The sequence below is a fragment of the Microcaecilia unicolor genome, chromosome 4 (genome assembly GCF_901765095.1).
Source record: "Microcaecilia unicolor chromosome 4, aMicUni1.1, whole genome shotgun sequence".
Classification (NCBI taxonomy): domain Eukaryota; kingdom Metazoa; phylum Chordata; class Amphibia; order Gymnophiona; family Siphonopidae; genus Microcaecilia; species Microcaecilia unicolor.
The window spans coordinates 138,229,651-138,351,546 of record NC_044034.1 but is presented as its reverse complement, the minus strand read 5'-3'; the positions used below and the strand labels follow the sequence as shown (position 1 = coordinate 138,351,546).

Below are 121,896 nucleotides of genomic sequence, written 5' to 3'. Positions count from 1 at the left end.
GAGGTAGAGAGAGTAAGGATAAGGCTTGGGGCAGAGGGCTCAGATACACTAGTTATGGCTCTGGTGCCACTGAATATCACTGAATAAAGATGTCTGATTATCTTTAGAACAGCACACCAGCATTACCAGACTTCTTGAACCAGGCCTCTGAAATGTCTGTAGATTCGTCTTTTTGATAGTGGATAAACTTTCTCTGGTCAAAAAGAGTTGGCCAAACAAAATTTAAACAGTGTGAGTGGGGGGTGGGGATTCTTTGAAAAGCTAAGATATGTCTGGTTAACTCTCAAAGTTACCAAGAAAAATCTTTTGAATATCAATCTCATAGTTCTCAGAATAATTAGCCACTGACCGGAAAGACCAATTAAGAAAGATATGCGCTGCTTTTCTGCACTTCACAATGTAGATTCTTCCAGCTGATGCATCTTCAGGGGGATGGAGGTCCTTTAATGGAATTATATGACCCATGACCTCCAACTGTAGACTGTCCAACCCACTGTATTGGAATGGAAATAATTGTAATTTTTTTTTAGAGATGACATTTAAGACATAATGGATAATTACATACTATCCCCCAGATTCTAAAAATGGTGCCCAAATTTTGACACCCAAAACTGAGCGTGATCCTGAGATCCACGTGCAAACACATTAGTTAACAAGCTGGTAACAATCAGTTATTGACTTTAATTGGCTCTCATTTGGTTTTGCATGAGGATCTGGCTGCACGTCCAAATTCTCTTGTGTGAAAACCCAAAAGGGGGTGTGGCCATGGGAGGGGCATGACCAGGTCAGGACCGTTCCTAAGACTTACATGCAGTGTTATAGAATTTGGGGGCTTTGCATGCCAGGATTTACACCAGGTTTCACTTGCTTTAAGTCCTCACACCCAAAGTTGAGCACAAGAATACACGGTAAGTGCTATTTTATAAAAAGCGCTCTTTATAGAATACATTAAGCACACGCTTTTCCCGGAGCCTATTTTTTAGTTCTATTTACTGAATCCAGCTCTTTTAGAAAAATGTCTCTTTGGTTTCATGTATTTATATATATACATCAGTGCCAAAATTGATCTAGCAATGAAAAGTAGCACTATTTTAATGGTGTAAAACAGGGGCTCAAGAAATCTTTGATAACTCCACATAATTTGAGTTCTTTTTCTGGATTTTGACATTCAAAATGATTTATCTGGCTAACTTTAAGAGTTAACCAGATAAATCAGCACTGTTGAATTTCCAGTGTCAGCAGCAATGCTGACCACATAAGTATTTTCTAAAATTTCTTCTGCACTTAAATGGATAAATTTAGACATGTGGAGAATAATTTTATAAGGAGGCACTAGTTTAAGGTTGAAATGAGATTCCTACTTAAAAACAGTTTTATAAAGTGTGTCTACTACGCTTCATAAAATATGAGCACATGTAGCTGGTACAGAGTGGTATAAATGCACCGAGACTTCTAAAGAAGACATGTAAATTATAAGATTTTATAATCTATGTATACAAATGTGTGCTCTGCCCTAGTACACACCTACCAGCAAAGTACACACTGCCACTATGCATATGCACACATCACGTCCAGTAGAAAAAAGCCCACTTACATGCGTGTGTGACTACATATGCACTTAGGGGTCCTTTTACAAAGGCGTGCTGAAAAATGGCTTATGGTAGTATAGGCGCAGGTTTTGGGTGCGTGCCGATCCATTTTTCAGCGCACCTGTAAAAAAGGCCTTTTTTATTTTTGCCAAAAATGGGCATGCAGCAAAATGAAAATTGCCACGCGCCCATTTTGGGTCTGAGACCTTACCGCCAGCCACTGACCTAACTTTAAAGTCTCATGCAGTAACTGGGAAGTAGTGACTTACGCGCGTCAATGCCACTTGGCAAGCAGCCGATACGCGCGGCTGAAAATAAAACTTATTTTTCAGATGCACGCCAAAAATGAAATTACCGCAAGAGCCATGCAGTAGCCAGGCGGTAACTCCATTTTGGCGCACGTTGGGCATGTGTAGACGCTTACGTGGCTTAGTAAAAGGGCCCCTTAAATGGGTAAAATATCATCCGTTACCTGTATATTTCACACCTGAAACTAGGCACCTCCTTATACAATTATCCTCTTCGGGTATAATTTTATTACAGGGGGGACTAGAGTAATAGGACAGGAAGGTGTCTATTTTTAGCCTGTTTTAGCATGCAGAAATCATGCCTAGATTGAAGGCCAGACCTACTCAAGGGCAGATCTAAATTTACATATGTGCAGTGGCTCATCCTTCACATCAGTTACAGTGCATTTTGCTCTCACTGCCGTGCTTTTTTCTCTGCATTGCCGCCAGCACAACCACAGGTTTAAATGAGAGAACAGATTGCCACAGGTTTAAATGAGAGAACAGATACTTCCTGTTCTGGCATTTAAACCTACAGAACTGCCAGCCTCATACAGGGAGGAATAGTACAGCTGTGAGAGCAAAACAACATGCTTTCACTGCTGTTTAAAAGGCTGATGCAGATGGGCTGACTTGATCTCAGCTGGGCTTCCTTCAGTTGCTCTGGGATAGGGGGAAAAGAAGATGCAGTGGGTAGGCTATTGCTCCCACTGCTTTACATTTTTAAGTGATAGGGAAACCATGAGAGCTATTGGAACCCCCCCCCCCCCCCCCCACCACCACCACCAATTTTACATTTTAACGCAGTCGTAGGGAAGGAAGTCATCTCCACTGGCTAAAGAGGATGGTTAAGTTACACAGCCATTTTCAGCAAAGGGTAAATTTGGATGCCTAGATTTAGGAACATTTTTAGGTGACCATCTAGAAGTGCAACCTTAGCTGAAAATTGGTCTATAAGTTCCTGATGTACTATTTCTTAGCAAGTAAATGAATGGCAAAGGTATTCAAATAAAGCTATCTCTATAAGTTTATATGTATTCTGCAGAACTTATCTGAATAACTTTTACATTGAATATACATACATAGAGTTATCGCTATAATTTATACATATTCTGCAGAAATCTGGATAAATCTTACACTGAATGCACATAGATAACATTCTATTAATAGCTTTATACATATGAGCCTAGATTCTATATATGACGCCTGAGAATTCTGCACGGAAAACAAATACACCTAGGTGCATTCTATAAAGTGCGCCTAAATGTTATAGAATAGACTTAAATTTCCACATGATATATAGAATAATTCCGAGTGCCTCTCCACGCAACCAAATGTAGTTGCAGCCATTTACGCCATGTTTTACTTGATGTAAATCCCGATGCCTAAATGAGGTGTAAAGCAGGTGTATTCTGTAACAATGCACATAGATTTTAGAAACGCTCATGCCCCTCCCATGGCCATGCCCCGACTTAGAATTTAGGCACCCCACATTTAACAATGAATGCCAATTAGTGCTGATAATTGCTTGTTAACATCCAATTAACAGCACTGATTAGCTAGTTAACCAATTAAGTTAGGCAGATTGTTATAGAATATATTTTGATTTCTGTGCAGAAATTAAGGCGCCATTTATAGAATCCTGGGGATTCTGCAGAACTTATCTGGATAAATTTTCCACTGAATAAACCTAAATGGTCACTGCATCTCAAAAAAGATATAGCAGAATTAGAAAAGGTACCGAGAAATGTGACAAAAATGATAAAGGGGATGGGACGACTTCCCTATGAGGAAAGACTAAAGCAACTAGAGCTCTTCAGCTTGGAGAAAAGACGGCTGAGGGGAGATATAAAATAATGAATGGATTGAAACAGGTAGACGTGCATTTCTTGTTTACTCTTTCAAAAAATACTAGGGGGCATGCAATGAAGCTACAAAGTAGTAAATTTAAAATGAATCAGAGAAAATATTTTCTTGCTTAACATGTAATTAAACTCTGGAATTCATTGCCAGAAAATGTAGTAAAAGCAGTTAGCTTAGTGGAGTTTAAAAAAGGTTTGGATAGCTTCCTAAAAGAAAAGTCCATAAGCCATTATTAAAATGGACTTGGGGAAAATCCACTACTTATTTCTAGGATAGGCAGCATAAAATGTATTGTATTGTTTTAAGATCTGATTGGCCACTGTTGGAAACATGATGCTGGGCTTGATAGACCTTCAGTCTGTCCCAGAATGAGAATGCTAATACACAATGCTTGGTAAAAGTAAACAATGCTTTGGGATGCCCAGAGTTCTATCTCTTTTAATACAGCTACATTTTATGCCAGCAGGGAAAATATCTGACCCTTAGGTTTTATCCCGCTAGGACACAGTCTTGATTTATTTATTTGGATTTAGCTTGGGTCTTTGTATCAGTAGTTCAGGGAGAGTTACATTCAGGAACAGGAGGTATTTATTTATTTACTTAGATTTAATTCATGCTTTTTCATCAGTAGTTCAAGGTGAGTTACATTAAAGTACAGCGGTATTTATTTATTTGGATTTACAATAGGTCACATCTGTTCATCAGTAGCCCCAGGTAAGTTACATTCAGATTATTGGTACCCTTCCCCAGAGGGCTTAAAATCTAAGGGGTCCTTTTACTAAGCTGCAGTAAAAGGGTACCTGCACTGGGATCAGCACATGTTTTTGACGCGTGCTGAGGCCCCCTTTTACCGCAGCTGGTAAAAGGCTTTCTTTTTTTAAAGAAATGGCCGTGCAGCCATTTCAGGGGGGGGGGGGCACATACCGCCACCCATTGAGGTGGCGGTAATGGCTCCTGCACTAACCCGGCGGTAACCGGACAGTGATTACCGCCGGATAATCAGATACCGTCGGAAGTGGCGCGTGCTGGGGAGGGGAACTACTGCCAAGCTACTGTGGTAACCCGGCGGTAGTTCCGGATTTGTGAGCAGTAAGCCCATGTTGGGCTTACCGCTGCTTTGGAAAAGACCCCCTAAGCTTTTAGTTGAGGCAATGAAGGGTGAAGTGCGTTTCTAAAGGTCATAAGGATCATGAATGGGAGAAGTGTGATTTGATTCCTAGCTTTCCTGGTTCTCTACCACTCCTCTAATTACTAAGATACTCCTCTTCTTTGAATATTGACTCCTTATTTTATAGGCCCCTATAGCTCAAGAAACTGTAAATCTTACCTCTTTCAAAGGATGCCAATGAGCTATTGGTTTCCGAGGATATGTCAGCATTTCATTCCAGTGGTCCTGGCCCAGTCTTTCTGCATTGTTGCCTACTTGACACATACCAATGACCTCATTATGGCCTACCCTGTGAAAATGTTTAACAATATTTTTTTCTTAACACGTTTACATTCTGAAAACATATTCTAAAATGTTTACATGGTAAGGGGAAGACTCTAATATTACAGGAACTGGTAAGCTTAGGAACTGAAAGACTGATATTCAAAAGCACTTGTAGGTAGTTTTCTAATGAAGGCACTGGGAACACACTTGAGTGTGTGTGGACATTCTCTTCTTCAAAATGGCGCCTGAATGTGCTGGTGCATAACGTGAAGGCAGTGTAGACATGTGCAAAGTTTGGGTGGAATATTTGCAGGGGGCATATTTACACATGTAGATTTTACAATACACACGGTCTTCTGCAAGTTTTGACTGAGCTTTAATGCATATGACATAGATTCCTTCTAATGTAACGTTAATCTTTTTGTAATCCGTCTTGCAGCTTTGGTTGACTATTTGAGAGACTATTATTAAGAACAAAATTACAGAGCATATTCAAAAGCATGGATTAATGAGACAAACCAGCTTATAATCGAACGAGAAAAACGCCCAAGTTCCGACCTAAATCGGGAGATGGGCGTTTATCTCACAAAAACGATTAAAGCGGTATAATCGAAAGCCGATTTTGGACGTTTTCAACTGCACTCCGTCGCGGATGCGGACAAAGTTGATGGGGGCGTGTCAGAGGTGTGGCGAAGGCGGAACTGGGGCGTGGTTATCTGCCGAACAGAGATGGGTGCATTTCACAGATAATGGGACAAAAGTATGCGTTTTTAGCTAGAATTTAGGGCACTTTTCCTGGACCCTGTTTTTTCACGAATAAGGCCCCAAAAAGTGCCCTAAATGACCAGATGACCACTGGAGGGAATCGGGGATGACTTCCCCTGACTCCCCCAGTGGTCATAAACCCCCTCCCACCACAAAAAATGATGTTTCACAACTTTTTATTTTGACCCTCAAATGTCATACCCACCTCCCTGGCAGCAGTATGCAGGTCCCTGGAGCAGTTGTTAGGGGGTGCAGTGGACTTCAGGCAGGTGGACCCAGGCCCATCCCCCCCCTACCTGTTACAATTGTGCTGCTTAATGCTTAGTCGTCCAACCCCCCCCGAACCCACTGTACCCACATGTAGGTGCCCCCCTTCACTCCTTAGGGCTATAGTAATGGTGTAGACTTGTGGGCAGTGGGTTTTGAGGGGGATTTGGGGGGCTCTACACACAAGGGAAGGGTGCTATGCACCTGGGAGCTCTTTTACCTTTTGTTCTGTTTTTGTAAAAGTGCCCCCTAGGGTGCCTGGTTGGTGTCCTGGCATGTTAGGGGGACCAGTGCACTACGACTCCTGGCCCCTCCCACGAACAAATGCCTTGGATTTATTCGTTTTTGAGCTGGGCGATTTCATTGTCCATTATCGCTGAAAAGCAAAAACGCCCAGCTCACAACTTGGCGAATAAAACATGGACGTCTAATTGTTTCGAAAATACGCTTGGGTCCGCCCCTTCACGGACCCGTTCTCGGAGATAAAGGCCCATGGAGATAGGCGTTTCTGTTCGATTATGCCCCTCAAAGTCAACATGGATTTATTGAAGGGAAATGTTGCCTAACCAATCTACTACATTTCTTTGAAGGGGTGAACAAACATGTGGATAAAGGTGAGCCGGTTGATAGTGTGTATCTGAAAGACTCCAGAGGAAATTGGAGAGTCATGGGATAGGAGGTAGTGTTCTATTGTGGATTAAAAATTGGTTAAAAGATAGAAAACAGAGAGTAGGGTTAAATGGTCAGTATTCTCAATGGAGAAGGGTAGTTAGTGGGGTTCCCCAGGGGTCTGTGCTGGGACTGCTGCTTTTTAACATATTTATAAATGACCTAGAGATGGGAGTAATTAGTGAGGTAATAAAATTTGCTGATGACACAAAGTTATTCAAAGTTGTTAAATCGTGGGAGGATTGTGAAAAATTACAAGAGGACCTTACGAGACTGGGAGATTGGGTGTCTAAATGGCAGATGACGTTTAATGTGAGCAAGTGCAAAGTGATGCATGTGGAAAAGAGGAACCAGAATTATAGCTTCGTTCCACGTTAGGAGTTAGGTTCCACGTTAGGAGTCACAGACCAAGAAAGGGATCTAGGTGTCATCGTTGATGATACTTTGAAACCTTCTGCTCAGTGTGCTGCTGCAGCTAAGAAAGCAAATAGAATGTTAGGTATTATTAGGAAAGGAACGGAAAACAAAAATGAGGATGTTATAATGCCTTTGTATCACTCCATGGTGCAACTGCACCTTCAAAATTGTGTTCAATTCTGGTCGCCGCATCTAAAAAAAGATATAGTGGAATTAGAAAAGGTGCAGAGAAGGGCGACGAAAATGATAAAGGGGATGGGACGACTTCCCTATGAGGAAAGGCTAAAGCGGCTAGGGCTCTTCAGCTTGGAGAAAAGGCGGCTGAGGGGAAATATGATAGAGGTCTATAAAATAATGAGTGGAGTTGAACGGGTAGATGTGAAGCGTCTGTTTACGCTTTCCAAAAATACTAGGACTAGGGGCCATGCGATGAAACTACAATGTAGTAAATTTAAAACGAATCGGAGAAAGTTTTTCTTCACTCAATGTGTAATTAAACTCTGGAATTCAATTCCAGAGAATGTGGTAAAGGCGGTTAGCTTAGCGAAGTTTAAAAAAGGTTTGGATGGCTTCCTAAAGGAAAAGTCCATAGACCATTATTAAATGGACTTGGGGAAAATCCACTATTTCTGGGATAAGCAGTATAGAATGTTTTGCACATTTTTTTGATCTTGCCAGGTATTTGTGACCTAGATTGGCCAATGTTGGAAACAGGATGCTGGGCTTGATGGACCTTTGGTCTTTCCCAGTATGGCAATAACTTATGTACTTATGGTTAAAGGTGGGATATAAATGCTGTAATACAATTCAATACAATTTAGGTCAGACCATTTACACTAATTCTATGGCTGGTGTAAATTGGTTGCAGCAAGATATATGCACGTGTTTAGGACATTGGCAATGCAAACTGCAAAAATACTTTTCTTTTAAATCAGGGTCACTTCTACTTATAACTTTCATTATTTTAGATGGAAAACAGCCAGATTTAGGATGGTGTAAATTCATGCCAAAAATATGCGTCTATCAGCAAAATTCAGGCATGAAAGACATAAATTAAGGGGGTATTTTTATTAATGTTGTTTCTATGGGTAAACTCTGTTTTACATGCAGAAATGGGCTTTATAAAAGCTGAGCAACTGTACTGGAGGATAAAAGCACAAGTGGTGACAAAAAAGATGCATAGTTTTATGCTACACATATATAGAAATGTTTAGAAGCATAGGTTGGGCAGAGCATTGGCACAGTCATGAATTACATGTATAGTGTATAAAATATGAGCCTACCCATATACAATTACATCTGTTCCTGAGCATATGTAAATGTATGCAGGTATTTTTCAGCCACAGAACCTGCTATCTTAATGAGATTATTTTATAAAGACACGTGGAGCGTGTTCTGTCCCTCTTCCCTAACCCTTTTTGTTCAATGTATATAGTTTTATATATTATTTTTTACTAACCTTATTTTTGACACATTTTTATACTTTTATTTTTCTGGTTTTAATCATAATTTAATTTTTATTATGTTCTATTAAGTATTATAGATTTTACATTTTTATTCTCTATTATTACAATGTTATTCTATATATTTTATATGAAAGAGTTGTTTCTTAATATGAGTGTCCAATGTTCTCCTTTCAATACCCTCGGTTGCTTTAACTGATATCAAGGTTCTGAGGCTACTACACAGGTTTCCTGTCTACCATGAAGAGCAGGAGGGAGGGAGGGATAAGGAGTGCTGTTACAATGCCCTGTCTGATTCATGTGTCACCTTAAGGGTTTACAAGTATTCTCAAAGTAGCATCACATGCTGGATCCAGGCATGGTGTGAACCCCTATCGTGTCTCATCCTTACTTAGAGTGGAGGAGTGGCCTACTAGTTAGTGCAGTGGACTTGGAGCCTGAAGAACTAGGTTCAATTCCCACTTCAGCTAACCCTACATTGCATCAGGTACAAAAAAAGATTGTGAGCCCAGTAGGGACAGAGAAAGTATTTGCTTTGGTTGTACTATAGAAAGGTGGTATATCAAGTTCATGACTCTATTTGTCTTTTGCATTGAGTGCCACATGTATGATTATCTCCCAGATGGTGAGAGGTTATATGTGTGTGCTGGATGCAAAGAGCTCTTAGCTCTCAGAGAATGAGTCTATCCTTTTAAAGCTAGAGTAGCAAAATTTGAGGAGCTGAGAGAGACAGAGAGGTAAATAGAGGAGGCCTACAGGGATGTCGTAGAGAAGTTCCACTTCCAGTCTGGCAGCCCCTGTGCTGCCTTGGAGGGAGGTCTCCAAGAAGGAATGTGTCACCCTGGTGAAGTAGGAAGTAATCCTGTAGCCAGGACCTGCCCACCAGGGGATGCAATATCCTCTCACACTGAGCATGTGTCTCCTGGGGCTTCTGCCCAGGAGGGAAGGGTTAGGACAGCTGTTGTAGTTGGTGATTGGATCATAAGACATGTAGCTAGCTGGGTGGCTGGTGGGCATCAGGATCATCTGGACACTTGCCTACCTGGTGCAAAGGTAGTGAACCTCATGCATCACCTAGATAAGATTTTAGATAGTGCAGTATTTAACTTTCCTCTGCACCTTCCTCCAATACCCGACAGGGAAAGTTAAATACTGCACAGATCGTGGAAGAAAACCACGTTGATTCACCAGCCAAGATAAGTACTGGACGTTATATTACATTACATTGCATAGCAGTGTTTTCCCCAGAAGTGTTTGAAAGGACAAGGACATATGATGAAAGTGATATAGGTGGAGTTTTTTTTCAAAGACTAATGATTAAAGAGGTCCCCTCTCTATTTAAAAGGTGTGTCCTTTACAAAGAGGAGTGATCGGTATTTACTGAGGTCTTTTTTTCTCCACAATCTTTCATCATAAGGAGTTCACCTTCACCCTTGAACACTTACGGTTGATTATTGTAGAATTGTTTTGAATATTCAGGAGATTATATTCTACATATTCCAAGTATATACAGTGATTTCAATTACCCCAATATTGACCAGATATATTCTATATCAGGGAGTGCTAGGGAGGTAAAATTCTTAGATGTAATAAATGACTGCTTCTTGGAGCAACTGGTCCAAGAATTGACAAGAGGGGAAGCTATTTTAGATCTAGTTCTTAGTGGAATGCAGGGCTTGGTACCAGAGGTAATGGTGTTGGATCCGCTGGGAAACAGTGATCATAACATGATCACATTTGAGATGATATCTGGAGTGAAGTCACTAAAGAAATCTACTGTAGCAGTGTTTAATTTCTGAAAGGGTGACTATGACAAAATGGGGAAAATGTTTAAAAAGAATCTAAAAGAGTCAGCTGCAAAGGTTAGTACTTTAAATCAGGCGTGGACATTGTTCTGTAGTTTCTGAGGCTGCTGTGCTAACCACGAGGCTACAGTAGCAGGCTGAACTCCTAGCTTTTCAGTGAAAGATCGCAAGGGCTCTACATAGTTATGTAGGATCCATCTCTGTGGAGCACCTGGAGCAGGATCTCTCTGTCTACCATGACAACACAGTCTCTAAGTCCTAAATGACATATGTAAGAAAACCTCAGCACTGTTTATAGCGGCTGTAAAATTGGCGGCAAAAGCTTCTCTGTAAATGGTGCTCTGAGTTCAGTGCCATTTACAGGTAGCGCATAAATCCAGAATCCACACTGAACTTTTAGGAGCGAGGATTTACACCAGCTCAAATGTGGTGCAAATCTTCACACCTAACTTAGGCGCAGATCCCCCCCCCCCCCCCTGAATTCTATAATACTGCATGTATCTTTTGTGAATGCCCCTGATCTACCCATATGTCTGATTAGCTAGAGCATCAATGTTTTCATTTATACATTTCTATTTTTAGTTTATGTTTATTTAGGTGAGGGTCTGTCTGTGTTCTGTGTGTGTGAGATAGATTCTGTTGGCATTAACCTCTTCATTCTATAACAGGTAGGTTGTGCACATAGGTTATAGAATATTCTAGCACTTACACGGTGATAGGTACATTAGTGCTACTTGTGCACTCAGCAGTATTCTATAACATAGGTGTGCAACGTGCTTAGTGTGTAAATGCATGGGGCACACACATGGGCAGGGCCTGGGCAGGTATGGACAGGTCCCACATTTCCAGACATAAGGGAGTTTATGGCTCTTACTAGAAACCTACCCTTGTGCTATAAATCATTGTCTTCTGTCATCTGTTCTTTGATCTTAAAATTTCTTTCACTAAACCTTTTTTGTGCCTTATGGCATCTGAGATTGTTTTCTCTCTTGGTGTGGTTTTAGCTGTCTCCCAGAACATAATTTGGGGATTGTTGCTTTTCTTTATTGCGTTCTTTATGAACTAATGAAAATAAGCTTGCTGGGAATTTCCATTATTCTTTCTTCATTTGTCATGTCTCTCTAGGTCAACCCAAAGTGGAGTGTGGCCACAAAAATACTTCTAAATGCTCAGAGAGAGCATTTCAAGTTATGGGTTCAGAAACCTAGAGCTCGCTTGCATTCGATATCCATTTAGAGTGAGATTACTTGACCTTTAAAAAGAAATTGAAAACATATCTGTTTAGACATGCCTGTTGTAATAACTAATGTCTTGCTTATGGTTTGAATGTGTTGTTTTATTTATGCTATTTTATACTTTTGTTATGTTATATATTAGATATGTTATTATGAATGTATTTTTGTAATGTTATATATTAGATGTGTTATTATGAATGTATTTTGTAAGACTCTTAGAAATATTTGGATAGGTGGATTATAAATTCATAAAATAAAAATGAAAAGAAATGAAAATAAAAATGTAAACAGTAACGTCACATGGTATAATTTCGATTAATACAAAGCTTTTCTGGCATCCTTTATAATCTAACATTTCTAAACATATGCATAGACAATTACTGGGCTGTAAAATTTGTCCTTCATTATGACTGAATGGTCTTTAGGACAGCTTGCAAAGGGAAAACGATACTAGTTTTAAATAGATTTGCTAAGGAAGACAAAAATTAATGCTTTACATTATGTTAGTACATTTTTTCGTATTTATTTTTAAACTATTTGTGTTTTCTGATAACTACGTAAAGCTCACCGGTCATAATCCATAACAGCAATTGACAGGCTAATTTGGTCAATATTTTCTGGAGGAACATCAAACACTATGGCCTCATTGTAAACTGGATTTAGAGTGTTTCTCTTTGTAGAGGTTTTTCTTTTCTTCAGTCGCCTTCCTTCACACATTAGAGAAACCTTCACATAAGGATCTGTTTAAATCAGAATATAGTTGGATTAAGAAAACTATTAATTCAAATAGGAGACACATAAAATTATAGGGCATGATATTCAAAGGATTTAATCTCATCATTTTGAGAGGTGTGTTCTTAAGTTAGCCTCCTTGAAAATTTACTAAGGCTGACTGCATAAACCTTAACTCAGTTTCACTAAATTACTAAATTTAGGACTATAAGAAATGGGTGGCAAAAGGGCAAATTTAGGGTTGGGAAAAAGTTACAAGCTTAGCATTGATGTTCAGCACTAAGCTCATAGATTAGGCTCATAAATATTTAAAAGTATAACTGTTAAATGCCTAAATTAAGATGAATATCCAGTTTTACCTTTCAGGCCTCTACTACTATTTATACCCTCATCTCTGGTTCATTCTTGCTTTCCTTTTCCTGTCACTTTTGTAGCTCCATTTCCTTTCCATTATACAGTATTTAGTGTTTTTTTGGCATTGTGAACCAACTTGATGGAATATTCTTCTGGCAGTATATCAAGTATTAATAAACTTGGAACTTAAGTGTCGATATTCAAAGTGATTTAAAAGGCCAGGAGAAGCTCATGGCCATTGAAATTACATTTACAAAATATATCAGGAAGAACAAATACAACAAACCAAGTTAAACCATAAGTTCACTATAACAAACTTGGGCTCAAAACAATTTCTCTTTTTTTATTTTTGCAATTTCAAAGTGTTATAAAGTGTTTTAAATGTGTTCAGACCATACCCTTTACAACCATTATATCCCCAAGAGGAATATGTGGTGGTGTCACAGATGGAACCCTTATTGCACATTCGATGTTCCGCCTCCTAATTTAAATTATATGTCTGGGGCTAATTGTGGATATTCAGTGATACTTAGTGCCACTGAATATCTGCGGTTAGGGCCTAAGCCAAAACCAGTTAACTTGTGGGCGGTCAAGGGCAGATTCAGCATTTATGCAGGTACATGCCAATATTCAGCGCTTAACTATATAAGGTATGCACATAACTAGGGTCACATACTGTAAAAAACAGTCCTATTGTTATGCAGTTAAGCGCTGAATATTGCACTTAACCAAATAAGTGTTAGCCATCCACGTATATTCAATGCCAGTGTCCAGACATGCAAACAAACAAATAAAGCAAACACTGGGCCTTCAGGATTGAGAAAAATGTAGTCCTTTATTTATGATGAAGACCCGACACGGGCCGTGTTTCGGCATACAAACGCCTGCATCAGGGGTCAAAAGACTCCTACAGGTCAGCTTATGGACTAGTGAGCAAGGATGTGAAATAAACAATCACTTTTGGCGGTTTACGAGGCTGAAGGCGTTTTACAGACGAGTTGTCCAAACAGCGGGAAATATATCCTGATTGTTTATTTCACATCCTTGCTCACTAGTCCATAAGCTGACCTATCTTTTGGCCCCTGATGCAGGCCTTTGTACGCCGAAACACGGCCCGTGTCGGGTCTTCATCATAAAGGACTACATTTTTCTCAATCCTGAAGGCCCAGTGTTTGCTTTGTTTGTTTGTTTGGTTGGTTGGTTGGTTGCTTCTGTATGCTGTATTCCCTCTCTTTTTGTGGCTGTAAGTGTTCAGACATGGCCAGTGGCAGCCAAAAGAACACTGACCACCGTCGCTGAATATTTACCTTTCAGGATCCTAACTTTGGCTGAAAATATGCCCTAGAACATAAATATACCTCTTACTGGGAAAATAGAGCAAGTGGAACTGCTATATATCGCTACATAGAAACGACATGCTAACAGAACACCGCACTGAGATAACATAAGTAAAACATAGACGGACCTTCACCAAATACAGAACAAAGGACCAGAGATTCGAAATTGGGAACCTCAAGAAGACTCTGTAAATACTACAACACTGGAGAAATAAAACAGCAATGCATTTCTTCAGTGGCGATCCTAGCCGGCATGACACCCGGGGCGGATCGCCGATGCGCACCCCCCCCCCCGGGTGTAGCGCGGCCCCTCCCGGTGAAATGACACCCCCCCCAGGTGCACGCCGCTGGGGGGGTGGGGTGCTGCGGCGCGCGCCTGTCAGCTGAGTTCGCTGACTTCGCTAACTTCGCTGCAGCTCCCTCTGTCCCGGCCGGAACAGGAAGTAACCTGTTCCGGGGCAGAGAGGGAGCTGCAGCGAAGTTAGCGAAGTCAGCGAACTCAGCTGACAGGCGCACGCCGCGGCACCCCCCCCCAGCGGCATGCACCCAGGGCGGACCGCCCCCACCGCCCCCCCCTTGGTACGCCACTGCATTTCTTCTTGTACTGAACAAAATATGAAAACATCAGTGATGCACAATCCAAATAGGCAGTGAAAAAACAAAATCCAACAATAAAATATCTGCTAATAACTGCTAATCTCGTTAGAATATAAAGAATAAATACAATCACTTTATTCATTTAACAAGACCTCAGCTGTGTAACTCGATAGATCAAACTCATACCATCAAAAATTAAGTACCATCATCTTCACTGGTCTTTTTCAATGTCATTTTTTCATTGTTATACTGGCAGACCAGAGTTTTGGGCTTCCAGAAAAATACTTTTAAGACAGCTGAGCAGCCGAGCCCACTTTCAGAACACACATGCAAAAAAAAAATCTTTACTTGAAACTGAACTCCCTCCTATTTAGCTAGACTTATCTTCCAAACATATGCTACTTCGCCTTGACATATGTTACTCCATCTTGACACATGCCAGCAAGATGAGTTTGGCTAAATAGGACGGGGTTTATCTTTGATAAAGCACATTATGAAACATGATTCATGCCAGACAATTGACCCGTCAGCCAACAAAGAAAAGTGTTATATTTATATTATTCATAAATATTTAGACATTTTTGGGAGACCATTTAAACAATTAATGAATATATATCTATATCTATATATATAAAAAAATGACATTGAAAAAGGACAATGGTGCTTAATTCTTGAAAGTATAAGTTTGATCCATCAAACTGCACAGCTGAGGTCTTGTTATATGAATAAAGTGATTGTATTTATTTTTTTTAATTCCAATAAGATTAGCATTTCCTAACGCTTGCATATTCTAGTTAATATTTCAAATAAAATACTTTTTTTTCTACATTTGGGAATTTTATTTTTCCAATCATATTGGCCTCAGTCTTTCTCTTCTGCTTTCCTCTGTCTGTCTTCAAGTTCTTTTTCCAATGTCTGCTGTCCTCTTCCCAATGCTTCTTCCATCCCCCCCCCCCCCCCACCACATGTGTCTCTGACATATTGATATTTCCCTTTCTGCTGTTTTCTCCATGTTTTTCTCTTATGTGCCTCTCTATCCACTCAAATTTCACCCTCCTTTCTACCTTCCCATCCTCCACCTCCTTCTCTTTACTTTTCACCAAGCTGGGCTGGGTTCTCCACAAATCTGGCCAGGGCACCACCACATCCTTCAGAGAAAAAAGGAAGGAAGAAATAACCTAAGATCTGAATGTAAGAAGCAAAAGGGATCTGGAAGAAGTCATAAAGATCCAGAGATAAAGAAGTTTTCAGAGGAGTTCCTATCTGGAGAAAAATGTACCAGGACACTTTAACTAAAAACTTTTCTTAGGAGTCATCAGAAGGCTGAGAACCCTAAGAAGCTGATAAGAACTGTAAGTGTTAGAAACTATTTTTGCTTTGACTGTGTCTGTAAATAGTACTCCCTGTTACTTAATATTCAGCTGGCACTGTTCAGTGATTTTTAAAACTCTGTTGTCAGTTAAATTAGTCCTGGATATTCAATGGAAAGCCATTCCTCAGGGGTCAGTGCTGGGGCTGATTCTGTTTAATATATATGTGGGACATGGGCGTAGACTTGGGGGGCGAGGGGGGGCAATGCCCCCCCAAACGACGATGACGTGACAACTGGCGCTAGTAGTAAAAAAAAAAACAAGCAGGCACATGCTCGTCTCCGTCCACTTCGCTTCCCTGCCCTCTCTGTCTGTGTCCCGCCCGAAAGGAAATGACATCAGAGGAAGGCGGGACGCAGACAGAGAGGGCAGGGAAGCGAAGCGGACGGAGACGAGCGTGTCTGTCTACCCCCTCTCTTCCTCCCTCCCTCTGGCGCAGGCAGCAGTCTTCTTCAGCTTTTCTGTGTTCCTGGCAGCGGTAGCGACGTACACGCTGCCTTCGGCTCTGCCCCGAAGCCTTCTCTTCAAGTTCCTGTTCCCACATAGGTGGGAACAAGAACTTGAAGAGAAGGCTTCCGGGGCAGACCGAAGGCTGCGTGTATACTTCACTACCGCTGTCAGGAGCACAGAAAGGTTGAAGAAGACTGCTGCCTGCGCCGGAGGGAGGGAGGAAGAGAGGGGGTAAACGGAGTCACGATCCTGGACCTCGCGGGGGGGGGGGGGGCAGCAGAGGGAAGATGGATGGAACTGGGAGGGGTGGGGAGCAGAGGGAAGGAGCAAGAGATGGATGGGACTGGGAGGGGTGGGGAGCAGAGGGAAGATGGATGGGACTGGGAGGGGTGGGGAGCAGAGGGAAGGAGCAAGAGATGGATGGGACTGGGAGGGGTGGGGAGCAGAGGGAAGATGGATGGGACTGGGAGGGGTGGGGAGCAGAGGGAAGGAGCAAGAGATGGATGGGACTGGGAGGGGTGGGGAGCAGAGGGAAGGAGCAAGAGATGGATGGGACTGGGAGGGGTGGGGAGCAGAGGGAAAAACCAGGAGATGGACTGGACTGGGAGGGGTGGGGAGCAGAGGGAAGGACCAGGAGATGGACTGGACTGGGAGAGGAGGTGAGCAGAGGGAAGGAGCAGGATATGGATGGGACTGGGAGAGGAGGCGAGCAGAGGGAAGGAGCAGGAAATGGAAGGGACTGGGAGGGGTGGGGAGCAGAGGGAAGGAGCAGGAGATGGATGGGACTGGGAGGGTGGGGAGCAGAGGGAAGCCTACTGGAAAGAAGACACTGCATAAAACAGAAGACACTGGGACCAAAACGAATAGAAAAACTAAATGATCAGACAACAAAGGTAGAAAAAAGTATTTTATTCAGAATTTATTAATTGAAATGTGTCAGCTTTTTGAAATGTGCATCTGTGATGTTTTGCCTGTAAATTTCAATTCCTTCCTCCATATTAGCATATCATTTGCATAAGTATATATGCAAATAAATATGCTAATATGCTCCGCCCCATCCTTTGCCCCCCCCCCCCCAAATGAAACAGTCAAACTACGCCTATGATGTGGGAGATATTGCTGAAGGGTTGGAAGGAACGGTTTGCCGTTTTGTAGATGACACGAAGATAGCCAATAGAGTGGATATCCTGGAGGGAATAGAAACATTGAGAAGGGATCTCTGAATGTTAGAAGAATGGTCGAGAGTCTGGTAGTTAAAATTTAATTGTGTATGTTATATATTACCTTAGCTTGCAATCATTTCAGAGATGTATGTTTTTTATTTTCAATATTCAATGTGCTAATTGACTTAGAAGTATTTAATTTAATTGATATTCTTCCAGATTTATATTCATTAGTTAAAATTTAATGCCAAGAAGTGCAGAGTGATGCACTTGGGGTGCAGAAACCCAAAAGAGAGATACCGATAGGAGGGGAGAGATTAGTAAGCTCGTCTCAGGAAAGAGACCTTGGGGTGTTGGTGTCCAAGGATTTGAAAGTGAAGAAACAATGTGACAAGGTGATGGCTATGGCCAGAAGGATGGTAGGCTGCATAGAGAGGGGTATAATCAGCAGAAGAAATGAGGTGTTGATGTCCCTCTACAAGTTGTTAGTGAGGCCCCACTTGGAATATTGTGTTCAGTTTTGGAGGCCGTATCTTGCTAAAGATGTAGATAGACTGGAAGTGGTGCAAAGAAAAGCTACAAAAGTGGTATGGGATTTGCAAATTATATGAGGAGAGACTTGCCAACCTAAACATGTATACCTTGGAGGAAAGGAGAAACAGGCATGACATGATACAGACATTCAAATATTTGAAAGGTATTAATCCACAAACAAACCTTTTCCAGAGACGGGAAGGCGGTAGAACTAGAGGACATGAATTGAGGTTGAAGGGGAGCAGACTCAGGAGTAATGTCAGGAAGTATTTTTTCATGGAAAGGGTGGTGGATACATGGAATGCCCTCCCGCAGGAGGTGGTGGAAATGAAAACGGTAATGTAATTCAAACATGTGCGGGATAAACACAAAGGAATCCTGTTTAGAAGGAATGGATCCAGGGAATCTTAGCAGAGATTGGGTGGTGATACCGTAATTGGGAAGCAAAACCAGTGCTGGGCAGACTGGGCAGACTTCTACGGTCTATGCCCTGATCATGACTGAATAGATATGGATGGGCTAGAGTGCACATTTTAAAAGGCTTCAACCTTAGCTTCAGAACTTTTAGTACTAGAACAGTGCTAGGCAAACTTCTATGGTCTGTGCCCTGAGAACGGCAAGGACAAATCAAACTCGGGTATACATATAAAGTATCGCATACCATGTAAAATGAGTTTATCTTGCTGGGCAGACTGTATGGACTGTACAGGTCTTTATCTGCCGTCATTTACTATGTTATTTGAGAGCACTGAGATTGACTACAGTGGGGGAAATAAGTATTTGATCCCTTGCTGATTTTGTAAGTTTGCCCACAGACAAAGACATGAGCAGTCCATAATTGAAGGGTAAGTTATTGGTAACAGTGAGAGATAGCACATCACAAATTAAATCCGGAAAATCACATTGTGGAAAGTATATGAATTTATTTGCATTCTGCAGAGGGAAATAAGTATTTAATCCCTCTGGCAAACAAGACCTAATACTTGGTGGCAAAACCCTTGTTGGCAAGCACAGCGGTCAGACGTCTTCTGTAGTTGATGATGAGGTTTGCACACATGTCAGGAGGAATTTTGGTCCACTCCTCTTTGCAGATCATCTCTAAATCATTAAGAGTTCTGGGCTGTCGCTTGGCAACTCGCAGCTTCAGCTCCCTCCATAAGTTTTCAATGGGATTAAGGTCTGGTGACTGGCTAGGCCACTCCATGACCCTAATGTGCTTCTTCCTGAGCCACTCCTTTGTTGCCTTGGCTGTATGTTTTGGGTCATTGTCGTGCTGGAAGACCCAGCCACGACCCATTTTTAAGGCCCTGGCGGAGGGAAGGAGGTTGTCACTCAGAATTGTACGGTACATGGCCCCATCCATTCTCCCATTGATGCGGTGAAGTAGTCCTGTGCCCTTAGCAGAGAAACACCCCCAAAACATAACATTTCCACCTCCATGCTTGACAGTGGGGACAGTGTTCTTTGGGTCATAGGCAGCATTTCTCTTCCTCCAAACACGGCGAGTTGAGTTCATGCCAAAGAGCTCAATTTTTGTCTCATCTGACCACAGCACCTTCTCCCAATCACTCTCGGCATCATCCAGGTGTTCACTGGCAAACTTCAGACGGGCCGTCACATGTGCCTTCCGGAGCAGGGGGACCTTGCGGGCACTGCAGGATTGCAATCCGTTATGTCGTAATGTGTTACCAATGGTTTTCGTGGTGACAGTGGTCCCAGCTGCCTTGAGATCATTGACAAGTTCCCCCCTTGTAGTTGTAGGCTGATTTCTAACCTTCCTCATGATCAAGGATACCCCACGAGGTGAGATTTTGCGTGGAGCCCCAGATCTTTGTCGACTGACAGTCATTTTGTACTTCTTCCATTTTCTTAATATGGCACCAACAGTTGTCTCCTTCTCGCCCAGCGTCTTACTGATGGTTTTGTAGCCCATTCCAGCCTTGTGCAGGTGTATGATCTTGTCCCTGACATCCTTAGACAGCTCCTTGCTCTTGGCCATTTTGTAGAGGTTAGAGTCTGACTGATTCACTGAGTCTGTGGACAGGTGTCTTTCATACAGGTGACCATTGCCGACAGCTGTCTGTCATGCAGGTAACGAGTTGATTTGGAGCATCTACCTGGTCTGTAGGGGCCAGATCTCTTACTGGTTGGTGGGGGATCAAATACTTATTTCCCTCTGCAGAATGCAAATAAATTCATATACTTTCCACAATGTGATTTTCCGGATTTAATTTGTGATGTGCTATCTCTCACTGTTACCAATAACCTACCCTTCAATTATGGGCTGCTCATGTCTTTGTCAGTGGGCAAACTTACAAAATCAGCAAGGGATCAAATACTTATTTCCCCCACTGTATATAGGCCTGGCTGGATTGCTAGTGGCTATCAAAATTTATGCAGGTTCCAGACAATATTCAGCCAGAACCTACCTAAGGGCCCCTTTTACCAAGCTGCGGCAAAAACTTCAGCTCATGTTTTACATGTGCGCCAAGGCCCCCTTTTACCGCAGCTGGTAAAAGGGAAATATCATCATCCTGCAGGAAATGGCTGTGCAGCAAGTAAAGCACTTGCCACGTGGCCATTTTGGGGGAGCCCATACCGCCACCCATTGAGGTGACAGTGAGGGCTCCCGCGTTAACCCAGCGGTAACTGGGCAGCACGAGGCACTGCCCAATTACCACCAGGTACACTCCAGAGCTACAAAAACAAATAAATACATTTTTGTAGCACTGGAAATGATGGTGCACTAGGTGTGGGAAGTATCTCCAGACTACTGCGGAAGCCCGGAGGTACTTCCTGTATAGCGAGTGGTAAGCCCATGTTGGACTTACCACTGCTTAGTAAAAGGAGCCCTAAGACACTTCTATGGGTCCTGGCTGAATATCGGCCTGGACCTGCATAAATTTTGTCCACATATCCCAAACCACATTGCTTCCCCTCCGAATATACTTTGAGGGCCACAACAACGCCAGTCCACCTTAACAGGAATATAGCTGGAGAATGAAGAATAGTTGGTGATCCCAGGGGAGAAAGGTAAAAACCTGAAGCCAGAGAGAGAATCAGGGAACTGCAAAGTATGAGGAAGAAGGTCTCAAGAATATGCCAAGACTGTTTGTCTAATACTGTGGTTGTACTATTTGAAGCTTGCAAAGTAAGCCGGTTGTTTTGTGTTTATCAGTTTCGAGTAAAGATCTTTTTGTACATGTGTTCTGAATGTGGGCTATGCTGCTCTGCTGCCTTAAAAGTATTTTTCTGAAAGCCTAGAATTCCAGTCTGCCAGCACAATCTACCATACCCAGTTAAAAAAAAACTTGTCAAATTTGATGTGACCTCCCTATGCTTGATATGCCCCAGAAAATAGGCTATACCAGGGGCGTATCTGGAATCCGGCGGTAGGGGGGGCCAGAGCCAGAGAGGGGGGGCACATTTTTGCCTCCCTCCCCCCCCGCCGCCGCCTCTCTCCACCCCCTCCCCGCCGTCAACCCTCCCCCGCTGCTTACTTTTGCCAGCCGAGGTCCGACCCGCAATCTCCATATTTCGTCTTCCTCCATGGCCATGTGCTTCAAGGAAGTAACGCTGCAGCCTGCAGTGCTGATTGGTTGAATCCAGTTCGGCGTCTGACGTCGCAGCGACGTCAGACGCCGAACTGGATTCAACCAATCAGCACTGCAGGCTGCAGCGTTACTTCCTTGAAGCACATGGCCACGGAGGAAGACGAAATATGGAGATTGCGGGTCGGACCTCGGCTGGCAAAAGTAAGCAGCGGGGGAGGGTTGACAGCGGGGAGGGGGGCCAGGGCGAAATCTGCGGGGGCCCAGGCCCCTGTGGCCCCACGCAGATACGCCCCTGGGCTATACTAACAAAAATTGTTTTACCTGATGCTCCAGTTATGTCCATTGCCTTCAAATTTCTTGCTTTTATTATAGTGATGGTCAGTCTCCCAGCTGTGGGAAGATAGCATAGTGAAAACATCAAGTCTCCAAGATCCACACTGTCCTATCAAACAAGAGAGATGTTTAATGACTATGAAACACAATTAACGTCTTCAATATTTAGAATGTAATGAATCACTTTTAATAACTGGTTTCCAATGCATATCCAGAGTTTAGTCATACTTTCTAAATCAGGTCAATATTGAAAACCAGAGATATCTAACTTCATTCCAAATTATTGGCTGTGCCATTAACATGCAAAATACACTTCATGAAATAACCGTCTGCAACTCTGCCTTGGGAACACCTGCACGCAGTCTGGGCAAACTTATACATATACAAGCTGTAAGCACTGGGACTGGTGCTATTTAACATATTTATAAATGATCTGGAAAACAGAACAACGAGTGAGGTGATTAAATTTGCAGATGACACAAAACTATTCAAAGTTGTCAAAACACATGTGGACTGTGAAAAATTAGGAGATTGGAAGACTGGGCATCCAAATGGCAAATGAACAAATGCAAAGTGATGCACATTGGGAAGAATATTCCGAATCATAGTTACCTGATGTCAAGGTCCACCTTGGGAGTCAGCACTCAAGAAAAAGATCTAGGTGTCATTTATTTATGACATCTATATCCCACATTATCTGGAAAACAAACTCAAGACAATATGCTGAAATCTTCTGCTCAATGTGTGGCGGCGGCCAAAAAAGAAACAGGATGCTAGGAATTATTAGGAAAGGGATGCAAAATAAGAGCAAGAATATTATAATGCCTCTGTATCGCTCAATGGTGTGACCTCACTTTGACGGTAGTTCTTGGTCAAGCATGCACCATTTCTGGGAGGGAAAAAACCCAGAAATGGTTAGCATGGCATTAATCCGGCATCACTGCATGCTGCCCAGTTACCGCCGGGTTACTATGGGAGCCCTTACTACCTCCCATTAGTGGCAGTAAGGGCTCCCTGCCACAGGGCCACACAGTAACAGTTTTCTTATTACATTGAGGAGTGGCCTAGTGGTTAGGGTGGACTTTGGTCCTGAGGAACTGAGTTCGATTCCCACTTCAGGCACAGGCAGTTCCTTGTGACTCTGGGCAAGTCACTTAACCCTCCATTGCCCCATGTAAGCCACATTGAGCCTGCCATGAGTGGGAAAGCACAGGGTACAAATGTAACAAAAAATAAATTTTATTTTTGGGGGCTTTGTACCTGCTGCGGCAAAAAGGGCCCTGGCACGCAGAAAGTGCAAACCCCTTCGAGAAAAGCTGCATTGGCTCCCAATCAAAAAACGGATCATCTTCAAAATCTGCACTTTAGTCCACAAAATTATATATGGCGTAGTCCCAGGATACATGATAGACCTTATAGATCTACCAATAAGAAACAGAGTCGGATCGTCAAGATCATACCTAAACCTACACTACCCAAATTGCAAAGGATTGAAATACAAAACAACTTACGCATCCGGCTTCTCCTACATAAGTGCACAACTATGGAATGGCCTCCCAAAAGCTGTGAAAATAATCCATGACCACCTGAACTTCAGGAAATCACTAAAAACCAACCAACGTAAACCTCCTCACCAGAAACACAGTAGGTGCATGCTTGATCCTACTGGACAACACACTATCTTCATCCCCTTTGACCCTCCACAAATTACCTCATTCGATCACTATACAACCTTGTATTTGCTATCGACCGACTGGGCAAATGCCTTGACGGTACTATGTAAGCCACATTGATCCTGCAAATAGGTGGGAAAATGTGGGATACAAATGAAACAAATAAAATAAATAAAAATGGCTCCCGCCGCTACCGCAGGGCCCTTTTTCCCGCAGCTTGGTAAAAGGGCCCCTTTGAGTATTGTGTTCAATTCTGGTCACCGTATCTAAAAAATATATATAACGGAATTAGAAAAAACTCAAAGAAGAGCGGCCAAAATGATAAACTAGATTAAACTTCTCCCATATGAGGAAAGGCTAAAGAGGTTAGGGCTCTTCAGCTTGGAAAAGAGATGGCTGAGGGGAGATATGATTTAGGACTATAAAATCCTGAGTGGTGTAAAATGGGTAGAAGTGAATTGATTTTTCACTCTTTCAAAAGACCAAGGGACACTCAATGAAATTATAGGAAATACTTTTAAAACAAATAGGAGGAAATATTTTTTCACTCAAAGAATAGTTGAGCTCTGGAACTCGATGCCGGAGGATGTGGTAATACTGGTTAGCGTATCTGGGTTTAAAAAAGGTTTGGACAAGTTCCTGGAGGAAAAGTCCTGTATATTCCTTCCTATACTTGGCTTGTAAGATGGCCCTGCTAGCCCTCAGATTTTCTAGTTTTGCTGTCATCAGCATAATTTTAGTTTCTTCCTGCAGCTGCATGTAAGCAGAATGCTTGATCAGTACAAGGAAAGTATTGGCCACATGTCAAGGAGAAACTCAGGAGGATATGAGGCTATGTGGCCCATATATGGCAGATACACATGGATATAACCTTGATGGTGAAGAGAGACTGAGGACCCTGCAAAGTCCATGATGTTCCAACAGAAATATGTATTCAAAGAAAAGGACACCAGGAGGGGCATAATCAAAAGGGGCGTCAAAGTTTTGTTGAGGACATCCTCGCAAAACATCCCGATGGAGGGGCGGGGAAACCCGGATTATCAAAACAAGATAGACATCCATCTTTCGTTTCGATAATACAGTCAGGGACGTCGAAATCTTGAAATCTAGGTCGTCCCTAAAGATGGTCGTCCCTAGACTTGGTCGTTTTTGATTTTCGGCGATAATGAAAACCAAGGCCATCCATCTCAGAAACGACCGAATGCAAGCCCTTGGGTTGTGGAAGGAGCCAGTATTTCTAATATACTGGTCCCCCTGACATGCCAGGACACCAACCGGGCACCCTAGAGGGCACTGCAGTGAACTTCATAAATTGCTCCCAGGTACATAGCTCCCTTACCTTGTGTGCTGAGGCCCCCAAAACCCACTACCCACAACTGTACACCACTAACATAGCCCTTACGGGTGAAGGGGACACCTAGATGTGGGTACAATGGGTTTGTGGTGGGTTTTGGAGGGCTCGCTGTTTCCTCCACAAACATAACAGGTAGGGGGGATGGGCCTGGGTCCACCTGTCTGAAGTGCACTGCACTCACTAAAACTGCTCCAGGGACCTGCATACTGCTGTCACGGACCTGAGTATGACATCTGAGGCTGGAATAGAGCCTGGCAAAAAATATTTTGAAAGATATTTTTTGAGCGTGGGAAAGGGTGACCACTGGGGGAGTAAGGGGAGGTCATCCCTGATTCTCTCCAGTGGTCATCTGGTCATTTCAGGCACCTTTTTGTGCCTTGGTTGTAAGAAAAACACAACCAGGTAAAGTCATCCAAGTGCTCATCATGGACGCCCTTTTTTTCCATTATGGGTCGAGGACATCCATGTGTTGGGCATGCCCAAGTCCCACCTTCGCTACGCCTCCGATATGCCCACTTGAACTTTGGCCGTCCATACAACGGAAAGTAGTTGGGGACGTCCAAAATCAGCTTTAGATTATGCCAATTTCGACGACCCTGTGAGAAGGACGTCCATCTTCCGATTTGTGTCGAAAGATGGGCGTCCTTCTCTTTTGAAAATGAGCCTGCAGGTGTTTCATACTACTTGTTTGCTATATGGTTTTTGCAAGCTGGGATCACGCTTTACTGATAAGGGATTAGCCAATGGCCACTAAGTGTGCATGTGAACACAAGCAGGAGAGGATGATAGCATAGAGGAAATTGCCATTTTTGTATACATATAAAAAATAACAGAATATAACCATATATCTGTAATGGAAGGAAACAGGAAAATCCATATATGAACACATGTTAGATTAGGAGAAATCACACGATTTAGGAGAAATGAAACTTATAACAGTATATAAATGAAAACTGAGAAAGTTTTGCTGAGCAGATTTTGTTATTCAGTCTTTGCGTCTGGCTTTTCTGTGTGACAACCTGCTCCAAAGACAACAATTATTTTGTACTGGTTTAGAGAAATACCAATAAAGGTTTTTACTGATTGCGCCAAATCTAAGTCTGATTGTCTCTCTTATTCCAGCCACTAGGGTTGAAATGTTTTCCCCTCCCCAGGAGCAAGGGATGAGACTGTATAGTCCATAGTCTGTTATTGAGATAGACATTTGGAAGCCACGGCTTGCCCTGGGATTGGTAGCATGGAGTGTTGCTACTATGTGGGTTTCTGCCAGGTAATTGTGACCTGGATGGCCACTATTGGAAGCAGGAATTATGCTAGATGGACCATCGGTCTGACCCAGTATGGCTATTCTTATGTTCTTATGTTTTTTAACCTGGATTGCCCACTATTGGAAACAGGATACAGGGCTAGATGAACCTTTGGTCTGTCCCAATAGGTAACTCTTATGTTCTGATGTTCTTAACTATTTAAAGAATACCAAAGAGTGGAGAGCAGTCCAAAATGTATCTGTGAAAACCAATACGATGTTCAATATTCTTATGCCAAAACAGAAAGAGAGACCTCTATAAAAATTCTCACAGCTAAATATCTTCACACACAGCCGTATCCACTGCTACCACTCTGCTATGTCCTCTGTTCTGGCATAAGAATATTAAACATCATATTGGCTTTCACAGATACATTTTGGATTCCTGATGCAGGCCATTAGGCCGAAACATTGCCCGTGATGGGTCCTTTATTATTTTAATAAAGAATCATTTTAATTGCTTTAATTGCACACTTTACTGTGTGGGTGTTGTGGCTGCTCTGCACTGTTTGGCTTTCTTGGACTGCTTTGTGGAGATTTGGTCTTCCTTTCTTTTTTGGGTTGTTCTTAACCATTTACCAGTTATATTCAGATTCTACTTAGAGCGAAATTTGGGCACGATCCTGAGATGCACATGCATCTCATTAGATTAACACGTCAATAAACACCAATAATTGAACGCTAACAATCAATTATTAGCATGAATTTGAATTTACTCATGCATCTGGGCCCAAAACCCAAAGTGCGCAACCCACAAGGGGCATGACCATGAGAGAGGCATAGGCGTGCCAGGGGCATTCTCACAAGAAAAGTGCTGTATATTTAGGGATACAATTTGATTCATATTTTACTTTTGAAAAGCAGATTTCCTGAGTAATCTAACTAGGCTTTTGACACTTTGTCGACTCCGTCCCTTCGGAGCCTTCTAAGACCTCCTGCGTTGCATTCTGTTGTTCAAGCTTTTCTCATCTCACATATGGACTATTGCAATTCAGTTTATGTGGGTATTACCAAGCACCACTTGAAACATCTATAATCCTTACAAAATACGGCTGCTCGCTTTCAACATCGTGCAACAAGATACAACCATGTTACTTCTTTACTACACTCTTTGCGCTGGTTACCTTTTGAATTCCATACCCAATTTAAGATCCTTTTCTTGACTTTAAAAGCCTATCATTTGGGAATTCCTACCTATCAGATTTGGTCACTCCATATACTCTGACACAGTCTTTGAATTCGTTGGCTAGTCATCGACTCACTCTTCCTATAATAAAGAAGGCCCATTATGAAAGTACTCGAGCCTCAGCATTTTTCTACCTGGCTCCAAGAATGTGGAATGAGTTACCAAGATATATTAGATCAGAACCCTCTTTTTTGAATTTTAAATCCTGTTTAAAAAAAGTACTTTTTTGAATTGGCTTATGGGCTGGTAAAGTCTTGAATTCTCTTTTGAGTTCTTGGGGCTGAATGAATAGAAGGTGCACTGCTTGTCAGTTTTTTTTTCTCTCTATACCTGTTTTAAATCTTTTACCTACCCCCTCCTGTGTGATTGTTATCTGTCCTCTCTGAGTAATGTCGTTCTTTTACTAACTGAATAATGCTTTTTATGTAATTGTAAACTACTTAGATCAGATTCTAGAAGGCAGTAACACATGAATAAACATAAACATGTTATAGAATGTGGGAGATCCACGTCCAACTTTCACACAAGGTTTCAGTTGGTGTAAGTCTTCAGAAGTATGAATCTATAAAGGGCAAGTGCCCTTTATAGAACTGCACTTCGTGTGGATTTTGTTTTTTACAGTGATCAAATTTTGGCATCATTTACTGAATCTAGAAGACATCAGTTTAAGGTAAAGTAAATGAAAAGTCGATAGCATGGTCACCACATTCATGTACAGTATATTCAGTGGCACTAATGAATTGGAACGTGCTATTGAATATACACAGAAAGCAAGGGGGCCAGCCGTTAACTTTAAACATTGGCTGCCCAAGTTAAATATCAGACCCATATAATATGATGGCAGATAGTCTTGTCTGTCCAGTTTTTTTTCCTTCTCATATGCCAGAAACCATGTAATAGATGTCAAATAATTAATCAACTTTTCTTTTCTCCAACATGATTAAAAATGCTTCATTTATTGTGAAATTTTACTGATTAAAACGTTTTTCATAAGTATAGTCCAAATATATATCAATTTTAAGACCAACAGATGATTAACCTGCTTATAATCGAACGAGAAAAACGCCCAAGTTCCGACCTAAATCGGGAGATGGGCGTTTATCTCACAAAAACGAATAACGCGGTATAATCAAAAGCCGAATTTGGACGCTTTCAACTGCACTCCGTCGCGGATGCGGACAAAGTTGACGGGGGCGTGTCGAAGGCGTGTCGAAGGCGGAACTGGGGCATGGTTATGGGGCGAACAGAGATGGGCGCCCTTTCGCCGATAATGGAAGAAAAATATGCGATTTCAGCGAGAATTTAGGGCACTTTTCCTGGACCCTGTTTTTCCACGAATAAGGCCCCAAAAAGTGCCCTAAATGACCAGATGACCACTGGAGGGAATCGGGGATGACCTCCCCTGACTTCCCCAGTGGTCACAAACCCCCTCCCAGCACAAAATATGACGTTTCACAACTTTTTATTTTCACCCTCAAATGTCATACCCACCTCCCTGGCAGCAGTATGCAGGTTACTGGAGCACTTATTAGGGGGTGCAGTGACTTCAGGCAGGTGGACCCAGGCCCATCCCCCCCCTACCTGTTACAATTGTGCTGCTTAATGCGTTAGTCGTCCAACCCCCCCAAACCCACTGTACCCACATGTAGGTGCCCCCCTTCACCCCTTAGGGCTATAGTAATGGTGTAGACTTGTGGGCAGTGGGTTTTGAGGGGGATTTGGGAGGCTCAACACACAAGGGAAGGGTGCTATGCACCTGGGAGCTCTTTTACCTTTTTTTTTTGTTTTGTAAAAGTGCCCCCTAGGGTGCCCGGTTGGTGTTCTGGCATGTGAGGGGGACTAGTGCACTACGAATCATGGCCCCTCCCACGAACAAATGCCTTGGATGTATTCGTTTTTGAGCTGGGCGCTTTCATTTTCCATTATCACTGAATAACAAAAACGCCCAGCTCACAAATTAGCGAATAACATATGGGCGTCTATTTTTTTCAAAAATACGGTTGGGTCCGCCCCTTCACGGATCCGTTCTCGGAGATAAACGCCCATGGAGATAGGCGTTTTCGTTCAATTATGCCCCTCCAAGTGTTGCAGTTTCTCTGGCGCATGTTGTAGGAGCAAAACCAGTACTATGAAGCACTATACATCACCGAATATGTATTCCTATATAGCTAAGAGATACAGAATTATAATACATGTCACTATCCAGCATTAATAACCTGACTTCAAAAATGCAGAGTCAAGTTTGTTCCATCTTTCAATGCAAAGTCTGTTGTTGAATGAGCCTTGGCTTTGCATGCAGAGAAAAGAATGCTGTCAAGATGGCAGGCACCGATGCAGTATGTGCAAGCATTGAATGTAAGTTTTGACGGACCACACCTTGAGGCAGCAAACTGCGAAACATGACACATGTTGGTGGAGGCGTCCGTACACTGCAAATGTGATCAAGTATTGTTAAAAAATGTGGATAAAAGGATTATGATTGAAAGAATTTAAAATGTTGGAGGGGAGGAGTAGCCTAGTGGTTAGTGCAGTGGACTTTGATCCTGGGGAACTGAGTTCAGTTCCCACTGCAGCTCCTTGTGACTCTGGGCAAGTCACTTAACCCTCCATTGCCCCGGTACAAAATAAGTACTTGAATATATGTAAACCATTTTGAATGTAGTTGCAAAAACCTCAGAAAGGCAGTATATCAAGTCCCATTTCCCCCTTTATGCAAAGTTGAAAAGTCACATTGGAATATAACAATAAATGATTGAATTTCCTACTGATATCATTATGCTGGTTGGAATTGAACTTAAAAGACTATTTAAAAGACTTTTGGAAGTTCAAGAATAGTAGAGTAAGCAATTATATATAACAGCTGGGTTGAAAGTATGATTGTAAATAAATAAGCACTTTTATTTTATAATACTTGGTTGTGGAGTTAGTTTTTTCTATTATTTAGGGCATGATGAGCTTGGATGTAAGGATAAGACGGAACACATTTGCTTCTGACACTTCACTCACGAAGACCGGTATTACCAGAGACCTATTCCTTTTAGAATGTATGCTAAGTGTCGGAAACCCCAATAACACCCCCAAAAAGGTTGTATCTTTATGCACCCACAATGTGATAGCACATTTTTGTCACAAAAGATAGTCATAACAAGAAGTAATTTCATAAACTACTCTGTGATTAAGAACAGAAATATAAAGTTGCCTGGAAGTATAGGTGTGCTTAGGCATTCCTGCAGGCAGAGGTTGGGTGGAGGTGGGGTGGATTTGCAATATACATATATATCTAATAAAATATGCATATATCCATGCAAACTTAGGTGGACCATTTGCAGGAGAATTTCACTGATGCAACTTGCTGAAACATGACCAGGATTGGCCACTGTTGGAAGCAGGATACTGGGCTAGATGGACCCTTGGTCTGACCTAATATGGCTATTTTATGTTCTTATGATATCATGTTGGAGGTATTTATCTCCTGAATTGGCTGGGCCTAAGAGGTATTCTTTTAAAGATAAGTATACTTCTATTCCCCCCAGGATACAAAATCACGCATTGGACCAGAAAGGGAAAAAGAGGCGGAGGCATAGCACTAATTTACCGCTCTCATTTCACAACCGAAACCACTGCTGAGTCCATAACAACCCAACTCGAAATTGCCTCAGTTAGAATCCATAACAAATCCCTGTTTGATCACTTGAACTGTGTCCTTTTCTACAGACTACCCGGCAACTGGAACGACAGTCAACCTAATTTCATGGACTTCAACTCTAACACTTGTGTAACCAACTCTAACACACTAATTCTGGACATTAACCTTCACCTAGAAGACCCAAATTCCACTAACACACGAGAATGCAAGGAATTCCTCCACTCATGTGATCTTAAATGGCCACACATGCAAGCTACCCACACTAAAGGGCATACAGTGGACCTCCTTTCACACAAAATGGCTACAGACAACACCATACTAGTAACAGATATCAAATGGTCAGAAACACCTTGGACTGATCACTACAAACTAAACATCCCTAAACTGGCAGAAGAAGGGATCTTACTGTATACAAGAACATACCACCTATAGCACAAGAGGACAAATAGACCCAAAAGTATTTTGGTAACAGATATACGACAATGATTGGAAAGCATGAACGGACTCCATACACTATCTCTCTGACTGGGACGAAAAATGTAGAAACGTACTAGATGAAATAGCACCCCTAAGAATAAGAACAACCAGAAGACAGAACTCGATCCCATGGTTTAATGACGAACTAAAAAAACTCAAAACACAAACCAGGAAACTCAAATAAGCCTGGAAAAATATAAAAGATGAAAACACACTCAACGCATGGAAACAAACACAAAGAAAATACAAATTGCAATAAGACAGACCAAAAGGTCTTATTAGATTACAAAGACATGAAGAAACTATTTCAAATCGTAAACAAGCTACTAGACACCACTCCAATCACCACAACCAACACAGACATCCCATCCGCAGACAAACTTGCTATTTCAAAGAAAAAATGATAAAATTACGCAACACACTCCCTCAACATCACACCGACATCGAAAACTTCATCAATGAATTGGACTCAACCTCTGGAGAATACCCAGCAGACCATACCTGGTCAAAATTTGCTCTCCTCACCGTTGAATCAGTTACCCAAGTGATTCATAGATTCTCTAAAACCCACTACAAACTGGACATCTGCCTCAGCCATCTACTCAAATCTGCCCACGATCGCTTCATAGATGATTTCACATCCTATCTAAACTACACGTTACAACAAGGTCTCTTCCCTGAGGAACATGGCAACATCCTACTCACCCCTTTACCAAAAGACACAAAGAAAAAAATGAATGATCTCACCAATTACTGCCCAGTCGCATCTATCCCACTAGTAATCAAACTAATGGAGAGCCTAGTGACCAAACAGCTTACTGACTACATAGATAAGTTCTCATTACTAAATGAATCACAATCAGGATTCCGCCCTTTCCATAGTACTGAAACTGTACTAGTCACCCTCCTGGCCCAATTCAAGCATGAAATAGCCACAGGTAAAAGCATACTTCTCCTCCAATTTGACATGTTGAGCACATTCGACATGGTAAACCACAATATACTACTACAACTCCTAGACCACTTTGGGATTGGTGGAAGCATACTTAGTTGGATCAAAGGTTTCTTAACCACCAGAACATAACAAGTAAAATCAAATAAAAACATATCACCACCATGGAAAGCAGACTGCGGAGTACCTCAAGGATCACCATTATCACCAATACTTTTCAACATAATGATGACCCCACTGGCCAAGTCATTATCCAATCAAGGCCTCAACCCGTTCATCTATGCAGATGATGTCACAATCTATATCCCCTTCAAACACGATCTGATAGAAATCACCAATGAAATCAAACGTGGTCTAAACACCATGGTCTCATGAGCAAATTCATTTCAAATAAAACTGAATACTGAAAAAACACATTGCCTCATCCTCTCATCCCAACACAATAATTACAAACCCACAACCATAAACACCCCAGACCACACCCTCCCTATTTCATACAGCCTCAAAATACTCGGCGCCACAATTGACCGCAATCTTACACTCGAGAGCCAAGTAAACTCTACTATAAAGAAAATGTTTCAATCAATGTGGAAACTCAAACATGTAAAACCTTTCTTCCCGAAGGAAATATTCCGTAACCTAATACAATCAATGGTACTAAGTCATACAGATTACTGCAATGGAATCTATGCGGAATGTAAAGAACAGCTCTCAAAGAAACTCCAAACAGCCCAAAACACAGCAGCCAGGTTGATATTCGGTAAAACACGATTCAAAAGTGCCACACTCCTCTGAGAAAAACTGCACTGGCTTCCAATCAAAGAACGCATCATCTTCAAAATCTGTACCCTAGTCCACAAGATTATCTACAGTGTAGTCCCAGGATACATGACAGACCTTATAGATCTACCAACCAGAAATAGAACCAGATCACATGAACCTCCACTACCAACCAGAAATAGAACCCGGATCATCACGATCACATGAACCTCCAGTACCCAAACTGCAAAGGTCTCAAATACAAAACAACCCATGCATCCAACTTCTCCTATATAAGCACACAACTATGGAACGCACTGCCAAAAGCCGTGAAAACAATCCATGACCATCTAAACCTATCTGTTCAAAAAGGTGTACCCTATTGACCCAACTTAAATGCCTCAACTCACCAACACAGCAAAAACAAAGATCGTTCTGGACATTATATAACCTCCTCTATCTCCGACCCCTAATGTGCCTGAAACATACAGTGGTGGAAATAAGTATTTGATCCCTTGCTGATTTTGTAAGTTTGCCCACTGACAAAGACATGAGCAGCCCATAATTGAAGGGTAGGTTATTGGTAACAGTGAGAGATAGCACATCACAAATTAAATCCGGAAAATCACATTGTGGAAAGTATATGAATTTATTTGCATTCTGCAGAGGGAAATAAGTATTTGATCCCCCACCAACCAGTAAGAGATCTGGCCCCTACAGACCAGGTAGATGCTCCAAATCAACTCGTTACCTGCATGACAGACAGCTGTCGGCAGTGGTCACCTGTATGAAAGACACCTGTCCACAGACTCAGTGAATCAGTCAGACTCTAACCTCTACAAAATGGCCAAGAGCAAGGAGCTGTCTAAGGATGTCAGGGACAAGATCATACACCTGCACAAGGCTGGAATGGGCTACAAAACCATCAGTAAGACGCTGGGCGAGAAGGAGACAACTGTTGGTGCCATAGTAAGAAAATGGAAGAAGTACAAAATGACTGTCAATCGACAAAGATCTGGGGCTCCACGCAAAATCTCACCTCGTGGGGTATCCTTGATCATGAGGAAGGTTAGAAATCAGCCTACAACTACAAGGGGGGAACTTGTCAATGATCTCAAGGCAGCTGGGACCACTGTCACCACGAAAACCATTGGTAACACATTACGACATAACGGATTGCAATCCTGCAGTGCCCGCAAGGTCCCCCTGCTCCGGAAGGCACATGTGACGGCCCGTCTGAAGTTTGCCAGTGAACACCTGGATGATGCCGAGAGTGATTGGGAGAAGGTGCTGTGGTCAGATGAGACAAAAATTGAGCTCTTTGGCATGAACTCAACTCACCGTGTTTGGAGGAAGAGAAATGCTGCCTATGACCCAAAGAACACCGTCCCCACTGTCAAGCATGGAGGTGGAAATGTTATGTTTTGGGGGTGTTTCTCTGCTAAGGGCACAGGACTACTTCACCGCATCAATGGGAGAATGGATGGGGCCATGTACCGTACAATTCTGAGTGACAACCTCCTTCCCTCCGCCAGGGCCTTAAAAATGGGTCGTGGCTGGGTCTTCCAGCACGACAATGACCCAAAACATACAGCCAAGGCAACAAAGGAGTGGCTCAGGAAGAAGCACATTAGGGTCATGGAGTGGCCTAGCCAGTCACCAGACCTTAATCCCATTGAAAACTTATGGAGGGAGCTGAAGCTGCGAGTTGCCAAGCGACAGCCCAGAACTCTTAATGATTTAGAGATGATCTGCAAAGAGGAGTGGACCAAAATTCCTCCTGACATGTGTGCAAACCTCATCATCAACTACAGAAGACGTCTGACCGCTGTGCTTGCCAACAAGGGTTTTGCCACCAAGTATTAGGTCTTGTTTGTCAGAGGGATTAAATACTTATTTCCCTCTGCAGAATGCAAATAAATTCATATACTTTCCACAATGTGATTTTCCGGATTTAATTTGTGATGTGCTATCTCTCACTGTTACCAATAACCTACCCTTCAATTATGGGCTGCTCATGTCTTTGTCAGTGGGCAAACTTACAAAATCAGCAAGGGATCAAATACTTATTTCCACCACTGTACCTACCTATCTGACCTTAACATCACACTGTATTTGTCTACCTTATTCGACCTCAACATTACATTGTATTTGTTCCTTTACCGAACTTGGCAAACGCCTTACAGTTCTATGTAAGCCACATTGAGCCTGCAAATAGGTGGGAAAATGTGGGATCCAAATGTTACAAATAAATAAATATTTTGGCAAGAATTTGAAACATTGTAAAACACATAAAAAGGCCTGATGATGGTCACATGGTTTTGTTATAGTTTTTGACCCATACCTGCTGATGATTCAATTGTGTTATAAAACAGATGTGTGAAAGAGCAATATATTTGATCTTTATGTAACAGGTGCAGATATGGATCTATGAGACTTCCCTGCCTAAGCATCCTGTCATGAAATTACCCTCCTAGTGATAGTAGAAGGAGCTGGTCTAGTGGTTAGAACCAGGGGGAATCAGAATGGACATAGCTTGTGACCTTGGGCAAGTCACTTTGGCTATATGTTATATTCTTACAGATGATGAAATTCTATCTTAGTATTACTTTTCAAATATTAACCCCCCCCCCCCCCACACACACACACCACACACACACACAAAATATATTTTGTTCATTTGTAACCATGATACAGAGAACCCTGTTTATTTAATTGCCTTGATTTATCTATTATGTTGCATGTATTGCATGAATATCTCTGAGCTCTGCTATTTCTTCTTTCTGCTCATTTCTCCTTTTGTATTGCATACAGACAGTGACTTTTTACCCTTTGGTCTCTATAGCAACACCTATTAGAACTGATATGATGACACCACTGCATAGCTCTTTATAGTAGATTCTTTCGGGTGTCAATAAATCTTCCAGTAATGTTTTCTAGCTCGTTTGCATTCTAAAAAATAAATTCCCAGTCTGAAAAGAGAATTCCCCAATGTCCAATTTGCAATCATGGTTCTCCTTTGTCTGAGAATATACATTCTCCCTAACAAAACATTTTTATCTGTTAGCATTAAATATACTTGTACTTATGCAGGATTATTTTGATCAAGAAGAAGAAAGTTAATGTATGTCTATTTTTCTGATTCCAGTATCTCCAAAACACAACTTTTCCATTTATAGCATATGTTAGTGGCAGGATTTAGAGTAAATAGTGTTCATAAGTACACAATCATTGCCATTCTGTGAAAGACCAAAGGTCCATCAATTCAAGATAGCATGGGATAAAAACAAAAGAATCCTGTTTAGAAGAAATTGATCCAAAGAACCTTAGCGGAGTCTAGGTAGCAATATGTGTAATTGGGAAGCAAAGCCAGTACTAGACAGACTTCTATGGTCTCTGTCCTCATCTTGGCAGGACAGGTTCAGCTAGTTGGAGAACAAAGCCAGTGCTGGGCAAACTTCTATGGTCTACTACTACTACTTATAATTTCTATAGCGCTACTAGGCATTCGCAGCACTGTTCACTGGACATGAAGAGACAGTCCCTGCTCGACAGAGCTTAAAATCTAATTAGGACTGACAAACAGGCCAAATAAGGGATAATGGAATTACTAAGGTGGGAATGATAAAACATAGGTATAACTGAGTAAGGGTTAGGAGTTAAAAACAGCATAAAAAAAGTGGACTTTTAGACTAGATTTGAAGAAAGCCAGAGGTGGAGCTTGACGTACCAGCACAGGAAATCTGTTCCAGGCAGTGGAGGAGAAGGGTGCAGATAAGAGAGATTTACCCAGTGAATGGAATTCCCAGAGAGGAGTGTAGGGAGAGAAAAGAATGAAGAGGTACTGAGGAGCTGCAGAGTGAATACACTTGTAAGTCAATAAAAGGAGTTTGAACTGTATGCGGAAATGGATAGGGAGCCAATAAAGTGACTTGAGGAGAGGGCTAATATGAACGACACCAGCAGAATATAAGTCGAGCAGCAGAATTTTGAACAGATTGAAGGGGAGAGAGCTGACTTAGTGGGAGACCTGTGAGAAGCAAGTTGCAGTAGTCTGAGGCGTAGCGAAGGCGGGACTTGGGAATGCCTAACACATGGCCGTCCTCGACCCATAATGGAAAAAAAAGGCGTCCCTGATGAGCACTTGGACAACTTTACCTCGTCGTGTTTTTCTTACAACCAAGGCACAAAAAGGTGCCCAAAATGACCAGATGACCTCCCCTTACTCCCACAGTGATCACTAACCCCCTCCCATCCTCAAAAAATCTTTCAAAATATTTTTTGCCAGCCTCTATGCCAACCTCAGATGTCATACTCAGATCCGTGACAGCAGTATGCAGGTCCCTGGAGCAGTTTTAGTGGGTGCAGTGCACTTCAGACAGGCAGACCCAGGCTCATCTCCCCCACCTGTAACGTTTGTGGAGGAAACAGCGAGCCCTCCAAAACCCACCACAAACCCACTGTACCCATGTCTAGGTGCCTCCCTTCACCCATAAGGGCTATGGTAGTGGTGTACAGTTATGGGTAGTGGGTTTTAGGGGGTTTGGGGGGGGGCTCAGCACACACAGTAAGGGAGCTATGTACCTGGGAGCAATTTATGAAGTCCACTGCAGTGCCCTCTAGGGTGCCCGGTTGGCGTCCTGGCATGTCAGGGGGACCAGTGCACTAGAAATGCTGGTTCCTCCCATGACCAAAGGGCTTGCATTTGGTCATTTCTAAGATGGACGTCCTTGGTTTCCATTATTGCCGAAAATCAGAAACGACCAAGTCTAGGAACGACCATCTCTAGGGATGACCTAAATTTCAAGATTTGGACGTCCCTGACCGTATTATCAAAACGAAAGATGGGTGTCCATCTTGTTTCAATAATACAGGTTTCCCCGCCCCTCCATCGGGATGTTTTGCGAGGATGTCCTCAACAAAACTTGGACGTCCCTTTCGATTATGCCCCTCTATGTTATATTAAGCTTAGTATCCTGTTTTCAGCAGTGGTCAATCCAGGTCAAAAGTACCTAGCAGGATCCCAAAAAGTAAATAGATTCCATACTACTTAGCCTAGAGATATGCAGGGGATTTTCCCCAAGACAGTCTTAATGTTGATTTATGGATTTTTCTTCAAGGAACTTGTCCAAACCTTTATAACCCTGCTTCACTAACTTTTTAATCCACATTTTCTGGCAATGAATTCCAAAGCTTAATTACACGCTGAGTGAAGAAATATTTCTCTAATTTGTTTTAATATATTTGTTTTTATAACATACTCTAAGAAGTGACACAATTTGCAGAACAGAGTATGAACAGGATACAATAAGCAAAACTAGGACATGCATTAAGCACTTTGTATCTGCAAGCCTTGAGGTCAATATTGAAAAGCAGCTATGTAGTCAAGGACACTGATGATCACATAAGTGTTTTTAGTTGTTGGCACTTATTTGAATAATTTTGTCTGTACAACATACCCATTGAAGTTCAGGGTGGAATTAGGGGCATTCCAGAAACAGGGCTATCCATATAAATTTATACCTTTAAGTCAAGAGAGTACAATAATTTTATAACAAGACACCTATTTGAAATCTCATAAAATGCACATATTTTATGTCAGTTTTATAAAGGCAAATGTTTGCCTTTATGAAATAAACTTGGAATCAGATTTTTAGGTTGGGGAGGATGTATGTCAGGGGTGGGGATTATGACACTGAGGAGGATCAGAGGGGAGGCATTGTGGCTGAGGGGCTTGGGAGGGGACTGATCTGCTACCACTGTGGCTTTACATATTGTTTAAAACTCAGGGCAGTGCTGGGGCCACATTACATGTACAGGCAGGTAGCATAGGTACATCTGCACTATCTCCCATGTAATGTAATGTGGCTCTATGGGGTAAGTGTCTGCTTTGTGTGGTAAACATAGGTTCACTCCCTGCACTTACTACACAGGCTTTGCACTTAACACACCTCCAAGGTTTGCAGTTAAAATCTGTACTGTACTTTAGTGAAAGCGCCTCCTAAGTGTTGGGTTTTTTTTTTACTAAAGCTTAGCTCGAGTTATCCGCAGCAGGCCCCATAAGAATAAAATGGGCCCTGCTACAGATAACTCAAGCTAAACTTTAGTAATACTAATAAGCTTTGGTTTATGGATTTATTATATATTTGGAATTGTGCATTAAAAAGTGCTTTGATGAACCAGAATCAGAGTTTCAGAATGCAATATGGTTCCCAAACCTGGTCTGGAGGCACCCTAGCCAGTCAGGTTTTCAAGATATCCACAATGAATATTCATGAGAGAGATTTGCATGCAGTGGAGGCAATGCATGCAAATCTCTCTCATGAATATTCATTGTGAATATTCTAAAAGCCTGACAGGCTGGGGTGCCTCCAGGACCAAGTTTAGGAGCCACTACAATATACAGATGGTGCCTTTATCTGAATTTGTAGCTGAACAAAACTGGACTTTACAAAAAAAAAAAAAAAACAGGTATATAGCTAGAACTTTCTGTTATAACTAGAATAAAAATACAATGTATTGTGTATATATTTAAGGTCACATAATATAAATGCTTAGTGCACAGCAGTGAGATGACAACCATAAAAGAAAGGAAATCAGTATAAAACAAGGCACATATATCTTTCCCCCTTTTTCTATATCTGTCACTGGCAAGCGGAAGCAACACTATTAAGAACTTACTGGATTTTTAGTCAGAACTGCATCTGACCCAGATTTAGCTGGGAAGTGATTGAGAAGTCAGATGAAAACTGTTAGGTTTTAATGCATGAATGGTTTCAAAGAACTAGGAAAAAAAATCACAGTTTTGCAATGCTTACTTAAAACTACCATAAACAACATAGTAGATAGCCATTGAAAAGCAAAAGAGTTATGGGACTATGTTAATAACGCTTAAAAATAATGATCAGTTTCATAGCAGTACTGGATATAGGCAGTGTTGTACTATGGGTTTAATTCTACAAAGAGGCACATATATATATTTATGTAAATGCCAATATTTTGGCTATGTACTATTCTATACGATCACATCTAAATGTGATAATGCACAGTTTGAAAGTGGTCATACATGACGGAGTGTGGAAGGATTGTGTGTATGTGTTTGTGTGTGTATGTGTATGTGTGTGAGGGGGGTGCGCAGTTGTCATAAGTTACACACTATTTTTTTTAGCAATCTAGGCATGAGTATTTAAACCAGCTCTATGGTTAGTGTAAGTGATCATGCTTAAATTATATATGTGTAGTGTATACTGTATATCTAGTTACATTGGTATTCTGTAAAGGAAGTTAGGTGCCTACTATCCTTTACAGAATTGGTGTCCCATAGGTGCCCTCTAAGTGTCTAAATGTAGCACCCCTTATAGAATTGACCTCCACATGTCCCTGTCCCAAAGGTTAGTGTGACATCTTTCCTTGTTGGTTTACAAAGATTGAAATATAGCTTTTTATTACATGGAATTGAAAAGCCAGATTTTTTTTTTTAATTTTTTAGTTCACATATTTTATTTAACTTATAATAATGTCAGAACAGTAATAAAACAAATGACTAGACCAGATGATATTCATCCAAGAGTACTGATAAAATTGAAAAATGAACTTGCAGAGCTATTGTCAGTAATATGCAATTTATCTTTAAAATCAAATGATACTAGAAGATTGGAGAGTGGCCAATGTAATGCCAATTTTTTAAAAAAGGTTCCAGAGCTGATACGGGAAATTATAGACCGGAGAGCCTGATGCTGGTGCCAGGCAAAATGGTAGAGACTATTACAGAGCATGGATTTAGTGAAGGGAAATCTTGCCTCATCAATCTACTACATTTCTTTGAAAGGGTGAACAGACATGTGGATATAGGTGAGCCGGTTGATATTGTGTATTTGAAAGACTCCAGAGGAAATTGGAGAGTTATGGGATAGGAGGTAGTGTTCTATTGTGGATTAAAAACAGGTTAAAAGAAAACAGAGAGTAGGGTTAAATGGTCAGTATTCTCAATGGAGAAGGGTAGTTAGTGATCATGCGGTGGTGTTGTCGAGTAAGTCAAGTACCGGTCCGGCTCAGTCGGTAGTACGGCATTGATGCTCGGCGGTGCCCTTGAAGGCCGACGCCCCCCTGCAGTGCTTACCCTGCTTACCAGGTAGCGCTAGCCCTGGAAAACAGACAGTAGGGTTAAATGGTCAGTAATCTTAATGGAGATGGGTAGATAGTGGGGTTCCCCAGGGGTCTGTGCTGGAATTGCTGCTTTTTAGCATATTTATAAATGATATAGAGATGGGAGTAACTAGTGAGGTAATTAAATTTGCTGACAACACGCTATTCAAAGTTGTTAAATCACAAGAGGATTGTGAAAAATTACAAGAGGACCTTACGAGACTGGGAAACTGGGCATCCAAATGACAGATGATGTTTAATGTGAGCAAGTGCAAAGTGATGCATGTGAGAAAGAGGAACCCAAACTATAGCTACATGATGCAAGGTTCCATATTAGGAGTCACCACCAGGAAAGGGATCTAGGCATTATCATTGATGATACGTTGAAACCCTCTGCTTAGTGTGCAGCGGTGGCTAAGAAAGCAAATAGAATGTTAGGTATTATTAGGAAAGGAATGGAAAACAAAAATGAGGACCCTATAATGCCTTTGTATCGCTCCAACTTCGAATACTGTGTGCAATTCTGGTCACCACATCTCAAAAAAAGATATAATGGAATTAGAAAAGGTACAGAGAAGGGTGATGAAAATGATAAAAGGGATGGAATGATTTCCCTATGAGGAAAGGCTGAAGTGGCTAGGTTTCTTCAGCTTGGAGAAAAGACGGCTGAGGGGAGATATGATAGAGGTCTATGAAATAATGAGTGGAGTGGAATGGGTAGATGTGAATCGCTTGTTTACTCTTTTCAACAATACTAGAACTAGGGGGCACGCAATAAAGCTACAAAATTTTTAAACAAACCAGAGAAAATATTTCTTCACTTAACGTGTAATTAAACTCTGGAATTCATTGCCAGAGAATGTGGTTACCTTAGCAGGGTTTAAAATAGATTTGACTAATTTCCTGAAAGAAAAGTCCATAAGCCATTATTAAAATAGACTTGGGGAGAATCCACTGTTTATTTCTAGGATAAGCAGAATAAAATGTATTGTGCTGTTTTGGGAACTTGCCAGGTACCCTTGACCTGGATTGGCTACTCCTGGAAACAGAATGCTGGACTTGATGGACCTGGTCTGGCCCAGTATGGCAGCTCTTATGTTCTTATGTTCTCATGTAACACTGTCAACTGTCTCATGATGCAGAGATGACAGGCTTGTGACATACTTAGATTTGCTTACAAATTAAGATCCCATTAAATGATAACTAAATCAATTTCCATGTATAGCAACATTTGTTCAAGGATCCCAAAACTCCTCAGTCAGCTTCCAAAAGTGGTCTTGAAAAAGACCGTTTTGTAAATAATGTCTGGGAAGCCAGAGTGCAGCGACAGACGGATTATTTACAAAACGGTCTTTTTCAAGACCACTTTTAAGTCCTTGTCTGCAGATTTTTCATTTGTGACTTGAGATTTCTTTATAATATCAATTTATGATCTGACTTCACTGTTGATCTCAGTTATAAGACTCCTGACGTAGGCCATCTGGCCGAAACACAACGTTGTGTCGAGTCATTTTTAATGTGGAATTGTTTTATTATCATTAGTTTGAAAATTATTACTGTTTATTTTAAATTTCATTTTGGTTCCAGTTTTTGGATAGCCTGGTTCATATTCCCACCTTTTTTATTTTCATTTCCCGCTCCGTGGGATCTATTGAGTTCTCCACATACGTGGATTCTCTTTAGACCTTACTAAATAACACCATGAGTAACAAAGATACAAGTATGCAGGGTGACAAGAACACTTGTACTTTTACATGACTTGGGTAGACATGTGTTGGAGATGCAGTTTGAGTGGAGCACAGACTGAGCCATGATTTACAAACATTCAAGAAAATTAAAGAAATAGCCATGAAATGTAGGTGCCGGGATGATGCACGTTGAGTGTGCAGAACTGCTGTTATAAAATACTAGCGCAAGTCCTCATCTACGCACCCAATATAAGGCGCAAGCACTTATGCCAGCTCAAAGGCAAGTGTAAATGATCTCATGCAACAGAAGACAGTGAGGGGCGTAAATGATAATATTTCATAACATGTAGGTGGAACTGCCTGACATGCCCCTGACCTCCCATGCACCTCCCATGTCCATGACCCCCTTGAAGTTCTATGCTCTGGGATTTGAGCACAAAGCTTATAAAATAAATGTGCATAACTACTAATTGTTGATAACAGGTGGCAATTAAGTCCAATTGTAGCAAATTAACAGGCAATTATTGAATTATGTTGCATACAGGACTGATCTTGTTCTATAAATTGAACATGCAAATTTCTGTGCTAAGCTTAAAATTGGGCCCAATTTTATAGAATTGGGGGGATTGTTTATAACATACATGCATACTAAATGCACAAAGACGTCTACCTCCTTCAGAGAAGGCATAAATGTCTGAAGCTTTTTAAACACTATTTCTGCTGGTTTGATGGGTTAATTTTATGAAAAAACTGAGGTGCCTGGTGCCTTTGGTGCATGTATGTTATAGATTATTAGCAGTTACACATGTACACTGTAGACATAAGAGTAGAAGTAATTTTATTTAGAAACTGAGGTGCTTATGTGACTATATTTAGGTGTCGTTTGGGCACTTATATTATAGATTATTAGCAGTTACTCATGTACACTGTAGACATACATGTGGAAATAATTTTATAACGAAACTGAGGCATCTGTGTGGCTATATTTAGGTGCCGTTGGTACACGTATGTTATTATTAGCAGTTACACGTGTATGCTGTAGATATACACGTGGGAGTAATTTTATTAAGAAACTGAGGTGCCTATGTGCCCATATTTAGGTGCCATTGGTACACGTATGTTATTGATTATTAGCAGTTACACGTGTATGTTGTAGACATACATGTGGGAGTAATTTTATTAAGAAACTGAGGTGCCTATGTGCCTATATTTAGGTTCCGTTGGTGTGAGTATGTTATAGAATATTAGCAGTTACATGTGTATACTGTAAACATATGTGTGAAAATAATTTTATAATGAAACTGAGTTGTCTATGTGTCTATATTTAGGTGCCCTTGGTACACGTATGTTATAGATTATTAGCAGCTACACATGTACACTGTAGACATAGGAGTAGAAGTAATTTTATTAAGAAACTGAGGTGCTTATATGCCAATATTTAGGTGCCGTTGATACAGGTATGTTATAGATTATTAGCCGTTACATGGGTATATTGTAGACATATGTGTGGAAGTGTGAGCTGTGCTCAGCAGTAGTCTATAACTTGAAAACGGTCTATGAATTGACCAATTTCCGCAAACTATTGAAAACCTATCTCTTCGACAGGATATATCACAAAGATCAACATGTGTAACTGTATAATCTTTAGAACTTCCAGAACTGTCTTATAATGTCTTTTGCTTTAACACCATCGTGTATTTCACCACCATGTAACACAAAACCCTCTGTAAACCAAATGTATATTCACTTCTATTTCCAGTATCCATGATGAATTGTAAGCCACATTGAGCCTGCAAAGAGGTGGGATAATGTGGGATACAAATGCAATAAATAATAATAATATACAAAGCTGCCTTAGTACATAAATGTGAGGGGGTGAACACATGGATGTATCTCCCACTTACGAATTCAAGTTACAGAATACTGTAATTGCTGCACTTAGGTGGACACATTTAACCTGCCATGGACCTGGTAGAAGTGGATACCTCTAAAAGTACACACATTCTGCTAACTTATGCTAATATTCTGTGCGCATAGAGGCCATTATAGATTACTTGTCCCTGCTCTACCTTTGGGCATGTAGTTATAATCTGCCCTTCTATTGTTTTCTGAAAAACAGATCACATGAAACTACACTTGAATATAAAATGTGGTTAAAAGCATCATGAAAATTATTTCTATAAGTACAAAAGTGATACTCACATTGGTGACATGATCAATATCCTTCCAAATATTACTTTCCCTGGGAAAGTCTGTCAAATCTAAAAGATTATCCACTATCACCTGGCCAATCACATCGTGCCTTGAAAACCTGTCAAAGTCATAGACAGAAAAGTGCAGTTTTCTTGTGGTCAAATCATTGTAGGGAACAGGAAATAAAAATACTTCATCAAAGACCGGATTAAGGGTCTTTCTATGCACTTTAGTCTGGTGTTTTGTTTTTCGATCTGGAAGTAGATAAATTTTTACATAAGGATCCGAGGTGCCAGAAAAATCCTTTGCTGGTAAATTGACAGCTTTGTGAATCTTTACTATCAGCTGCTCTAAATCGCAGTCATACTTGAGGATAAAGTTGAGTTTCCCACAGGATCTGCTATTGCATCTCTGGCCATCATCATTATCTACTGATCTCTGTTTATACAGCTCAGGTTTAAGACGTCCAATCCCAGTCAGCTGTTCCTGCTTTTGAAATTGCTGGATATTGAAGTCCGGGTTAGAAAGATTGAGCTGTCTTCGGATTGAATTGTGCCTTAAAGAAAGATCAAAACACACTGAGTTGGTAACATTTTTTAGTTCATAATTTACTCTCTTTTTGATAAAGCAGTATAATTTATGAATAAAAGTCAGTAAAGAAACACATAAATGGGTCAGTATTCAGAACTGTTAAGTTTAGGAGTTAATCAGATAAATGAGTTTAAATTTGGAGATTTGCTGTCTAATAGCTTTTGACTAGATAGTTCAATATTCAGCTACAAATTACCAAGATAAAGGGAGGCAATCTGAGAAGTTTGTCATGGATGTAGTTATAATTTAACTGGATAGCACCTTAAGATCATCACACACGATTACACCCAAGTCCCGTGCCTCTTTCATGCACAAAAGTTCTTCACCACCTAAATTGTACCATTCCCTCAGGTTTTTGCATCCCAAATGCATGACCTTGCATTTTTTTAGCATTAACTCTAAGCTGCCAAATTCCAGACCATTCCTCTAGCTTTGCTAAGTCCTTCCTCATGTTATCCACACCATCAGCGGTATCTATCCTATTGCAGATTTTGGTATCAACCACCAAGAGACAAACCTTACCAGACAGCTCTTCAGTAATATCGCTTACAAAAGTGTTAAAAAGAGCCGACCCAAGAACTGAACCTTGCAGCAAACCACTTTTTCTCAGAATGAGCTCCATTTACCAATACCCTCTGTCACCTTCCACTCAACCAGTTCCTAACCTAGTCAGTCACTTTAGGGCCCATACCGAGGGAACTCAATTTATTTATTAGTCATCTAAGGGAACCATGTCAAAGGCTTTGCTAAAATCTAAATACACCACATCTAGTGCTCTCCCTTGATCCAAACCTCTGGTCACTCAGTCAAAGAAATTAATCAGATTTGTCTGACAAGACCTGCCTCTAGTGAAACCATATTGCCTCGGGTCCTTAACCCACTGGATTCCAAAAACTTTACTATTCTCTATTTTAAAACCATTTCCATTAATTTACTGGTCACAGAAGTCAGACTTACTGGCCTGTAGTTTCCAACCTCTTCTTTATTTGTGCTTTTATGGAGAAAGACCATATCTGCTCTTCTCCAGTCCTCCAGACCACTCCCGACTCTAGAGAAGCATTGAAATAGTCAGCCAGTGGAGCTGCTAGAACTTCCCTAAATTCTTTCAGCACCCCTCAGATGTATACCATCTGGCCCCATTGCTTTGTCCACCTTTAGTTTTGCCAGCTCTTCATGAACACTGTCCTCTGAAAATTGTTCAGGGATTGCCACCCCTCCATTCCTATTTGTGTTTATCTTCTGCGGTTCTGCTCCTGGCCCTTCAGCTGGGTTGGTATCTGCCTAGTTATGATATCTTTAAGAAGAGATTAAAGGTATTGTCAATTTATAAGTATGTGATAAGGAAGTAAAATATTGTAGTTATTTTAATGAATATGAGTTTGTGTAATGATTATTGATGATTGAGATACCAATATTTATGGCAACCTTAGATTAATTTTGTTACATCCTAGATTTATTTTGATCTAGTATATTAGTTGTAATCTGCTATGAACTATGCTATTGGTTTTAGCAAGCTATAAATGAACTAACTGTAACAGAACAGAAATATTTGTTAAGCAATTCCGCCTTATCTTTATCAGTTTCTACACATTCCTCCCCTTCACCTTTGAATCTCAAAATGCCACTTTGGACTTCCTCCTATCAGAAACATATCTAAAGCTTCGATGCTGGACATGAGACTTAGGTAAGAAATGGGAGATTCCTGTCATACTACTGCCTTCAGAGAGAAAATATCCACCAAAAGGCGGAGAAGTCTAGACGCCCCACGGACAACAACAAGAAATGAAATAAAAGTGGGAGGAGGACCAAGGATTCCAAAGACTGAAAGGATATATAATAATAAAGATGTTTATTGAGGTGTAAAGACTTGACACAACGTCGTGTTTAGGCCGTTAGGCCTGCATCAGGAGTCTTAATGCCAAATGCCTTTGAGAACTATTTGATGAAGGCAAATCCTCAACAAAAGGAGGTCTTTAGAAAGACCGTTGTGAAGGTGAGCGTGCTTCGTTGTCTCCTCTGACACAACACTTGTGTAGAATGCAAATAAGCATTCTATACAAGCGTATAAGCATTCTATACAAGCGTTGTGTCAGAGGAGACAACGAAGCACGCTCACCTTCACAACGGTCTTTCTAAAGACCTCCTTTTGTTGAGGATTTGCCTTCATTAAATAGTTCTCAAAGGCATTTGGCATTAAGACTCCTGATGCAGGCCTAACGACCGAAACACGACGTTGTGTCGAGTCTTTACACCTCAATAAACATCTTTATTATTATATATCCTTTCAGTCTTTGGAATCCTTGGTCGTCCTCCCACTTTTATTTCATTTCTCATACTACTGCCTTCTAAATGCTACCTTCCTAAGCAGGCACACAATCCATCTAGTGGCAGGGCTGGTCTTGACAAAAAGTGCATTCTTCACATGAAAACCCATTCTAAAAGATTGATATAAAGTGGCAAATGGCAAATGATCATTTTCAAAACCTCATGGTATGACCCTAAAGTATATATGCTTGATTTAATATATTTAATCAGAAATAGGCAACTTCCAGTCCATTCAGATTTTCAGGACATCCCTAATGAATATGCATGAAATAGATTTGCATGCATGCTGCTTCAATTCTAATCAAATATATCACATGAATATTCACTAGGAATACCCTGAAAGCCTGGAGAGATTGCTCACAGAGACTGGATGTTCCTTACCCGTGCTTCCAATTATACTGGATAATTGTTCTGATTTAATAATGGTATGCTTCTCAATTGTAAGTGTATTTATTTTTATAATCACCTTTTCACAGACTTTTTCATTATTGTTATGCAACTGATCAGTGACATTGCCTTTTTTTTTCTTGTATTATGAACTAGAACAAGATCATGAGCAAATTTCTGGTACTGACCGAGCAGAGGATGTTGGCTCTGTAATTTGGCGTTGCATTCGGGCATTATGTATGCAGTTTTCCTTGGTGGTTGCCTCAGCTTCTAATGGAATGTCAGGAGAGGTATGACTGATCTTCATAGATGACTCTGGGAGCAAAGAGGACTCTTTCAGGGATTCCTCTGTGTACTCAGGACCAATGTAGTTCAGCTGCCCATCGTTATTTTCTTTATTCTCAAAAAAAAGGTTTCGTTCTCTCCAAGGAATCCAACAGAGTTTCCAAGAAACAAACAGGGACACACTAAACAGAGCAAGTCCACAGGCTGTGACAAGTAAGGAAAGTAAGCTCACTGAAATATCTGAAAGGAAGAATAAAATTGTTAAGTTACTTTTCTTACTAATGAACAGTTGTAAACAAATCAAGAAAATCTACCAGTAGGGTCCTTGATGCCTTTCTTCAAGACCGTACATTGATAAAATACTGTTGAAATTCTCTACAGTTTAAAGACTGTATAGACTAACCAGTCTGCCTATCCACAATCTGCTTGTCCCATACTTTCTTGAATTCAGATACGTCTTGTCTCTACCATATTACTAAGAAGTTGTTCCATGCATCCACCATCCTTTCCATAAATAAATATTTCCTTAGATTACTCCTTGGTCTACCATCTTTCACCTTCATCTTATTACCCCTTTGCTCCAGAGCTTCTTTTCAATTGAAAGAGGCCCACCTCCTTTTTGTTTATACCACAGAAGTATATAAATGTCTTTATCATATTCCCCCTCCTGCCTTTCTTCCAAAGCATATATATATTGATAACTTAAGTCTCTTCTCATATGCTTTATGATGAAAGTGTAATGGTGATGGGGCTGCTAAGCAGCACTGAACACAATGCATTCAAATTTGTCGTCATTGGAATAAAAACGCTAAAAGAATACTACTGCTGTAGCACTTAATTTTAAAAAAGGAGATTGGTAAATTGAGGACATGTCTTACAAATAAATCTAAAAGGAGGGGTTGCCAGGGTCAAAAGTTTGCATAAGGCATGGATGTTATTTAAAAAGACCATTTTGGAAGCCTGGATAAAACTTACTCAAAAGAAGGTCAAATAACAGCCAACATGGTTTAATGGTGAAGTGCAAGAGGTTTTAAAAGGCAAAAGAGCATCTTTCAGAAACTAGAAAGCAAACCTAATGAATAAAATCAGCAGAAGAAAAGAGGTGTTGATGCCCCTGTACAAGTCATTGGTGAGGCACTACTTGGAGTATTGTGTTCAGTTTTGGAGGCCGTATCTTGCTAAGGATTTAAAAAGAAGTGGCTCAAAAAAAGACAACAAAAATGATAAGGGGTTTGGACCAATAGATGTATGAGAAGAGACTGGAGGAACTAAATATGTATGCTCTAGAGGAAAGGAGGATGGGGTGATATAATACAGACATTTAAATATTTGACAGGTATTACTATGCAAGAGAGGGGGAAGTGATAAAACTAGATGACATGAACTGAGGATGCAGGTCAACTTAGGAGTAATGTCAGAAAGTATTTTTTCACTGAGAGGCTGGTAGATGCCTGGAATGCCCTCCCACAGGAGAACAAGAGCTTGGTGTCTTCAATGCGATCTTTAGCCCAGAACATCCTGACCCTCCTCCATGACCTGGAAGCATTACTGAGTTATCTTGGTTGTATTTTGAAAATTAATTATTACAAAAAACCCAAACAAAAGGTAGAGCACATCACAGATTTAGCATCTGCGTCTCCATATCCAGTCCTGCAGGGCCAATGCCCAGGGCATCTATCAGATTTACCATAGTTTCTTTTCATTTTAGAAGGCATCCTGAAATAAGAATGTCTTCAAATTAATTTTAAATTTTTGTAATGAACATTCTAAGCATAAATGTAAAGGGAGAGCATTCCACAATAAAAGGTCTGTTACACTAAAAATATACAACCAGATAGTGTCTAAGCAGAAGATGGCATGAAAAGACTGAACAGCCAACAAGGATGGAACAGCCCCCAGAGATAAGGTACCAGCAGGGTTTACAAGACTCCCAAATGACTTAAGGCTGGCTTTATTTAGGATTCAATCTCTAAAAACTTGCTGAGTAGACAAAGGTAACCAGGTAAATAACACAGTTATTGTTATCCACATTATTCAGTGGCATTTATCTAGCTTCATGTGTACCCTTCCTACGCACTCAACTATCAGAAAGTTAGTACTTGCAAAGATTCTATCCATAGGTCAGGCTCCCTCTCTTCAGCCACAAAACAATCAAACTGACCTCTGGGCAAAGCTCCCAGTGGCAATATCCCCCTTAATGTGCAGTATCTAACCTTCAAACACAGAACTCACAAAACTTGTGCCATCTCTGTTTTAAGCTAACCTGAACAGGAGAACGGCAGCTTCTAGGAACACAGAGCTTCTCAAAGACAGCAGTATGTGTGACGAGGGAGATGGATGCTCACACTCCCTGGGACTTTAATGTACTTATTTTATTGCTCACAATTATTAGTTGCCTTTCCAGATATGGCACATACAACATAAAATATAAATACAAGACACATGCAGATCTAAGACTAATGTAGCAGATGTGACATTGCACAAAAACATATAACAATAGCAAAAATAAGACATTCATGTAAAAACAGAGATATACATGATTGAATAAACATAAACATCTACTAACATAAGAGTGTCTTGCAGGGACAATGTTTATGCCTTTTGCCCTGTCACCAAGGACTCCACCAAGATCACATGTCCATGCATTATGCACCTGTGGAAAAAAAAACAGGCCCTGCCCTTCCTCTTGACTAGGCTGGATTGACACTGTATTGGGCCTTAGGCACACATGCATTTATGACCCCCCTTACGGACAGAGGAGTGGCCTAGTGGTTAGGGTGCTGGACTTTGGTCCTGAGGAACTGAGTTTGATTCCTGGCACAGACAGCTCCTTGTGACTCTGGGCAAGTCACTCAACCCTCCATTGCCTGCCATGAGTGGGGAAAGCATGGGGTACAAATGTAACAAAAATAAATAAAAAATTCTCCAAAATCACTCTCCTAAAGTTACCAGATTTTTGTTGGGCACTTTAATAAACACATGGCACAAAAAAAAAAATCAGCACAGAAAAAAGTGCTATTCTATGAGCTGCACTTAAAGTTAGGCGTGGATTTAATCCTGGGAATTGTGCCTAACTTTAGGTGCAGTCATTTGCACCAACTAAAATGTGGTGCAAACATGCACACCTACATTAGAAGTATATCTCCGCTATTCTATAACAATGAGTGTTAATTTTAAGAATGCCCCCTTTATACCTATGACCCTCCCATTTCCATGCCCCCTTTTTCAGATCACACATAAATACCAATTAAATCTAATTAGTGCAAATAATTGCTTGTTAAAAAGTAAATTATTGGCACTAATTAGCTCATCATTTAATTAAATTGCGTGCACGTCCAAATTTGCACACACAATTTTTGGCAACATTTATATAATTAGGGGGATAGTATACCTGCTCATACCAGCTCTGGATGCAAGATGACAGCCATGACCTCTAGTGATAACTTCAAGATACTACTGCCAGTGGCCAGCCTACCATATAGAGGTCACAGCCAATATTTTGCACCCAGAGGGAGCATGAGCAGAAGCAGTTGGGGTCACTCCTGCCTGTACTACCCCCTAGACCACCAGGGATACTAAGGTAGACCCAAGTAAGCCTGTGGGAGGGGGGCTTCTCTTGGAGGGTGCAGGAAGAGGTCTTTTTGAGGAGAGGTCTGAACGGGGGCTTGGCTCATGTTGGGAGGTCAGCAGGGGGATAGATTTTGTTGGGGGAGTGGGGAGGGGGACTTTGCAATGGGGGGGGGGGCAACTGACAGAACTCTTTATGTGGGTCCTGGCTGAATATCAACCAGGATCTCCATAAATGCCAACAGCCAGCACAAGTCAGGTCAGACTTGGATATTCAATGGCACTGCCCAAACATGGCTTTAACATTGAATATCCAGGTCTAATTTAGCCAGCAATGATTAGCACTTAGAAAACCACTGACTGCCAACAGCTGAATATCACTACTACTACGTTGGAAACCAAATGAAGCAGATATGTATGTGGAAAACAATATTTAATGGATATAAGTCAATAAAATTAGCAAGCCCGACATAGGCCGTGTTTCGCCCCACTGGGCTGCATCAGGGCTACAAAACAAACAATCAGCCCAGTGGGGCGAAACACGGCCTGTGTTGGACTTGCTAATTTTATTGACTTATATCCATTAAATATTGTTTTCCACATACATATCTGCTTCGTTTGGTTTCCATCTTGGAGTTTGCAGATCGATTACCCTGCTGTTTTCTTGGACTATCACTACTACTACTACTTATCATTTATATAACAGTACTAAACATATACAGAGCTGTACACCATACACGTAAGAAACATCCCTGCTCAACAGAGCTTACAATCTGTTCAAGATAGACAAACTAGACAAAGCAGAATTAGGCAGTCATTTATAATGGGAATATTGACTGGTTAGATTGCAAGCCCTCTGGAGACAGGGAAGTAGCTTCTGTACCTGAATGTAACTTTCCTCGTGCTACCACTCCTAAGGCATCAGCTAAATCCAAATATAAAACCCAAAATAAATATGATTAAGGACAAAATAATCCTCCATTTAATGGGACACAATGAAGGGTGATAGCAATTGCTTCCCAATAATTTTTATTCCTTGAGGATGCTGGCACCCCTAACGGTGTTAATGTGTGTGGGGGTTTTTTTCATTAAAAGGAGAAAGTTTCAAACTCTCAAGATAGTGGTAATGGAACATTTCTGAGAAACTGGAGTTGTTTTCATCTCACATATTGCCTCACCATATTAGCAGTAAAATTTGTTGCATATGGTAATTGCAGTTGAAAGCGCACTGTGAATTATTTGTCAGAACTACTTTCCTTGATGTTTCCTGTTTATTAAACTAAACAAATCACTGGTATCTCATTTCTTCAACTTCAAAAGCTAAGGTCAGCAAGCAGCTCTACGAAACCTTTTTAATGACTCATAATTTACTATTAAATAATAAATAAGTGATGTTTGCTGTTTTAATGACATGCATAATTATAGTCCAGAGTTCCTAATGGTTTCATGCCTTCTTATAACCAATTACCCATAATACTGTTCATTGAAATTAAAAATTGAAATGCAGCTGTGAATATTCTGGATGCAATTCTGCTACATCAGTTGTATTTTGTATGTATTCTTTTCTTCAAGAACTAAGTATTTGCAAAAAATGTTCTATAGAGGATATTGAATATGACACATCAGCAATAGGCTACAATTGTTTGAATAGTTCCACCCACATCATAAGACCCAAAATAGTAAAACCAGAACAGTTTAATCTTGTTAGAACGTACTGTAAAAAAAACTATATCAAGCTCTATTTTAATTAAATAACAATATACAGACTATGATTATCCTTCAGTCATCCTGGTCCTCTAATTATTTCAGACATGCAGTCCCACTAAAAGAAACAATCATTTTTCTAGGAATAGTTATAGAGGCCAACCTAAGGAGTCCTTTTACTAAGCTGCGGTAAGCGCTAAAGTGTGCTTACTGCAGCTTAAAATGCCTTCCTGCGGGCGTGCTCAGGCATCCCATAGTAATTTTGGAATCAGCATGCGCTACCCACACACTGAAAAACAGATTTTTATTTTTTAGCATTGGGATGGGTCTGGCGGCAGAGTAGGTGTGTTCTGCACTAAAAGCATCACCGTGCGCTAACCAATTAGCATGTCATCCCTTACCACCTACAAAATGGATAGCAGTAGGAGCTCACATGCTAATAGCCATGCGCTAATGGAAACCAAGGACACTCATCTAAGAAATGACCAAATACAAGCCCTTTGGTCGTGGGAGGAGCCAGCATTCGAAGTGCACTGGTCCCCCTGACATGCCAGGACACCAACCAGGTACCCTAGGGGGCACTGTAGTGGACTTCATAAATTGCTCCCAGGTACATAGCTCCCTTACCTTGTTTGCTGAGTCCCCCAAAACCCACTACCCACATCTGTACACCACTACCATAGCCCTTACTGGTGAAGGGGGGCACCTAGATGTGGGTACAGTGGGTTTTGGAGGGCTCACATTTACCACCACAATGTAACAGGTAAGGGGGGATGGGCCTGGGTCCGCCTGCCTTAAGTGCACTGCACCCACTAAAACTGCTCCAGGGACCTGCATACTGCTGCGATAGACCTGAGTATGACATTTGAGGCTGGCATAGAGGCTGGCACAAAAGAGTTTTAAAAGTTTTTTGAGAGTGGGAGGGGGTTAGTGACCACTGGGGGAGTAAGGGGAGGTGATCCCCGATTCTCTCCGGTGGTCATGTGGTCAGTTTGGTCAGTTTTTGTGACTTGGTCATAAGAAAAACAGGACCAGGTAAAGTCATTCAAATGCTTGTCAGGGACGCCCTTTTTTTTCCATTATGGGTCGAGGACATCCATGTGTTAGGCACACCCAAATACCACCTCTGACACGCCCCCGTGAACTTTGGTCGTCCCCGTGATGGAAAGCAGTTGGGGACACCCAAAATTGGCTTTCGATTATACCGATTTGGGCGACCCTGTGAGAAGGACGCCCATCTTCTGATTTGTGTCGAAAGATGGGCATCCTTCTCTTTCGAAAATGAGCCTGACAGCCACTCTTTTTTCTAGTGATCCCCCACCTCCAGAAATGCATCCTCCCCTCCCCCTCCTCTTGCTGGTGATCATATACTTTGCACTCTCCTTCTTGAGCCCCTGTGCTCCCTCCACTGCCAGGTACTCCCCTTGCAAGAAATCATCCCTTTCCTATTAACCTTTCTCTGGACCCCAGAATCCCACTCCATGGACCCCTAGCAGCATGCTATTTAAAATCCTGCCCTTGGGGGTGTGGCTAAATTTACTAGGCCCTGATGACTCCCTTAAATTAAGCAGAGGTTACTGAGCAAGGTGATAACAACTAATGAACTGCCTAGCACCTTAGGTGCCTATTCTACGTTCACTTGCTCATTAATTTTTATCCTTCATGCTTATGTCTTATTTAGCACAGGTTTTCACCAATGTTTGTTAACAAGTTGCATATAGTGTGCACATCTGTTAGTAATATCCCAAAGTAATGTTGCTGACAAACAGCAGAGAAAGAAGCACAAAGCATCATAGGCAAGGCTGCTTATTTCAATGAAACATACTGCATTAATTACTTACATTCCACCAATCTCACTACATCTTGGCCAGTTACAAAAAGCATGCAACAGTACAATCATACACATATCAGCATTAAAGAAAATCAAAACAATATGGGCCCTATTTACTAAGGTGCACTAATGTTTTTAGCACACGCTAATGCTAAAGACATCCATATATTCCTATGGGTGTCTCTAGTGTTAGCACATGTTAATTTTTAGTGTATGCTAAAAACGCTAGCATGCCTATAGCATAGTTTAGTAAACATAGAAACATGACGGCAGATAAAGGCCATATGATCCATCCAGTCTGCCCATCCTCTCTAACCCCTAACTCTTCCTTTTCCTAAGCGATCCCACATGCTTATCCCACACCTTTTAAAATTCTGAAACAGTCTTTGACGCCACAACCTCTACCGGAAGACCATTCCATGCCTCCATCACCCTTTTCCGTGAAATAATACTTTCTTAGATTACTCCCAAGCCTAATCCCTCTTAACTTCATTGTATGCCCCCTCGTTCCAGAGCTCTCCTTCAGTTGAAAAAGGCTCACTTCCGTACATAAATGCCCTTGAGATATTTAAACGTCTCTAACATGTCTCCTCTCTCCCTCCTCCCTTCCAGCGTATACATGTTGAGGTGCATAAGCCTGTCTCTATATTTTTTGTGTTCAAGACCACTTACTAATTTTGTAGCCGCCCTCTGGACCGACTCTATCCTGTTTATATCTTTTCATAGGTGTCGTCTCCTGTACTGCATACAGTACTCTAAATGGGTCCTCACCAGAGACTTACACAATTGCACTATCACCTCCTTTTTCCTGCTGGTCATTCCTCTTTTTATGCACCCAACCATCCTTCTGGCTTTGACCATCGCTTTTTCTACCTGTTTGGAAGCTTTAAGGTCATCAGACACAATCATAGCTAAGTCCCGCTCTTCCTTCGTACACTGAAACACTTCACCCCCTATACTGTACAGTTCCCTCGGATTCTTGCAACCCAAATGCATGACCTTGCATTTTTCAGGATTAAATCTTAGTTGCCAAATATCGGTCCATTCCTCCAGCTTCGCTAGGTCCTTCCTCATGCCATTCATGCACTCCAGGGTGTCCATCCTGTTGCAGAGTTTGGTATCATCCGCAAAGAGACAAAGTTTACCAGACAGTCCTTCTGAAATATCGCTCACAAAGACGTTAAAAAGAGCCAGCCCAAGGACCGATCCCTGCGGTACTCCACTGACAACATCCTTTTCTTCAGAGCAAGCTCCATTTGCCACTACCCTCTCCTTCCAGTCAACCAATTTTTAACCCAATCAATTACTCAAGGTCCCATACCGAGGGCACTCAATTTCAGCAAAGCCTGTGTGGAACCGTGTCAAAGGCTTTGCTGAAATGCAAGTATACCACATCAAGCGCCCCTCCCGCATCCAACTGTTTGGTCACCCAGTCGAAGAAGTCAGTCAGGGCCCTATATTTTGATTGTCATTTTGATGTCACGATATTTCTTTGCTGATTTTCTGGGATTGATGTAGATTAAAATAGTGGACTGAAAGGAAAAGTTTTGGAAGGGTTGCTAACAAGGGATATTGGGTTTGGCAGTGAATTACCAAATATGACATTGCTAACATAGGAAACCACACAATACCAAGGAACTCTGATATGGGGGAAGATGCTATTTACAGCCAATTTTCTCAAAACAGTTTAAAATGACAACACATTTAGATAAAAATAATTTTTCAATATAGTTGATTGTTAACTAGAGACCATATTAGTGAAGCACTGTTCATACTCAGAGCTCAGTGAATCCTAAATTCATTGCAGTGTAAGTGAAAAATCTGCTGTAGTAATTTGTGAGATGAAATGGGCTGCTTGTAGCTCACAGAAGAACCCGACTAAACCCACAAAGTACTATTCTCCTGTTACTGATACTGAATATCCTCTGTATTCGCAGCATAAAATTATAAAATGGTTTGCAATGTAATAAAAATATGATTTTTTTTCCAGCACCCAAAAGTTTTTCTATTCTAATAAATAAACTTCTCAATAATAATAATAAAGACTTCAGTTTTAGGGGAAGTGAAAAAGAACAGGAGAGCTAAACTGGCATTCTTTTGTCGTACTGTGATAATATTCAGTATTGTCTTTATTATCACCAGACTGAACCTTTTTTGCGCTGCTTTAAAATAATAACAACATCATAATTACATGAGCCATAGTTTGCGACGTCGATATATTTGATTAGGTTGCTATGTATCCATTGACGTCTGGCAAAAAAATATAGTTCGATTTCATTCCAGATCTTGTTACAGAATCTGAAAGAGCAAGAACGTCTTTCTCTTATTACCTGAATCTGCAAGACGGGGTCTGGCTCGATCCCGCTGATAGTAAATGAAATCCGGACAGTTTTCATTTTCCAGAGTCCCATTAGAGCAAAGGTTCACCAGCAGCTGGAGAGCTTTCTGACAAATCTCGTCCTTTAGATCTCCAGGCATGTCCCATCAGCATCCTTCTGAATGGAGAAAAGCTCTCCGCTGCCTTCTTATCACCCGATCGCCTGCTTCAAGACAACACTTCCCACCTTCTGCAACTCTTCAGTCTCAACCCTACCGCTGGGCCTTTTAGGAGCCTCCTATTCCCAGAGCCACATCTCTCAGTCAAGCCTATTATTCCTGCTTGTGAACATCCAGCCGAACGAGGTTATTTTCATATCCCAAGTGGTCAGGCACAGTAAGTGCACAAAGCGCTCTTAAGAGAGAATTTCAATTCCCACAGGTTGCTAGTGCTCCTTGGATTCCTTTCTAGCCGCCACTGTCAGGCGTTTCCCTATCGCCTGCTCAGTGCTGGTATTATTTTATTGATGTATTATATTTAGCAAGGTGACCGTCCAGGGATTTCTGAAGCAGCCGTTCTTTCGGAATACACTGCTAATTGCTGTCAGCTTTGAGGTGCTCTCACAGTCAGCCTCGCTTCACTTCCTCTGTGTCAGCCATCATCCGTCCATACTCAAGAGATCTTCGTGTGTCTCCCATAAACTTTCATTGGTGCAAATGGCTTCAGCCCTAATTTGCTCATTTACTGTAAGTGTATATTCCATTGACAGAAGGATGTACAAATGAGAAGTTAGGTTTTCTAGACAGAGAATACAGAATATATTTCTCTACGCTTTATGGCTGCTTTTTTTCTAAAGTTTGTTGTTATGAAGAGAAACAATATGGACAAACTAATTTGATAACATTCACTGTCATGTAAAAATATATATTTGGTCTATTCACTTGCAGTTTTCAGTTGCATTTCAACTTAGTAACTTCAAGAAACCCTTGGCATAGAAATAATTTTATTTTTTTCATTTAATGTAATGAATTTCTTATATACTGCCTGCAAGCCCCAAAGCTATGAAAGTAGTGCTCATTCAGGTACACTTAGGGTTACCATATTTTGTCCTCTAAAAAAGAGGACACATGTCCTGCCCCCTACCCCGCCCATGCCCCACCCGCTATCACATATTCCCCTCCCCCCGGGTCACATATTCCCCTCCCTTGCCCCCCGTCACCTCCCTTCCCCCCGTCACCTCCCCTCCCCTGGGTCACCTCCCCTCCCCTTACTATCTACTACCCTGGTGGTCTAGTGACCTCTTTGAGGCAGGAAACAGCCCCCTCTTTCCTGCCCGGAGCTCTGTCCTTGCCCTGCATCCTGTTGCTGTGATGGTCTCAGGATTCAAAATGGCCGCTGAGAGTTAAAGTCTCGTGAGGCCGCTTCAACTCTCGGCGGCCATTTTGAATCCCGAGACCGTCAAAGCAGCAGAATGCAGGGCAAGGCAGCGCTCCGGGCAGGAAAGAGGGGGCTCTTTCCTGCCCCGAACAGGTCACTAGACCACCAGGGCAGTAGATAGTAAGTAAGGGGAAGGGAGGCTAGGATAGGCCTGCTGCCCGCCCGTTTGTCCAGAAATCCAGACAAACGAGCGGACTGGCAAAACCCATCCGGACGCCCGGACATGTCCTCAAAAAGAGGACATGTCTGGATAAATCCGGACATATAGTAACCCTAGGTACACTAGGTATTTTTCTATTCCTATATAAAATGAACAAAAAAGCCACCCCCTTTCCAAGCCCCCGCCCCAGCAGGGACTACCATGTTCTTGGTAGGTAGTGGGCACAGGAGCGTCCCCACTTGCTCCTGCGCATGGCTGGTTCCAGTCAAAATGGCTTCCAGTACATCCAGTGGCAGTCTCGTGAAACTGCCACTGGAGGTCCCGACAGCCATTCTGAGATTGGAACCAGCACAGGCAGTAGAATCACTCCTGTCAGTGTTGGTACCAATCTCAAAATGCTGCCAGGACCTCCAGTGGCAGTCTCGCAAGGCTCCTGCGGGAGGTCCCAGCAGTCATTTTGTGACTGGAAACAGCACGGGCAGGAGCAAGTCTCCTCTCCTGCTCGTTCTGGTTCTGATCTCAAAATGGCTGCCAAGACCTCCTGTGGAAGTCTCATGAGGCTGCCACAGGAAGTCCTGGCAGATATTTCTACTGAGCAGCAGCACAAGGAAGGAATGAGTGGGGTTCATTCCTGCCCTTGAAGAGTCCACTAGACCACCAGGGCTTCTCAAAGTATGGGGAGGGGGGGGCAGAGACTGATCAAAGGTAGGAACTTCAGCAGAAACTGAACCCAAGTTTGAATTTCAGTTTCTGTTTCAGATTTGGAACTGAAACTGGCCTGAGTCGGCCTCTACCTGTTTTTGCATATTAACTATGCATTAAGATCTGGATTCTATATATGGTGACTAAAGTTGCATGCACAACTTAATTAATTAACAAGACAATCGGCACTGATAAGCAGTTATCAACACTAATTGGCACTAATTATAATTTACACACACGACTTTCTAAGCATATTCTGTAAAGTGGTGCATGAATCTCAAAAGGGGGCATGGCCATGGCAGGGTCATGGGTATTCCTAAAAATTACATGCACTTGTAGACTATACCTGATCTGTACCCATAGGTGCCCGGTATCGAAGGCTTGGGGAGGCTAGCAGCAGCGAGCCAGCTCCTCCCCCTCCCTCCGGATCCGGTCCCTCACGTTACCGACCTGACTCTTCGTCTTCGGAGCTGTCAGCGCTAACTGTCCCCCGCTGCGCTGGCGCTGCCGGCGTTCGCACTTTAAAAATGGCCACCGAGACTTCCAGAGGCGGCCTCGCGAGACTTCTGCTGAAGCTTAGAAGAGTCAGGTCGGTGACGTGAGTGGACCGGATCCGGAGGGAGGAGGAGGAATTCGCCAAACAACTCGGGAGGGGGTGGCAGGGGAGAGAAGGGAGTCGCTGGGCATTTGTGGAAGGAGGGGAGAGAAGGGTCGCTGGGTATAATGGGTGCATGCAGGGCTGGGGAGAGGAGGATCACTACTGGACATGGGTGTATGGAGGGCAGGGGAGAAGAGGGTTGCTGTGTATGGGTGCTTGCAGGGCAGGGGGAGAGAAGAGTCACTGGACATGGGTAGATGGAGGGCAGGGGAGAGAGAAAAAATGCTTGACATGGGTGGAGGGGAGGGAAGAGTGAGGAAGGAGATGAGATGAGGGAAAAGAAAGAGAGGAGAAAAACTGCACATGGATGAAGAAAATAGGCAGAAGCTGAGGACCAGAAATGAAGAAGAAAGGAGGAAAGGAAAGAAAGAAATGGAAAGGAAGCCCTGGAAACGGAGTTAGGAGGACAGATAGCAGCAGAATCGGATACTGGGCCAGCATGATCAGAAAAACAGTCACCAGACAACAAAGGTAGAAAAAAATCATTTTATTTTCATTATAGTGTTTGGAATATGTCCACTTTGAGAATCAGGTGCTCAACATTAAAAGTTTATATTTATTTACTTATTTATGGCATTTTATCCCACATTAAACATGAATTAGGGTGTTTTGTGGCTCTACATGAGAATTGTTTCATATTGTTGACGGTCTGCATTTTCCGTATGGGTGGTATATTGGTGTATTAGGTTCTGCCCAGTGTAATACTTATGGTACAGTAAGGTTCTGAGTGTGTTTTTGCACAAAATTGTGCATAGTGTTTTGCAGTTGAGCGATTGTGGTTAGTATATGCTTTGAGCAACCACTTTATTCTTTGACATATGATACATATCTAATATCTATATTTAATAAAAGGTATTAATTGTGACTTTTATTTTTATTTATTTATTTTTCTGTGTCTGTACCTAAGTTAGGTGCAGGCATTTACACATGTGGGTACCAATGATGAAGGGAAATGTGGGAGGGAAGTTCTGGAAGCCAAATTTAGGCTCTTAGGTAGAAAGTTGAAGTCCAGATCCTCCAGGGTAGCATTTTCAGAAATGCTCCCCATTCCACGTGCAGGACCTAAGAGGTAGGCAGAGCTCCAAAGATTCAATGCGTGGTTGAGACGATGGTGCAGGGATGAGGGATTTAGATTTGTTAGGAACTGGGCAACATTCTGGGAAAGGAGGAGACTGTTCCGAAAGGATGGACTCCACCTTAACCAGGATGGAACCAGGCTGCTGGTGCTAATTTTTAAAAAGAAAATAGAGCAGGTTTTAAACTAGAATTGGGGGGAGGGGGAGCTGACAGTTACCCAGGAGCGCATGGTTCGATGCTGGGTATCCTTGAAGGATACTATTGAAACAGGACATTTAGGGAATCCCAGTAGAAAGGTTTCAACAATGCTGAAAGAAAGCCAGGTGTGTTTAAAAAGAAAACAGGATAAAGGGTGCATATTATCCCCATCAACTTCTAAGCAGCTTGTGGATGCAAGGAAAAAAATATAATTTGAAGTGCCTGTATACAAATGCTAGAAGCCTAAAAAATAAGATGGGAGAGTTAGAGTATATATCTCTAAATGATGAGGTATAAACTTGGTGGAAAGAAGACAATCAATGGGACACTGTGTTAACGAGTATCCTGTTTTCCAACAGTGGCCAAGCCAGGTCAGAGGTACCTGGCAAAACCCAAATAGTGGCATCATTCCATGCTACCAATCCCAGGGCAAGCAGTAGCTTCCCCATGTCTGTCTCAATAGCAGACTATGGACTTTTCCTCCAGGAAATTGTCCAAACCTTTTTTAAACCCAGATACGCTGACTGCTGTTACTACGTCCTGCAGGAAAGAGTTCCAGAGCTTAACTATTTCTTGACTGAAAAAATATTTCCTCCTATTTGTTTTAAAAGTATTTCCATGTAACTTCCTCAAGTGTCCCCCATTCTTTGTACTTTTGGAATGAGTAAAAAATCGATTCACTTCTACTCATTCTACACTACTCAGGGTTTTGTAGACCTCAATCATATCTTCCTTCATCTATCTGTTTTCCAAGCTGAGGAGCCCCAACCTCTTTAGCCTTTCCTCATATGAGCAGAGTTCCATCCCCTATATCATTCTGGATGCTCTCCATTGAACCTTTTCTAACTCCACTATATCTTTTTTGAAGATACGGTGACCAAAACTGAATGCAATACTCAATGTGCGGTCGCACCATGGAGAGATACAGAGGCATTAAAGTATTTTTGGTTTTATTTACCATCCCTTTACTAATAATTCTCAGCATCCTGGCCGTGGCTATTTTTACCTAAGCAAAGGCCTCCTTGTAACACTGTGGCATGTGTCATTCCTTTTTCCTCAAGGGCCACAGGGATTTGTTCCATTATTCACAAATACTGGCATGTTTTGGCTGTTCACCCTGAATTTAGGGAACACCCGAAAGTGGCATATACACGACAATCTAATATAGGAGAATTATTGAAAAGATCTAAACAAATTACTGACAATGGCAGGCACTCCCCATGTAGGCAGTGCGTGTATTGCCAGTATTCTTGTGATACCAATATGGTCACCATTCCCCGTACTAACAAGCAGTTTATATTGAGGCAAAATACATCATGTACCAGCAAACGAGTAATTTACTGCATCATATGTCCGTGTGGACTGTATTATATAGGACACACAAAAAGACAATTTAAAGTTAGACTTGCCGAACATATTAGTAATTTGCGTCACAATAAAGTTGAAACTCCGCTTGTGGCTCATTGGAAGGAATTTAATCATTCTATTGATCAACTTCGATGTGTCATATTGGTGCAGGTCCCTCCTCTTAGAAGAGGAGGTGACATCAGTGCTCGTTTGCTGCTCATTGAGCAACGATATATATTTACTTGGGGAATGGTGAACCCGTATGGTCTCAATCAAGAGGTTGAATGGGTGTAAGGCAGTGCGCCTTTAAATGTTACAGGGCGTGGTTTTAAGCGCCGGGTATTTAAACCAGGAAGTATTACCTCAAGTCGTGTTGTTTGGTGGTGGGGTCTCCAACTCCCGCTTGTGTGAGTGCCTGTCGGGCAGGCCATCGTTCATTGAAATGAAAGTGAATTAAGTTGGTTTAGTAAGTGGTTTGATAATGTATGTACAAAGTTAACTTCAATGGCGATATTATGATTGTAATGTTACAGAAGAAAAGTGGTTCCTCCTGAGGAAGAGAGTCGAAATGCGGTCCAGCATTGGGGAACCGTTCTGAGTAGGAGCAATATATCTGCCCTGAAGAGGGTTTTGATGCTTTTCACCCATTGCCTATACCTGATTATAACGGAGGATATTTGGTGATGTGCTACTGATACTGGCAGCTGTTTCCGGTTTGAGCGCTGATGATAACCCAGTTTATAGAGGCCGAACGGTGCCATGAATTAAGAGGATTCTGGGATAAATGTAATGCTCTGCGACATGTGATCTGTGGATCAGCTTGTTTGGACAATGATACAGCTTATAAAGAAATGTGATAATTTATGTTGAGTGTCACGATCAGCAGCACAATATTGCATGAATACATATGTTTATGTTAAAGTGAAATATAAGATCTGTCAACTTATTACATTGGATTCGGAAAGTTAGGCAATTATGGGTGAATGGTGTATGAATGAGTTGAAGTCATGATTTTATGAAATTGTTATTAACTACTGTATGAATACATACAGAAGTAATAAAAGGTGTATTTGGTAAAAAAGACATAGTACTGGAGTTTTTGAAGTGATTAGATATAGTTGGAACTCCGGTAGTTTCAAATACTATCCCCTAATTAGTAAAGTTTGTTCTTATGTACACCAGGTTTTAGTTTGCATAAATGGTTGCGCCTATATTTCAGTTATGAGGACAGACGCTACGCATATTCTATAAACCACACCTAACTTTAGACAAGGTTTATACAATAGCACTAATCACGTTTTTTTCTGTGATGATTTTTCAGTGCTATAACCAAAGACCATAATGGACATTACCTGACTCTTCCCCATTTCCCTCTTTAAGTTCCCCCCAACTGCTCCTACCATACATGTACCCCATTATACCACAATATAACTTTCTATTCATTCATACCATGTATTTGTTCAGACCGTAATCGGCTAACGCCGTTAATGGTTATATGTAAACCACATTGAGCCTGCAAAGGGTGGTATGTGGGATACAAATATAGCAAATAATAATATATAGAATAGGGTGCAAAGTTATCTGGAGTGGATAGTTCATTTTTGCAGATCTCCACCCTGTTTGAGAGATCTCTGCCTGAAGTACTCAGCTGCCTTTGACTATTTGGTAGATAGAAAGACAGGATCATCATCACAAAAGTGGTGGGGGGGGGGGGGGGGTTGTTAAATTACTCTTAAGTTTAACCTCTTTTGGTCAGTATCATAAGTGTTTGTTCTAGAACAGAGGTTTTCAACCCAGACTTCAGGACACACTTAGCCAGTCAGGTTTTCAGGATGTCCACAGTGAAAAATGCATACCCTAAGTTATATGCAGATTTCTCATGCATATTCATTGTGGATATCCTGAAAACTTGACTGAATACATGTGTCCTGAGGGCTGGATTCACAGCCTCTGTTCTAGAACTTTATTACTATTGACTGCATTTCTTTGATATATGATTATATAGATTCTAAACTAGAAAACAATATTTCTCTATTATTCTATATACCCTTATTTAATTTTTAAATATCATTATCAAGAATATTAGTATTTAGAATAAGAAGGTTTGTTTGTAATGACTGCTGGGTTTTTTTCTTAATGTTACCAATAGGGAGTCAGTTTTCAGGATATAACCAGATGACTGAGGAGTTACCCAGGTAGATCCTGGGCACTGAACTTTGTATGTTTCTGAGTGGGCAATACGTAAGAGCAGACAGTAGCAACATGTTGGCCTGGGGAAATTTTTAAATACCAGACAACCTTGCAGCATGGAAGTAATTTAAAAAAAACCCTCCCCTTGTGTTTCTTCCCCACTTGGCCCGGCATTTTCCTTTTAGCTTAGTTTTTTTTTTCACATTTGTACCCTGCACTTTCCCACTCATGGCAAGCTCAATGCAGCTTACATGGGGCAATGGAGGGTTAAGTGACTTGTCCAGAGTCACTAGGAGCTGCCTGTGCCTGAAGGGGGACTTGAACTCAGTTCCTCAGGACCAAAGTCCACCACCCTAACCACTAGGCCACTCCTCCACTTGTAACAGGGCTCAGATTTTCATTGTAAATTATTCTGGGATTTATTCTTATTTATTCCCCCTATTTTGTATCTGTTCCTAATTTAATTTAATCCAGTCATTACAGCAGTAGTCCCCAGCCATAAATCCATGCATCAAGGGTCAATCCTTCAACCTTGGGTCTAACAATGTTAGCATTATACAGTGTCTTTGACTGCCTCCCTACTGCTGGGGGCTGTAAACAGACTGTCTGCAATGTGTCCAGTTCTGTTTGACCTGGGGAGTAGAAGACCTGAATCAGCTGTAAAAGCCAGACCCCTGTGCATAGAAGCGCACACGGGGCTGGCTCAAGGCAATCAGGTGCCCTGTGTAAAAACTGAAATTGGTGCACACTTCTTCAGTGATAGCAGGTTCTCCACAGTATCCCCTCCATTGGCAGCAGGTGACTCCATTTTCTCTTTCTTTTGCCCAAGATCCCCTTTCCCTATCCACCCCCCCCCCCTTTCCCTCTTCTCATCACTATTAAAACCAACCCTCAAACTTTCCTCTTTCCTCCAGCCTAGATGATGGAGAAGAAAATGGGAGGGGAGGAGGAGCTATAGAGGGAGCCTCATGCATGGTGCCCTGTGTGGCTGAAGGTTTGCATATCCCAAAAGACAGCCATAACCGCATGATACTACCTTTGAACTACTGGGCATCCAAAAGTTTTCTTTAAAAAAAAAAAAACCTGATATTTGATCCTTTCTATACATTTATAAAATAGCAATCCAAGCCTAATTAAAACTTTCATTTCAAACTTTTATTTCTTTTTCAGGGTCTCTTTATATCTTAAAGTAGATATTTTTATATTCTTAAATGTAGTGTTCTGTTCATAACCTTGCTACTATTCTAAAAGAATTCCTGCTGCTCATGGAATCCAGTGTTTAGTTATTTATGGTATATAAACACTATACATTTTTGGTTCTGATTATAGCATGAGATTCTGATGATGATTATCTCAGATTCATAGGTGTGATTGGTTATTAGAAGAATTAAAAAAAAACTGATAATGTGAATTGTGAGTATTTTGTTAATTATTTTATCATAAATGAGTATTGTAATCACTTTTGGACACTACTCATTTTAAAAGTTATTGTTTCCTTTATAGTTTTCATGTGATGCATGTAATATGTTAACATAAGATTCATAGTCTGCCCTACCAATTGTAGCTCAGGACAGTAACGTAACATTGAGCCTATCTACAGAGTCCAACAACAAGAAAGTAACATAACAAAAGGACCCATTTTGTGGGGCCATGCTGGCAGGTGCCGGTGTAGTGGTGCCAATGTGACCCGTTCACTTTGGGTGGGCTATGTTGGCATTGTTGCATGGCGGCCGCTGGCGCAGCCTTGTAGGGAGGGGGGTAAGATTGTTCTTCACAGTATCTTGATTTAATTTTATGCATACTTATTTGAATAATCTCTTTATACTTGCCTTTAAATTCCCCTTTTTAAAATATCCAATATTTATTAATTCATTCATTCATTGGTTTATCATGCATTTGTCTAAGAGGTTACTTTCTTCTTACTTCAAGCTGATTTATTAAACCTTACTCATATTTATTTATTTGCTGCACTTATATCCCACATTTTCCCACCTATTTGCAGGCTCATTGTGGCTTACAATATAATACAACAACAATCACATTGATGGGATAAGGAAATCAGAATATAGATAACAAATAAGGTGCATGAGAATATCATGGCAATCCTATTAACGGAATGACAATTACAGCCTTATAGCATTTAAGGTGCATAAGAATGCGAAGTGGTTAAATAGGAAAAACAAAACATAATGATAACTGGACAAGATAAATGTACAATAATCAGGGGTTAGTGCCTGTTTGTCCATCCTCTACTCCATCACACTGGCACATTCAATGTTGCCTTACAGCTGGTTGTTAAAGTTTCTTGTTTTTGAGCAGATGTTTTATTTGTCACAATTTTCCTTTAGGTACATATTGCATTATGATTGTCTCTCATATACATTTCAGTACTGCAATAATAATTTTTCAACATCTGATGTCTAGTTCTTTAAATATCATCTCCTTCAATGTAAAGGGCTTCAATAATTTGTTTGAAAGGAGCAAACGCAGATAAGTAGTCACTATTCACTTGTTCTATTATGGGTTGGCAGTTTCAAGGGTTGGCATCAATCCAAACCTAGCAAATGCCATTTTTATTGATTTTTTTTTGTTTTTCAATAGTTAATTTAGAGCACATGGTAATACAGAGGACTTTAATTGAATATAAAGATCATCTTAATAAAATTACCTACAGTAAATAATAAAATTTGTATATCCATAGAGGTTTTGGGTTCCGGTTTGGCAAGTGATTGATGTCACACAGTAGGCTCAAGGATTTGAAATAGCTGAATGCTATGGGAGACCTAATAGCCTGGCCACTGGTTAATATCTGATGCAACTGGTCCCCTTTTTTTTCCTCATTTTATAAAAGAAGACAAAAAAAGAAAAAAGAAAAGTCCACATCACAGTCTCTTTTTTTCTCCCAATACTTTAGCAAAAATCTTTATCCCCACAAATCACACCATTGGTAAATTGTCTAAAAGAAATAGTTTTTTTAAACCTTCCCCCCCCCCCCCCCCCCAATTCAACATCTCTCCCAATTCACACCATTGGTATATTCTGTAAACAAATAGTTTTTTTTTAACCTTCCCCCTTCCCCCCCAATTCAACATCTCTCCCTCTCTGCCCAATCCCCCACTTGTGGCCCACCTACTCCCCCGTCTCTGAACCCTCTCCCCAGCGGCAGCAGCAATTCATGCAAGATGCAGCAGAGGGAAGCCTGCAGGGCCGGTGTAGGAAGCAAAAATGAATACTTTGGCTACCTCTGAGGTACTTCAGGGATGGGGTTCAGAGATGGGGGCAAATACCGAGCCGCAAGTGGAGGAGAGGGTAGTGTAGTGTTGTCTATGGGGGGGCCTGTGACCATGCAGACCCAGCAGTAGCTACTCTTTAGGCCCTGTGTAGTATGGAAGAAGTGTGTGTAAAATACACACACATATACATCTCACTGTTTCATTCACCAAATATACCATAATAACAGCTCAAACTATATTTCTAGAAAACAGGCACAACTGAGCTTGCAGGGCCAAAAGCCGAGACTGCTCAATGATAAGAGCCATTTTCTCCGCCCCAACCGGCAATTAAAAAAAAAAAGGTCCCCTAGTAACATACAAATGCAGCAGGAAGAAAAAGAGCCGCACAGGACTTCACACCTCATCTGTGTGCTTCGCATCTGCTGGTGCCACACTCTTTGACGTAAGGACATCCCATTGAAGGAGGCAGTCGGCGGGACCGAAAGACGTAAAGTTCATCTGTGAACTTCGAGGCCCCACACTGTCATTTTCTTTCTGCTTCAGGCATTATATAAGTACATAAGTGTTGTCATACTGGGACAGACCAAAGGTCCATCAAGCCCAGCATCCTGTTTCCAACAGTGGCATACAGAACTTGAGGCCCAAATTCTGTACGCGGTGCCTTCCTGTCCGCGGGGTCTTTGCAGGCATAACCAGCCTGTGCTACTGTTAAGATGGACTTGAGTGCCGTCACAGGGTGCACTGGGACTTAGTCTCGCTGTCAGGGATCTTCTAAGCCCGTATAGGGAAGATCTTGCAGGTAAATTAAATGATTTTGGGGTGGTTGGAGCGGAGCTTGGCTAAGAGACGTCCGCTCAGCTAAAGAGCATCAGGTGACCCCCCTATTTGCTTTCTCAGCCGCCGCTGCACACTAAGCAGAGGGTTTCAATGTATCATCAATGATGATGCCTAGATCCCTTTCCTGGTCGGTGACTCCTAATATAGGACTTTGCATCACCACATGCATCACTTTAAACTTGCTCACATTAAACGTCATCTGTTATTTGAATGCCCAGTCTCCCAGTCTCATATGATCCTCTTGTAATTTTTCACAATCCTCTTGCAATTTAACAACTTTGAATAACTTTCAGGCTCATTTTCAAAAGAGATGGACGTCCATCTTTCGACATAAATCAGAACATGGACATCCATCTCCCAGAGATGTCCAAATCGGTATAATCAAAACCCGATTTTGGACATCTCCAACTGCAGTCCATCGCAAGGATGTCCAAATCTCAGGGGGGCTTATTGGAGGTGTGGTGAAGGCGGGACTTGGGTGTGCCTAAGACCTGGACATCTTTGAGCCATAATCGAAAAAAGTAGGGACATCCTAAAGTAAAACTTGGATGTTTTCACCCGGATGTGTTTTTTTTTTATGAATAAGGCACAAAAAGGTGCCCAAAATGACCAGATGACCACCGGAGGGAATCGGGGATGACCTCCCGTTACTCCCCCAGTGGTCACTAACCCCCTCCCACCCTCAAAAAACATCTTTAAAAATATTTTGTGCCAGCCTCAGATGTCATACTCAGGTCCATGACAGCGCATGTAGGTCCCTGGAGCAGTTTTAGTGGGTGCAGTGCACTTCAGGCAGGCAGACCCAGGCCCATACCTCCCCTACCTGTTACGTTTGTGGAGGAACCAGCGAGCCCTCCAAAACCCACCACAAACCCACTGTACCCACATCTAGGTGCCCCCCTTCACCCGTAAGGGCTATGGTAGTGGTCTACAGTTGGGGGTAGTGGGTTTTGGGGGGGTTGGGGGGCTCAGCAAACATGGTAATGGAGCTATGTACCTGGGAGCAATTTATGAAGTCCACTACAGTGCCCCCTAGGGTGCCCGGTTGGTGTCCTGGCATGTCAGGGGGACCACTGCACTACAAATGTTGGCTCCTTCCACGTCTAAATGGCTTGCATTTGGACGTTTTAGACATGGATGTCTTTGGTTTTGAAAATCGCCAAAAGTCAAAGAAGTCCATGTCTAAGGACGTCCAAATCCAAGGACGTCCTTGGTATTTTCGAAACAAAAGATGGACAACCATCTTTTTTCGAAAATAAGGTTTTCCCCACCCCCGGATTTGGATGTTTTACAAAGACGTCCAAATCCCAACTTGGACGTTCCTTTCAAAAATGCCCCTCCACGTGTCAGCAAATTCAATTACCCCACTAGTTACTCCCATCTCTAGACCATTTATAAATACATTAAAAAGCAGCAGTCCCAGCACAGACCCCTGGGGAACCCCACTATCTACACTTCTCCATTGAGAATACTAACCATTTAACCCTACTCTCTGTTTTCTATATTTTAACCAGTTTTTAATCCACAATAGGACACTACCTCCTATCCCATGACTTTACAGTTTCCTCTGGAGTCTTTCATGAGATACTTTGTCAAACGCCTTTTGAAAATCCAGACACAGAATATCGACCGGCTCACCTTTATCTACATGTTTGTTCACTCCTTCAAAGAAATGTAATAGATTGGTGAGGCAAGATTTCCCTTCCCTAAATCCATGTTGGCTAGCAGGCTTATTTTCGCAAGAGGACACCCATCTTCCGACACAAATCGGGAGATGGGCGTCCTTCTCTCAGGGTCGCCCAAATCGGCATAATCGAAAGCCGATTTTGGGCATCCTCAACTGCTTTCCGTCGCGGGGACGACCAAAATTCACGGGGGCGTGTCGGCACCATACCGAAAGTGGGACTGGGGCGTGATTTAGAGATGGGCGCCCTTGGCCGATAATGGAAAAAAGAAGGGTGTCCCTGACAAGCATTTGGACAACTTTACTTGGTCCATTTTTTTTCACGACCAAGCCTCGAAAAGGTGCCCAAACTGACCAGATGACCACCGGAGGGAATCGGGGATGACCTCCCCTTACTCCCCCAGTGGTCACCAACCCCCTCCCACCCAAAAAAAAATTTAAACATTTTTTGGCAGCTTCTATATCAGCCTCAAATGCCATACCCAGCTCCATCACAGCAGTACGCAGGTCCCTGGAGCAGTTTTTAGTGGGAGCAGTGCACTTCAGGCAGGCAGACCAAGGCCCATCCCCCCCTACCTGCTACACTTGTGGTGGTAAATATTGAGCCTTCCAACCCCCCCCCCCCCCCCAAAATCCACTGTACCCACATGTAGGTGCCCCCCTTCACCCCTTAGGGCTATGGCTATGGTAGTGGTGTACAGTTGTAGGGAGTGGGTTTTGGGGGGCTCAGCACCCAAGGTAAGGGAGCTATGCACCTGGGAGCAATTTCTGAAGTCCACTGCAGTGCCCCCAGGGTGCTCAGTTGGTGTCTTGGCATGTCAGGGGAAGGGAATTGGGAAATGGGACTTGATATACCACCTCTTTTGCAACTACGCTCAAAGCAGTTTACACATATTCAGGTACTTATTTTTTTTTTGTACCGGGGCAATGGAGGGTTAAGTGACTTACCCAGAGTCACAAGCAGCTGCAGTGGGAATTGAACTCAGTTCCCCAGGATCAAAGTCCACTGCACTAACCACTAGGCTACTCCTCCACTCCACTGGGGGACCAGTGCACTACGAATGCTGGCTCCTCCCACGATCAAATGACTTGGATTTGGTCATTTCTGAGATGGGCGTCCTCGGTTTCCATTATGGCCGAAAATCGGGGACGACCATCTCTAAGGTCGACCTAAATATCGTGATTTGGACGTCCCCGACAGTATTATCGAAATGAAAGATGGACGCCCATCTTGTTTCGATAATACGGGTTTCCCCACCCCTTCGCCGGGACATCCTGCGAGGACGTCCTCAGGAAAACTTGGGCGCCCCTTTCGATTATGCCCCTCCACGTGTCCCTATCCCTCCCTATGTCCAACTTAATTCTCTTTACCCTCCCTGTCCTGTTCTTTTGTTGATATACATTTTTTGGATGTTCACATTCTACAATGTAACCACTCTTGTCACCCAGGTTCACAAGAAGCCTACCGACCGTAACACCTTGTTGGAATATAACAGCTGTCACCCGAGGTCACTATGTAACAGTTTACCCTTTTCGCAATTCTTGCGTTACCGCAGGATTTGCACGAATATTGAGGATTTTAAATTCCATTCTGAGATTCTTTTTCGGGATTTATTTCAGAGGAGTTATCCATTTAAGGTTTTGAAATCTGCATATTGACGAGCTAGTTAAAATAATCGGGACTTACTACTCATGTCCAAACATCCAGATTCTGAAGAATCCAAAATGGTTTGTGTGATGAGGTATTTGAAGGGTGGGAACGTGATGGCAAACACATTACACAAACACTGGGACATTATGAGAACCCATGTAGTGTTCTCTGACCAACAATTGATGATTGCTTTCTCAAGAGGCAAGAATGTAAAAGAAATCTTGAGTCCCTGTAAATAATAGGGGGTTTCTGGGTCCCCTAAATTTAGGCTTATGTGGGGAAGGCTGTTAACAACCCCATCTGACCCCAATCATTGGACCCACTACCTTACAATCTAAACTAATTAACCATGGATCAATCATGGACCAGACAACTCTGCCAGGGGTCTGTCTAGGGATGTACATTTTCCCAATCAGACCCAAAAGGTTTGACATTTAATTCCAGTTAATCTTTTTACTGTCTGTATCAACTTAACAAATTCCCCATAAGTAAGGAATAAGGAAGATTAGCGACAGGTTCAAGGTTAAAGTTTATTACTCACCCAAGTCAGGTTACATAGAACAATGTATTCTTAAGGAAAGGTCTTTCACAGAGATGACACAGGTCAGCCTCTAGTCTCTAAAAACCCCCTTACATACCAAATGTCAACCATATTTATACCCTTTTCTTCCATTAAGTTCTATGGAGCTCTGAAAAAACTATTCCTACGTAAGTAGCCCAGGTAGCCGAATGACGCTTAACCACAGATTTTGATAATTTTATCCTTGGAACAAGTCCCCCACCTTTTTCCGGCAGATGGCCAGTCTTCTTCTAACCATAATGTTCTTTTCACTTCTCCTTTTTTTCATGCACCTGTTACAAGGTCCCTCCCAGCTATCTCTGCAGTCAAAAATCTATTTTCATCACTCCACACTATCAAACTAAAGTCAGCTTAGAAAATGTACTTTTAAAACCAATTCTTCCCTTGGCCTGTTTTACCCAGCAACCCTTAGGTTGGGCAAAGCTCTTCCAGCAGGTCCCAAGCCAGGTAGTAGGCCTCAGGCCTGTACCATATTTATACATCCCGCAATGTTGCCTTTATTTAATCACACTCCGGCTCGTCAGTCCCCTGTTGATCACTTCAAGTGCGGGCATTGTAAAACCTATTGAAAGTGACACATTAATCCAGTGGACAATAGAACTTATCATTCCACTAAACGAACAGATTGTAAATCTTCTTGTGTCATTTATGTTTTACAGTGCCCATGTCACAAAGTATATGTAGGGAAGACCATTAGGAATTTGAACATCCAAATGAATGAACACAGACACAGAGTCACCCATCAAAGAGTAGGGGCACCTTAGTGTCCCACTGTTTGAAGGAACAACATTCTTTTGATGACTTTATGCTTTGGGTGATTCACAGTATTCTTGCATACCTTCCGGATGGTAATTCTGACAGGAGACTACTTCAACTTGAACAGCGCTGGATTCATCCGTTGAAGTCAGTAGAACCTGCTGGTCTTAATGCTATGATTGAATGGTCAGCTTTTTTCTAACAACAAGCATTTTCTGGCAATCATGTTTTTGCTACAGGTCACAGTGTTTTAATGATGTTTTTACACATGATACCCTTTTGCAGCATTTTGATTTATTTTATACTGTGTATGGGCAGCTGTTTGAGGTATGGGAATCACTGCGCATTCTAATCTTTTGATGACATCGCAGTGCTTTTTGGTGCAGGTTTGTTACGTGGTTCTGCCCTTCACTATACATAGGTCAGCGTTCTTTGATAAATTTGATAAGCGGACACCATTTTGTTCCTTTACTGCTAAGTTGAATTGCTGTCAGTATTGAGGAATCAGATGCAGGAGCTCCCTTTATGCCAGGTTGTTTTTCACTCTTTATCTTCTGTTTCGCATTTGTGATATTTTTCATTTTCTGATTTTTGTTCACAGTTGTTACATGGGCAGTACATCAGAGGAAGCTATGGCAGCATTTAAGTCCCCTGAGAAAGCCGAGCAGTGAAATGGGTCCCCGTTGAGATTACTCAGGACCATCCAACTGTCTCAGACAGCCTTCAGCTATAAAATTATGCTCTATATGGAAGCAGACAATTGAACACGTCACATTATTATTTAATGATAAGAATTTTCACAAAAAGAATTTTTTCTACAAAACTGATCAACGGTTTTGGTTGGGGGGGGGGGGGGGGGGTTTCTGACTGATGGTAGAAGCTGTGAACTGTGGCTTGAATGTTATGATATTTTGCTATACAGATATTCTATTGATATCCCAGTCATCTGAGGTCTTTTCCCCCACCAATCTGTTGTGGAGTTAAATTGAAATGAGTTGGCTTCTCATTCTGAATTTTTGATAGAGCTTAAGCAAATTAGAAAATAAGAGGAAAAATTAGGGATTAAAAGTTTTTTGTTTTTCTTTCTATGGAAGCTAATTTTACAGTATCCCGCTTGAATGAGGAGAACACAGTTACTTTACAGTTATTAGAAAGGGAGATAGATTCTCTTCTCTTGTTCAGTTTTAAAGGTACGATTGTAAGTTTTGGTATTGGAGTGGAGAAGAAGCCTAATGGTTAATGTAGTGGCCTGAGAACTAAGGGAACTGTGTTTGATTCCCACTGCAGCTCCTTGTGACCCTGGATAAGTCACTTAGGGGCCCTTTTACTAAGCTGCGGCAAAAAGTGGCTTGCGGCAGTGCGAGGGCGTCTTTTGGGCACGCGTCGGGCTAGTTTTTGTCGCGTCCTGCAAAAAGGACCTTTTTTTAAGGGGTCAGAAAATGGACGTGCAGCAAAATAAAAACTAGCGTGCATCCATTTTCAGCCTGAGACCTTACCACCACCCATTGACCTAGCAGTAAGGTCTCATGTGTTACTCGGGTGGTAGGCATGTAGTGTGCACCCATTGCTGTTTACCGCTGGGTAAGTGCTACACGGTAGAAAATAGAAAATATTTTCTACTGAGTGTTTTTGGCACACGCCAAATTCAGAATTACTGCTCAGGGCACGCGGTAGCTGGGTGGTAATACTGATTTGGTGTGCACAGGGAGGGCCTTAAGCACCTTTCTAAAAGGGCCCCTTAACTCTCCATTGCCCCAGGTACCAAAAACAAAATCTTAGATTGTAGGTCAACTAGGGACAGAAAAAGTACTCGTATATAATATGTAAACTGCTTTGATTGTACTACAGAATGGCAGTATATCAAAGCCCTTCCCCTCTTCCACTGAGAAGGATTGGACTGGATCTGCACTTGACAGTTAAGGTGCCCACTGCATCTTGGAGAAAGACTTGACCAAAAGAAAGAAGATGATTCCAGACAAGATAGGTTAAAAAAAATCTGAGAAAATACATTAACATAACATAACAATAGTACTTATATACTACTACAACCAAGAAGTTCTAAGCAGTTCATATATCAAAAAGAAACCAGGACACACTCCTGGGAATTACAAATAATTCAAATTAAGTAATACACAATCACAATTGGATTCAACAAATAATATATTTCTTAAAAAAACAATGCAGACATTGATTATTCAGAAATTTATGAAGTTCAAAGAAAGACACTAGAAGTAAAGAAAACTCATAAGTTACATTAAACTTTCCTTCTGGGATCCTATAGGAATTTGGAAAACCAAAATAAGAGCCAGTTCAATCAACCAAAAGTGTACACCTAGGGGAGAAGTTAATAAATTGCGATAGGGCTTTAAGTCATGCTATTTGCTCCTTAATGCAACATAACGGGCCCTAATACAGCCTTGACTTAATTTACTGCTGCAATATTTAAGTCACCATGAGGCATATTTTCAAAGCACTTTGGGAGGCTAAGTTCCATAGGTTTCTATGGAACTTTGGGAGGCTAAGTGCTTTGAAAATAAGCCTCCATGGGTTACAGAATAACAAGATGCAAAATGTGCAAATGCATGTTTTACATATCATTACTGTGCAAATATCCCAAAGCAGTGATGGCGAACCTTTCAGAGACTGAGTGTGCCCAAACAGCAACTCAAAATCTAATTATTTATCGCAAAGTGCCATTCCCCCCTCCCCTGTCCCCCCCTACCTCTCCCCTGTCCCACCTCCACCTCCCTCTGAGTTCCAGGCCCCCTCCTTCCCTCCGAGTTCCAGGGTCCCCCCTCCCTCCGAGTTCCACAGGGTCCCCTCTCCCTCCCTCCCTCCGAGTTCAAGAATCGTCGTCCCTCCCTTCCTTCGAGTTCCAGGTCCCCTCCCTCCCTCTGAATTTTAAAAGTCATCTCTTGACTTACCTCGTCGGGGACGGGTTACGGCGGCCGGCAGCAGCGTTAAAATGTGTGCAGGCTCGGCCCTTCTCTCTCTCTCTCTGAGCTCTGGTCCCGAGGGAGGGAGGTAGAGGGGAGGGGGGACCCTGGAACTGGGAGGCGACTCTGGCTGAGGCGACGGTGCACGTGCCAACAGAGAGGGCTCTGCGTGCCCTCTCTGGCACGCATACCATAGGTTCGCCATCATTGCCCTAAAGCGACTTGAAGTGATATACTGCAAGTTGCATTAGGGCAAAAAAATCAAAGTAAAATAAGCCAGGGTTATTTCACCACCTGGGAGTATCGGGCCGTATAAGGAAACATGATCTCTAGTGGTAATCATGCCATTTTGTGGCTAGTGTCAAATTGGGCAGGAATAACTGGGCATCAATCCTGCCCAAATACCTCCTTGAACCACCAATGGTGAAAATGTAGCCCATTGAGGGTTTGAAAGCAGCCTCGGAAGGAAGTGGGAGGCCCTGTGTGACCTTTAGGAGGGCTTAGGCTGAGGGGACCCTACTCTGCTGGCCAGGGAGCATTGGATCGTGTCTTTGCGGCCCAATGCTCCTGGGCCTCTGGAATAACACGCAAAGTGGCTCATAAGCAGCGTTATGCTTTTAAAACAGGATTCAGCAATTTGTGGGCCTTAGATATTGAAGGTTGCTGAATCCTGTGGGAAATCAAAGTGCAGGTAAAAGATCTTTTAATGCACCTTGATAACTTCCCCCCTTAGAGTTGTTGAGTGAAATAATTAAAAAAAAAAACAACTTATCTGATATATCAGAGCCATGTCTTAAAGAAATTTGGTAATTACTAGGGAAAGAAAATTTGAAAGTATTGTACTTATTGTAAACTTAATCAAGTGAAGAACAGTTTTATTGAGTACGTTCAGATTCATCTTAGTATTTAACTAGGGCTGCATTTTGATTAAAAATTTTAATCATGATTAACCGTGTGATTAAAACTTTTAATCTCGCAATCCTCCAACTGCACTTGAGAATATGTTGCATCATATGGCCAGACCAACTCAAGAGAGATGAGCCCTCTGGGTGAAGTAAATAGACATGCAGGTATCCCAAGAAGAATGATAGGCAAACTTACCTCAAAATCAGGAAAGGACTCTCCCACCAGAAAACCAAGAGGTTCTCCCACACAGAATCAACAACTTCATCAGGCAGAGTGTTGGTGACTAACAAGTAAAAGGAAGAACCAGTCACCTCCAGACATGGCAGAGCGCTGGTAGACAACCCAATGTCCCAAAAGAGAGAATGAGGATTGAAAAACACCACTCTAATCCAGGCAGAGCTTGATGGAAAAATCCTGAACCTTCCCTGGGATGTTCACATCTTCAGCACAGACCACCTCACAGACCTGCAGTATGGTCTGACCAGATTTCAGACTGGCAGTCATAGTTTCGGACTCCACTGGGCTTTATTGTAGTCTATTCCAGAGGATGTGATTCACCAATCCACATAAATTCCCAGTCTGACAAGGCAATCTGATCCCAAACATAAGGGCTCCTGTGTGCCTCGGACAATAGAGAAGTGGTGGGTGAAAGTCTTTGTCCCAGAATCAAGGAACGGCTGCAAATTCCAAGTGGCTTGGTACCTTGGCCTGCACCTGCACAAAAGTGGTGGGGCACTTAACTGATGGGATGTGAACAGACATAACAAGATGCCTGATCAAGAAGATGTCACAAAGCAACAACAGAGAGGCCGGAAGTGGCTGAGTACCCTGCAGATGGACTGGAACTACCAAAGCATCACCCTGCTGATTAAAAGCAATTAACATGCCAGGATGTGATGTGTCAGGCTTGGAAAGAGAAGAAGAAGAAGCTTCCCTAGGTACGTCCTTGGCAGCAGACAGCTGGTCACATGTAGCTGGCGAGGCATTCAAAACAATCTCCAAATTATCAGCACTAAGAACAATGTCAGCTATCAGATGTTTCTGGACTCTGATTACTTCACTATGCTCCTAACCCCCACCACCACCGTCTTCACAGCATTATCCATCTGGAGCTCCAGAATGCTAGAAATTTATTTGAATGAAAGTTTCCCAAAGTCTACGGAGCTAGATCCTCCGACTCTGCTCACGCGCTGAACTCTCCCATAAGGAATTGGGCGCTTAACTTGGGACCAAACCACTTCCTGGACATAATCCAAAATAGGCTGCACTCTCTTCAATAGATCATTTCCAATCAAGAATTTGTCACCTCTATTGGTGGTGATAATCACCAGATGCTTCACAGTAAGGTGCCCGAACAGTAACTGAAGCCATACCTGACCCACTGTTCCAATGCGCTGGTTGCCATAAGCCACAAGTGACGTCACAAGGAGTACTGTGCAGTGTGGCCTGAATTCCCCCCCCCCCCCCTTAGGAAAGCCTCAAGCTTCTGAAACAGGCCATGGGTAATCAGTCATCTCAGAGGCTGTATCCAGCAGACCCTGACAGGGAAATTTCTGTTGTATGAACAGATCTAACGTATATCTGTGGCTCTTAGGTGTAAGTTTACCCAGAAAATAACTTTTGTCCCTGATGGAGTTCCATGAAGGAAGGCACTCCTGGTGTGTGGCCTGGTCACTGGCGGATGCAGCAATAGTCTCCTCGACGTCGGCAGACAGTATATTCACTTGAACAGTAGATATAACAGTCTGTGAAGATACAACTGGAATGGTTAGTTATACCTGTTCATCTTCTGAAGAGAACTGAAAGGCCACCTCAACAAAGTTAACACTAGGCCACACTACAGCCTGGAGTCCAGAAGATTTGTCTGTTGGTTTCTGGAATTTCCCTCCTCCCCTCTGGGAAGAGGCCAGCTTCTGCTGGGGACTAAGGACAGGAGCAAGCTGTTTTACTTCAAGATGGGCAAGCTGAGCTTCCAGAGCTCTGATATTCTCTGCAGCCCACTTGTTCTTGTTGAAGCACTTCTTTTCAGACTGATGCCAGTCTTTGCTATCTTTGCAGGTAGCTCACATCACCAGGCTGGTGATTTTGAGGATTGCCAGCAGGTGCCTGTAAAGAAGAGGCCAACGGTTTATTCTCAAGAGACAGTGCTGACTTAGCACACACAACTTGTTGGATGTCCTTCAGCCAACTTTTAGAAGCAGACTTGGCAACAGGCAGCAGGCTCAACAGGCAGCATACTACAAATATCAAAAATGACCTGAGCCTGGAAAAAGGCTCCTTATGTTTGCCCGCTAATGGAATTTTCATCTTGTCAGGCAGACCTTTCACAAAAAGATTCATTTGCCAAATTCAAGATCCTGGAGGTATTTGGCAGCCTCTCCTGGTAAAATGCTTGCTTCAGGTGATAGGCCCATTCACATGGACTCTCATAGAGCCCACAGTACATGGTATAGGCTGCTCGTCTCACTTCTGTGGGATCTGCAAAATACCCATAGCGCTTTATTAAAGGCTGCTGCACAGTGAGCAAATCAGAATTGTCTGTTCATACTGTGTTATGATATGCATGACAGTCTTTATGGAATGTCCATTTAAGTAAAGCCTGTTGATCAGAATCTGAATAGAAATGGGCCTGTATAGTATTTGACCCCTTCTTAAATGGACAGTCATAGTTCTGAGTAGCTTCATGAGGTGTGTCTGCTTTTCCAGAAATAGTGGAGCTCCCTCATGTGGCTGCTTGTGGGAATGCTTCTCACCAGCAAGATCAGTAACCCATGGAGCAGATTTACTGACAATGTCAAGGTGAGGCCTAACTGGGTGGAGCATGGGATCAGGTTTACAGCATATGTCATTAGGGAATGCAGATGGAAGAGACCTGGAAGGGTGTGGTTGGAGGTCTGCTTCAGTCCAATCCTTAGAATGTGCATGCAAACTGTTAGAACTAATCCGCCACACCTTTCTGGGACAATGATCAGCATAACTGACTGTGGAATGAGAAGAGACGTGGGGCGGCGGGAGTAGCCCGAGATTGCCTGATATACAAGCCCCCCCCCGAGAGAGAGGGCTGCTGATCAGAGACCGCTGCAAACGGTCGCGCGACCAGAAACAGGAGGGCTGGGAGAACGTGAAGTTATTAGCACACTGTACGCAGCAGATCAAGCTCATCTACTTTTAACATTTTTCCGATCGAATCCGGGAAGATCCCGAGGATCCCGCTGTATCCGTTTTTTACCTTCTGCCTCTCGCACAGCATGCAGGTCCTGCTTCACAGCTGCAAGCTCTGCAGAATTCTCTGACAATGGCAGAGAAAAAGCATTCCTTTCAGTCAGGACATGTTTTTAAGCTTAAAGTGAGAGTGTCATGTTTCTCCTGGAGGTCTTCCAGGTCCACCCTAGCCATGCACAGTGCCAAGTTAGAAGATTTGGTTTATTTGACCTTAATAAATCAAGGTTTAAGACTTGCATGTCAGCCACAGACTTTCGATTCAGTTCTGCCAACTGGTAAGTAATCTTAGCAGCTGCTGTGGTCTGAAAATCCAAGTCTGCTTGCAAGTTTGAAATTTGAACTGAAACAGCAAGAGATCGCTTTCTGAGATAAAAATGGCTGTAGTATCTGAATCTGATTTGCCAAAGCAGATTTGTCAGCCTTAAAAGAAGCACATTGGCATTGAAGCGCAAACACTTCTTACAGGGCTGGGACATAGCGTCTACTAAAGAAGTGCAGGCACTTTCCTCTGCACCCCCCCCCCCCCTTCAGCAGTGGCGTAGCCAGACTGCCAATTTTGGGTGGGCCTGAACCCAAAGTGGGTGGGCACAAAATTTTCTCTCTACCCCCCCCCCCCCCCCCCCCCCCAGCAAAATGTAGTCACACTCAGATGCATTTGTCACACAGGGTAAAGTGCTGCTTTTCAGTACATCAGATTTCAGACAATTTATTTAATAGCCTAATCCTTTTCAGTGAGCTTTCAGATGCCAAAACCTCCTGCCTCAGGTCAGTATAATGCTGTTACGGTATCCTCTCCTGACCTAAGGAAGGAAGTATTGGTCTCTGAAACTTTATTAACACCATATTACTTTACCCTAAATTAAAAATAAAATTATTTTCTTTACCTTTGTTGTATGGCCATTTACTTTTTCTCATTGTGTTGCTCCCTGTCTCTAGATTCTGCTTTCCTTCGTTTTCGCTTAACTCTTCTGCCAGGGTTTCCTGGCCATTTGTCATTTTTCTCTCCTTTTTCTTTGCTTTCTTCAATATTTTTCTGCCTCTCTCTGTGTCCAGATTTAATTCATTCTTACTATCCATTCTTTAATTTCCTTCATCTACTTATGGCTTTTCATCTTTTTCTCACCCTTGTTCTCCCCATGCCCCTTCCTCTTATTCTCCAATCTTTCACTACTCCCCCTTTCCATGCAGCCTCTCCTCTTTCTCTCCCCATCCTTCCAGTCTCTCCCCTCTCTCTCCCCATCCTTCCAATAGTCTCCCCTCTTTCTTTCTGCATCCTTCCATCCAGTGTCACCTCTTTCTCCCTACCCTTCCATCCAGCATCTTCCCTCTTTCTCTCCCCATCCTTCCATTTCCCCTCTTTCTCTGCCATCCTCCCATCTGTTTTCCCTCTTTCTCTCCACATCCTTCCATTTTCCCTCTTTCTCTGCCATCCTCCCATGTGTTTTCCCTCTTTCTCTCCCCATCCTTCCATTTTCCCTCTTTCTCTGCCATCCTCCCATCTGTTTTCCCTCTTTCTCTCCCCATCCTGCCATCTGTTTTCCCTCTTTCTCTCCCCATCCTTCTGTTTCCCCTCTTTCTCTCCCCATCCTTCCGTTTTCCCTCTTTCTTTGTCATCCTCCCATCTGTTTTCCCTCTTTCTCTCCCCATCCTTCCGTTTTCCCTCTTTCTCTGCCATCCTCCCATCTGTTTTCCCTCTTTCTCTCCCCATCCTTCCGTTTTCCCTCTTCTCTGCCATCCTCCCATCTGTTTCCCTCTTTCTCGCCCCATCCTTCCATTTTCCCTCTTTCTCCCCATCCTGCCATCTGTTTTCCCTCTTTCTCGCCCCATCCTTCTGTTTTCCCTCTTTCTCTGCCATCCTCCCATCTGTTTTCCCTCTTTCTTTCCCCATCCTTCCGTTTTCCCTCTTTCTCCCCATCCTGCCATCCATTTTCCCTCTCCCATTCAGGCCCACCAGCCCCAGCTCCCATTGCCGGCCACTGCTGCCATCAGCTGAGCGCTTCTTCTTTTTGTAGCGCCGGCCACTGCTGCTCATCAGGAAAAGCAGCAGTGGCCGGCAATGGGAGCTGGCGCTGGGCGGGCCTGGACTGAAATTGGGTGGGCCTGGGCCCACCCGTAGCTACGCCCCTGCCCTTCAGAAACCTGAGCAGTAGCCAGGTCAAAAACCTGTTGTAAATCAGTCTTTTCAGTTTCAAGGGTAGAACAGTGAGCCTTGAGGTCAGCTAATTGCTGGGTACACTGTAGCAGTTCAGAACGTAGCCCATCTCCCATTTCCACAGCAGACTAAGTCAAAAGCTGGATGATGCTTCAGTGCAAGTAAAGCACACACCAAATCACAGACAGACTCAGGAGAAACACTGGATTTAGACTTAAAGACATATTGCAAAACAGCAGCGTAAGCTGAACTCTGTGTCACTCCCCCTTGAAAACAGTTTAAGCAAAGACTCCAAATAAGGATGCTGCCTAGGACGACTAAGCATTAATGTAGAAACCCGAACAAAAGCAGAAAGTTCCAATTCAGAGAGCAAAGGAGAAACAGTAGCCATAGTGTCAATAAAACACACAGCCAAGACGAAAAGAAGAGACAAGCTTCCTAGGAGGCACACAGAACCAAACAGGAAGACACTAATAACCCAAAGAAACAATGTAATAAATTCCTTACAAAGGACAGAACTGTCACAAGCATAACGATACCATGGAAACTCTTTGTGGTTTTCCACTGAGAATGTTCAAGAGAAATCCGACGTTACCATGACTAAGAATGATCATTTCTTGGACACTACTGTGGTCATTGTAAAGACTGTTTGGTTAATTAGTACTCCACGTAATGAACTTACGGTCACTTTCCATAAACATGATGTTTACCAATCGTTTCCCATTACCTTGTAATGTTTGTTTGATAGCTGTTCCCAAGAATTCTGTTGCTAACGTTGGTGGAGTTGCTCTGTTTTACTTTGACCCAAATCTAGCTGCTGGAAGACTCGCATAATAATTGATCTTGCTATTGATTTCATACGCACGTATGGGATGCACACCAAAAATGAAATTGCCGCAAGAGCCACACAGTAGTCAGTAACTCCATTTTGGCACACATTGGGCACGTGTAGATGCTTACACGGCTTAGTAAAAGGACCCCTTTAATTTTTATACTGCTTAAAACAAAGCAGTGTACAAAAAAACAAAGCAAAAATACATAGCAAGAGCACAAATAAAAACAATACAACAAACACTCATTAAAAATAGATATAAAGTGCTAGGTCTCATAACATCAAAAATACTGTCTCAGAGCTGCATAAATTGTCTCAATCCTTCTTACAGAGAGGCTTCAGTAAACACAGAAGTCTTTAAATTTGTTTGAACTGCAAAGCCTCTGTGCATAAGCACAACTGCCCATTCAAAGAATTCTATATTGAAAGCCCTGCTATAGAAAAAGCTGCATGCTTTGTATTATGATATCTCACACGAACAACTGAATCAAAAGAAAGATGCATCGCTTTCTCTGATCTCAAGCTGCTACTAGGATCGTACACACAAAACTATCCTTTTAGATACTTTGGAGTAGCCAAAAATATTACTTGATGAACAAAGCATAAAACTTTAAATTGAACCTTAAACTAGACAGCCAGTGCAGCTGTTTCAGAGTTGGAGTGATAGACACACCAACAACCAACCTCACCACAGTGTTTTGGATCAACTTCAATGCTCAAATCCTGGACTTATACATACCAAGAAGTAGTCCATCCATAACAACACATATTATGAATCATTTCAAGAAAATCATATGAGGACAGCATAGGTTTCAGCCTATATAACAAAAACGAAATTAGGCAACATGACTGAATAACATTCACCACCTGATTCTTTATAGCCAATCCTGAGTTTAAAAAAAAAACACCTAACAATTTTACAACTTTATAAACTGGTAATCTCATCTCATTTAAGTTCCAAAATTGTGGCCAAAGCTCCTCCATAGTTCTTCCCATAATCATCACTTCAGATTTCCCAATATTCAATAACAAACCATGTTCATACATCCAGCAATTAATCTCATCCATGTAAAACTGCAACTGTGTTTCAAGGCCAACTCGGGGAAAAAATTGTATGTCTTCCACGTAAAGACAATAACTTATTCCCAATCCCTGGAAAATCATGCCTAAAGAGGCCATATATACATTGAACAGTAAAGCCGAAAGGACCTCACATGCAAAGACACTCCTTCCAAATAGGAGGCAACCCAGTCAAATACCATCTCATTCCTAAATCACTCACTTTTAATAACAACAGCTGAATGTTCATCGAGTCAAAAGCCCCTGAAATATCAAGCAACACCAAACAAAAACAGATATTCTGGTCAGAACCTTTCCTCGGCTCATTCACTGTAGATAACAAAAGAGACCTTTTTTGTCTATTAGATTGTAAGCTCTTTGAGCAGGGACTGTCTTTCTTCTATGTTTGGCAGCGCTGCGTACGCCTTGTAGCGCTATAGAAATGCTAAATAGTAGTAGTAGACCCGACCCCGTGAGCTTGACAAAAGCCAAATTGACACACATCCAAACAACAAACCTTTCCAAGAAAATCCTTTAGCTGTCTTAAAACAACGTTTTCCATCACTTTCCCCCAAAAAGGCACAACTAAAATTGCCTAAAATTACTCATAACAGAAACATCTATCCCCTGTTTCTTCAAAAGAGGTTTAACTGTTGCTTGCTTACGACTATCCAAACACCTTCAGATAAGGACTTACTAGCAATTAGTCACAACTGGTGCAACTTCACTTGCCAATTGCCAATCACAACCAAAGAACAAGGATCCAGAAGAGATTTGGTGGGGGTAACCTTAGCAATGACAGCTCTCACATCTTCCACTTCAAGATCTTCAAAATCAGACCAACCTCAACATCATCCTCCCTAACTTCCCTTACATCAATACAATTATTTGGCAAGTTCACAACCAGAGATCTCAACTTATCGGCAACAAAAGTTGCTTATTCATCTGCACCTGGATGTTTGTCTCATTATACCTTGCCTACACATATTAAAGGATCTTACTTTGCTTTGCATTATTATTATTTGTTACATTTGTACCCCACATTTTCCCACCTATTTGCAGGCTCAATGTGGCTTACATAGTACCGTGAGGCGTTAGTCGCCTCCGGTGATGAAACAAATACAAAGCGATGTTATTATCAAAGAGGTTCAAGTGTTACAAACACATTAGGAGAATTATAGAGAAGAAGTGTTCATTATGGCTTTGGTTTCGTTGTGTTGCTGGGTTCAGGCACCTAAGTTGGGTCATTCTGAGTGTTCACTCCCCAAATTTAAATCAGCTTTAAAAACTTATATATTTACCCAAGTGTTCCCTGAGTACTTAGATTTAGGAAGCCAATAATTCTAACAGCATAGGAATTTTACACTATGATGTAGTTTTTTGTGGTTGGTGTTTTTGTTTTGTATAGAGCTTTCTTTCATTTTCTTTTCATTCTATCCTTTTCTGTTTGATTTTGTAGTTCTTTTAAATTTTCTCTTTAGATTGTACATGCTTTGATTTTGTGAAAGGCAGTTAAGCAGATGTTCACTAAACTAAACTTCATTAATTAAAATTGTTGATATATTTCATGTTTCATTTGTATAACTCTATGGGAATTAGATTTAGATTTTATTATTTATAACCTACCATTATCCAGGGTGAGGTAAAAAAATACACTCATAAAACTCATTAAAAATACTTCACAAAGAAGAATTAGCTAATAACAAAATCCGTAACTCAGCAAGTTCAAAAATACCAGCAATCTGTTTAAACAGCAGATGCAAAAAAAGCCAGACATATCAAATGGTGCTTTAACTTGCACTTAAATGTCAGCACATAAGTCTCATGTTTCAGTCCAGCTGCAAGTGATTCCATTCAAAAGGTCCAGCAATCGAAAAGGACCCACTCCTCGTGATATCCAGATGAAACAGATTCATAGCAGGTATAATTAAATTTCCAGCATTCATAGACCAGAGTACAACAAAAAGCACCAAGAGCCTTCAGAAATGAAACATAGTTCTTTTTTATTATTCCAATATTTTTGCTGTACTCTGGACTTTGTTCTGTACTTTGAACCCTCTCTGTGCTGCAGCATTCATAGACCGCAGTTGTCTTGATGGAACATAACACTTAATAGCATTCTGCAAATACACAGTAGTTTCATGACATAAAACACGATGAGTCAATTTCAACAACTTGAATTTCACCCTGAATGTTACCGGTAGCCAGCCAAATCGCTTTAATATGACCATATTTCAGCGAGCCAAAAACAAGGGGCTCTGTTTACTAAGGTGCACTAGCATTTTTAGCACTTGCATAAAATTAGCACGCGCTGTGTAGGCGTCCATAGGAACATTGTGGGTGCCTACACAATGCGCGCTAATAGTTAGCACATGCTAAAAGCATTAACGCACCTCTAGTGTGGCTTACAGGCTTATTTTCAAAAGGGATCGCCGGCGATCTTCCGACACAAATCGGGAGATCGCCGGTGATCTCTCAATCCCAGCTAAATCGGTATTATCGAAACCCGATTTTGGCCAGCCCCAATTGCTTTTTCGTTGCAGCACCGGCCAACCTTCAAGGGGGCGTGTTGGTAGGCTAGCGAAGGCGGGAAGGGGCGGGGTTACGAGATGGCCTGCTTCACCTTATTATGAAAAAAAAAGGTCGGCTCGAACGAGCATTTCGCCGGCTGGACTTGGTCCATGTATTTTTATGACCAAGTCCCAAAAAAGAGCTCCAACTGACCAGATGACCACCGGAGGGAAGCGGGGATCACCTCCCCTTACTCCCCCAGTGGTCACCAACCCCCTCCCACACAAAAATGTAAAACATTTTTTGCCAGCCTGTATGCCAGCCTCAAATGTCATACCCAGCTCCCTGACAGCACTATGCAGGTCCCTGGAGCAGTTTTTAGTGGGTGCTGTGCACTTCAGGCAGGTGGACCCAGGCCCATCCCCCCTTACCTGTTACACTTGTGGTGGTTAATTGAGCCCTCCAAAAAACCCCAAAACCCACTGTACCCACATGTACTGTATGTAATGCATTCATTATTGTTGACACTGATGTTATGTGTGATGTAAGGTTTTGCACTATACCATGTCATTGTATAAGGTATATGTGATATGTTCCATCATCAGCATGTGTAGACTGTATACTGGTTTTACCATGGACATTGCCAGTCTTGTGTGCTATACCTTATACTTTGGTTTACAGTGGCTACCCACTTTTAAGCAATCAGGGACTGGTTACAGCCTGATTTGAACTTTTGGGTTCTGCCATGGTTACCCACTTTAAATAACTGGAGGACTAATTACAGTCCAGTTACTTATTCTACAATGAACAGTATTTTTACAGTGCATGGACATGTTAGTAGTTTATGATTTCTACTCGAATACCTATTGGCAGCATTTGTTGCAAGCTTGCAAGAAGAACATACCCAGTATCTAGCCACCCTGGTGGAGTGTTTACAGGGGGCTAGAATGTTGCCTAGAGGACATGTAATGTTTATTGGATGCTTTAATCTTTACCATCCATGTGGTTAACATTATTGCATCATCATCACCTTGTCACAAATTACATTACTTTTTAAATGAACAGGTAAGTTTTTTGACTTCAATGGACAGTCATTGAAATTTTTGCATCATTTGATTTACTTATGGTCATTGAACAAGGTTATTTACATTGCTTGCAATCTTACAGTAACTCATCATATCATATGTGTTTTTGCTCATACGGATTGATGAGATCTTTGTCTTTAAATCATTGTATCTCTGAACTTGCATATGTTGTATTGACAATTATGTATGTCTTGGTGAGCTGGAGTGCGCACACTGTTGGTCCTCTAGCTAGTGTTTCAAGCCCCTTTGGTTTCTTTTTAAGCCGCAGGTCCTTGAAAGAGGCCAAAACCCTGCATAAATCACTTACAACGGAGCACTAGTCTACATCATGAACCTGACCTTTACAGATTTGGCCACTGTCGGCCATAATGCAGTGGATGGAAATTGTGGAAGGCCTTGAGTACAACGTGGAGACATCCAGTCTGACATAGGCAAAACAACTTTGACAACAACAATTTTTGTGGCTGTATTTACAAGGACATCGGGTCATCATGATCCAGTCAATCTGGTACCAAGACTTGGGGAGAGGGTATAAAAACCCCTACCTTGAAGGAGGTATCAGCTAGTTGGCTAGCGAGCTGTTATCTGATGGACCCTAGATAGCAGCCATCAGCTATCTCCGAGCCTGCCACAGGATGAAGGCTCGTTAATCTGTGGCATCACCTGCCTGCATAGACTCTTACCCGGCTGGGGAAAGTCCACCTGCTGCTGCCTGAGTTCCTGAATCCTGGTCCATCATCATCAGTTCCTGACCTGCCTGCCGATCCAATGTTCGCAAGTGGTATCATCTGTCAGGTTGTACTGCTATTGCTCAGTGCCTGGTAGTGCTTGGAGGTTAGGTATCCTAATAATTTTAGGATTAGGATAAGTGTTCACTATCTTAGTTGAGTGGAGTGGAGGAGTAGCCTACTGGTCAGTGCAGCAGTCTGATCCTGGGGAACTGGGTTCAATTCCCACTGCAGATCTTTGCAACTCTGGGTAATCCTCCATTGCCCCAGGTACAAATAAGTACCTGTATATACTATGTAAACTGTTTTGAATGTAGTTGCAAAAACCACAGAAAGGTGGTATATCAAATCCCAGTCCCCTTCCCTTGACAGGTACTTAAGACCCTTTAACATCATTTTGGGTGATTTTGCATAATTAATTGCCTCTGATTACCCTGCTGCCAGTACTATACAATTAACATGTTTACCTTTTTAAAATATTTTGTCCGTTACTTAGTATAATTGTAAAAATAAATATAATTGTGGACAGTTAGAAATAAGGATTGCAAGTGAGAGGCTTGTCTCCTAGTAATATGTGCTTTGTCCCCACAGTTCCACCACAACAGGTGCAAATCAGTAATACCACCATGCACACCACCACTTACAGCAAGACCAAACACCACTTAAACCCTCACCCAGCACACACTTACCCAGGACCAGTACAAGTAGTCAGGACCTAGATACTTGCCACACTGAGAAACAGGGACTACACAAACACATGGGCATTGTACACAGGGACAATGAGGAACACAGTACAGGCAGGTCAGGGGCTACAATAGGATGTGTGATGGGTTATAGTCAGTGAGGGGTTGTTGGGAGAAGATCACAGTAAAGGGGGATGGGCCTAATATATAGCAGGGGATGGGTATAGCTAGGAGGGAGGCAGGTGTGGGCAACAGGTTCAGGGAGAAACAAAAACAACAGGCAGGACTAGAGATTTGGAGTACAAACAGTTCACACTGGGTCACACAGAGTCAGCAAGCCACCTCTCCACTCTCTTTAACTCAGCAACCACATAGACGGGTCACAAAAGACAAGTCACAGCTTCACTTGTTCATTTTTATATCAGGTCTAGGGATAGCCTTCTCATTTCCAGCCCTGAACATCAGAACACTATCTGTTATTGCATTCAGACATCCAGATTGTAAAACTGACTTTGACACGTCCCCATAATGCCCATTCTGGGATCATTGATTTTAGGATGCCTAGGTCACTTGGACATTCCCTTTGTGGATGCTGCAAAATCAGTATTTGAACATTGCCACCACATGACTTTCGGCCATTTTCGAACACAAAGACGTCCAAATGCAAAACATTGAAAACAGAGGAGGAGTGGCTTAATGGTTAGTGTAGTGGGCTTTGATCCTGGCAGCATGGGTTCAATTTCCACTCCTTGTGACTTTGGGCAAGTCAAATGCACAAGGGGCATTTTTGGATATGACATCTAAGTCTGAATTTGGACATTTTTTGTAAAATGTCCAAAATCAGAACAGGAAAGGCCATTTTCTACAAAATAAAGTCTATCTTTTCCTTTTGAAAGTGCTGTTTGGAAAAATGTTTTGTGATTTGGGGGAGGAAGGGGAGGTGATCCCCGAGTCCCTCCAGTGGTCATTTGGGGCACCTCTTGTGTGGAGCAGAGGAGTAGCCTAGTGGTTAATGCAGCACATAGGAGCCAACTTTTCAAAATTATTGGGCGTGCTAAGCCCAATGAAAATAACCTCTCCCTGGACACATACAAGGAATTTTCTCAATATTGGGGGTGCTCAAGCACCCACAGCACCCACAAAGTCAGCTCCAATGATGCAGCAGACCTTGATCCTGGGGAAGTGGGTTCAATTCCCACTGCAGCTATTTCTTTTTTAAAACAGGTCTAGCTCAAAACGTCTAAGTTTTAGTCTTGGACGTCTTTGTGTTTGTTCCATTATCACTGAAAGACGTCCATGTCTTAGGAACGCCCAAGTCCCGCCTTGAACACACCTCTGGCATGCCCCCTTGAGATTTGGACGTCCTTCTGACGGACTGTAGTTGGAGACATCCAAAATCGGGTTTTGATTGTACCGATTTGGACGTCCCTAGGAGATGGACGTCCATGTTCCGATTTATGTTGAAAGATGGACTCTGGGGAGATCCAAGATGGCGTTTAGGAAGGATGCATGAACAGCAGCTCCTGACCCTCTAATGCCAAATCGCGAGTGGGAATTCTTTTTATCGAGCTATGGGGAAGAGAAAGGGTAAAGCCAGCGTACCTGGCTCTACAGGTCCGGTTAAAGCCCTTTCCACCCGACAGATGACACTGGAGGAATTGGGACTGCTGGTACAGAGATCACAAACCGGCGCTTCGAGGGGTCCGACGGAGACTTTGGACCTTAGCGTTGAGGGAGTGACGTTAAGTCCCCCTCTGATGGCAATATCCCTGAGACCCGGAGGGGATTTGTTGGCTATGGAGAGGCAACCAGCGGGAGCTTCCGGAAATGTAGCCCCTGCGGTTAGCAGTGGAGACCCCATAGCGACCTCGTCTCCGTTGGAAACATCTTCACAAACGGGCTTGACGTCACGAGCCTCACAGCCCGAGCGATATCAGAACGAGCCCTCCGTTTATATCGGGGAGATTGTAAGAGCAGCGATTGTCACAATGGACTCCATTTGGGAGGCGATTCAAGGCCTAAACAACACGTTGCTGCAAGTAGCTGAAACTCTTCGAGGGGATGTGAGGAAATTGTCTCAGGCTCATTCTGAGCTTTCGAGTAAGGTCTCTGAGCAGACGATTAGGATGGATGTCCTTGAAACCGAAGTAAATTCTACTAAAAACTCTATGTCGGTTGTTATTAAAGATAATAACATTCAAAGGAAGAAAATTGACTATATGGAGAATCAACTGAGGAGGAATAACCTTCGCTTTTTGAACTTTCCCAAGTCTCCTTTGATACCAGCTAAAGAAATGTTAAAAAAATATTTTGTTGAAGTTCTGGGGTTCCCCTCAGAAGCTTTTCCCCCTTTGACTAGAGTGATATACATTTCTGGTGCTGGAGCTCCTAATTTACAACCTCCTCAGACCGATTTAAATTTAACACAGTTTTTGGAGAGTTCAACGGAAGTTATCACGGAAAGGACAACATTGCTAGAGTCTTTTGCATTAGAATTGGACTGTAATAATATATTTAGACTTTTTTTCGCCATATCTCCACACCTTTTCTTGGCTCAAAAATTCAAGTTTTTCCTGACCTCTCCTGAGAGACACAAAAAAGAAGAAAAGAATTCCTATTACTGAAAGCAAGGGTCCTCCATACTTAAATTTCCTTGTAAATGCTATATTTCTTTAGAATCCACTAATTATATATTTTTTTGAACCAGGAAAACTTATGGAATTTATAGTTAGTAAAGAGTAATGTGTTGTTAGCTTTGACTTGTACGCTTTATCGGCTGCCCCGATTTGAATTCTTGCCCTTCCTGGTGTAAATAGGCTGAGATAAAATATTGTTTCAGCCTTGTTAATTTTTAAAGTACCTAGTTCTTGGATCATTTAATGTGGACTAACATAATTGATATTTTGCCTGATTGTTTATTTTAAATATAATGTATATTTCTTTAATTCCAATTTATGCTTTCTACATAAATGTAAGGAAAATTCAATTAAAAAAAAAAAGAAAGATGGACTCTTTCGAAAATGAGCCTGTTTCTAACACATCTGAGGTATGTGAGAATCTGAATCCAAACAAACTAGGGCCCAGATGCACAAAACTTTAACAACCCTTTAACGACCCTTTATCAAAGAAATTGCCAACCGTTTCATGTAGTAAAGTCCATTTTTCGAGGACCGTAGCAGCTAACGAAAATGGAATGCAGATAAGCAATTAGTGTAGAAACCCTTTTGAAATGACATGCACTAACGTTTTCCGATTGGTTTAACGAAGGAAAACGCCGAGAAATCTAACAAGAGGTCTGTACCTCTCGTTAGGGCTCTCCGGCTAAAAACTCTAATGTAGAACTAGAAAAAAAAAAAAGAACAAGGGAGGTGAAAACACGCGCCAGGGGCGTCCTTTATTGATGCCCCAGGTCGCCGTTGCTCCCCGCTCCCTCTGCAAGCAATCCAGAAGTTAAAAAATAAAGGACCGGGAGGGGGCAAAGGCGCTCTTCAGGAGCGTCCTGTTTGAACGGCCTTGCCCCCCCCACCCCTTCCGAGGTCGCTGCTGCTCCCCGCATTATAAATTTAAAAAGCAAAACGAAGAAGTCCTTACTTTAGAAGCCCCGGCCGGCCCCCCTCCATTCCTCTGTAATCTTCTGTCAACCCCACAGCTCCGCCTCCTGACTGACACCCTCCGCCCTGTGCCCCGCCTCCTCCGCGGGTCCTCGCCGCCATTCCCCCCTCCATCGGGCCCCCCCTCCCTCTTACCAGGCCCGTGCAGCGCCTCTCACCTCTATGTGAAGGTGCTGCACGGGCAAGAAGATCAGCTGACGCCTCTGTCTTCCATTCTTCCTTCGCGTCTCTCTCCTTTTGGGCCCGCCCCCGTCTAACGGTTACTTACTTTCATTTGTCCCTACACAATTCCATAATGTTTTTGACATTTGTGTCAACTTATATAAATTTTTCAGAAAATTGCATTTGAAACTATATTTTGGCACAAATGACAAAACGGTTTCTGATGAATCTAAAAGTGTGACTACATCGTTTTTACAAAAATACCGTTTACCATCTACATGGTTACCATTTGGCCTGATTGATCCTGCGATAGCTACATTTCAACAATGGGTTTTACAAGATCTTAAACATCTTGAAAAAAATATGGGTAAACAATACAGTAATCTGTCTCAAGCACAGCGTGAAGCAGTGGTTGAGTTACAAAATGCTGATAGTATAATCATTTTGAGGGCAGACAAAGAGGGGTGGAGTGGTTGTGCAAGATACACATAAATATAGAAGTGAAGCCGTTAATCAATTAGGTGACCAAACGTTTTACAGAGTGCTACAGGAAGATCCCACCGAACAGTATCAATTACAGGTATACGTGTTGTTAAAAAAAGCCTCGGAAGAGGGAGTGATCTCTATTCAGGAATTTCAGTATTTGTTTAAACAATTTCCTAAGACACCGCTGATCTACTTTACACCAAAAATACATAAGAGTTTGGTCAACCCTCCCAGTCGCCCTATTGTTTCTGGATGCGATTCACTGTTTGAACCAGTCTCACAATTTTTAGACTATTATCTTCACCCGTGTCTAGAATCTATAACATCGTATGTGAGGGATTCAGGCCATCTGCTTGAACTGTTGGAACAACTGCAGGTGAATATAGACCAACGTATATGCTTGGTAAAGTTAGACGTTACAGCCTTATATACGAACATCCCTCAAAAGGAGGCAGTGGCGTTAATTAAGAGGTTGCTAGAGTCTCTACCCTTATCAGCCCAAATGATGCAGCTGCTTGGAGACATGGCTGAGTTAGTCATCTACCATAATTTTTTCAAGTTTCATAACACTTTTTTTCATCAAATAAAGGGAGTGGCCATGGGGGCCACTGTAGCCCCCACAATAGCATGTCTTTATATGGATCAGTCAGAAAAACAATTTGTTTATACTTGACAACATTTTGAAGGGGTACTGACATGGTTACGTTATATTGACGATATCCTTTTGGTATGGCAAGGGACTGATGAAAATTTGGTCAAATTTTTGGAATATTTAAACTCGGTGAGTACTCATATTAAATTTGTATATCATATTAGTCACCATGAGGTTAATTTCCTAGATGTTAACATTAGCTGGGATGCAAAGATTCACTACAAAAGTATATCGCAAGGAAACATCATAATGCCATTCTTCACTATCGTAGTCACCATCTGAAAATATTAAAAAATAGTATCCCGACCAGTCAGCTGCTTTGAGTTCGAAGGGTGTGCAGCACTGACTGCAATACCATGAACTGCATTTATGGGGTGAAAGGCCCATGTGGTTTATGGTATATTGGCTTAACCACTAGGAAAATTAAAATCAGGATAGCTCAACATTTGAGCAATCTACAGACTGGTCACTCGGAGGCCCCCTTGGTCTCCCATTGGTTACATCAAAATCATGTAGTACAAGATTTACAATTTGTAGTTTTGAATCAGATCAAATTGGAGAGGGGTGGTAATCTTTCCTTAATGCTACTGAGGAAAGAACAGTGCTTAATATTTCTCTGGAACACAGTTAGCCCACATTGATAAATAAAGAAATTGATTGGCTGAGTATTTAGGGTGGCATTTGAACCCTGAGATCCTGAAGTATGGTAAGCGCATGTGTGGGCATCCTTTCAGATGTTACCACTGGCACATCAGTTGTTGTTGAGTGCTCGATGACCTTGAATAGCCAGTAAGAATTTTTTGGATTTATGTATGGTTTTATGGGTTGGGTTGAGTTGTTGAACTGGTATATAAAATATGTTGTTGTTTGCTCTAGAACATAAGACCCCTGAAGACGCTTGTATAGCGAAACACGATTGTGTAGGGTCCGATTGTGGGTGCCTCAATAAGAAGTGGACAGCTTTTCATGTAAGGGCCTGAATGCAACTGCCTTACTAAGAGACAAACAATTATATGTAAACATTAGAGACTTTATCTACTCCAAACTGGTTACGATTGTTCATTTAAAGAGATATAATCATTCTAATAAGAACCAGAGACTACAGCTCATTGTGGGAAATGATGTTATTTGGAACCTTTGAAAAAGGAATTTACCAGGGATTGTTGAACAATTTCTGTTAAACACAACGTGAGTTCACAAGAGAGAGTCCTGATATTACCTGGGAATGCGGAATGAAAGATCAAAAATTTACAGATGAAGATTTTTGAACTGTCAAATTATTAATTATTATGTGGAACCACTGATTATTTGGAGTTGAAAGTACTGATATGTGTATAATAAATGTTATTTTATACAGTTTGATTGTGGATTGTATGAATGAGTATGAATGATAGTGATTGGGGAGTTTCAAACAATATTGGGAAAAAGAATTAGTAGTGGTAAAGAAAAGTATTTAATAAAGATTGAAAATTGACATTGCAACGGTTGTTCTAGAATTTGCAATGAATATTCATGAGATAGATCTGCATGCAGTGGAAGTAGTGTATGCAAATATCTCTCATGAATTTTCATTTTGGGTATCCTGAAAACCTGACTTCCGGGTGCCTCCAGGACCAGGATTATAACATCTGAGCCTTGTGTCTATTGTTTATCAGTAGATTTGGGCTTTGAATTCAGATCTACAGATAAAAAGGAGGTCTCATTACATATATCTAAATACCAGAGTTCTATTTTTCCATACTTCATAGCAAAGAGTGTACATTCCCTAATTACCTGTCCCAATGCAACTGAACCTTTTACCTCCTCAGTGCATGTAAACAGTTTCATCCCTGTGTGGATTCTCTGATGCCATGTGAGGCTTTTTCCAACCAAAGCGTTTACCACACTCAGAACATGTAAATGGTTTTATTCCTGTGTGTATTCTCTGGTGCATTGTGAGGTTTACCTTCTGACAAAAGCTTTTATTACACTCTATACATGTAAATGGTTTCACTCCTGTGTGCATTTTCTGGTGCACTGTGAGGTTTCCCTGCCAGCGGAAGCTTCTACCACACTCTGCACATATATATGGTTTCACTCCTGTGTGCATTTTCTGGTGCACTGCAAGCAATGCCTTCTTTCTGAAGCTTTTACCACACTCAGAACATGTAAATGGTTTTACACTTGCATGGATTCTCTGGTGAACTATGAGGGATTTCTTGCCTGTTAATCTTTTACCACACTGAGGACATGTAAATAATTTTACTCCTGTGTGGCTAGCACCACAGTCAGAACACGCACTAGTCTCTCATTTTTCTGAATGTTTTGATATTTTAAAATATTAGTCTTCCTACAAAATAATTTTTCAGATGTAATAGAACTGACTGATTCTACAGCAGTTTGAACTTTGTTATCCTCTATGAATGCTTTCCTGTTGCTGAAACTTTTCTTACAGTCTGTATCCTAATGGCTTGATTTTGTGCGTTTTGCATTTGGACGGTTTTTGTTTGAAAATGAACTGAAAAACAAAATGTCCAAATCACAAAGCGTTTTTCAAAACAGTATTTTCAAAAGAAAAAGACTTTTTTTTGTTGAAAATGACCTTCTTTCCTGTTTGGAATTTGGACATTTTGTGTAAAACCTCTAAATTCAGATTTAGACGTCATATGGAAAATGCCCCTCTCTGTAACCACTAATAGTAGGATTTCCACACTAAAGGGCAATCTCCCATTCCAGCCAGAACAGACAAGTACCCTTCAAAAGCTAATCTCTCTCAGTGAACTCCCAACATGCCAATCATATTCCTCTCTCCTAAACACATAGCACCAGGTTATTTATTTCCATTATTCTGATTCAACTCTTTCCATACAATGTGTACGCACAGCTTGACCCACAACTTTATAACCTTCAGTGACTTACCAGCTTATTTTCGAAAGAGAAAGATGCCCATATTTCGACCCAAATCGGGAGATGGGCGCCTTTCTCCCGTGGGCGCCCAAATCGGTATCATCGAAAGCTGATTTTGGGCGTCTCCAACTGCAATCTGTTGCGGGAACGGACAAAGTTGATGGGGGCGTGTCGGAGGCGTGGTGAAGGCGGGACTGGGGCGTGCTTATCGGCCGAGGAGAGATGGGCGCGCTCGGCCGATAATGGAAAAAAGAAGGGCGCCAGAAGCGAGAATTTGGGTCACTTTTTCTGTACCCTTTTTTTTCATGAACAAGGCCCCCAAAAGTGCCCCAACTGCCCAGATGACCACCGGAGGGAATCGGGGATGACCTCCCCTGACTCCCCCAGTGGTCACTAACCACCTCCCACCCAAAAAAAAGAACTTTAAAAACTTTTTTTTCCAGCCTGTATGCCAGCCTCAAGTGTCATACCCAGCTCCATCACAGCAGTATGCAGGTCCCTGGAGCAGTTGTTAGTGGGTGCAGTGGACTTCAGCCAGGTAGACCCAGGCCCCCCCACCTGTTACACTTGTGCTGTTAAATGGGAGCGCTCCAAACCGCCCCCAAAACCCACTGTACCCACATCTAGGTGCCCCCCCTTCAGCCATAAGTGCTATGGTAATGGTGTAGAGTTGTGGAGAGTGGATTTTGGGGGGGATTTGAGGGGCTCAGCACCCAAGGGAAGGGAGCTATGGACTTTGGAGGTATTTTAATTTTTTTTGTTACAAGTGCCCCCTAGGGTGCCCGGCTGGTGTCCTGGCATGTGAGGGGGACCAGTGCACTATGAATCCTGGCCCCTCCCATGTTCAAATTCCTTGGATTTGTTCATTTTTGAGCTGGGCGCCTTCGGTTTCCATTATCGCTGAAAAACTATACCGCCCAACTCAAATCCGCACAAATCCGATGTATTTGCCCGGCACAAACCGTATTATCAAAAAAAAGATGGACGCCCATCTTTTTCGAAAATACGGTCTGTCCTGCCCCTTCACGTACCCATTCTCGGAGATAGACGCCCATGGAGATGGGCGTTCGTGTTCGATTATGCCCCTCTTAATCACCTCAAAGTGTGTAGCACTTGACAAGGATTTCTACTCATCCCTTATTCTTATTAAAACCAAGACAAAGGGATGGGGTGGGAGTGGGGTCGCATATAAAATGCCAGTAAGAATGGCTGTGCCCAATTAGTATATTTCTTATGTAATGCATCCTCATGCAGATCCACCCCAGCCTTAACATTACATCTTTAGGCTCCGTTTCTTCACAAGAGAAAGTCCTGTGAGAAATGTTGCCATGAATCATACAGCAAGGTACCATGGGAGAATAAGATTAAGAATCAGGAAACTTGAATCTTGCTCGCTTATGAAGAACATGTCATCCTGCTAAATAAAGCCACAGATGAATCATGATGATTCCTTCAAATCTCCTAATTTACACTTGGGATGAGAACACAATCTATAGAGGAAAGCATCAACCACAACAAAGTATCCTAACATAATCCTAACATCTTTTCACTCCATATTTCAAGATCCACATACATCAGCGGAGCTGCAGCTATGGCTGTTCCCAACAGAAAATAGATCAATGCTGTCATAAAATACTTCCTATGAAATTTTGCCCCACAATCCCTTCTGAATATAAGATACAAGACCTCCGTTTGATTTATAATTCAGCTTCTACCTAAAATATCTCCTGGATCCATCACAGTAAGCTATTTACAATTTGAGAGTTAAGAAATTTTTCCTGCACATACGGACTGCTATTCTTCATGTAAAATTTCAGGTGTGACCTTTTGGTTATTATGTAAGTCTCACCCAAGAAACTCTGCTGCGCAAAATCCAAATGAAACAAGTAGTCATCACAGTAAGCAAGAATATCCATGGTTGGTTTAGACTTCGCTGAGTCTCTTGCACCACAGTTATTATGGTTAAACCCTAAATGTTTTGCAAAGGTATCGTTAATCAGCCACAATCTCATGGAAAGAGCATGACATGTATTTAGAAAAGATTGCCTAATGTGTGGTGATGGACAAATTATATATCAGAAATTAAACCAACACCAATTTCTTAAGAAATTATTTTCTTTGGCACTGAATCGCTTACCTTTACATCACGTAACAAAGCATACTACAATCCTGTTTCTATCAGTAGAACTTCAAAATTTTGTTCTCGACTGCTAATGCAGAATTACTCTCCCATGGGCATAGTAAGATAATCAGACAGGACTCCATATGCTCACTACATCACATTAAATACTGGCCAAAACACATGGGAGGACACGGTACATGTGCTTTTGAAGTCCTCCTGTCAAATAACCAGGTGGTCAATCAACATGTATCTCATCATCTCAATTTCCTTCCTGTGTAAGTGCAAGGCAGAACAGATGCATGAAGTATGGAGAGAATCAAAACCCTTCCAAGAAAAATGATAACCCCTTCCTGTCATGGCAGTGCATCCGGTTCTACGCAGCATACTACACGTCTTAAAGACATGGCTAATACCTAATATTTCTGCTGGAATTACAACTTTTCCATTAGTTAATATGAATTGCAGGCCCAATGTGCTCACAGGCCAAAATCCATAGTCTGCAACTGAGAGGGCGGGCATGGAAATAAAACACCGCCTCTTTTTATAAGCTCCATTTTAGGGTGTGTCAGGATTCTCGTGGAACCACTGGGTTAGTGAGCCCTTGGACCACTGCCGAGGAGCAGCAGGAGAATCACCCAAACACAAGACAAGGCAGAACAGACGTACCAGCAAACCCAGGTCTGGAACTACCAGACGGAAACTGCATCAAGCTGGAGCAAGCAGGACAGGAAATCAGCCAAACTTCACCTGCACTTGACCGCTGTTCCTCAGGAGTTGAGCCCCTGGGTGCAGGCGGCCGGCAGGACTTACCGGACAGGGCAGGAAGTCAGAACTGCAGGGATCAGCAGCTGGCCAGCAAACACCAGATCACTCCAGAAACCACACCGGGGTCCCAGACAATAGCAAGCAGAGAAATATTCCAGGAACCAGAGAGGGTCAAAGGCAGGCAGCAGGCAGTAGAATAAGCTGGGTCTAGGCAGGCAGCAGACAGCAGAATAAACCAGGGCACAAGCCGGGTCTAGGCAGGCAGCAGACAGTAGAATAAGCCAGGAAACAAGCAGGGTCAAAGCTGCAACCGGAAATAGCACAGAAGCACTGCAACTAACTCTCACCAAAGGAAACTCCTCTGAGGACCTCTGTTGCAAGACAAACTAGAAAGCTTCCCAGGTGATTAATAAAGGCAACATACAAGGGAGTTCACCAGGTACGGGTACTGCTTAGTTCCAAAAAACTCCCAAAACAATCTGGAAGGCTGGAAGATCCGGACCGGAGCGGAAAATCTTCTAGAACATGGGAAACAGCAAGCAGTCCGTCCATAGCAGCCACCAGGTCTAACCACCGGGGGGGCGAGGTGACTGACAGCATGAAACATGGGCACAACCGTGACAGGGTGGATCAGGATGAAGTGATTCGTGGCCTCCATAGCTCCCCTACCTCTCTAACCTCCTCACAATGTAACCATAATTGTGTTGTAACAAATTGTACTTCCATCATTACAATGTATTGTAAGCCACACTGAGCCCGCAAATAGGTGGGAAAATGCGGGATACAAATGCAATAAATAAATAAATATGATAAATTATTTTACCCGCCCTCCTCCAACATTTGACCCCCCCCCAACCTTTTAAGAGCTAGTTGAATATGTTTGTGCTAAAATTTATGGGAAATCAGTTTATTAAATGGAAACTCATTTTAATGGAACTACATCTGAGGATGTTTGATTTAAAGCACAGCTAGCTACTAATTGTAGCTATATAAAATGTCAACGAGAATGCCTCTGCCCAAATAGTACATTTTTTATGCAATACAACCTCATACAACAGATCTACTCCAGCTATAACATTACAACTTTGGGATCAATTTTTTCAGAAAAGAAAGGCCTATGAGAAATGTTGCCAAGAACTAGACAGCATGGTGAAATGGGAGAGAGAGTAAGATAGATCTCTCTGATTAAGACTCTAAAACTTGAACTGTGCTCGCTTATGCCGAACACGTCACTATCCTGCTAAATACAGCCACAGACGAATCATGACGATTCCTTCAAATCTCATTCTCTCCTAATTTACTCTTGGGATGAGAACACAATCTATAGAAGAATGCATCGGCCACAACAAAGTATCCTAACATAAATGCAAACCGTCTTTTCACTCTATGTTTCAAGATCCATGTACATCAGTGGATCTACAGCTATGGCTCTACCCAACAGAAAATAGATTGTGCTGTGTGATATCTACAGCCCTAAAGGCTGCACATCAGTCCCATAAAAGGATCAATGCTGTCATAAAAATACTTTCTATGAATTTTTGCCCCACAGTCTCTTCCAAATATAAGATACAAGTCCCTACCTCAAAGATCTCCATCACTCGCAAGCAATTTTCAGTTTGAGAGTCAGGAAATTCTTCCTCCACACACAGACTGCTATCTTTCATGAAAAATTTCCAGTATGACCTTTCGGTGATTATGTTACTCACATCCAAAGAATCTCTGTGGTGCAAAATCCAAATGAAATAAATAAGTCATCACAGTAAGAAAGAATATCCATTTGCAGTATACACTTCACTGAGTCACTTGCTCCACAGTTGTTTTTAAATTCTAAATGCCACATTTTGAGCATCATTTATAGTATTTACCACCTATGTCTGCATTTGTGGTTAATATTTTTCAAGCCGCTCCCTGAATTGTATCCACACTACTCAGCATTAAATGTTGGTACACTAGGTTAAAAGGCAACATCCTTGAGTGCTTACACCTTATAACAGGCAGAGCTAAACTTCTGTTTCTTCAAAAAGAGTTAATCACAGATCACAGAGAAGACAGGAATGGTGTGGGTCTGATGCTCTAGAATGGGAGGAGGGAGGGAGGTCAAATTAGTGGAAGGGGAAGAGAGAAGACTATAATCTCTTCCTGACAGCAGATGGCTCTAGAGTAGAATTATCTTGCACCACTTATCAGATCTGAAAACCTTATCACCAGCATTCAATGAAATACACTTTTGAGCCTGAAAATGGCCCGTGAAAAGCGTTTATACTTTAGCTTCTATATCACATTGCCATTTGCTATTCTCATCCCATTATCACATTGAATATGGCAGAGATTAGAAAACATGTTTACAATAAACTTGAATTCAAACTACCTATTTTTCTTTTAAACTGTATCTTATTTCTTAGGTTATGCTACTGTTTTAAAGTTCTGATCGATTTTAATTAGCCACTGATTGTTTTCAGTATAGGTTTTATTTTGCTGATCCTTCAAGTCACAGATTCAGCACCTGATTCGAACTTCATTTTTTAAATAGCATCTTTTTAAGTAGGCTGCGTCACCTGCTTTCTATGTAGGCTGCGTCACCTGCTTTCTATGTTTGATTTTGTGAGAGCTGTGTTAGCCATGGTGTTATCTGGTAATGACTATTGTAACATCGTATATCTTGGATTGTCTGCAGCCTGTACCCAATCACTGCAAATTGTACAGAATTCAACAGTACGCCTTGGGTCCCATACTAAGAGGTGCATAATTGAATGGCGCCAGCGAAATCGATGGCCGGCCATCTTCAGGGCCGGTGCCGTAAGCAGGCGGAGCCAAGCGTATTTTTGAAATACGCTTGGCGCCAGCCAAATCGCTCGCTGGGTTTAGAATATGATCGTTGGCGGATCACCAGGTTTAGATGAGATGGCCGGCTTCGTTTTCCAGCCATAATGGAAACCGGACCCGGCCATCTCAAACCCGGCGAAATGCAAGGCATTTGGCAGTGGGAGCAGCCAGCATTTGTAGTGCACTGGCCCCTCTGACATGCCAGGACACCAACCGGGCACCCTAGGGGGCACTTAAAAAATCTTAAAAAAAAAACAAAATTAGCTTCCAGGTGCATAGCACCCTTCCCTTGTGTGCTGAGCCGCCCAAATCCCCTCAAACCCCACTGCCCACAAGTCTACACCATTACCATAGCCCTAAGGGGTGAAGGGGGCACCTACAGTGGTGGAAATAAGTATTTGATCCCTTGCTGATTTTGTAAGTTTGCCCACTGACAAAGACATGAGCAGCCCATAATTGAAGGGTAGGTTATTGGTAACAGTGAGAGATAGCACATCACAAATTAAATCCGGAAAATCACATTGTGGAAAGTATATGAATTTATTTGCATTCTGCAGAGGGAAATAAGTATTTAATCCCTCTGGCAAACAAGACCTAATACTTGGTGGCAAAACCCTTGTTGGCAAGCACAGCGGTCAGACGTCTTCTGTAGTTGATGAGGAGGTTTGCACACATGTCAGGAGGAATTTTGGTCCACTCCTCTTTGCAGATCATCTCTAAATCATTAAGAGTTCTGGGCTGTCGCTTGGCAACTCGCAGCTTCAGCTCCCTCCATAAGTTTTCAATGGGATTAAGGTCTGGTGACTGGCTAGGCCACTCCATGACCCTAATGTGCTTCTTCCTGAGCCACTCCTTTGTTGCCTTGGCTGTATGTTTTGGGTCATTGTCGTGCTGGAAGACCCAGCCACGACCCATTTTTAAGGCCCTGGCGGAGGGAAGGAGGTTGTCACTCAGAATTGTACGGTACATGGCCCCATCCATTCTCCCATTGATGCGGTGAAGTAGTCCTGTGCCCTTAGCAGAGAAACACCCCCAAAACATAACATTTCCACCTCCATGCTAGACAGTGGGGACGGTGTTCTTTGGGTCATAGGCAGCATTTCTCTTCCTCCAAACACGGCGAGTTGAGTTCATGCCAAAGAGCTCAATTTTTGTCTCATCTGACCACAGCACCTTCTCCCAATCACTCTCGGCATCATCCAGGTGTTCACTGGCAAACTTCAGACGGGCCGTCACATGTGCCTTCCGGAGCAGGGGGACCTTGCGGGCACTGCAGGATTGCAATCCGTTATGTCGTAATGTGTTACCAATGGTTTTCGTGGTGACAGTGGTCCCAGCTGCCTTGAGATCATTGACAAGTTCCCCCCTTGTAGTTGTAGGCTGATTTCTAACCTTCCTCATGATCAAGGATACCCCACGAGGTGAGATTTTGCGTGGAGCCCCAGATCTTTGTCGATTGACAGTCATTTTGTACTTCTTCCATTTTCTTACTATGGCACCAACAGTTGTCTCCTTCTCGCCCAGCGTCTTACTGATGGTTTTGTAGCCCATTCCAGCCTTGTGCAGGTGTATGATCTTGTCCCTGACATCCTTAGACAGCTCCTTGCTCTTGGCCATTTTGTAGAGGTTAGAGTCTGACTGATTCACTGAGTCTGTGGACAGGTGTCTTTCATACAGGTGACCATTGCCGACAGCTGTCTGTCATGCAGGTAACGAGTTGATTTGGAGCATCTACCTGGTCTGTAGGGGCCAGATCTCTTACTGGTTGGTGGGGGATCAAATACTTATTTCCCTCTGCAGAATGCAAATAAATTCATATACTTTCCACAATGTGATTTTCCGGATTTAATTTGTGATGTGCTATCTCTCACTGTTACCAATAACCTACCCTTCAATTATAGGCTGCTCATGTCTTTGTCAGTGGGCAAACTTACAAAATCAGCAAGGGATCAAATACTTATTTCCACCACTGTATCATACATGATGACTTTATAACCCACAAATTTCTTTGACACTTGGATGTATAGTTGGCATATATTAAGGCAGGTTATTTTAGTCAACAGTTTTATAAATAAGAAAAAAAATATTGAGAAGGGAATAACCTGAAATGTGTAATGTTGTGGGTAGAAAAAACCCTCCTTGTTTATTTGCATTAAAAACAGTATGAAATCATTTAAGACAATAAGCGACCAAGCGGAGGACCCCTAAATATATATGTAACACTTGACAGGTGTGTTAGTGCAAATCACTCTAAAAATGTGAGTGTGAAAAATAGGTACCTTAAAATTAGTTTTGCATATTGTCAGATTGATACCAGTCGACACCTCGAGGTGTTGCCCCCTCCTTGCTCCGCTCCGGGAACCACCTCCGCACCGCTAGTATTCCTCCTAGTTGTTATTCAAACACAGATCATGCTTCCTCTGCTAGGTTCACTCTAGCCAGCAGTGAGCCCATTAGTTTCAGGACCGGCTGGCCACTGAAAAAGATACGGCTCTCTGTGTATCCCCAAGAAACAGTTCCGTCCACCAGGACTCCCCCCCCCCCTTTCCTGATGACCCGCCCGGGTTCTGCAGGTCCGGAGTTCTTTTCCTCAGGTTGAGGCCGTCATCTACTTTTGAGCAGACCAAGCATTCACAGTTTTAGGCCAGCAACCAAGCCTATCTGCTCCCTGGCTTCTCTCCAGCCAGGCTACCAAGCAAAAATGCCTCCATACTGGTCCTGTTCCTGGCACAGGCACCTTCAGTTCATTTCTCGACCCACTACAGAGTTCTAAAACAAAGTTCAGCTTTCAAGTTCAAATGCTATCCAGTTCCAAACTTTCTCACTGCTGTATGAATTCCCCTAGGTTTAGCAATTTCTTCTCAGCTAAACCTAGAGACCCACCTCCCTCATTTGTCAGCACTCACTCCTGACAACCTCCCGCTCAGGTCTAGAACTCATACAGTGTGTTTTTCCAGGACTTACTTTCCTTCAGTTCCCCTCTGGCCACGAGCAAAAGCTGAGATATCCATCTCCTCTTGCCCCCTCCCTCTTCTCCCACTTGCCAGTCCATATGCTCGGTCCCTCCCTCCCCCAGCAGGTGTTCCTCATTCCCTTCCTCAGACCTCATTTCCCAATCAGCCTCCTCCCCCTGTTTTCCCTGCGAAGGAAAGTCCTCCCCCTCCTGTTTCCTCCTCAACTCAGGCTCCTGGGACTTGTAGTTTCCCCTCTCCTCCCTCCCTCGGCCCTGCTCGGCCTTCTGGGATCGGTAGTTTCTGTAGTCCCCCTCTTTCCCCTTTTCCTCCCTACATGGAAGAAGGGCCCCTTTTCTCCCCTGCCGCTTCTGCTTATCAACCCATTCCTCACATACCCCCCCCCCCTTAAGTGATTGCTAGCCCGCTTCTTCCCCCTTCCTTCTCCTTCAGGGCTAGCAATCCTACTCAAAACGTCCACATGTGGTAGCAACTTCCCTGCTCGATGTTCAATGTGATATTGAAAGGGTTGCAATGCCAGATACCACCTCGTCAGCCTAGCATTGCTATCCTTCATCTGCGCTAACCACTTTAAAGGGGCATGGTCAGTAAACAACTTGAATGGCCGTCCCTCCAGATAAAACTGACATTTCTGTATGGCCCACTTTACTGCCAGACATTCTCTCTCAATGGTTGCATACTTCGTTTCATGAGGGAGCAACTTTCTGCTCAAATACAACACCGGGTGTTCCTCCTCCCCGTAAACCTGTGATAGCACTGCCCCCAACCCGGTGCCAGAAGCATCCGTGTGCAGGACAAATTCCCTGTCAAAATCTACGGCCCTAAGTACTGGTTCCTCACACAGTGCTTGCCGAAGAGCCACAAATGCCCCCTGCTCTGCTTCCCCCCACCTTAACCGATTGGGCTTATCTTTTTTTAACATTCCGGTCAAGGGAGCGGCCAAAGTAGCAAAGTGAGGAATGAACCTTCGATAATACCCCACTAGCCCCAAAAACCCCCTCATTAGTTTCTTGGACTCCGGGCGGGGAAACAGTTGAATACTTTCGACCTTACCCTGTAATGGCCTTATCTGCCCATTCCCCACCCTATAGCCCAAATATTTCAACTCCCTCTGAGCAAAATAACATTTCTGGGGGTTGAGAGTCAGCCCTGCATCCCGGAAAGCCTTCAGGACCTTCCCCACCTGACACAGATGTGACTTCCAGTCCTGGCTATGAATGATGACATCATCTAGATAGGCCGCTGCATAAGCCTGATGTGGTCTCAACACCTGATCTAACAGGCGTTGACAGGATGCCGCAGCGGAATTCAAGCCAAATGGCATCCGTTTGAACTGAAACAGGCCGAGAGGCGTACAAAATGCTGTTTTCGGCCTGGCTTCAGCAGAGAGCGGAATCTGCCAATAGCCTTTTGTCAAGTCCAGAGTTGACAAAAACCGGGCTGTCCCTAGCCTATCCAGCAATTCCTCTATCCTCGGCATTGGATACGCATCCGGAACAGAGAGGGCATTAACTTGGCGGAAATCAATACAAAAACGGCATGTTCCGTCAGACTTGGGCACTAGCACGACCGGGCTTGCCCAGGGGCTGTGTGATTCCTCAATCACCCCAAACTTCAACATTTCCCTAACTTGCCGATTCACCTCCTGTTGCTTTAGGGGCGACAACCTATGTGGCCTCTGCCTTACCACCTTCCCTTCCCCAGTACGTATATCATGCATAATCAGAGGCGTTTCCCCTGGGAAAGGGGTCAGCACATCCTCAAATTCCCCCAAAAGAGCCCTTATTTGCTCCTTTTGGTGCCCGTCTAACGCCCCTCCTACCTGCCACTCCCCCTGGGCATCCATCTCGGATATCTGGGGACCTAGATCCTCCTCCGCTAAGTCCTCTGCAGTGGCCCAACATACCTCTCTGGCATGCCACGGTTTTATCAAATTGATATGATAAGTCTGCTTTCTTCCCTGCTCATTCCTCACCTCATAAGTAACTGACCCCAACCGCCTGATTACCGTCATAGGTCCTCTCCAGTTACCACTAAATTTGTGCGGATTATCTGAGACCATAATCAGCACTTTATCCCCTATTCCCACCTCCCTTTCCTGGGCTTTTTTATCATATGCAGCTTTCTGATATTGCTGCGCGGCCTGCAATTTGTCTCTAGAGTAGACCCCCAACCGCCCCTTTAAATCATGCAGGTAAGATACTACTGTGTTATCCTCTAGCTCTGGGGGTACCCAACGCTCCTTCACTATATCCAAGACTCCCCTTGGGGCTCGACCAAAGAACAACTCGAATGGGGACACCCCTAGGGAGGCCTGGACGCACTCCCTCGTTACATACAGAACAAACGGCAGTAATTGATCCCATTTATCTAAGCTAGAGCCCAATCCCTTCCTAAGCAGGGTCTTCAGGGTCTTATTAAATCTTTCTACCAGTCCATTGGTCTGAGGATGATATGCAGCAGTACAAATGTGGACAATACTGAAGGCCTCCCATACCTGGGCCAGTGCCCGCGATCTAAAATTGGACCCCCTATCAGTGAGCACCTCCCGAGGGAACCCGACTTCGCAGAAAATGTGAATCAGTTCTGCAGCAATGACTTTAGCAGAAATGCTACGTAAAGGAATTGCCCAAGGGAAACGAGTGGCCATATCCATAATCACTAAAATATAAGAGAACCCCCGTGTAGATTTTTGAATAGGTCCAATTATATCCATCGCAATCCGCCCCAGAGGAGTCCCTATTCGGGGCAATGGATGTAAAGGAACCCTCCCTGGCCCCTGTTCGGATACCTTCTGACATAAAGGACAAGACTCACAATATTTTTCAACCTCTTTATATATACCCGGCCAATAAAAGCGTCTTAACAACTGGGAGACAGTATTCTGGGCTCCTTTATGCCCCCCCAGAGGGTGATCGTGAGCCAACCGTAACAGCAGGTTCCGAAACCCCCGCGGCACTACTAACTGCCTCCGTACGTCCCCCATCCCCTCCCCCGCAGGTTCGCGGAAAAGCAGTCCCTTGTCTACCACAAAACCTGGGCCCTGAGCCCCTCTGCCCCCATCCCTTACTCGCTCCCAGGCATACTGCAGAGTGGGATCTGCCCGCTGCTCCCTCTCAAAAGAAGGGAACTGCTCCCTTACCTCCCCTGCCTCCTCAGGGAAATCAGTCTCCTGCTCCAGTTCTTTCATAGATAGAGCTCTCTGACGCTGAACTGTCTTCTTATGCCCCCCGGTATCTCTGGTTTTCCCCGGGTCACCCAATACCTCCATCTGAAAAGGAAATATATGGGATAAAGACTGCTCCTGCCCCGCCTCCCCCTTCCGCTGTGACCGGGTAACCACTAAACCTTCTCTCTCTCTTAAATACTCCGAAAATGGGGGCCAATCCCTTCCCAAAATAAGAGCTTGCGGCAACCTAGGCAGAACCGCCGCCCAGACCCAATGCGCTCCCAAAGGACCTACTATCCTAACATGCCGCAGCGGGTATCTACTAGCAGCCCCATGCACACATTGTATCGTGACCTCCTGTCCCCTCCTCCCCACTCTTCCCGCTCCCTTCACCATGATCTGTTCCCACAAGGACTGGGCCAGCATGGTTTGATCCGCTCCTGAGTCCAACAGTCCTTCCACCTCCACCCCCATCACTTCGACCTGTTGGCAGAACTCATGCCCGCCACCCCTCCTCCCGCCGGCCACCAATTGCAATTTAACCACACAGTCCCTCCTCACATGGCCCTTCCTCCCACAACGATAACACATTCTCTCGTCCACCTTACTTCCCTCCCAACTCCTCGGGGCCTTTACTTCAGGTACCTTACTCAGCTTAGGACTACCCAAACCCCCCCCCCGGCTGGGCCACTTTGCGAGCACAATGCTGTGACTCTAGGAAGCAATCCATACTCTGAATTGCCTCCTCAAGGGTTCCACAGCCCCTTTTAATTAAATCTACTTGAAGACCCCTGGGCAAGGACTCCAAGAACTGTTCCAGAACTAGCTCTTCCATTATTTGCTGCATTGACCGTCGTTCTGGCTCTAACCATTTCCCCGCCAAATCTCTTAATTTCTGAGCCAGCACCCTTGGAGTTTCCCCTTCCACCCACTTGAATTCCCGAAACCTCCTCCTGTATGCATGTTTGCTTAGTCCAAACCTGTCCAAAATAGCTGCTTTCAGCCTTGGGTAATCTGTTATATGTCCAGTAGGTAGGGCCCGAAAAGCAGCTAAAGCCTCCTCAGACAGCGCAGGAGCTAGCCTTATTGTCCATTGCTCCTGCGGCCACCCCGCGGCCACCGCCACCCTCTCAAAAGCCCCCAGATAATCTTCAATATTATCAGCATCAGTCAACTTTCCCCACGGAAGCCAGTTCACCCCCGCATGCCCTACCAGTCCAGCTGGCCCTTCGCCCCGAAAAGTTGCACCACTCTCGCCAGGCCCCGGCACTCTTCCTCCGGCTCGCAGGAATTCCTGAAACAGGTCCAAAAGTGGTTGCTGCTGAGCTCTGGAAGCCGCCAACGACTCCTCCATAAGTTTATGGGCCATCTCTTGTTGTTTTTGGAATTGGTGCGTCATAAAGGCAAACATCTCCTTCGGATCCATCCTGACCACCTTGACCTTCCACCTGCAAGAAAATGAGAAAAAAAAAACACCAAGTGTGGTCTTTTCACAATACTCTAAGTTTTCACTCCACCCCCTCCAAGCTCCCGATATGCTCACCAGAAGCTGGAGGTTTGTCAGCTTTCGGGTTTAAGCTCCCCAGCTCTCGGGCGTGAATCCCGGTGCAGCCTCCGCGTCCGCTTTCGGCTCACTGGAACCTGGGCTCGATCGATCCCACCACTACCACCACTTGTCAGATTGATACCAGTCGACACCTCGAGGTGTTGCCCCCTCCTTGCTCCGCTCCGGGAACCACCTCCGCACCGCTAGTATTCCTCCTAGTTGTTATTCAAACACAGATCATGCTTCCTCTGCTAGGTTCACTCTAGCCAGCAGTGAGCCCATTAGTTTCAGGACCGGCTGGCCACTGAAAAAGATATGGCTCTCTGTGTATCCCCAAGAAACAGTTCCGTCCACCAGGACTCCCCCCCCCCTTTCCTGATGACCCGCCCGGGTTCTGCAGGTCCGGAGTTCTTTTCCTCAGGTTGAGGCCGTCATCTACTTTTGAGCAGACCAAGCATTCACAGTTTTAGGCCAGCAACCAAGCCTATCTGCTCCCTGGCTTCTCTCCAGCCAGGCTACCAAGCAAAAATGCCTCCATACTGGTCCTGTTCCTGGCACAGGCACCTTCAGTTCATTTCTCGACCCACTACAGAGTTCTAAAACAAAGTTCAGCTTTCAAGTTCAAATGCTATCCAGTTCCAAACTTTCTCACTGCTGTATGAATTCCCCTAGGTTTAGCAATTTCTTCTCAGCTAAACCTAGAGACCCACCTCCCTCATTTGTCAGCACTCACTCCTGACAACCTCCCGCTCAGGTCTAGAACTCATACAGTGTGTTTTTCCAGGACTTACTTTCCTTCAGTTCCCCTCTGGCCACGAGCAAAAGCTGAGATATCCATCTCCTCTTGCCCCCCTCCCTCTTCTCCCACTTGCCAGTCCATATGCTCGGTCCCTCCCTCCCCCAGCAGGTGTTCCTCATTCCCTTCCTCAGACCTCATTTCCCAATCAGCCTCCTCCCCCTGTTTTCCCTGCGAAGGAAAGTCCTCCCCCTCCTGTTTCCTCCTCAACTCAGGCTCCTGGGACTTGTAGTTTCCCCTCTCCTCCCTCCCTCGGCCCTGCTCGGCCTTCTGGGATCGGTAGTTTCTGTAGTCCCCCTCTTTCCCCTTTTCCTCCCTACATGGAAGAAGGGCCCCTTTTCTCCCCTGCCGCTTCTGCTTATCAACCCATTCCTCACAATATGCATACTTAGGCTAAAAAGACAACATGATTTCAAATGTATGTGTATAAGTCAAACAAGGTAATGTGCCATGTACAGGTCAGGATCGCATCAGAGGATCCACTGTATTCCTTGATGGAGGTATTTCAGGGCAGAGCACAAATGATGTTGAAAGGGACCTTGTCAGGATTGCTGGATGTCAGGATTGCTATGAAACTACTACTATTCCCCCCTCCCTCCGGAAGCTCTGAGGATGGCAAATGGACCAAATGTTGCCCAGCTACCTTTTGTTTTCGCAAGTACCCCTAATTAACATCCCCTCTGGGCATCTGGGAGCAGGGCTCGCTGAGAACAAAAGAAAGCCAGACAGATAGGCTCCAAAGCTAGAGACTTCAAAGAGTAGATAGAACCTGTGAAAATGCTCACCTTCCTTACATCAGGAAATTAAACTGGAGTTTGGCTGGGAAGGAAAGAAGTTATTTGATCCCTTTTCTGTTCCTGAGATATATAACGCGGAAGCACATGGCTCTTTCTTTCTTTCTTTCTTCCTCTACACACACACATCTTCAGACACCAGAGCCCCTGGCACTGCCCTCCTCCCTTTCTCTTTCAGCCCTACTCCAAAGCTTCGTTCGTTTGCAGATTAGTACCTTTCAAATATTTGAACATCTGTATCATATCACCCCTATTTCTCCTTTCCTCCAGAGTATACAGGTTTAGTTCAGCAAGTCTCTCCTCATACGTCTTGTAACGCAAATCCCATACCATTCTCGTAGCTTTTCTTTGCACCGCTTCAATTCTTTTTACATTCTTAGCAAGATACGGCCTCCAAAACTGAACACAATACTCCAGGTGGAGCCTCACCAACGACTTATACAGGGGCATCAACACCCCCTTTCTTCTGCTGGTCACACCTCTCTCTATACAGCCTAACAACCTTCTCGCTATGGCCACCGCCTTGTCACACTGTTTCGTCGCCTTCAAATCCTCAGATACTATCACCCCAAGATCCCTCTCCCCATCCATACCTATCAGACTCTCCCCGCCTAACAAATAAGTCTCCCGTGGATTTCTATTCCCTAAGTGCATCACTTTGCATTTCTTCGCATTGAATTTTAATTGCCAAACCTTAGACCATTCTTCTAGCTTCCTCAGATCCTTTTTCATGTTTTCCACTCCCTCCCGGGTGTCCACTCTGTTACAGATCTTAGTATCATCCGCAAATAGGCAAACTTTACCTTCTAACTCTTCGGCAATGTCACTCACAAATAGACTGAACAGAATTGACCCCAGCACCGATCCCTGAGGCACTCCACTACTCACCTTTCCCTCCTCTGAGCAAATTCCATTCACCACCACCCTCTGGCATCTGTCCGTCAACCAGTTCCTAATCCAGTTCACCACTTTGGGTCCTATCTTCAGCCCATCCAGTTTATTTAAGAGCCTCCTGTGGGGAACCGTGTCAAAAGCTTTGCTGAAATCTAAGTAGATTATGTCCATAGCTCGTCCCTGATTCAATTCTCCTGTCACCCAATCAAAGAACTCAATGACATTCGTTTGGCACGATTTCCCTTTGGTAAAACCATGTTGTCTCGGATCTTGCAACTTATTGGCTTCCAGGAAATTCACTATCCTTTCCTTCAGCATCGCTTCCATTACTTTTCCAATAACCGAAGTGAGGCTTACCGGCCTGTAGTTTCCAGCTTCTTCCCTATCACCACTTTTGTGAAGAGGGACCACCTCTGCCGTTCTCCAATCCCTCGGAACCTCTCCCGTCTGCAAGGATATATTAAACAAATCTTTAAGAGGACCTGCCAAAACCTCTCTGAGCTCCCTCAATATCCTGGGGTGGATCCCGTCCGGTCCCATGGCTTTGTCCACCTTTAGCTTTTCAAGTTGTTGATACAAAGGTAATTACATTTGTTCAGGGTCACCTGCAACTGTATTACAGAACAAGTCAGTTAATACTTTTAATTAATACTTTTAATTATATGCTATAACTCAAGAATGAAACAATTTGTTACTGCATGCTGTGATGCAAAAGGAAATAAGCTTAAAAGCTGTTATAGATATAGTTTACATAGCATGCCGATGATTTAAACACAGCCAATTCCACTACCTTGGATGGTTCCTAGAAAAGCACTTTTTAAAGGTGTTTTGAAAGTAGAAATTACTGGCAACTGGATTTACAACACAAGAAATGGGCTTAAAAAGATGTCTTAGCCTATTGCATTCTTTCTACCATTAAGTAAATATTTCTAAGATTTGGAAACAGAAATGATTTATGCATACTGCTGTAATTAAGTACTAGGCCATATTTTAAAATTGTTGATAGCTGAATGTATCCATCGGAGGAATGTAACACTGCCTATTATGAGAGGTTAAAACTCACAGCAACTCTGTACAACACTCTCTAAATTTAAAAAAAAAATTAAGATCTAAGCATATTTTATGCCTTTCTACAAAGCTTGGCGCCAAAATGAAATGCTGATAGCAATATAGACACGGGGACCACATGCGAGCATTTACAAAATGGAAAGTCTGATGACCCCCCCCCCCCCCCCTCCCACACACACACACACACACACACACTTGGATTCTATCCCAGACCTAGAACCCGAAACTGGGTAACATCAGTTCTGCAAATTCCTAATAAGGACAGCAGGATTGCCAAGTCTTAGGCAGCAAATTTTTATCACATAAGAATTACTAGCTCCCAGCAGAAACGTCCTATTTATTTGACCGAAGAGATGTAACTAATCTGTTTGAAATGTTAAACAATTCTTCTCTTAGCAGTCATTCCTTTCTCAATATCTCTGAATTTAATATGCTAAAGTCTTTCCCGTAAACTATAGGCGGTCGGTGGCCCAACTGTTTGGGGAGGCTAAAGGGGGTGGGGCTAGGGGGTGCCAGGGGCGGGGCTTACCTCCATAATTGTCTGACAACACATAGAACAAAAATAAGTAAAAATAAAATAGTCACAATTAATACCTTTTATTAAATTTAGATATTAGATATGTATCATATGTCAAAGAATAAAGTGGTTGCTCAAAGCATATATTAACCACAATCGCTCAACTGCAAAACACTATGCACAACTTTGTGCAAAAACACACTCAGAACCTTACTGTACCATAAATATTACACTGGGCAGACCCTAATACACCAATATACCACCCATACAGAAAATGCAGACTGTCAACAATATGAAACAAGGGATCATAATATCATAATTCTCATGTAGAGCCACAAAACACCCTTTTAAGGTGGATAGTGTTCACAATGAGCTCCTTTTATTAACGACCATATGTAGATCCTTCAAGAGGTAGTGTGTCATGATTTAGGCTCTACCCCTTTTCTGATGTTTTGGTGCCACCTCAGTAAAGCCAACACACAATCTCTCCACTGCAAAACACTATACATAAACTTGTGCAAAAACACACTCATAACCTTAGCAAACCATAACAGCACTAATTCCAAGGACAGGACGAGCTACAACCTTATGCATGGAAAGGCAGCACTGTAATTACACCAGGCTCTAAAACACCAGTACACAACCTAGTGAAACAAAAAAAAAAAGGGCTGCAAATACTACACATTAGCAGAATACTGCATCGTGATCACACATGAAAAACACATGACACAACAGATATGAAGGCAAAATACTGAACTGGAAAGTTACCTCAAGAAGTCAGACTCAGCATGCAGCAATACTAGAAAAATTGAAACTTACATGCAAAATATCACAGATACACATTTCTAAAAGCTGACATATTCCAATTAATACATTCTGAATAAAATACTTTTTTCTACCTTTGTTATCTGAACATTTAGTTATTCCAGTGGCGTACCAAGGGGGGGGGCGGTCCGCCCCGGGTGTCAGCGGGTGGGGGGTGCTCCGCGAGAGCCAACAGTTTTTTTTTAATCCATGCAGCGATCGCCAATTTGGCAGCGCCTCGCGTCTGCCCTGCATGAACTGAAAAGAGGAAATCGCTTTGCTGACGTCGGGCCTTCCCTCGCTTGTTGTCCCGCCCTCGAGAAAATAGGAAGTTACCTCAAAAGAGGGCGGGACAACAAGCGAGGGAAGGCCCGACGTCAGCAAAGCGATTTCCTCTTTTCAGTTCATGCAGGGCAGATGCGAGGCGCTGCCTGCATCGCTGCACGGATTAAAAAACAAAAAAGCAGGGTGGTGGCTTTAGGGTGAAGAGGGCTCAGGCCTCTCGACAGAGGGGGGGCTCAGAGGGGAGAAGGGGATTGGTGAGGGTGCTCAGAGGGAAGAAGGGATTGGGGAGGGTGGTCATAGGGGAGAAGGGGATTGGGGAGGGTGGGGGTGCTCATAGGGGAGAAGGGGATTGGGGAGGGTGCTCAGAGGGAGAAGGGGATTGGAGAGGGTGGGGGTGCTCATACCGTAGGGGAGAAGGGATTGGGAAGGGTGCTCATAGGGGAGAAGGGGATTGGAGAGGGTGGGGGTGCTCATAGGGGAGAAGGGGATTGGGGAGGGTGGGGTGCTCATAGGGGAGAAGGGGATTGGGGAGGGTGCTTAGAGGGGAGAAGGGGATTGGGGAGAAGGGGATTGGGGAGGGTGAGGGTGCGAAGAGGGAAGAAGGGGATTGGGGAGGGTGGGGGTGGTCATAGGGGAGAAGGGGATTGGGGAGGGGAGTGCTCAGATGGGAGAAGGGGTCTGGGGGTCTGACAAGGGGGCAGGAGGGAAAATGGGTCCATGCCTGGGGGCAGGTGGGAGAATGGGTCTGGGGCTGAAAAGGGGGGATGCAAGGCATGTGGTGGATGAAGGGGGCTGGATCTGGGGGCTGAAAAGGAGGGTATTTGGGATAAGGGGGCTAGTACTGGAACTGGGGGCTGAAACGGGGCAGGGGCTGAAACTGGGGGCTTTAAAGGGGACAGGGAGAACTGGCTGGGGCTGAAGCTCGGGACTGATGGGAGAAAAGGGCTGGGGACTGGTGGGATAGTGGGGCTGAAAAGGGGGGCAGGTGGGAGATGTGGGCTAGGGCTGGAACTAGGGGCAGGTGGAATAAGGGGGCTGAAAAGAGGGGGCAGAGAGAGAGGGGACAGACCCTGGATGTAAGTGGGGAGCGTGAGGGAGGGCAGACCTTGGGATGGATGGGAGAGGGAGGGCAGACGGATTGAAGGGGCAGAGAGAAAGGGCAGATGGTGGGTGGAAGGGGGAGAGAGAAAGAGGGCAGACTGGGGTAAATGGTGGATGGAAGGGGCAGAGATAGAGGGGCAGATTGTGGATGGAAGGGAGGGAGAGATGGCAGACTGGGGCAGATGGTGGATGGAAGGGGCAGAAATAGAGGGCAGATGTGGATGGAAGAAGAGAGAGAGATGGCAGACTGGGGCAGACAGTGGATGGAAGGGGCAGAGAGAGAGGGCAGACACTGGATGGAAGGGACATTAGAGAGGGCAGACACTGGATGCAGAGAGTGAGCGAAGACATGCTGGATGGAAGGAAGACAGTGAAAAGAAGATGAGGAAAGCAGAAACCAGAGACAACAACTGTAAATATATATTTTAATTATTTTGCTTTAGGATATAGTATTGTAGCTGTGTTAATAAATGTTTATAAGTAGAACATGTAAATAAGGTCATCTTTTTATTGGGCTAATTTTAATACATTTTGACTTAACTTTCAGAGAACAAAACCCCCTTCCTCAGGTCAGGATAGGATAATGTAACAGCACTATACTGTATTGACCTGAGGAAGGAGATTTTGGTCTCTGAAAGCTAAATGTATTAGTCCAATAAAATGATATTATTTGTTTTATTTCTATTTGTTAATTTGTAAAGTGGTGATTGGTATTTGTTAGTTTTTTCAAATTTACATCTACTGTCTTTATATTTTGCACAGTACTAGGGGACGTTTTCTGTTTCTGTGGTGTTGCATTGTATGCAGAGTCTGGCATCTTGGGGGTTCAGTTTAATTTTTGTCTAAATAGAAAGTTTAAATATTACTACTTATTCTATAGTGGATTAGGGTATATCTGTGTTTGTGAAAAAGACATGGCTTTCAGTTGGCATTGACTGTGCAGGATCGACGATCTGTATTATTCTGTCTGGTTTCGTTTTACAATAGGTGAATTGATGTTCTAGTGCTCACTGTAGTGTTTAAGATGCTTTCCTTTTCCTTGTGTGACTCGTAGAAATTACTGCTTATGGTATGGTAGAATCGCTCTATAGGTCCTGATGTTTTGTATTCTCGGTATGCCTAGTACTGGATTTGGGGGGGGGGGGGGGGGGGGGGGGGGGGGGGGGGGGGGGGGGGGTTAAAAAATGACCGGCCCCGGGTGTCAACTACCCTAGGTACGCCACTGAGTTATTCTATTCGCTTTGGTCCCAGTGTCTTCTGTTTTATGCAGTGTTTTCTTTCCATTTGATATTTTTTCTCTCACCATGTCCACCATCCTCTTGTGTCCTTATGCGTCCTGTCTACCACTTGTAGCCGTGTCCCTATCCTTCCTCCAGTTTAAGCATCTGCCCTGTTCCGATCCAGCCCTTAAATTCAGCAGTTTCCCATCTATGTCTTTGTCTTGCCTTGGCCTGCATTTCCCTCTCTTTTTCCCTATCCCCTGCTGTGATCAGTATTGCCCCTCTGTGTCAACCTCCAGTATCAGCTTATTACACAATCCAAATCCCACTGTTGCTCCTTGTGATCCTGGGCAAGTCACTTAACCCACCATTGCCGCAGGTACAAACTTAGATTGTGAGCCCTCCTGGGAAAAGGAACCACCCAGTGTACCTGAATGTAACTCGCCTTGAGTTACTACTACTAAAGGTGTGAGCAAAATCATGTCCAAAGACTAGTTATCATGCAGGGGAAAGCACTGAAGTGCAGAATGAAACCTTTGGACCAAAAAATTTAGTCTCTCAAAGACTGTCAGATAAAATTGTCCCTTTTGTCTGAGGTTATAATAAGCTGCCCCTTTATCAGAGACTGATAACAAGCTATCTCTTTATCCTAGACTGGCAATAAATTGGCCCTTCATCAGTTTTGGAAAAGCATGCTTTCTTTTTGAGCCTTTCCTTTCTGCCCTCAGCTACCTCTGGGTGATTCATCAAGCTATTCAGGGCAGGTTTAATATAGTGCAGGTTGCAATAGAACATTGACAATACAATCAAATTACTCCCCCCCCCCCCCCCCCCCCCCCCCCCCCCAGTGGTTGCCACATGGAGCTCATCTCATGTGTTGCATGTGTGTATGGATCTATAAACAGTTACTGTAAGTCCTGAAACTCCTCTGACTTCATTGTACTACTTTTTTCAAAATTGATTTTCATTTTGGAAAGTAAAATGGAATGGAATCTTGTGGGGAAGGAAAGAGTTGGACCTGCTGAGAGTCCAGCAGTATGCCTACCCACGTGGAACAGCTGGGCAGAGGAAAATGGAGCTACTGGTGGCATAATCTGTTGGCCCCTTCAGAAATCAGTGATACTATGGTGACAGCTGCAGGCATGTGCTCGAAGGGGCGCTCCTTTAGGCATGAGCACTGAAGAATATTGAGGAGGGGAATCTTGGATTTTCTGGCTGAGGTGGGTGATGTGTTTCCCGTCGCCCACCCCCTGCTGAGCCTGCCCTCAGCTCCCCGACCTTCCTGCAGTGGCCGCCCGGCGTTTAAACCTTTTAAGTTGCAGCGACGGCTCACCTCTGCTCCAGCCTTTCCCTTCTTGCTTCTCGTTCTTGCTCAGAGTCCCGCCTTCGCGGAAACAGGAAATACCTCATCAGAGGAAGGCGGGACTCTGAGTGAGAACGAGAAGGGAAAGGCTGGAGCGGAGGTGAGCTGTCGCTGCAACTTAAAAAGGTATAAACGCCGGGCGGCCACTGCAGGAAGGTCAGGGAGCTGAGGGCGGGCTCAGTGGGGGGGAGGGGGCGGCGGAAAAGGCGAGGGTCACAGCCAAGCCTCTTATATGGGGCACCTATGCCGTAAACATCGGCACAGATGATAAAATGTGTCGGCAATAGGTTCATTCTAAAAAGTGCATCTTTGAAAGCAATGAAAATTAGAGCTGTGCTATGTGCTCTAAAGAGCAATGCTCTGCTGCCCCCTAATGGACTTTAGAGGCAATTTTAATTTAACCCTTTAGAACCTTATTCTATAAATGTTATGCTCCTAAATTTATGGCCTTAAATTTATGAGCATATTTTATGCTCCTAAATTATTAGTATACTCTATGCTCCAAAATATATTATGCTTGAAATTTAGGAGAATAAATTCAGGAGCGTAAATTATGCTCTTAAATTGGGAGCATAACATTTAGGAGTATAAATTTAGGAACATAACCTTTATAGAATAAGGCCCATAGTGACTA

The 121,896-nt window shown here is 42.8% G+C and overlaps 1 protein-coding gene across 1 annotated transcript; it reads right to left on the bottom strand.

Annotated features, from left to right (window-relative positions):
- Nucleotides 1–424: 424 nt before the first annotated feature.
- On the bottom strand, nt 425–58,763 carry SYT9 (synaptotagmin 9). Its single transcript, XM_030199440.1, has 7 exons — nt 58,616–58,763; nt 49,087–49,423; nt 45,605–46,151; nt 22,205–22,325; nt 12,361–12,532; nt 5,067–5,196; nt 425–493 (listed from the first exon to the last, which is right to left on the bottom strand). Exons 1-7 carry the CDS (start codon nt 58,761–58,763, stop codon nt 425–427), a joined length of 1,524 nt encoding a protein of 507 aa, XP_030055300.1.
- Nucleotides 58,764–121,896: the final 63,133 nt, after the last annotated feature.

Excerpts from the sequence above, each read along its gene's own strand:
- SYT9 (XM_030199440.1), bottom strand. The coding sequence starts at position 58,763 with ATGCCTGGAGATCTAAAGGACGAGATTTGTCAGAAAGCTCTCCAGCTG. Across the intron at positions 49,424-58,615 it reads ACCCCGTCTTGCAGATTCAG|ATATTTCAGTGAGCTTACTT; the intron begins GTAATAAGAGAA and ends TCTTCCTTTCAG. Across the intron at positions 5,197-12,360 it reads GCTGTTATGGATTATGACCG|GGTAGGCCATAATGAGGTCA; the intron begins GTGAGCTTTACG and ends ACATTTTCACAG.